The sequence below is a fragment of the Numenius arquata genome, chromosome 10, assembly GCF_964106895.1.
Source record: "Numenius arquata chromosome 10, bNumArq3.hap1.1, whole genome shotgun sequence".
NCBI lineage: Eukaryota > Metazoa > Chordata > Aves > Charadriiformes > Scolopacidae > Numenius > Numenius arquata.
Window position 1 is genome coordinate 46,539,071 of NC_133585.1, and position 144,179 is coordinate 46,683,249.

The 144,179-nt window shown below is 38.4% G+C and overlaps 3 protein-coding genes across 4 annotated transcripts; all 3 read left to right on the forward strand.

The window, feature by feature from the left end:
* The first annotated feature begins 21,143 nt into the window (after nucleotides 1-21,143).
* EXOC1L (exocyst complex component 1 like) lies at nucleotides 21,144-26,897 on the forward strand. Its single transcript, XM_074155154.1, has 3 exons — nucleotides 21,144-21,267; nucleotides 24,676-24,806; nucleotides 26,634-26,897. The coding sequence occupies exons 1-3, from the start codon at nucleotides 21,144-21,146 to the stop codon at nucleotides 26,895-26,897; spliced, it is 519 nt and encodes a 172-aa protein (XP_074011255.1).
* A 6,211-nt stretch (nucleotides 26,898-33,108) lies between these two features.
* Nucleotides 33,109-64,213, forward strand: EXOC1 (exocyst complex component 1). Of its 2 annotated transcripts, XM_074154331.1 has the most exons (19): nucleotides 33,109-33,209; nucleotides 37,120-37,253; nucleotides 38,082-38,212; nucleotides 40,177-40,336; nucleotides 41,720-41,907; nucleotides 42,843-43,070; nucleotides 43,308-43,440; nucleotides 43,634-43,743; nucleotides 44,282-44,335; nucleotides 48,171-48,320; nucleotides 49,716-49,821; nucleotides 54,038-54,201; nucleotides 55,814-55,924; nucleotides 56,417-56,493; nucleotides 57,039-57,267; nucleotides 58,432-58,615; nucleotides 60,827-61,026; nucleotides 62,541-62,735; nucleotides 63,517-64,213. In XM_074154331.1, exons 2-19 carry the CDS (start codon nucleotides 37,130-37,132, stop codon nucleotides 63,667-63,669), a joined length of 2,697 nt encoding a protein of 898 aa, XP_074010432.1. In that variant the 5' UTR covers nucleotides 33,109-33,209; nucleotides 37,120-37,129; the 3' UTR covers nucleotides 63,670-64,213. The 2 variants fall into 2 exon arrangements, with proteins under 2 accessions (XP_074010432.1, XP_074010433.1); XM_074154332.1 differs by lacking the exon at nucleotides 44,282-44,335.
* Nucleotides 64,214-70,978: 6,765 nt separating this feature from the next.
* Nucleotides 70,979-102,374, forward strand: CEP135 (centrosomal protein 135). The gene is made up of 25 exons (XM_074154512.1): nucleotides 70,979-71,091; nucleotides 72,286-72,476; nucleotides 72,983-73,150; nucleotides 74,542-74,683; nucleotides 76,292-76,376; nucleotides 77,372-77,500; nucleotides 79,196-79,411; nucleotides 79,992-80,057; nucleotides 81,054-81,204; nucleotides 82,369-82,562; nucleotides 82,996-83,139; nucleotides 83,680-83,823; nucleotides 85,266-85,343; nucleotides 85,506-85,657; nucleotides 86,463-86,578; nucleotides 86,652-86,806; nucleotides 87,291-87,346; nucleotides 88,412-88,580; nucleotides 92,380-92,490; nucleotides 94,307-94,492; nucleotides 95,427-95,636; nucleotides 96,619-96,821; nucleotides 99,850-99,954; nucleotides 100,359-100,505; nucleotides 102,353-102,374. The coding sequence occupies exons 1-25, from the start codon at nucleotides 70,979-70,981 to the stop codon at nucleotides 102,372-102,374; spliced, it is 3,453 nt and encodes a 1,150-aa protein (XP_074010613.1).
* The last annotated feature ends 41,805 nt before the right edge of the window (nucleotides 102,375-144,179 follow it).

The window sequence follows — 144,179 nt, forward strand, 5'->3', positions numbered from 1 at the left end:
TGAACAGCTAGAGGTACTTATGTAGTCTGTTATCTAGCTGTTAACCTAGTCAGTGGATAAGTAATACTCACTGTACGTAAAGGCGACAGTGTGGCCCAGAAATGCCTTTATGAATGAGATTAAAAGCACAAGAGCTACAAACTCCGTGTTTGTAGTATGTCTTTAAAACAGAACTACGTTTTAAGTTGGTATGATAGTTTTATTTTAACAAATCTCATAAGACACCCACGAATTTTTTTCATTGAATTCCTGAAAAATTCACCTCAGCAATGTATACAGCTGATTAATAAACTCTTACAGCACTTACTGCAGTAACTGTCAATTCAATCTAATTATACTGTATACCTTACTGTATTTAAAAGCAATAAGAATGATAAGCCAATGAAAGCTACAGAAGATTGACATTTAGCACTAGAGACAGACACTCTCTGACCTTCATGTGACTAACTACAGGAGAATCCAGAACCCAAGGCAGACATGTAATGTCTTTAGACAACATTTGGTGTCAAAATAGGATTAAGAAATTTCATATATGGTTTGAAATCCCTTTAGAAGACTATCCTACCCCCTGGCTGACTGCTTTGGCCAGGAGTAAAAGGTCTGTCTTTGGGGCTGGGGGGTCTGAAGGGCTTCAGGGATCAGTACTTTGGTACCTAGAATGACAAAAGATACAGCACTTCTGGGTATCAGCTCAGAGGGCAGAACATTACCTCACTATCATGATGTGGTCAGTACCCTAACTCCGACACTAAATTAGTTGCTTATCCTCACAGTTTTGTCTTGGCCAGTGAAAGTGGTTCTAAAATCCTTTTTAAGATCAAGTTCTTGTGCTTCATTATCTTTATGAGTTTTTCAGATCTAATGAAAATCTTCTTGCTGCATATTTTGTTTTGTCCATTTTAGGTATGACATGAAGAACAATGTCATCACCCTCGTCTTCACAGAAAGCTTTAATAACACTGGCAGATAGTTTCATTTATTCTATGGAGGAAAAACAATGAGAAAGTGAAGGCAATTTTCTCCTCAACAATCTGATTTTCTAAATCTCTGATGATAGTATTGCTGACACTTGGGATTCCTCCTTCCTAGTCTTCAAATATGGATCCCAAACTAGATGGTGTGCTCCAGGCATCTGTAATCTCCAGGAATGCCTTCAGGGTTTGTGTACCACAATTGAGGACAGGATGTTCTTGCAGTGCTTAAGGTTGAACATGAGCCAGCAATGCACCCTTGCTGTTAAGAAGGCAAATGGTATCCTGGGCTGTGTATTGCCAGCAGGTCAAAGGAGGTGATCCTTCTCCTCTACTCAGCACTCGTGAGGCCACACCTGGAGTACTGTGTCCAGTTCTGGGATCCTTAGTACAAAAGAGATCTGGACAAACTCGAAAGAGTTCAATGAAAGGCCAGGAGGATGTTAAGAGACCAGAGCATCTCTCCTACAAGGAAAGGCTGAGAGAGCTGGGACTGTTCAGCCTTGAGAAGAAAAGAATCAGGGGGGATCTTATCAAATGTATAAATACATGAAGGGAGGGTGCATAGAGGACAGAGCCAGGCTCTTTTCAGTGGTACCCAGTGACAGGACAACAGGCAATGGGCACAAATTGAAACGGAATAGGTTCCCCCTGAACACCAGGAAACACTTTTTGACTGTGAGGGGAACTGAGCACTGGAATCTCCATCCTCAGAGATATTCAAAAGCTGTCTGGACACAGCCCTGGGCATCTGGTTTTAGGTGGCCCTGCTTGAACAGGAGGGTTGGACCAGATGACCTCCAGAGGTGCCTTCCAACCTCAACCCCTCTGTGATTCAGTGGTAAAAATCTTTATAAAGTTTTGTTGCACAGAGACTTAGTATAAAAAAACCCAAAATTTGATCTTTGCCTGAATATTTTCCACTGCAATTGGTATCAGCTGTTACAGGACAGTGCTGACCACTAGGGAGTAAAATATTCAATAGGAAAGTTTACAGCAAATGCCACTGCTTTGGAACCATACAATACATCTGTTGTCTGTAATTGCCATTACTAAAATACTGGAGAAGTTTGCCCATGACTTTTATTTCTGCACCACTGTTTCTTCATGCAAGAGGTGAAAAAAGAAAACATTTACAAGAGCTACCCACATACTGGACCTCCAAATCCCAAGAGCTGAGAAGGCTTTTAAACTTTTTTTTCTATATTCCATTACCTGGTTCACCTCAAGTAGACAAATTTTTATGGAATTTGAACTTCAATCTTTCTTTATAAATGTAGAACCACAAGCCCTGCTGACTCTATGATATTAATAATGCATAAAAAGGTGGATGGACAAATACCATCTGAGTGTGAAAGATTCTCTCTGTTTTGGAGGGCATTTCCACAGTCAAAATACCTATAGTGAAATTCATAAGGAGCAAAGGGAAGCAGAAGAAACAGCCCTTTAAAATGGCTAGACTACTGCTGTCTAATTACAGACGTATTAACCGTCATGCAAATGTAACAAAAATTTTATTGTAAAAGCGTGATCATTTTCTTAAGGCCATTTAAACTCCTTAAATGTATCTGTCAACACACTGGGAGTGGCAAAGATAGAGAGCTTAGCAGTTCTGGAAGATGGTCACCATCCCCAAATGGACCACTCAAAGCACTGGTGCCTTATAGACCCAGCCATGGAATAACTGGGTGGGTAGGAGCCGATGGAGATGTTGAGGAGTTGGGTTTCCTCCTGGATATATTTAGTGCAAAACAGAGATCTGCAGACATGAAATCATACCTATCTTCCAAGGATACAGACCTATTTTGTCTTTTGTGGAAAGTGGTTTACAGTTCTGTGCGGGCCAATATCTGGCTGTTGAGCTATTATGTGGCTCTCAGACCATAAGAAATACTGATGCATTGAGAGGTTATATGAACCTCTTAGGTTCATATTAGTTACTAGGAATACTATAAATTCTCCCGATGTTAACAAAATAAATTCTTTATAAGGGATACTACTCTTTGTGCCTATAAATGCCCATTCAAACTTGGTGAAAATCTCTTGATAAGGCCAAGTAATAACACTGTGCAGGAAATGACACACACAGAGGCCACATCAGAACCATTTCATTCATTGTCTCTGTTAGAAGTTGGTTATTCTTATTAGTGAAGAAAAGTCAGTGGATTAATTGTGCTCCCTCCATTCTTTTCTACAACATTTACATATGAAACAACATCTCTTACGCATAATTCCTTTAACGGGGTATTCTGCAACAGAGGAGATTATTATATCACATTTACTACTTTTGCAGTTTTTGGAAGAGCAAGAAACAAGATTTCAATGCTTTGGCTAAGTTCTTTTGAAAAAAATAATTCACAAAACCATGACCATCACGAAACAATACACTTTCCTAAAACATACAGAATGTTTCCTTTGACATTTTCAAATTGAGTTTCATTATCGTAGCAAAGCTTGGCCATTATTCAGAGCTTGATTTATCTTTGCAAATATCAAATACTGACTTTTATTTGCTTAGTATTGACAAAAGAGTCTGATTAAAAATACTTAACCTTTTATATCCATCTAGAACCATTATTTGATTCCATTAAATAATTCTGTGAAGTCTCTCCTTGCTTTCCTGTGTCTGTCATTAAACACACCAATAACCAAAAGCACTTCTGGGCCATCACTGAAGACCACAAAGCATCCTACAGCTACACTGCAATGTTCTAATAGGGTCAGTAAGTTCCCCCATTTCTCCATTCTCAACAGAGAATCAAGTTTCTTACTTCGAAGTTCCCTACAGAGAACATAATCAATTAACTCCAGTACCAGGCACATCATGATATAAAACCTACTGCTTTCAGTAGAACAGGAACACGCTGGGTAAATAGCATTAGAAAACTACTTAGACAGACTTCTAGCTTCAGGGACTCATCCTTTGAATGAAGACTTGGTCACGTAAAAACGCCTTCAGTAAATAGTTTAGAAATACAAAAAGAATCCTGGAATGGGCAATAAAATTTGTTCCTTATTTGTAATCTTATAAAAAAAAAATAATCTTCAGCTTTATCTCCAAAAAGACTTCTATGTTAAATTGTATTGCAGTTGGCATACAAATTAGATCATCTGCTATAACATCAGTTATTTCTATACTACCACAACTTGACATGGGAAAAACTGAAAACCTTTTCTCCATGTACAAAGTCTACCCCAGCTTTCCATTTCTTCCTGTGCAGATGTTCTTTCTGCAGGTATAGAACAAATGTTGCTGTCCCAGGGGCAGCAATGTCATCTCCATGAGTTTTCCCATTTATCAATATAATACAAGCTGTGCGCACCAAAATCATCAGACATCACTCATCATTCATCATCATCAATAAGCACTCATGTACAAAAGTGTAGATTTCACTATTTTGACACTATAAATATTATCCAAGTCTTAATAAAAAGCATAGCAAATAATTGTCAAAGGACCGACTTTCCTTCTTTGCCTGTGAAAATACAACCTTAAATATTTTAAGGGCTTTTTAATTATTATTTTTTTTTTATTTGAATGTCCGTACCTAGTGCTATGAAGTCTCCCTCTTCAAAGTCTGAGCTTTGGAATTTTTACTCTCTCTGAATTTTCCGAACAGTATTAAATAGCATTAACCTGGTGCGTGTCCTTGCCTTATAATAACGGTTCCCACTTCAAACCTAAAAGAAACATATATAAAAGCAAGTATCTAAATGTGATGCAATGCCATCAGTGAATAATTATAAAGTTATATTGGCAGCAAAATGTAGACATCAGAACATTTCTTAGAAAATCACACATAAGATTCCCTCAGTGGTACTTCATGAAGTGTTTTATGGCTAGCAAGACTATCTTGATCTCACACTAGGGTTGGGACAACCCAGAAAGTCACTGGCATATGCACATCACAAATCAATATCGAAACACCTGATTAGTAACTTGCACATTTACTTCAGCAGTTGTCCAACACATCAATCACACTTATGCATTAGACACATAAATGCCAATTTTTGCACAAAACCTTTGCACACAGCATTCTAAAAGTCCGATTTTTTTGTGTACTAAGGTATTGATCTGCAAGGCCTTTCAAAGACCTAAAAAAGGAAATAGCGGAGTAATTGCAAAATTCACTTATGCTGTCTTGAGACATGCCTCACATGCAGGCCACCCTTTCAGAAGTGTTTACTAAGGAGCAAATTTTCCACGGTAATAGGTCCCCAAAATCATGGAGGCACTGCAGTTTTCCAAAGGATTCAAGCACCTCAGTTCGCTTTAAACATGCACCCTTAAAAACCATACACCTATATATATTTATTTTCATAATAAATCTTGGAATGGTAGATAAGGCTGATTCACTAACATTAATTACATGATTTTATGTTCTTATGATACAAGAAATACTAACAACTATTTGTTAATGGCTGGTGGAGTGGGGTTGGTTGCTCAGCAATCCAACTGGGATCTATCTGAAGCAGGACAGAGGGGAAATATGAAGTGACTTGACCGCAGCAAGAGCAGGCGTGTGCTCCCCACCAGTCCCCCACTAATGCTATTCAAAATGTCAAATGTTAAATAACTTGCTAGGTCCGAAGGTATGATGGGTCTAATGGACTCGTGCTGCGAGCCCAGTCTCATACAGACTTAATCCATTCTCACCAATGCTTAGGCATAAACGTGTTGGCAGAGCACTGGAACAGGCTGCCCAGAGAGGTGGTGGAGTCTCCTTCTCTGGAGACATTCAAAACCTGCCTGGACACATTCCAAACCTGCCTGGACACATTCCTGTGCAACCTGCTCTGGGTGGACCTGCTTTGGTAGGGGGGGTTGGACTAGATGATCTCCAGAGGTCCCTTCCAACCCCATATCATTCTGTGGTTCTGTGATTCTGTGTTATATTATCCCACAAAGCAAGAGAAAGGTGCCCAAAATAAGCCTGAAGACTTGTTGACATGTTCCCAGTGCTTATCAATCACTAGTTTTTGCACTGCAAGACCTGCTTTTGCCCCGTATTAGTGGGCTTTTGTCTGCATCATAAGCCTTGAAACAAGGCAACCTTCTGGAAATTAGACAAAGCTTTGGAGGTAAGTGGGAGATAGTAGGATAATAACCTACCTGAGGCTGGGAAATTTCTTGAACATTTTGAAGGATTTAAAATTTAAGTAATAATCTTTAACATTTTAAAGAGCATCCTCCTATACAGCATGCTGGTTTTGCTATGTTGTCTAGCATTGCTTTTGCAACAGTGGACAGTCAATTCTTAACTACTTTGGACACAGGTTGATGGAACTGTGGTTTAAATTGCAAAATGTCAGAAAAATACTTGTCAATGTTTTATTTTGCAGAGTCAAGAGTTTGGGGTATGATTAACATTTTCGATGAGACTTTGATTTTTGTTTTGTTTGAAAATACTGCTTTGTTTGAAGAAAGGTACAATGTTCTTTCCTCTAAATTTTTATAAACTACAGCTTGGCAAAGTTGGAGGTATGTTTTATTAGGTAAATACTGAAAGGTTCTGTTCTTCTTCAGAACTATTGGTATTTTTAAAAAAGAAAAAAATATTTTTTGATTAATAAAGGGCTTGTGGAAGCTGACAAAGCACATGAGCCACCTCCATGTACATTGTGGTGAAGGTGAAGTTAAACCCTGCGGGAAATTACTCACTGGCAAAAAAGGATTGCAAAGAAGGCTTTTGCTGGCTCAGTCACAGCAGCGCTTGACTTCCATTGCAAAGTTGACTAGTCCTGTCATTCTACGTATTTTTTTGTTTTGTTAGATCAGCCATTGCCTTAAGGAGTAAACCATTCTCCTTGCTTGAAAGTCTCTTTTGCCACATATTCCTTCACCTTCCTTGTATAGGATGCATACTACCCCCTATATGTCCTATTCCTCTACCTCTTCCAGTGAAATTATTGACCGTCTGCGACTCAGGGCCCCATGGGAGGGCTCCTCTCACATCTGAAGTGAAAGGGGACAGGGGAACAAATTGTACCAGTTGTTGCCATGCCCACTTCATTGCCATCTGGCCTACAAATTGCTATCCCTCATCAAACTGCAGCCAGGAGTATCCCATCCTAACACCTTCCAATAAAACTGAAAAGGGAGAGGGTTGTAACCTTCGTGTTAGCTAAGCAGAGGAGCAAGAGATGATGCCAGACGTGTCTGCCTCTTGGAAGAAGAAAGTGGAGTAAGGCTCAGCCTTTCCAAGGTCTGAGGAAGAAACTGGTGGGGCTGCTAGTATGGGAACGAAGACATTTATCAGTGCAAGCTACTGGTGACAGCCACTGACGATAAAGAGTTCAGAAGAATGTTTGTGGGTCCAAAAGCCTAAATAGTGCCCAAGAGCAGCCTATCACTAACACTCTGAGAGATGAACTGGAAATTGCCTCTTCAGTGTGATCCACGAGACTTTGCTTCATTAACATATTTGCCAAATTAAGAGACGTTCAGTAGAATGGAACGGTGATTATACTGTCAATTCCGTGAACTGACAAAAAAAAATGGCTTGCAATAACTTTAAACTGGCAGCATCACAGAAGTGATCTCTGGTTTATCAGTCACCTTCCTGATGAATGTGACAGCTGATGCTGCAGTCTCTTAAAGGAGGCAATATTTGTCAATATTTGCCAAATGCTATAGACCAAGCCTCACGCTTACAGAAAAGGTTTATCCTATTAGTGCAACTAAACAAAAGCCTATTAACTCTAAAAATTCTGTTTATTTTGTGTCCGCTAAAAAATGGAATCTAAATTTCTTTGCTCATTATTGCATATGAGAGGATTACTCTGTTTACATAAAGTATTAAAACTTAAAGTGCAGGAAAACATCTTGTCCCTCTATGTCCTTCTTGTCCTGCTTAATTGTGAGGAAAAACTCGACAACCCTATAGAGATTGTCCTTGAAATAGTTTGAGAGTCTAATAAAATCCCATGTATTCGCAAATAAAATCCCCATCTTGAATATTCATTGCCCTGGTATGAAAGAACTGTTTTCATGCATTCTTAATTACCTAATTTCACCCTTGTTCTTTCTCTTTCCCCTCTGCAGAATGTTTTCCCCGGTAAAATAATAGCAAAGACTCAACCCAAATTGCTGCTTCGATATAAGGAATAGTCACAGTTCCCTCAATGTACCAGCATATTTTAGCAGTGTAGTATTTATGCCTAATAATATATACTGAAGGGCCAGATTTCCCCAGAGCACACACTTTGCCAGTGTTCGATACCGTCATCTGCTCTTCTTTCACACCACAGCAGAGGCTGCCAAGCGCAGGTCCCTCAAGATCGGGAAGCTGATACCAGCAGGATCAGCACTCTCATACTCAAGGCAGGAATGACAGCTTCAAGTGAAATAATCTAAAATGTCAGAACCATCAATAATGTTGCACACTCCAAGCAAATGCTCTTTCTCCTGCTAAAAGATATTTGCATAAATGCAACGGTTGTGTATACGGGGCACCAGTATTACTGCATTAATTATTTATTAGCAGAAATCTATTTTGCTTACCTGCCTGCAGTCTTGCTGACTTCTTTGCTCTGAAAAACTCTTCAGTAAATACTTTTCAAAGCTTTTCAAAATCTTTGTTCTGAACAAATGGAATATGCAAATATTGGTCTCTGCAATTATGGGGATTGTATCCCACCTTTCTCCACAGACACTTAACGTATTTTAATTATAAAAGTTTCTACAGTAACCATGGAGAAACATCTGAGGTAAGAATTTATTTTTCTTTAGAAAAAGTACTTTAGTACATCCTAATCTACACAACAGATTCTTTATAAAATACAATAATGTACATGTTGTGAAATACTTAAGAGAAAATGGTGTCATCTGAATGCTTTATACACAAATAAAAACTCAGCCAACATCTACAACCTTCTATTTTAGAGTTTCAGTTTCATACAGTAGCCCATTTCCTACCTGCTTGGTCCACTACAGAGTCCAGGTCTGAAGCTGGTGTTGAGCTTTCCGGTCTGATTTATTTTCTTACCGCCGCTTCAAGAATATGGGAAAAGGTGGAAAGAATGTGTTGTGATCAGTCCAGGCAGATCGTTACATCTGGTCAAATCTCCTACAAGTGAAGGCGGCTGTACATATACACAGGGACAACACACATAGGCAAACTGCAGCAAAGCTGACTGAACGGGTGAAACGAAGAATGATAAGTCTCCTCACGTAGACAACATCCTGACAACATTTTGTGTCTGACCTTGCATACCACAAAAATTGGTAGGAATTGTAATATTTAACAGGATAAAAAGTAACACAGGTGAAACAACCTATCAGGGAAGAAACCATATGCTTTGTAGAGAGCAGTCATGGCTGTACATGTATTAAACTGTCCAAAAGAGCCGACAATGATATCGATAAGTTGTCCAGCTGATGGGGTAAGCATGGATTTCCAAGAGATTTCTACAAGCTCTCACCAAAGTCACTGAAGAGAACTAGAAATAGAGAGACTGACATAGCTAAGCCTGACACGGAATAAAAAGGAGATTCCTCCCATGGACCCATGAGTAGGGAGAAGAGAGGAAACAAAAGGCAGAAACAAATTGACGGCTTTCATGATGATAAAAATTACTCCAGGTCCTTCAGGGATCTGCACTGGGACCTCAACTGTCCAATATATGGACAAGTGGACTGGAAAAAAGGGAATAAAAAATGAGGTAACTAAATTTATTGAGAATACAAAGATTTTCAGGTTGGCCAAATCTAGAGCTGACAGTGAGTGACAAATAGGTGGCATTTTGATGGGCTGCTACATTCAGCTGAGAGATCCTCTCCAAAAGTATATGGTAGAACAAGAAAAAACTTGAGGCAAATGCAGCAAGACAGATCATAGACATAAGTTCAATAGTTAGGGTCTTTTAGTTTATAAACCAAACGATTAAGGAAGCAGGTATGATAAATGCCTACAAAACCACAAGCAGTTTGGAAATATAAAATAACCATTTGCTATTCCTTACAACGCAAGCACTGGGAGATGTCCAAAGATACTATCAGATAGCAGGTTTAAAATTCACAGAAGAGAATACCTTTTTATCCGACATATTAACTGAATTATGGAGCCCACTGCCCTGGGACGTAAGGAGGACAAAAGTATAAATAATTTCAAAATTAAATTAGATAATTTCATAGAAGATAGATCTACTGATGGCTACTAAACATAATGGACTGAACACAGCCTCTGGCTTAGAAAGTCCTTAAGACATTGGTTGCCAGGAGCCAGCTGAGTTTAGGAAAGACCACTCTACCCGGTCCCAACTTGGATTCTTTCCATACTGATACTCCACATCAGAGTCAAGGCAGGATACTGAGAAGCAGGGGAAATCTCCATTTTGACCTAATATGACTGTTTTATCTTCTTGGTATCAGAGCTACTGCTCCCGTGCATTCTTACTATGGACAATACACAGACATTAACAATATCAACCAGGTTACCGGTAAAATAATCACTGGTTTTGAATAACAGATCTCTGTCAGCATGAGACAGCCTAAGGTGAACTTTGCCCATTGCACTGCGGGACTCCTGCCAATGTATCTACGAAAAAAAAAAAGGTGTGCAAAAAGTTATTACTTGAATGTAAGGAAAAGACTTCAAAATAGCTAAAACATTTATGTATGTGTTTTGTTTTAAACATGAGAACGGTTAATCCAATGAGATTATTCAAATGCTGCGAGGGTAAGCAGCTGGAGAGGAGCAAAGCAAAGCAATGAAAAAAGTGTACACCAAGGAAACGGTGGCACACGTGTTTCTATGTGTACATTATTTAAAATGTACATTTATAATTTAAATGATCATAATCATCTGCAACATTCTAGCCTAGAAAACACGGCATCCGCAATCGTACAAAATGCACATGTGCAAGTGCATGCGATCACTATTGCCACATACCCAATTTTTCTGTCTTTTGGTTAATATCATTGATAGACATTTGAAAGTTTACACAAGAGACAACGCACCCAGAGCAGCCGGAGTCCATGCTCTACTAAAGCACCTGCTCCAGAAGAAACCAAAACTGATAAGATGTGGATTCTCTGGTGTCCAATAAGACATTAATTACAATCAAAACTTTTCCCATGGCTGAGATATTCACAGCAGCTCCCACCAGCTTGGTCTGATGTCTAAGCAGGGAATAGCTCCCACGCAGCCACAGTGCGACTCTGCTACAAAACCAACCAGCCACCAGAAAGAAGCTCTTTGGAAACTAAGTTTAATTAGTTTCCAGAATTGATTAATTATTTAATTAGTTCAACAGAACGGCTTGATTCTGAAATGTTTTTATGTTTGGCAGACATAATGAAATTTCGCTATCTTGTTGCAATATGCTTAAATCATTGTTGGGGGGGGGGCGTGAAATATATTTGTTACTTTTGTTCAGTGTTGTTTCCAGACCACTGGAAAAGTGTTCCAAAAAATTTTTAAGAATTGGCAGTCTCTAGGTTGGATTGACTAAATAGTGAAATTGAATGAACTCTCTCATCAAAATGACAAATTTAGGGGTATTTTATTCTTCATGAACAACGTACGTGACATTTTTTTCATGAAGACTGCTTCTGCTCTTCAAGACTTTGCAAAAAATATTAAGTACTGTGCTGGAATGAAAGATAGTGTTTGCTCTTTTCATTCAGTTGTCCTTTGGTGAAAACATTTTTAAAGGTAACAAATTTATACAGTTTTGAGTCCCAAGAGGCAAAGTAGCAGAAAAATTGTATTTATATACTTAATGCATTGTGGATATAGGTTTGCTAGGCATCTTTATTAATCACTTATATGGTCACAGTATTTAGACTACTGCCTCACGATCCAATCATTGCTTTTTATAGGATAAAATATTAGCCAGTTATTTACAATTTTCAATTTACAATTTATTTACAATTTATAATTTTTACAAAAATATAATATTTTGCTGTGCCACTTTGCACTGCATATTTTCAGCTTCAAAGACCCATAGTAATTGTCTCTAGTCATGTAATTTAGATAACACCTAACTCAAAAAGTCCACGTAAACTAGTGTTTAGTGAAGATTTTCCTGTATATCCAGCTACCTGACTTTCAGCATATACTGCTTGCAGTAAAGTAGAGGTTTCACTGCCCCTTAGCAGTACAGCACCTGAATTTTCCACTGCCAGTGTAATCAAAATAAGCCTATGCTTATTCCAGGATTTAGTGTGTAAATGAATGAGTGGAAAAGCACAGAACCTTTTCAAGCTCCCATTCTCCAGTAGCTGGACAAGGAACACTTGAGTTCACCACACATTAAAAGTCTGGAAAACAAAAAGGATTTTGCAGGTGTTATTCTGTGTGATCAGCTTTAGCAAATAAACCAGAGGAACATTACCAACAATATTAAAGACCTGAATTTGAATGAGTCTTGTGCACACACTAGAGGAAAAAGCTAGAAAACCTGACCCAGTTTTTCAAACTAATAAGGCCAGCAAGTCTGCAACCATCTATAATGACTTGAATATACTTGAAATAAAGACTAGACAACTTAGATAATAATTTAATGACCAAATTGGAAGCTCAAGCAGCCTTTTTTCTGTGATATTTTCTAATTTCAATTAATACAGATGCACTTGTTTCACAGAATCATGGAATCTTCAAATGGAAGCAAAGTAATTGCTGCTTAATTAACTTCCATGTTGATGGCAGATGAAACTACCTGGTTTGTCTTTTTTTTTTAGGATATATCTTAACAAAAAATAGGGTTCAAAGGTATTTGCCAAAGAATTCAGAAGTGTGGCAGTTGCTCTTTGGTGTGTTTCCTGAAGGGCAGATCTCTCCTAAGTTCTTTATTTCACTGATTGCAGCAACTTTTGCAACAGCAGTATGGAGAAAATAATGTCTTCCTTAATAATGATTTTACAGGTATATCTTCTTCCACACAGTAAATGCTGCAAGTGGAACAGACCTTCCAATGGACAGGACTCGTGATTTCCCGATTGCATAGTCCCAGGCCACCAGTGCCTTGTTGACTGACTAGGTTCAGTGCCAGCAGCGGTGTCTACTCATGGGTGCAGGTGCAGGGTCCCGGTCTACACTTCCACGGGGCAAGGATCTTTCTATGTCTTCATCCAGTTCTTTAGCAAGATGCTAATGGGAAGGAAAACAATTAATATATTATATGTCTGTCTACAGAAGGATAGAAATGGAGACTATGAAATGCAATTATAGGAAAATGCTAACCGTTTGTGTAAGTAACATGAGCCGGCTGAAAAGCATTGCTCAGACAGTCAAGAACTTTCACTACCAGGAGAAGGCGATGGGGAACAGATGATGCAAGTGTAACCCAGGTTATGAACTGAGGCCGCAGAGACAAAAAGAGGTTGACCGACACTTTTCCCATCTTTGTGCAATATTCTCTAGTTCTAACTCAAAATTCAGACAAGAAAAAAGGTTAAGCACTCTGGAGTTTTGTTTTATTGAACTTACACTAATATGTAATTATTTTTTTTCAGTTATGGGGTGAAATGTAAGAACTTAACAAAGACCAAGAAAAAACATAATGAATCCAAGTTTTCATCACGAAATGTTAACTCAAGTCAAAAAAGCACAAGTTTGCCCTGGACAGCTGCTCTCTTTTTCAAATGCCTTGCATCAAATCACACTTACTTTATGCATGCAGAGAGCGCTAAAGACATCAGACGGGCAAAGCAAATAGGGGGGTATTAGACTTCTTTAAGTGCTGCGGTTCAGTACGCAAGATATGAGACTTTATGACCACTATAGAAGTTGTGGCTCTGATTAGCAGCAGATCAGAGAAATGATCTAGATGGGGTTGATCCTGCCTTGAGAAAGGCGAACAATCTACTTGACTTCTGAGCAGATTCAGCTTCGAGTAGTTTCTTCCGCATCCAGGACTCCAACTAAACTGGACAACGCAGAACTGCCATTTGCCTTCATTCTGGCTCCATGAAGAGGAAGTTAGACACTAGTTTAAGATCAGATCACATAATCTGCAAATGCTGGGTCTTTACATCTCAGTTAATTACCGTTATACTGAACCGTGTACTTCATAATTGACTAAAGTTACTCTTTGACAATGCCAGCCACCTTTGAAAGCATTTGGAGATGTGTCCACCCTTCCCTTCCTAGCTTTTTTCCACGATGAATTAAATTCACTCTCAACATTTTTGTATTTTATTTCTTCTCTAAATGTATTTGATGCTAACCCTTTTGAGTAACTGACAGAATAAGAACTGATAAAGATCTGTATAGACTAAAATGTATTTTAAGCCACACAACTGTCAACTGTGTGCTCATCCCCTAAATACAATATCCATACAAATTATGCAGTTGTATAGATTCCCGACTCTTTATGAATTTTTTAAAAATGGATTAGATATCCAGCAGAAGTTTATAGTGTTTTAAGAGTGCTTTGCGTCACGTTGATGTATTGATTTTAAATATAAATCCACATTAATCTGAAGTAATTGACTATCTACATTAATAATAATGTTCAATTTTCATGAGGGAAAGAAAATGGTTCTTGTGCCAAGACAAATGAAATTTATTACTAGAGACTACAGAGGTAGAGATGAAAATCATTATTAAAAAGTATGAAGAAGCTTTTGACAGAATAACTGTTACAGTTGCTCTGGGTAACTCTTGAAGAAAAACCAGGTTTATTCAAAAAATTTACAAGCAAATGAGAATATAAAAGGGCAGTTTGGTGGGCATCATAATCTAATTTACTTCAAATGTAAATATCAAGGTACTTCTTGACTTCTTGGTCAAGGTGACTCTCTACTGTGCTTTCTCCCCTGTATTTTCATAAAAGACGCCACCAAGATTTACTGTTTTAAACACAGCTGTCAAAAGCCCAAGCTACGCTTTCAAAAGCTTCCAGTTATCAGAAGATTACCAGTCATTTGTATGCCTAGAAACTCACAGGATTTTTTTTAACTTTTTTTTACTACTTCTTTTTACTACTTTTTTTACTTTACTGCTGTCTTTAAGGTTTCACCTCCACAAAGAAAACAATACATTGAATGGGTTACATTTGAATAACAAAGTGCTGAATCCATCATGCCAGGATTTTATGCTGTTAATTAAATGTGGCTCCAATTCATCACTGCGTTATTATTTGCTTTGCTGAACAGGAACCTAAACTCTTATTTTATAAGTTAACTTACTTATGGCCCTAATTTTTAGCTCATACATGAGTAAAATTCAACACGTGTAAATTCTTCATAGAAGAATCAGATACTTCCTACTTATGTGTTATGTTTCAAAATATGCTTCTAAATTTCATCCAAAAAGCAGCATCTGGTTACTATTCTATGAAGAACAAATATGCATTTTCTGTTGAAAGGAAAGCTTTGGATGGGATGTTGGTATGATTATATTTTGAGGATGATAAACCGGTATAAACTCTATATAAACTTGGCGAATTCAAGTTTCAGTTAAATCAAATCTCAAATAAACTCTTCTGTCTGCTTTCTTCCAAAGAAAGAGAAGAGTAATACTTTTTTAAACCAAGTAGTTACATCATATTAGAGAAACCAATCACATTTGGGTTTCAGTGTTCTTTACCAGAACTGATGAGATCTTGAGTCATCCTCTGAGCACCCATGTAGTCTGAGGTTGGTACAGGACTCTTTTAATGGGATTCCAAAAGGAATTCAGGAGAAAAATAGTTCTACGAAAACATTTTAACCAACTGATGTCTTCTCCATCGTGTATTTCTATGCTTCTATTTTAAAACTGAGTAAATGACTCAAGCCGTACCTCACAGAATAGCACTTCTGCATGAAACACTGTTATCTCTGCTGCTTCAGACAGTTTTCGGTACAACTTAACTGGGACTACGCTTCACTGCACAGGGATCTAATTTTATTGGCACAGCTATCAAAACATGTGAATAACTAGCCATAACTAGGAGACAGATCATCTATAAATGTGAGAAAAGTGGGAAAAGACATCTGAGAAAAGTAAATCATTAGTAACAAGAGGGAGAAAAACAGGTGATGATCATTCAGATTTAGTTTTCTGAAGATAGCTATGGAAAACTCACTATACAGCCAGCTCATTGTAGAATGTTTTTTCCTGATTTCTAGTTTATACTCTAAAATCTCACTTATGACATAAAAAAAAAAAAAAAAAAAAGTGGTCTGGAGCTCTAAAGCTGTGAAGAATACTTACAGACAATAAACCAGGTGATAACAGAGAAAACCATGCCTGGCTGAAGCCTCAAACAGAAACAACAGTCAGAGGAAGGTAAAACCTAATTTAAATAGGATGGTAAATGGTGTTTTTCAACCTACAGTGATCTTTTGCATGTCAGAGAGATTGTTCTGAGTGTTGTATTTTCCATCCTTCTTTTTATTTCGTAACGTTGTCAAGCACGGAGCAATGGGAAAGATGCTTCCAGCAAACACTGCTTTGTAAGGGTGTGCTTCTTGCTGGGAATTTGAGAGAGAGATCAAATGTACGTCCCTCTGGAGGGCTTCAACATGCAGAACACAGTGAAGTCCTATGTAAACATGGTGACTGTTCTGCTGTTCCAGTAATGACTGTTCCGAAGCCCACCAAAATCAAAGGAAAACTTGTAACTGACTTAATGGGCTTTGGATCAAGCCCCGGGTAATCAGTTACATGTATATACTAATGCGCATTAGTAGATCCAAAGGCGTAGAGGGACTCACCATAAATATTGTTTTTAAAGCTGGTGAATTGATTTTTACCAGAACAGTGTGACTGAGGAACAATAAAGATTAGAGAGATCTATCCTTTTAAGACCTGCTACTACATCTATTAAAGTCAATGCCTTGGGTGCTGTAAGGAAACCTGTATTTGGACATGGAGAAAGTTTGCAGGGAAAAGACAGAGCAAAAAAAGGAACAGAAGTAATTCATATTTGGCAGAACGGTCTGAGACACTCCCCTGGTGACTGCTTCGTGTTGTAAAGGGTTCCTTTGTAGACCACTGTGAGCCTGGGGTAAAGGGTGCCCTGGTTTCACAAACATCTGTAATTCATCTATCTGGACAGTTACAGGTAAATCCAAGTTAAATTTGGATTTAAATTTGTTTGTGGCACTGCTAAGAAGGAGTTTGATCTGTTCTGGTTTATGTCTATACAACACACATTCATGGGCAGGTTTAGCTGGGAGAGGGACAGCTGGCCGGGATGGTGGATGCCAGAATGGGAAGTTGGTCCCAGACCATTGCTAGTGCATCCTTGCTGAACGGGTAAGCTACTGCTCAACTGTTGGCATTTGGTTATGAACTGTTAGATTTTGGGCTTGCAGTATTTCAGCTCAGGTGGATCTGAAATCCCATCACTGAAAACATCCCCTCAGCTTCTAGGAAGGTGTTTCTTTTTCCATTCAGCAGTAATAACACCAGCTAGAAGAAATATTAAAGGGGAAGCTCGTAATGGCAGGTTTTGAGTGGGAATAAATTTGAGTGACCTGGAAAGCTTCAAATTGCAAACCACCAGGATTTCCAATCATAGCCTTGAATTGTGTATGCTTCTTTTCCAGTGAAAGTAGGTTTACCCATGTATAGCAGTGCCTATCTGCTCTCAGTTAAACTCTAGCTTTGTATATCAAATATGTGTTATTTTTTGCGTGAGTCATCTAAAAAGATCCTCTAAGTCCATAAGACATATAAGCTGCAGAAGATGAAAGAAAAAAGAAAAAACAGGTGTAATATCATAAGAAAAGCATCAGGGAGAACAGAGACAGAGCAAGGAAATGGAGGACAGAAGAACGTGTAAGTAGGCAAGAAGCTCTGGGCAGGCACTGCAGATGCTCTCTATCTACTGCAAGAATCATCCTTCATAATTTTTAATATACTGATAATCAAACAAGGAGACATAAAAATTAGCTTTATGCCTGCTGTAAAGGAAGGAGATTTTAAAGCCTACCAAGCCTTATTTCCAGTCCACCCAAGTCAGCAAAGCAGTAGAGATAGAGAGGAAGGAAATGATTTTGTGAGTCACCTGCAAAATGGGATGGTCATTTCTCCCCATTGAATTCCAAGAATGGAGAACAAGGTAGATATATTTAAAAAAAATGTTTATGGGCATTATTCAAAATACCACAGGTAGTCCTGATATCAGCTGCACCAAAACTGTCCTGCTACGTTCTAACAGAAGATGGGTGAACAAAGAATCAAAAGAATGAAGAGCAATAGTGAATTATGGATTTTTCTGTTTCTTATTAAAACATTCAACATTAAAATCACTATTGTACCTGTCTGTGCATATACTCAGAGTGGTTGCTTAATGTAGTATTTGAGAATGCATTAAAAGATATTGCAGAAGTAATTTAATCTCTAGAATACTTTCTGAAATATAATTTGATTTCAGAGGAGGTATGAAGAAAACAGTTACATCACAGGATAGGATCTTCTGAGCACTATCTGCATACACAACAGCTCAGAAATAAATACAGAGGAATCTTCTACCAAGGTCTATATAGCAGTCTTCTTCTGGACAGCCGCACCTAACAGGTAGAAATGTTTAAATTTCTTTATGTTATCAAAAAATTTTACTCCTTTCCCAAAATATTTTTAAATATGAAAACTATAATTTACTATAATTAGCAGCTACTAATTACTATAATTTACTATAATTAGCAGCTACACAGCCCTAAAGCCCCACCTAAAGCCCAGTCATGGCTTTCAATGTAAAGCTCCGTTAATGTACCAATTTCTACTAGCCATGTCCTACTGACCAGAGTGGCACAGTATTAATATGCAAGAATATCCAAAAAGACAAAAATTTTAAGAGGATTAACATACAAAACCTCAGAAATCTTTTATGAAAACTGAGGTAGAGTGACTTACAGTTTTATTAAACTGTGAAAAATAAAAATCTAACCCAAGAAAGACCAGAGCCACACACCACTCTTGTCTCAGCTCCATCACTTCCAAGCCACCAGTGACGCTTCACTCACCACTTTGGCGGTTTCTCCAGTACCAACTGAACCTTTCACAGGGGAAAAGCTTGTGGAAAATTCTTCCAGAGCTGAAGGTACTTTTCTAAGGGTATTTTTGTCTGTACATTTGTTGCTTCAGAACTGAAAAAAAAATATTCAGGCATCTGAGGTGCAGCATGAGCTATGGACTGGCTGAGTCAGAATCAGCTTCCTAATGAGGACTCTGGCACTGAGTACGAACACTGAAACCTCTCCAACCACGACACTATTAACACTGGTGGTGACGAACTGAAGTCTGAGGCACAGGCCTTGACAATTCTGCCAAAGGCTGGCAGAAAAACAGCAGGGACCGTGAACGGCGAGCCAATTTGTACATCAGTCCCATATTCAAGGTGTGGCCAGGTCACCAAAATTGCGGGCAAGCATCTGGGCATCCCTGAGCCTCAGCTCTCTGGTGGAAGGTCACCATATCACAGCACTTTGATGACATGCAGTTGTCTCTGAAAGTGAGCATCATGCCCTTTTCCTAAGGTAAACTCTTGTAGTGAGGTTCACATAGTTTTTAAAGATAAGAGATTAAATTTGTCCTTTCTGTACTAATAAAATGTATCCAAAACCTGAAGCTTAGAGTAACTTTACTCTCCCAAAGCAGGGATGAAAATTAACCTATAGATTTAAGAATTACAACTGTGTTTCCAAACACATGGGACCAAAAGGAAGCAGAATAAATCAAAATCGTTTAGTTTCTTTTCAATCCCTTTCCCACTCATCCAGCCAATCTGCTGACTATCTACAGCAGAGGGCAATCATCCCTAACTTCACATCATCATTTGATTGGATTCCATTTTGCTTCACATCAGCAAAGGACCATGTAGACCCTATGGCACTAAATTATTCTAATGGTTTAGTGGGAGGTGTCCCTGCCCATGGCAGGGAGGTTGGAACTAGATGATCATTAAGGTCCCTTAACCATTCTACGATTCTATAATTCTAATAAAATTGCCCAAAACCTTTTTCTTTTTTTTTAAATTCAGATTTTTTACCTCACTTGCTAAATCTTCACTTTAGCACTCAGTTTTATCCTAAGGTTAGATCCCTTTCTCCATTTTCTTGAGACTATAAGAATGAAAATCCAATAAGGTCTTCGGACATAATAAGCTTGAGCATAAGAAATAGAAGAGCAACTCAACTTCTATAAGCTGCCAGAAATGAGTCCAAAGGAAAAAACTCTAACACAGGCTACTGCAGCCACTGAAATTAGAAGAGTACATGCCCCCAAGAACTTTACCCACACATCTGTGGAGTGGCAGGAACACCCAAAATTTCTGCAAATATACTCAGAGGGAACAGCCTGAAGTTGCACCAGGGGAGGCTTAGATTGGACATTAGGAAAATTTTCTTCACTGAAAGGGTTCTCAAGCATTGGAACAGGCTGCCCAGGGAAGTGGTTGAGTCACCATCCCTGGAGGTATTTAAAAGGTGTTTAAAAGTGTAAGGTGGTGCTTAAAAACGTGGTTTAGTAGTGGGCTTGGCAGTGCTAGGTGAACTGTTGGACTCGATGATCTAAAAGGTCTTTTCCAACCTAAATGATTGTATGATACTATGAATCTCTGCCTGATGTATCAGGCCCCTCACACCCGTAAGCATCCCGAGGATGGCAGGTCCTCTGGTCCCCAGGCTGCACCCGCCCTCGCGGGACTCCTGGTGCACCGAGGTGAGTTGACCTTCTCTTCGTAACGAGTGGCATAAGGTAATTTCCCCCTTAACTCTATTAATAGCCATGAAGCTATTAGCGCAGGAACTGTTGTAAGAGCCACAAGGCGATGTAATTCCTTTTAGAAGGAATGGCTCTTTCCTGCTAAGTCTGTTATCTGCTGATAAAAATAATTGCATTAATTGACAACTCTTGGTAAGCTGGCTTTTAGCGCGATTCCTCTGCGCGCTTACTCGTCCCCCGGCAGGGAGGCATCTCCCGGGCCCGTCCCGGGAGGGAGGGAAGGAAGGAGGGCGGACACGCGTGGGGCGGGGAGATGCGCGGCCCGGCCTCTCCCCGCTCCGGCGACCGGAGCCTTAACGGCGGCTGGCCCCGGCGACGGAGGGGGCTGGTCGGGGTTGGGGGGGGGGGGGACCAGCGGTACCCGGACCCCGCCGGGAGCGATGCCTCCCCCGCGGCCGGGGGGCAGCCTCCGCCGCTGTCCCCCGCGGGTGCGCGGAGCGGCGGCTGCGGTGCGCGGGGCTGCGGTACCCGCTGCCGAGGAGCCGGGCGGCGGCGGGGGGGGACGGCGATGTCCTCGCTGGTGAAGGAGGAGCTGGCGAAGAGGCTGTTCGGCCCCCGGCGGCTGAGGCTGCAGGAGTTCATCGAGGTGGAGGAGGGCTCGGGCGCCCAGCGATGCTACCTGTGCGCCGCAGGTAGCCGGGCGGTACACGGCGGGGTGCGGGGGGGGGATGCGCGGGTGCGGGGGGGATGCGCGGGTGCGGAGGGGCTGGGGCGCAAACCCATTGGCGCTGCAGGCAACAGTTGTAATTCATAGAGCTTTCGCACCGTCCCTTGCCTTGGTCTAACGTCCCGCATGTTGTCCCAGTTCCTCCGGTAACAGTGAACGAGTCATGTCGTTTGAATAAATACACGTTTGTGTCAGTAATTAGCAGGAACCGTGAGTAAAACAAGATTGCTATGATAAACTTGATTATCTGGTTCTTTACTAAATTTGATTTCAAGTGTATCTGTTTCATAATTTGATTTCAAGACTTTCTGTTTCGTAACCTTTTTAGAACAAGGTTTCAGAAAAGCTTTTTTTTTTTTCATTTTTTTTCATTTATTTATTTTATTTCACAACAGTGAAAGATACTAAAAAAGAGAAATGCTCTCATCCGTAAGTAGTTAGGTTGAAGTGAATGCTTCTTCCAGTCTGTTTCCTCTTTGGGTTCAAAATACATATAACAGGTAGAAATAATCTCTGTACTTGAGACATAGATTGGGTTAACATCTAAAATGAGATGGTAACAGTGCTATTCTGTGATCATCATCTTTATAAACACCTGAAGTCTTTAGAATGTTGAAGTTGTTTTACAGGTTACTGGAAACAGTCAGCAAGCTATGTTCCCTGGGCTCACGTGATTTTAGTAGAACAGGCTTTGTATTTTAGAAGTGGAAAAATAGTTTTAAGAAATGGATTCCTGAACGTCATAGAGCTTCTAAATAATAACCTGCTTCATAGTTTATAAAACTATCCAGAAGAAGTATGTTTAGTTGCATAGTATGTTTAGTAGTAGATCTAAACAGTTCGCTGTTATGAAACATCCAAAGAGAAGAAATAACACTATGGACCTTTAAAACCTTTACTAAAAATTTCTTTTTAAGGTAGAGGAGAACAAGCCATAAAGAAAGCCTCTAATCAGATTAAGTGATTGGAAGTCTCTGAAGACATCAAGGAAAATTTATGTAGAGTATTGAGTGGGATGTCTTCAGTATCCAATATTAAACTCTCTTAATATATTCAGGCATAGTCAAGTAAGTGGTGAGTAGAGTGGAAATCTGATTCTGAAAGATGGGTTGCATCTGTCTGCCAGCAGCTACTGTAATCTGCTGTGATTCTGTAGGAGCAAAACACATTATCTAAAATCTTATCCCTGCAATGCAACCGCAGTATATTCCTGTTGAATGCAAATTAACATAATAATAATAAAAAAAAATAAAATCAGTCAAACTATAGGCAAAACTTTAGAAGTCTGTGCCTTTTGAAATCTCTATTGCTACAAAATCTTGGTGTAGATTACTGAACAATCTTATTTTTGAGCCATATGCCTAACATGATTTCCCTTTCTTTTCACAATAGCAAGTCCCAGTTCTTTCGTGAAGGCAAGAGAAGCCTTTCACTGATTGCTTTATAAACTCTGGAAGAACATAAAGCTGAAATGCAACCACGTTCAGGAATGTTCACAGTCCAGTAGTGGCACTCCTGAGAAGAACAGTAAGGATAACATCGTATTATCCAACAGAGACTCTGAAAAAGGTGTTCAGTCCATGGAAGACCTTAGGAAATAGTTTGTGCTCTATGAAGGCATTGCCATAGCCCTGCCCTCCCCAAGAAAAGCTTTTAGTGTTTAATAGAATGAAATGGCAGATCTAAGCTCATGTTCTATATAAAAAATTAAGTTTTCTTTAATTCTGTTAACTGAGTGCAGGAGCAAGCAATATCTAAACCACAGGAAAAGTAAAGAAAGATTTTTTTATTATTATTATTTTTAATTTTTAGTTGAAAATAGTCAACTCAAGTTTCACCATGGGGCAGGACATGCTCCTGGTTTCATTTTTCTTAACACGTCTGTGCTCTGTCCTTGTGCCATATGGTTTCTGCTCCTGCATGAGGGTAGAGAAATGTCAGTGTGTGGGTCCTGGTGGCCACTAGGACATCCCCTTGTATTTCTGACATGACTGGGGGTTTTTGGGCTTGGGCTTGTTTCCTTTGGTTTTAACTCTTAAGGGAGACAACATACTCCCTCACAAGCAAGCAAAGAAACAAACAGAATGGGAGAAACTGAAAGCATGAAGAGAACTTTCTAAGATTAGCCTTCTAGATTTGCTTGCAAATGAAAACCATTGTAATTTCTCCATAAAAGATAATACAGCCATGGTCCTTTGGTTAAAAACCACTGAGCAACTATGACTGATAGGACCAGGAAAAAAAGCAACAGTGATTTGTATTTTCCAGACAGGGAAGTTATAGACTGAGAAAAATTATAATCAATTGATATATTTTCCACTGTTTTTCTTTGCAACAGAAAGAAGGTGTATCTCCAACATATATCCTTTATTTGTCTTTACTTGAATAACCATTTTCTTATAAATGGGTGAGAAGTAAGAGATCTCTTAACAAGAATAAGATAAAAATAGTCAAGTTTCACAATGAGTTTTCAAAAATCTGTTTAGAAATAAGAGAATTTTGCTTCTGCATCTGTAGCCTTGTGCTGTGATGCCAAAATGCTCCTGCCAGATGTAGGTGACATTTCACCCTTCCCTTGGGCTACCGGATGGCTTGGGCAAGTGGCCTGCCCTGCAGTCATCACGCTGGACGTGCAGGAGATTGTTCAGGCTCTGGTGCTTTTCACACTCATCACTGTGTGTTACAGAAATCCAACCTCCTACGCAGCACTCAGTGTAATCAATTAATAATGCTAGTTATTGCAAAGAGTGTCTTGGTGCTCTTTTTACTCTCATTTCCTGCCTAAGTTGGAAAACAGCAATTTCTACAAAGATAGCACTGGGCAACTTGAAGCTTTAAGGAATATTTTCAATGTTATTGTTAAGTGGCCTACTTACATATTTTATAGGGAAATAACAGTTGTATTTTTTTTAAAAAAAATGGCTTCATAAAAGAACTTCATCCACAGAATGGCAAGTATAGCACAAGTCGTGCAAATACAGAGCCTTGGTAGCAGTTTCCCAATTTTCTGATTCCAGTACCCCAAAAGATTCCTTTTAGAATTAAGTAGGATAAGTGGATTATCCATACAGACTCAGTGCCAGAATTAGGTTTCCATTTCAACTCAGATGAAAGGCTTTTGCACAGATAAGATCCTCTTTTCACAGGACAGGTAAGGTAAGGTAAATCCTAAATCTACTAAAAGCTGCCAGGTTTCACAGGCTGAGAACACAGTGATATTCCTACTACTGGGCAAAATAAAACTATCAAGCCCTGTACATCCCTGCCTGTCATCATTTAAGTTATCATCTAAAATGTAGTTTGCTTAAGGCCTTTATTATTAGAACTTTTGGGAAGCACTTGCCTGCACATCTAAACTATTTTCTTCTTGCAGTGACTAAAAGTGAAGAAGTAGAAATATGTATGGTTAAGCACTTGCGAGTGGATCGAGAGGAGAAATATGAAATAGTTGAAAAGTGGTTTTTGAAAGATCTGGAGATGATTGATGGAAAAGAAGCAGATACTGTAAGTGTTATGTATTATTAAATATATATGTCAGAGTATCCTTTTCTTGTGCTGCAATTTGGGATACAAGTATTAAAATGCAGTTAAAATGCATTATTCAAAAAGTAAAGTTATGTAAAACCCAAAATAAATAAAACTTCCAAGGAATCTTGGTTTTATTGCCCATGAGAGGCTCCACATCACATTTGTACTGTTCTGGGGTGGGAGGAAGGGCAAATTTTGTTGTTTGTTGCAATCTTCTTCATCTCTCCAGCTGAGATCTGAGACACAAGCTGGATGTTTTCTAATTTGTTCATCATAACTGGGAATAAAAGTTCTCCACGTGCAGCTCCCAGTGTAAACTGGAGTTAATCCCACAGATTTTCATGTGCATTTGAAAACAAAATTTTTGTTACATATTTTTATGGACACTGTGAACTTGTTATCTGTGTGACGAAGTCAATGTGTAAAACGTCTTGCAAGAAAGTTCATCCTTTGGTGTACCAGCTCATGAAATTGTGCCTCTTTCACAGAGCTTAATCTCACATTACATGGATAAATTAAATATTTGTACATTTTTGTCTGTAAACGTGAAACAACTTTGGCTACATCTGGCTAACCTTACTGCTAAAAAACTCCTAGTCTCTCATATACAACTTCAGAAGGGTAAAATGATGCTGCAAGACAGAACACCAAAAGTAGAATTAAATCCTGTTTTACAAAAGCTTATGCCAAGGCAAATATCTTACTGCATGGTTGAAAAGACATTTTAACAGTTGTCTGTGCATAATAAATGTAGTCCAAGAAAAAAATGACTTTTTTTCTCTTTGAAAGTGCTTTCAAATGAACATAAAATAGAGTTCAGATTACATTATCCCAGTGAAAGAGAAATCATAAGACCACAAGGAAGGTTTCAGAGCCTTTATCCAAGGAAAATGACCAACTGTGGTTGTTCTTCTGTCCTGTGCACATTGCCCTCAAGTCTAAAACCAGGAACTTGGGAGACAGAGGAGGTGAGCTCAGCTTCAGAGTATCCCTGCACCCTGGGAGCTCTTTGCACTTTAGGCCAGAAGAGAAAAAAAGCCAAACTTAATAATCCTTTACATCCCCTCTCCAAGTTATCTTGCTTCTGGATGTTCCTGTCCCTTCCCCAGCCAAAGCAGGCAAAGGACTTCCTCATCACTTGCCTGTATGAATTTACTCCAGCTTTTTTCAGAAGTGTTATGCTGAAATATCTTTTAGAGATGATTCAGCCTTCCGCAACCAGGATGATCAAAATCTGTCTCATTTTTGATTAAAGAAAAGCCTAAATGAAACTCAAACTCCTAATTATAGGGTGATTAACACTTCTATAAATACTCATAATAGTTATTCATACCCATAGAATTCAACAGAGTTTAGCTGGGATTAATTGTGCCAAAAAGCCAGAAAGTGCAGAGAATTACAATTTAGGCAGGAAGGGCAATCAATATTCTTCTTCTGATAGGCATATAAAGTTATAGTTCAAGGCAAGTGCTCTCCATAGAGTGTGTTTTAGGCAACATGACAAAACAGTTCATTTCAAAACAAGATTGTATAATCCCAATAAAGTGCAGCCTATCGCTTGGCCAAACTCTGAAAGTTTTACTCAGGCAAAACTCCTAATGGCAAAGAATAGCAGCTAATTATAAACCACTACTTTGTAAAGTTTTAAAAGACCTTTTAGTATGAATAGCAGAAAGATGCGAAGTCCTTTAGTGTCCATCAAATTGAGAAAAAGCCCTGGATGTAGCTAGGCAGAGAACAACAGATTGCAGCTCTAACATTTGTAATGCATGCAATAATTTCATTCTCTCTCCATATTTTTAGGATAATCCATATTTTGATATGCACTTCCACAAAGTCTACAATCTGGAAGCATATAGTTGTGCATCTAAATATACCTTTGCTCGAACGCTAAACAAACTGAATGAAATGTACCTTAAGAAGGACTTGAAGATCGTGAACTTTGATGACACCTACCTAAATGACGACTCAATCTGGTCATCCAACAACAGGGATTGCTTAGTACTGATGAGGATATGCTTCTACGCCTCCAACCTTTTATGTCTCTCCCTGTGTCCTCTGTCCTAAAGATGCATTTTCTAACATTAAGGTTGACTGGTCAACTTCCACTGACCAGCATTTCATAAACCATCTGATCAAAAAGATAGTAAGTAATATGCAGTATCTGCTTTTTAATTTTACATAGAAGTAAAAAATAGAACATACTTTTTCCATATACAATTGATCGTTCATTTATATATATTAGGAGAGCCTCACTCTGGCAAATACTTACAAATATGTGAGACTTTCAACATAGGACCGGTAATTCTCATGGTCAGTGGAGACTGCTTGTTCTGGAGGTATAAATTATCTTTCATTAATAGCTGGAAATATTTTTAGAGCATTAAGAGCATTGACAGTTAATTTAAATCCTGGAAGTAGAAAAAAGAAAGCAACCAAATGAGTTCTGTTCGAGAAGGATGCACATTTCCATTTTCAAATGTGATGAAATATAGAACTCTGTTAATCACATCACACCTACATTAATGCAAGAATCAAACCCTCGTCCTTATGAATCAGAGTTTGGCATTCAGGTACCACGGGACCAACTTTTCACCTATGCAGTTACATTGTTTTTCCCTCAGAACATTTGGTACTCCCTTTGACCTTCCCATTATTTGTGGTACTGGCTTAGAAACAGAAAATGAATGTTCTTCAGCAGAATTGCTTTGTTTGTCAGACCTTTCAAAACTTTTTTTTTTTTTTTAAATATCATTAACATTTTCCTTCTTGCACTTTATTGCTTACGTACATGAACAGGCCCAGTTAGGGAATAGATTTTTTTTATTTATGTCTCTACCTCTGGACTAAGAGTTAACAAAATACTATGTCAACAGTGGTTGTTGGCGACTGCAATTACTTTGTAGGCAAGTGATAGACTTCAAAATTCATAGAATTACCACAGTAATTTTCACCAGTTTCTAGCTATGGGTTAGCATCTTCAGTGCACTACTTAAATACCTATTAGTGCTTAGAGTTACATTGAACCTGGGGTGGAGTCTACTGAGTGGTTTGGAAGATCTCACCCATAACAAAAAATGAAAAATGAAAACTTGTGAAAGCATTCTATTACTGTAGAAAGAGAGGATGAATTAAAGTGTTGAGCAAGAGCTGAAGAGGAACAATGTTGACAAGACGAAGCCCGGTGATACTGCCCAGTGTCGGTCAGCTAAGCTTAACTGGCTGTTCTGCCCAGAGTCAATAAAGAAATGCCAACCCAAAAGGTCATTCAGAGAAGCTTCTGGTCAGAACATCCTGCAGGAGAAGACCTCCTTTCTCTTTTGGCAGCCAAGATTGTACAGGGAGACGAGCTGTGGACCAAACCAGCTGCATACCTAAAGCTGACTGATATAAATTTTCCCTCGGAAATCACGGGCTGGTTCCTGTCCTCTCTCAGAACCTGCTGTAAAATGGGAGACACAAGGGTACGGTGACTCGCACTTCACTATGGTCTTTCTTATGGACTTCCCCCTTTGAAAACATTTGTGTAAATGTACTTTGGGTTCAAAATCGAAATAACATCAAATAAGGGAGAATATCTTTGAAAAACTGTATAAAATGTACAGCTTTCTACTTTACTTTTTAAATCTTGTCCTACTGCTTGTATATAAGAAAGGCCATACCTTTGATTATCTAATCTGCAGAAGTTATATATTTATTCTAGATACATGTTGTAAATTACACTCATTCTAACCCAAATCTTAATAGCTATGTAAACCTTGAAAGTCGTGAAGGCAGTTTATGTGGGCAACACAAATCTTCTGGAATTTGTAAGGACTTAAGTCTTACATTTGCCAGCTAAATACCATTAGAGAGAAAGACTGTACCTATAGTAATCGTTTATGAAATGCAGTTGTTCTTTTCAGAATGTCTTTGGGGTAATCCAGTGCAAGTATCTGTATTGTAACCTTTGATCCATAGCCACAAGAAGTATTTGCCCAACATCCAGGTTCCACAAAACCATCTTCAATAGCAAGTATAATTCACATTACTGTTACCTACGATACATTGTCTTGTTTTGACTGTGTGTTAATTGTAGAGATCACAATGTTTTCTGTAATGTTTACAAATTCTTTACTTAATAGGCACAAGGAAATATTTTCTGGGTGGAAAAGCCTGTATCATTCATCTTGTAACTGTAATAAAAACATAGAACCTCTAACAATAAGAACTTCAGAGCATTCCTTTGAAATAAAGTACAGGTATAGTGAATTCCTGACCTCGTGTTAGAAACTCATAAGCTAAAAATGACTATAATGTTCAATCATATTTAATGGGCTTGCATCAGTAGTTTATACCTTTCTATTCTTGTACTGTATAAACATTAAACTGACTATATTAGAAGACAAATAAGCCTGCATTTTATGTGGAATAATATGCAATTAAAATCTGTTTGGCATTTCTTCTGTCTGATAACATATTTCAGACATTCTTCACTAAGCAGTCAGACTAAACAAAAGGAAAGGAGAAAAAGTGACATTGTCCGTGTAAATGATTTCAGTAATTATCAAAAGAAAAAATACTTTAAAAGATTTTTGCGGACCTAATCTAGGGACTCTTTACATTTACACTGTTCTTTATATGATGCCAAATACCGGGACACATGTGATTGCCGGAGTGACCTGATCGCATTATGGAAAGTCTTCATCCTGAGGTGCAGGAGACTGTCTCTCTGCGGTTTGTACAGCGCAGCTTCATCACAGGAGACAGAGAATATGCTAAATTATAAATGGAAAAGACCTGACAGGCTAAATAGCCCATCTTTCAATTAATGCAGAATTGTTCCCTACATCGCATTTTCTGACATTGGATATACAGAAAGTAGTTTGAAATACGATGTCTTGCTTCTCCTGCAAGACTTCTCCAAAACTGAATAGGAAGAAAGTTACAGGAGTAAAGGATTATCATAAATGCTTTTGTAGCATTCTTATAAAAGGCTTCAATTCAATGATGGATTGAATTAATACTTGAGGTTGTGAATATAATGTGGATTTTCTTCGGAAGACAGAAATTGTTACCAGCCGTATCTGTTCCAGAGAAAAGAAAAAATATGGCAGCCTGAAAATGAAGAAAAGTGGTAATAAGCAAACAGAACTTCATGCTCATTTGTTTAAGAGGCAGAGAGAATAGAGGTTGCCATAAAATACAGGTGATGTTTTTTCCCAAGTGTATTTTTTTAAACTCTTTAACCCAACATCAGAAATAAGAAGACAGGAAAACTTATGACATAAGGACTTGAGAATATTTTGTATGTAGCATTTATCAATACCGTATTTGTATTATTCTATACTTAAAATATATATATATATTAGTTTCCTGCAGCTCCATGCTATAAAAAGCCTTTAATATCATCATTCAGATAAGACAGTTCCATATCTTATCTGGAACTGGTGAAGTTCCACTGGAGTTCACAGATTTAAGATAATTTTCACCATCTAAGACCCATGACCTCATATTTAAATCAGAAGGACTCTTCTCTTGTGTGTTTGTCTTTCATGCTTTTTCTGAATCTTAAATTAAGCAAATACAAATCAATGCAGAATTTTAACAAGAATTTTGGAAGTGAAACAGAGCAGGGAGCCTGTTCTGGACTGTGCCTTTTGGGCTATTTCTCATTCTTTTTTGCCTTTGTATATTGCAGTCATACATACAGCAACCCACCTCTTGCCAGCAAAATCTTATGCTACTTCTTTCCCCGTCACGTACCTAATCCCCGATACTTTCAGCACACAAATCAATCCTCTTGCAGTAAAACAAGGGGTTGCATTACATTATTTGCAATATGTAATTTAAGAATATTTTGTCATGAGTTAAAGTCAGTATTGGGAGATCAAAGCCCCATTCTAAAGAGCATCTGTGGGAAGCTGAAGTAGGAGAGAATGGCACTGTGCACCCTGGAAGATGATCTCATGTCAGTTTTAACACGTGAACCACATTTTAGCATTAACAAACTACGTTTTGGGTTTTGCCCTGAAGCAGAATGAATAGCTAAAGACAGGAAACTAGAAGGGTTTTGACCACCACCACCACCACCAAAAGCTTTACGAAGCCCTGTCCAATCTTTTATGGCTGGCTTGTCCAGTCTTTATAGATCTAGCCAGAGACAGTTACATTTTGTGGCTGAATTGAGAAATTACCAAAATATAACTTCTCGTTTAACCTTGGCCCTCATGAATGATATATTATGGAAGTATAAAGTATGTTGTTTTGCAAGTCAGAAAATAGAAGTACCTTCAGTGAGACTCTATTGGTCAGTAATGTTTAATGCTTTCAGTCAAGTGGAAAAATGATACAGGAATGATGAAATCAGTTTTATATGTTAAAAGTCCATGTTTTGGCAATTTATAACAATAACTTGGAAAAGATTTTTCTGTTGTTTTTTATTGGTCATGGCCTGGCTAATACATTTTATCAACCAGACCTTAAAGGCATACTGATGTATTAATGCGAAGAAGTCATACAGTTCAAGTAATCTGTAATTATTTCAGCCTTCCCTTAACTTACATGAATATTATTTGAATATATTGAATATATATATTACATGAATATTAACTTACATGAATAATGCTAAAAATGAGTGAAGTGTATCAATCGTGTGGAGAACCTCCATCACAGCGGAGTTTGAACTGGAAGGTAGTTCCAATTCTCACTGAATTCAGCAGTGGCTACAAGTAGCTACGACCAGATGTGAACGTCGTTTCTCGTGGCTAGATGCATGATCACTAGTCACAGAGTAACTGTTGCCTCTGAATTATCACTGGCATCAAAGACTGTTGGTAGTTAAGGGTGCTTCTGCTTAGGGGTAGAGCCAAAATCTAAATGCTTTTCATTGAATCATAGAATACCAGTTTGGAAAGGACCTGAGGGATCATCTGGTCCAACCTTTCTTGGCAAGAGCATGCTCTAGACAAGATGGCTCAGCACCCTGTCCAGCTGAATCTTAAATGTGTCCAATGTTGAGGAATCCACCACTTCCCTGGGGAGATTATTCCAATGGCTGGTTGTTCTCATTGTGAAAAATTTTCTTCTTATGTCCAATCGGAATCTCCCCAGGAGTAACCTGTACCCATCACCCTTTGTCTTTTCCATGTGACTCCTTGTAAAAAGGGAGTCTCCATCTTCTTTGTAGCCATCCTTTAAATACTGGAACACGGCGACAAGGTTTCTCCTAAGCTTTCTTTTCTCCAAGCTGAACAAACCCAATTCTCTCATCCTTCCCTCATATGGCTGCCTTCCCACCCCTTTGATCGTCTTGATGGCCCTTCTCTGGACCCACTCCAGCCTGTCCATATCTTTCTTGCACAGCAGGGACCAAAACTGAACACAGGATTCCAGGTGTGGCCTGACCAGCACTGTGTAGAGTGGGATAATGACTTCTGTATCTCTGTTGGTGATGCCCTTGTTGGTGCAACCCAACATCGTGTTGGCTTTCTTTGCTGCAGCAGCACACAGAATCACAGAATGGTTGGGGTTGGAAGGGACTTTCAGAGACCATCTAGTTCAACCCCACTGCCAAAGCAGGTCCACCTCGAGCAAGTTGCACAGGAACCCATCCAGGTGGGTTTTTTAAAATCTCCAGAGAAGGGGACTCCACACCCTCTCTGGGCAGCCTGTTCCAGGGCTCTGGCACCCGCAAAATAAAGAAGTTCCTCCTCATGTTGAGACGGAATTTCCTGTGTTCCAGTTTGTGCCCATTGCCCCTTGTCCTGTCACCGGGCACCACTGAGAAGAGTCTGGCCCCATCCTCTTTCACTCGTACTGAGTTTGTTGTCTACCAGGACCCCCAGGTCCCTCTCCACAGAGCTGCTCCCCAGCCAGGTCGATCCCAGCCTGTGCTGCCCTCCTGGATGACGCTTCCCCAGGTGAGAGGCTTGTCCTTCACACTTGTCCTCATTGAACTTCATGAGGCTGTTGTGAGCCCACTCTTCCAGCCTGCCCAGGCCTTCCTGCAGAGTGGCTCTCCCGAAGCTGTGCGACAGCTGTCCCCAGACATGGACTTGTCACCTGAAATTCTAAGATACTGCCCTGTTGGAATGCGTTGTGTGTGTTTCCTTCAACCCCGGGGTGGGGGGGGGGTGTGTTGCTGCACGCCTTTGGCGAGACATAACCCTTCTCAATAACCCTGTGACCTCCCCTTCGTGGGTGCCCGTCACAGGCGCGGCGCCCACCTCCCTCCAGCAGGGGGCGCTGTGCGGGCTGGGCCGACTTCCTAGCCCCGCCGCCTCGCTGCTGCCCTCACGTGAGCGGAAGCGGGCGCGGTGGGCAGCGGCGGGGAGCGGCGGCCGGAGGAGGCGGCGGAGGCGGCTTCTTCCCCTTCCCTGTCCCGGCTCGGGCTCCGCGGTGAGAGCGAAGGCGGCCCCGGCATCCCCCGCCCCGGCTGTAGGGCAGGTTGTCTCCGGGAGTCGGGTGGGAGGTGGTGGAGCTGGTGCCAGGCGGGCCCTTGGGAGGCTCCCCCCCGCCGTTGCTGTCAGTGACTCGTCCGAGTTTTCCTGTGGAAAGTCTTTCGGTTGTTTGATTCCCGGGGGTGTTACGCTTCGGCGACGCTCTCGTGTTATGTTTCGACCCGATGATCGGATGTTTTAACCTGATAGCCTGTTTTCCTGTTCACCCCCTTGGGGAGGCTGTGTGTGCTGAGTGGCCTTTCCAAATTGCTCTGTTAATTCCTTCCCCTCTGTTTCCCGGACGGGCTGTGGCGGTGATGTGACCTCTCTGATAAATTTCATGTAGCCGAGGATTTGTAACGTTATTGGGGAAAAAAAAAAAATAAAATGCAGCAATGTCTAAAGGCAGTTATTAGAGACTGATGTGGTCTCGGCGCTCTTGAAGCGCTTTTCTGAGGAAGCAGCTTTATCTCCAGCTCCTTGTGCTTCCGTCTTCCTTCAGGACAACGGGATTCGTCTGCGAAGAACTGAATGGTGGGCTTGGTCCTGGCACGTTGTGAAGGTTTTGGTGGCTGTGCCTGGGGGGGCTGAGTTTGTAACAGAAGGTGGACTACACCTCAGAGCAGGTCTTTGAGCTCGGGTTTATCGTGCTGCGTTCCGTGGGGAAGGGGCGTTCTGCACAAGCTGGCCAACTTGTGTTTAGCGCTGAAATTGGGGAGTTGCAGCATTCTGAACGGGATTTAGAGCAGAAAGTCAAATGCCAAATGAGGAAGGAAAGGGGGCGTTTCTGAAATGCCGCTGGTTGTTGGTATTTTGTGTTTTCATCTTGCGCACCCATTGAAGAGTAACAGGAGTGACAACCTGACGCAATTCGGGAAACAGAAGCTGGGCCCAGCATTTGATGAAAGGGGAGGAAAATTGTTAGCAGCTGTGGAGTGTTACATTGCCGTAGGGGTATCATATAAACAGCATTTCTTTGGATGCCCTGAGCTCTGTACACTTGAAAATACTCATTCTACCTTGATATATTGCTTCTTGTTTTCCCAAAGCCCTCGGGTTACTAATGTTTAAAACTACCAGGATCTCTAAGATGAGGGATGTGGGGGTGGCCAGTGGAGCTGTGAGGCGTAGTGGGACATAAAAGACTAAAGAAAAGTTGGTGCCTTTTCTGTTTCAAGTGCTGAGGGAACCTTTTTGTCTTTGCTGTTTGTTTGTCAGGGAAAGCAACCCAGGCATCTCCAAGAGAAAAATCCAACCTAAAATTTAACTCTGCATACCGTCCCAGCATCAAGCAGTGTAGCATGTGATGTATATTAATCTTAGTTTTAATACGCTGTAGAATTTTAAGGCACAAGTTCAGAGTAATATTGGAGCTTCTTTATTTAAATAAAAATATTGAAATGTGATGTCGAAGTGTTGCTCTTTTTAGCCTACCTAGAATCTCTCTGTATCATGAGAAAGTGTTCTGAATCAGGTGAATATTGCTAATTCCTTAATTTTCTGGAGCTTGGTGGTGTTTTGGTTTTTTCTTGTTTGATTGATCACTGAAGGCTTGAGTATTGGGTGGCGTTGTCCCAGCCCCCTCCCCATGCCTTGGATTTCCAGAATCTGGTGGGGACTAGACCACGCTTTGCTAAGGAAACAGATGATTATACTGAAATCTGTCTCAGAAGTCTCTTTCAGAATTTTGTGACTTCCTTGGGATTCTGTTCTTGTTTGGTGCCTGGTTAATTTAACGTTGCTCTTATATTCTACCTCTGCAAATTCTTCATCATAAATGAACATGCTAGAGGTCCAGATAGTTTCCTCTGAGCATGTTGCATGCTTACTTGAAGGCGTTGCCAAAGAAAATCAGAATTCTCATGCAATCTAATGGTCTGATTTGGTACGCGACTCTGTCATTGACATTAAACCATATCAGCCAATGTACCAGAAGATCTCAAGGGCAGTCCTTGATGTCCTTGTACAATCTCCTATGTTTGCTGCTACAGGCTGAGAGAGAGAATAAGTAATGTCTGTTTACTCTCTTTCAGCAGAAGTCTGTATTTTTTAGCATTTGGTTAGAGTACAGCGTTCAAGGTCAGCACTTGATTAATGGAAGAAATCTCTTAATTTATTACTGAGCATACATGCATAAGTACTTACTCTTTTTGAAATATCCTGTTACTCCCTTGCTCGATAAGAAGCTCTGTAATTAAAAGAAGTGTTGTGTTTCTGAGCTCTAGTCTGTGCATCCAAGAAAAGACAGCAAAGTAGTCAAACCTAATAGACTTATCTTTGCAAAATTGTGCTGTGGCCTTTTCAGATCTAGATGGCCTTGAAGTTGGACTTTCTGCTGGCTACAAAGATGCATTTCTTTGTTCTGCATTACTGCAACAATTGCCAGACCCTCATTTGAGCATAAAGAGGAAGAAGATCAGCCTGTTACATCTAATAGTATGTGGTAGCTGGCAAGAGCAGGGAAACAGGTCTTTGCAAAACATTAAAACACAAACCAAAGAAACCCAGCACTGTCTTTCTGGAAGCTGAGAAGTTCGATGCGTGCCTGTCCCCATAGTTTCTGTCTTCCAGGAGCTGTTCTAAGGGGGCTTTTATGAAAGAGACTTCAATATCCAGAAAATAAATTTGACTAAAGAAAAATTTATTAAATTCTGTTACATGGGCCCTCTGCAATGTCTTATTTTTTTATTAATTAAAAAAAAAAAAAGTAATGCCTGCTTGCTGGGTGAAGTTAAGTTATAAACATGGGTCCATTCATCTGGCAGTAATAATTTTCTAGTAACTCTTCAGGAATTGGCAATGATGAATTTGACAACAAGTAACCACCACAAATGTTCTTTACAGAGGTATCAACCTGGGAAAACTCTAGTACAGACTGTTTGGGTTTTGGTTGGTTTGGGGTTTTTTTTGCCACCAAATAGAATGTGATATACTGCTTCTGCTTTAAGAAAGCTGAGCAGGATACTTGAGAGTGCTCTCGTTACATGAGATTTAGAATTTCTCTTATGATACCAAAGGAGAAGGGAGAGAGGAAGCCTGCAGGGACACTGATCCTGAATCAGATTGATTTTTCCCTCTACCAGAAGAGAATTGGGATGTGTATACGGTACACCAAGACTCAAAAGTAATAATTTGTTAGACTTGAAATTATGGCATCTGGGTGGTGGATTGAATGACTGCAATGGCATACTGTATCCGGAATACATTCCAGAAATCTTCCTGCAAAACAGGGAGCCAGACCCACTTTTTCTCCCTTTAAATGTTAGAAATTTTCAGTTTAGTCTGCCAAATGTATAACCTTGATTTGGTGAAAGCATCCTGAAAATCTAATTGACAGTTTTAATATATTTGAAAGATTCTGGAATGTGTTTCGTTTAAAGTCATTACTGTAGTGACTTTAGTTTTACATTCTCCATCCTGTCAAATTTCTGGGTTTTTTTTGTTCACCTGTCTTCATACAGATTTTTACCAGATCCACGGCATTCATACCCAATCTAAAATTCCACTATTTAGTGAGGGAATCTTTTTTTCTTGATTCCCATTTCAACTTTTTTTTTTTGTTTCAGTGCCTCACATTCCACTTTATTACTACGAAGTTTTTTGTTCTCCATTAAATTAGGCAGAAGGATCATTCTAGTATTGATAAATCACAGTTGTCTAACTGAAATAAGATTGTAAGCTTTATCTTGGACTTCTTCCTAAAGTGGGCTGGTCTTCTACCTATCTATCATGCTTGTCTAGATTAATGATTCATTAAGTTACCTGTAAAATTTAATTTCAAAAACCGGTAGTGGCGGTAAGTAAATATTCTTTTTTTGTAGGTGTGTTAAATGTACCTGAATGTATTATGACTTCTTAAAATCTTTCAGCTGAGAGAAAATGACTGCAATCAAGCATGCTTTACAGAGGGATATTTTCACTCCCAATGATGAGCGCTTGTTGAGCATTGTGAACGTATGCAAAGCGGGCAAAAAGAAGAGAAACTGCTTTTTGTGTGCCACAGGTACATAGTGACACCACACCGTGTTTCTTGTCTTCACTCTTGGTTTTTATTCAGTTGCATTTGTCTTAGCTTTATTTCCAGTATTTATTCTTGCCCCCTATAAATCAAGTACTTTCCATTTCTAATGGAGAAAATCAGTTGTAGCTTACACTTCCATTATTGCTTCTACTAACAAAGAAACAAACCCCTGCACTTCTATTCCCAGCTCTCATTGAAATTTGAAATGAAAGAATCAAAATTATTTGTGTGGGACTGATGGGCTTTTGAAGCAGGCTTTATATAGTGCTTAAAAGGGGAGTTAGTAGGCATCTAGGCTGATCAACCTAAATAAAATGCAATAAAGAGCACTGCTTAGAGTCCAAGGCAGAGGGCTCTGGAAAGGAAACTAACTGAACTGAGTTGTAAAGTTCCTTTGAGTATTATGTTACATGTCTTCAAAAATTATGTGTATCTGTCAATAAATTAGCTTGCTAGATTTTTTTTTTGGCTGAGAAATCTCAGAAAGCGTTTTTTATTCTGATTTGTAATCTCCAATTACCTCTGTGCTGTCAGTTATGTGGCCATGGTCTGAGGTCTGCTCTGTCAAATGAATGTCTTTAAATTGAGTTCATTACTTCACAAGCTGTATAGAGACGTATAGCTGGTTGACTGAGACTTAAACTGAGCTGTGGATATTGTGGATTAAAATGTTCAAAGGGTCTCTTTTCATCCAATAAATATTATGAAATCTCCCCCACTGATAATTCATTTCAGAAGCTGAAGTGTAGCAGAAGCAGATGTTAAAGTAATTTTTGCATTTTGAAATTGCTGTTTTACTTCTTTTAACAGTGACAACAGAACGACCAGTGCAAGTAAATGTGGTAAAAGTGAAAAAATCTGACAAGGGAGATTTCTACAAAAGGCAGACTGCATGGGCGCTTCGAGATCTTGCTGTTGTTGATGCCAAAGATGCTGTTAAAGTATGTGCAATTTTTTTCATTCAGTGCTCTGCTGAGAACACCCTTTTGGTTCCAAGTTCGAGTTAACTTCTTTGATACTGACTGTTTTAAAACTTAGATTGATATCACATTAATTAGGAATTAGGATGATACGTTTCTGTGCTGCTTATGCCTGCATTTTCTTCCAGCTTTTCCAAGAATATAAACCTGATAATCTGTCTAGATTATGCTTGAATGGCAATATTCTGAATATCTGCCCTTTTATTGTAGTGATCTCTCAGTGACTGTAAAGAGCCTGTGCTAAGGACCGGTACTTGTTCTTTGTTTCTTTGAAGCCTTACGTAAATTTTTATTCCAAGCTTAGTTTCCCCTTTAAAAAAATTCATGACCATCTTACTAATGACATTGACCCACATGTAAGGTTTTTTGCTAGGACACTTAGTACAAGCGATATATAAGCTTGAAGGTAAGCTCTTACAATCTGTTCTCCAAATCATGACATCGACCATTTGTTGGAAAGTGTACAGTCCTGTACAGTTCTTTTCCGCAGAACAATAGCAACCTAATTTTAAGCATTTAAATTCATCTGTTATCATAAAATTAGATGCACAAACAGGTGAAAACTCTTCACCCTACGATGTCTGGTTTTGTGTTCTTTTAACTGGTGATTTGGAAGAATAGTGCAGAAAACTTAGAAGTTGAAAATTCTTCTTGGCTGAATTTTAGATTTGTACCTAAGTACTGTGTTGGAGAATTGCTTCTTTCAGTTTAAGGTTCCATTTAGAATTAGAATTGGACCCTTTTCCAGGGCTTTTTCTTGGAAAACAGAATTCTGTTAACTGTTTTCAGAAAAGTACTGTACCATTCTAATGATTGATTTTGAAATTTTCTTTCAAAAAACAAACATTGAATGCCAAACTGTCTCACTAAAATATGTCAGAATTAAAGTTGATAATGATGCTTTGGTTTCCAAATGTGATCCAGTACAACTCTTAACACAGGCCTTTTCTGCACTAGTTGTCAGACAACTCAAATTTTATGTAATGATACTCTTTGTTTAGAAATGTATGGCAATTATATCTATCAATATAAGCTACAGAAAAAAAACAGAACTGTTTTTATTGTGCTGCACAGGAAATACCATTTCCCATTGTGTGTGATTTCACATGCGACCTGCTTATGCAGACAGTAGTGACAATATAACTAATAAGTAGCAGCAATAGTAGTTTTTACAAACTATATATAAGTAAGAATTTAACATGTATACGAGGCATTAACATTTTTCATCAGAAGGAGGCTGGACGTTGCAAAACACTTGATCTTTAAAACAGACTATTACCAATTGCAGTCTATACTGAGTTCATAAGTGGCTGTAGAAAGGAAAGTGCTTTAATCAAGTGTTATCAAAGCAGTGTTCTCATCAGACAATAAATCTAGTTAAAAATACTTCCCATACTAGTTTTTTTACCATTAAAATCCCAAATGGGCTTTTCTATCCTGTTGAGTGCTATCAAATACTATCATATCTATGAAATATATAAAGTGCTCATAATTTTTTCCCCTTGTCTATTCCCCTAAATCTTCTTGAATCGTGTTGTCTATGTTGTCAGTTATTCCAGCTATCATTTTTAGTTTCAGAAGGCTAACACAAGGCATAAGTCATTCCAAGGACAGTGTTTCAGGGCAGACAGAGCTGTCAAATGTTTCTTGAAACTCTTACGAAGGTCTGTATTATGTGTTATTGTTGCCTTATCTGGATTGACAAAATACTCTTCATAGTGTGGATTCTGTTTTTTCACTTTCAATGTTTTAGCACCTTCATTAAGGTGAATCAGGGTGCCAGTGTTGGTGTATCAGCTTGAGATTGGCTTCTGTGTAATTTAATTTTTATCCTCAATATCCTCAATAAATAAATGCATAAACAATCTCTGCTGCTCAAAGAATCATTTGAGCGTTGAGCCTGTAACGCATCTCATCTTTTGCAGGAGAATCCTGAATTTGACTTGCATTTTGACAAAGTGTACAAGTGGGTTGCGAGCAGCACAGTGGAAAAACACACCTTCATATCATGTATCTGGAAACTCAATCAGAGATATCTTAGAAAGAAAATTGACTTTATTAATGTTAGTTCACAGCTTTTGGAAGGTAAATTTCTACAACTGTATGTTAAGTATAAAGTTTAATAATTATTGATGTAAAACAGATATATTAAAAAAAACCAATAATCCTAACACTAATGTTTTCTACTATTCAGTTTTAGTCTTTTATATTGTCTAAGTCTTCGGATAAACAAGGTGACTAGATAACAGATTTTTCTGTCAGAGAACTGAGAACCAAGACAAAATACTTCATTAATGAAGTTCTAAATATCAATAAGCCTATTGTATTTTTAAGACATTCTGTTTCTTGAACAAAATAAGATCTACCTGCAAGATCTGGTAGGTCTAAATGTGTAATGAATCTTCTTTTGCTCTCGTTTTAATTTCCCCCAAATTAGAAAAATGCTTTAAATAGTGATGCTTCAGTAACATGCTAAAGGTTATTTGATGGTTTTATATGAGATTTCTAGTTTATAACCTGTGAAGCATGTGTTAAATTCTGCTGGAACCTATTACAGTTTATGTGACTGGTCGCTGAGAAGGCTTTGTAACTTGTTTGCTCATGGTATATTAAATATTTTTACAGTCATGTTATCTTTTAATAGTTAAATTTTTTTAGTTAAGCCTAATGAGTAAGCTTTTCACGCTGATTCTGTCAGAAGTGATTAAACTGTTGCTATTAAATACTAGACTGGCTTGTGCAGAAGAACTTGAATTAGAAATGTAGACCGGGGAGGACAGCATTTCTGTATTTTGGTGTTGACTGAAATTTTTAACCAACCTTTAACTTTGCAAGTTCGTGCAATATTAAAACATTCAAACTTACTGCCACTTAAAAATATACACACTGTTCATGCTTTGTCTGGCTAACATTCTCTGCTTCCTTTCCTCTGCTTTTCCATACCTTTTAATTCTTCAGAACTACCTAAAGTTGCAGAAGGTGCGTAACACCTTTTTCTTTTTTTTTTTTTTTTTGCTTTGTAAGCAATCTTTCTTAAATAATATGCTTTTCAAGATAACTTTTACTTATTTAGCAATACATTTCTTAATCAACTTCAGTATGTTTCCCTTATGCTCTATTTAGCAAAAGAGAGAATCTAACTTCTTCCGCTCTGCTAACAAGTCTAGCATAATACTATAATATATTCTGATGTTGATTACATGCAATAAAGGAAGGCGGCTATTTGTATTTTGCTTCTGTTGCATAATTTGGAAAACATCACTGTTCAGAACCAGTTCTGGAAATCTTAATGAAGCCCATGGAAGACTGACACTTGAAAAAAAAGTGTACATAGGTAGCAGGTGCTTGTTATGGAAGTTGTTTAATGGATTCATTTCTTTAAAGATAGTCGAACATATGTGAGTACTCTTAAAATGCTTGTGACTTTCTGCACTTGATAATGCGTTTTATTTCCCTTCTCTACATAAGAATCCGTTCCAAGTGGAGAGAATCAGAGCGTAGCAGGAGGTGATGAAGAAGCTGTGGATGAATACCAAGAGTTGAACGCAAGAGAGGAACAGGATATTGAAATAATGATGGAAGGGTGTGAATATGCTATTTCTAATGCTGAAGCCTTTGCAGAGAAGTTGTCGAGAGAGCTACAAGTGCTAGATGGGGTAAATGTTTCTTCTAATGTACAGTGTGTTAACATGTTGAGCTGTTTTCATTGATACTGACTACATAGTGTTCCTTGAAAAGGGAGCTAACATGTTCTGCCGCATACTTAAATGTAAATATAAATCTGCTCCTAGGCAGAGCTACATCATATTATCAGATCGTAAAGATCTTCAGCTTTGCTCTTTGCCTTGTGACTTTTGGGGGCAAGTCACAGGCTTTCAAATGAGTTGAGAAGAAAAGAGGGAGGCATTCTGCATATACCTTTCTTGAAGGGAGAGGTGCAGGGAGAGAGAGAATAGACGTTCATGTCCATGGATGCGAACTCCTATGCCTAAAATACTACTCTCAGTTTAATTAGGAACCTAGTTTAGTCTAACAATGTTGCAGTATTCAGCTGTCTGTAACAGTACTAGATTGTTTGCTATTTTGCTTTTTGAAACAACCCAGCATTCTAGAGGTCACTTAGAAAGCTTAAAGAGATGCAGGGGATACAGTCTTGAGGGAACAGTCAACAACCTCCTCAAATTGTCAAGTTGTGTGTTACTCTTACATTTTGAAAGTGGCTCTTATCATAGCGATAGCTGATCTTGCAACAGAAAATCTGACCTTATCACCTAAGCAGTTTTTCTGGAAATAAAAATACTGCAGGGATTACAGTCTGTTTTTTATTTTTGTGCAGATCAATACTTCAATTCTAAGAACTTGAGTAAAGTTTTGGCTTTATATCTTTTCTTTATGAAATAGTGTTATAGACTGAGGGACTGGTGTCTTCAATAACACTTTAAATGAGAAGTAGTACAAGCTTATATTGGCTCTTTCATAAAGAGTTTTGGAAAGTGTTTATTTGACAGTAATAGAGACAGAAGGAGATATCAGAATGCTTTTGAGATAGAAAAATGTCTCTTAAAATGTTGTGGCTTCATTTTCTCTACAGGCAAATATCCAGTCAATTATGGCCTCAGAGAAACAGGTGAATATCTTGATGAAACTGCTGGATGAAGCTCTAAAGGAAGTTGACCAAATTGAGCTAAAGCTGAGCAGCTATGAAGAAATGCTTCAGAGTGTAAAAGAGCAAATGGACCAAATTTCAGAAAGCAATCATCTAATTCATCTCAGCAACACAAATAATGTGAAACTGCTGTCAGAGATAGAGTTCTTAGTGGTAAGCATTTTCATTGTGTTTACTATGGTTGTTCCTGTCAGGTATAAAATTCTTTTAGGGTCCTGCCGTTTTTAGCAACCATATATGAGGCTCATTTAAAATAACAAGTTTATTTTTCTGTTTTACTATTGCACTAACTTCAGTAAGTTTTTTATAAAGATGGAATTGTATTTATCATTCTTGGTTCAGCACAGCAAGCTAACTTGCTTATGGACAGTACTATCCATTGTTTTATAGAATCACATGGATTTGGCTAAAGGTCATATAAAGGCCCTTCAGGAAGGAGATCTGACGTCTTCTCGAGGCATTGAGGCCTGCACTAACGCAGCAGATGCTCTTCTGCAGTGCATGAATGTAGCACTTCGTCCAGGTAATATTTTTGTTAGACTATAATCTAACATACAAAATTTATTATGGTAGTGCCTTTATTATATGTGCCTTTCCAACTAGTCTCAGATTTTGCTTCTGTAGATTGAGGCAATTGTGACCTCTGGTCCTTTTGGTTCCCACATATGAGCTATTACTATATATTTTGTACTCTGTGAAGTTCTTTTTGTTTTCAGGGCACGATATGCTTCATGCAGTGAAACAGCAACAGCAGCGGTTTAGTGACTTGCGTGAGCATTTTGCCCGGAGACTTGCCAGTCATTTGAACAGCGTGTTTGTTCAGCAGGTATTGTTTCTTACTGTTTTATATGAAAGTTTTGGTCCCAAAATTTTCCTGAGAAGAAAAACAATCCACCTAAAATTGGACATGTTTGATGTAATCTGTAAATGAATGGACTGCTAGAGGCACTTCAGGCAGAGATATTACAAAACGTACCAAACTATCGTTGCCTACAGAAGTTTCTTACATTTAAAAAAAAAAAAACTTCACCTTTATTTAGTGGGTTTGCTATCTGAATTAAACACATCGTGTGATATATAAGGACTTATTTTAATTGTAAATGGTGATTAAGGAGAAAAAGCGTTGACTTTTTTTTTAAAGGATGTCAGAGGCTGAGAACGTTGGAGTTCTTGCTGTCTGAACTTTCAGGACCATGAAAAAACCCCCAAAACAAACCATACAAAGTAAAATGTCTAAACATTGATTTTTGAGTCTTAACTTGAAATATTCAGAAATCACTGTTCTGAGATTTGTTTCCTAAAAGCTGGGTGTCTTTTATAGCATCAGGTTTTTTTAATGTCTGTATTTTTTTATCTCCAATTAGTTTTCTCAGAAATTCCTTCACCTCTATAACAGGTCCCACTCTATTTCAGTTCCAGTGAGTACACCGGGTTTGATACAAGCTTTTCTAACTAATTTTTTCGAGCTTGACTTATCTAACTAGCAGCTGTATCTTTGGCTTTACAAAAAGAAATTTATCCTTACCAATTGCAGTGCAGCAGACTTACGCTTCTTCTCACTTCTAGTATTTTTGTCAGCCTTTATGCTTTGTTTTTCTGTTTGGGATAACATTCTTCTGATCTTATCTCCAAAAGTTGCTAAGAGGCAGATTGAGATGTATGGAGGAAAAATATTTTCAGGAAATTGTAATATGTTTACAACTGTACACATACTGCAGTTGTGTGAAATTGTAATATTTGTAAACAAAAATAATTCTGTTTTTATACGTATTAGCACAGTCAAGGTTTTAGGAGTTTTTGGTTTTATGTATTGGACTGTGTGCAGAAAATGGAACAGAGTTATGCTGGGTAATTGTATAGAAAATTGCATTTGGGAGTACAAGCGTGGCTTTTTATAGCAAAGATAAGTGCTTCTTACATGTTCTTCACTTTGCAGAAGAATTCCAGTTCCACAGCATGTTAAATTTTTCACCTTTAGTTTTTGTTCTTAAGAAGATACGTTTGTTCTGTTACTTTTTGAAAACCTAAGCACCAACTATGTGTCCTGGCCTCTAAAAGAGCAAGTAGGAGCGATGTTGTGTAAGTCCTGTGTAAATGCTTTCACAAAGTTGGAATATTGGACTTGCGTATAAAAGTGACTGTTTAACAGAATGTCTTTTCTGATATTCTGTTCTGAGGATTTTATTTTTAAAAATAGTAAGAGATCATTATTGCTATGTAATACTACATGTATTAGATGAAATACTTCTAAAGAGACTTTTCAGTGCTATTGAGAATGCTATTACCAATTTGCATATTTTTATTTTTTTTTAAATCTGGTACTAATAGTGGCCTCACCATTGTCTTTCATACAAACTTGCCCTTTGAAAAGTTTTGGCCTGCTGTTAGCTGTTACCAGCAGATAAAAAATATGACTTTGCTGTAAGGTTAAGCAGGAAGAGTTCATTAACTGCAAAAGCTGAGCCCTCTGCAAAGCCTTTTGGCTTGTTGCAAAAGATAAAAAAGAGTTTGTGTGCTTCATTTTGAGGTACAGATTCCAGTCTTGGAGGTATAACAGATTTTTGTATTATCTTACTAAAATGACCTTATTTTGTTAATCTGATGAATAAAATATAGTAATTTTTCAGTCTCATGTTTTTGAAAAGTCTAACTGTAATACTTTGTTACCTTTAACATCTGAAGAGTTGCATTATTTGTTTAGAATCTTTCTTTAAAAAAAATAAAACACTTGAGAAAAGACTAAGGCAGATAAAGATTTCTAAATTAAGATGGCAAATGAAAATACAGTGATGTCTAGGCAACTGCTAATACAAGCAAGACGTATTCTGATTCAGAACTCACTAGATTGAAAAGTAAAGTTGCATTGACATTTTGGCCTACGTATATTATCTTAGAAGTATAAAATTGTTCTTTTTTTTTAAAAGCAAACAAACCCAGTGCTGTGATTCAAACTACTGTTGAAAGATATTAAGGTGCTTCATCTCCTTTACGTAACATTGAGAATAACTCTTAAAAGTTTTAAACAGAAATGCAACTTTGGATTGCCATTCACTGCAGTGTTAAAAACCATTTGCAGTAACTATTACTAACAGTTAATGTAGTTGTCTTTACTGTGTCCTAATAATATTTGATTAACCTTACTGTGTGTCTATAACTTTAAAAAAACTAAATAAATCTTTAACAGTGAGGTTCAACATTCAATTAAAAGGCAACTTTGGGATTTCTGCCTTTGAAATATGAAATAGTTTTAAACTTGGAAACTATGAAACAATTTAATAACAACCTTAAAGTAACAGTTTGTATAAATTTGGTAACAATTACATTGTCTGTTATATGATAACAATAATATTGTATATTATTGCATAACATTTAGTAACAGTTAGTATAAATGTATATGTAGTGAGAGGAAGCCTGTTAATTAGACGAAGAAGGCATACGTAGAAGCTCCATAATGTTTTAGAGCAGACTTGAACAGGACGTAATTTAGGATAACCAAAATGGTTAGTCTTATGGAAGAGTTGGCTTGGAGAGAGAAATTTATCTTGGGAGGGAATTTGTCATGTCGCTTTATGAAGAATGCGACTACTAAGCAAAAATAAAAAGTTGTGTGTAATAAAGGGACATGAGTAAACTTGTTAGATGAAAGAAGCAATAAAAATTTGGATAGCTGAGTATTTCCTAGCAGTAACATGAACTGCCCTTTGGACTGACTTAGTTGAAGAAAGCTGCGAAAGCCACCAGGTAAATTATCTTAAACTGTAATGCACTGGAACATTAAAGTGCATGCTGTAGGAGTGTTGCACAACAGGGCGTAAGAAAGAGAACCATAAAAGATTTTCTATAGCTAGTTTTTATACAAGCATATCAAAGATCTATTGAAAATACTTGCTATATGCATGCTGAGAAGAACACACGGTATTGAGTATGACCTCAAATTATATGTTGCAATAATTACACTTTACAAAGTCAACTTTTTGTTGGAGTCAGACTGCAAGATTGTTTTTAGAAGGGAGACTAACGTTGTGACCCTTCCACATTGTCTATGAGAATAAATGAATGAAGTCATCTAAGACTTGTTTCTTTGGGTCCATTTATTTCTCAGTTTATATAGTTAAGAGAACAGGACTTAAAGTGAGTGCACTTTCATGTTAGATACATAAAAGAATTCCAGCTTTTTCAGAAGCTGACATGTTTGCATTGCATTACTTCATAAAGGCTAGTCTTTTACAAATAATACCAAGACTTTCATCTTCATTTTTTTTAAGACAAAAATCTGTGATTGTATTGTGGAAGCTTTTAGGGCTTTTTTAACCAAAGACTTGAACTCATTAGTACCCAATACAATAGAGAAGGGTGAGCCAAAGTTGCTTTAGTTTTGACTATGTGATCCAAACTGGCTTCTGTTCCAACCGAAAGACATGCAAATGCAGTTTTTAAACTGTATTTTTGGCCAACTTGTCATATCCACGATGGAACCGTCGAGGAATCCTTCCTCTGTCAGGGACTGACGTTGACTGACCTGATAAACCACCCGCATGTTATGCTACAGGAGCGGGAGACCAATTAGGACAACCTTTTTGTGCTGCCATGGCACAAACTGTACTTAAGATCAAGTTCTGTTGCTGTATTTATTGCAAGCCTGGTAAAAAAGACTTTACAGAAAACTTTAAAGCCATTTTGAAACTAAGCCCCATCCTCCCCTCAGTTAACTGAGGGCTAACTTCTGCTACGTGGCTGAACAGTGGCGTTACCTTGCTTGCTTCCTGAATTACCTAGGTCACCCATTGACTGGGGACTTGAAATGTCTTACAGTGTATGGGAACAATATCTTTAAAAAGAAGCAGCTATGGATATTTTTTTTTTTTTTTTGTTTAGAGAAGTAATATAATAATCTCTTAGAATTTTTCAGAAGCAATTGAACACTTGTCATTAAATCTTCACTCAAGTGTACCTTCCATTCTCGTGAAAAAAATGCCAAATTGACTCACCCTGAAGGCAAAGAGGTAAAAAAACAAGAGCCTCACAATGAACAAGCTTACTAAGATGCATTATCTGCCACAGCTATATCTCAGTGTCCGTATTATGTTGGGTGTCTTTTCAATCTGCATCTCTAGAGTTTGTTTCTGTGCAAGGTATTTTGATGCTTTTTGTTTGTTTGAATTGCAGACTGTCTTCAGTTTTAAGTTTTTCAGGAAACTTCTAGTACATCTATATCACGCTTCCAGATTTACTTTAATGCTTTCTTTTATCAAGGGTCACGATCAGAGTTCTACTCTTGCCCAGCACTCTGTTGAACTGACATTGCCCAATCACCATCCATTTCACAGAGATTTACTTCGATATGCTAAGCTGATGGAGTGGCTTAAGAACACAGATTATGGAAAATACGAAGGGCTAACAAAGGTGTGTGAAGTGCTCAAATGACGCTAGAGAATGTACATAATATACTATTTTTGAGAGTCAAAAGAATTGCCTGTGTGTATGTGCATGTCCTTTTAATATTCTTTATATTAAATTTAATTCACTGCTCCTCTTTTTTTGTTCCTCTTTGGAATAAAAAACTTTGGGGTTTTGGTATTTGTTTTATACTGGTTTGTGGTTTTTTTCCCATCCAAGATGCTGTGCCTCTGTTCTGAGGTGTCGTAAAATATTAATGTTAATATTTATGTAAAACAAGTTTTCCGTTTTGCAGTCTTAAGGAAAATAATTAAGCTATTTTCATGTTGATGTGCTTATTGCCTATGTGACATCTTTATTTCAACAGACATTCATTTTACTTGGGAATATCAAAAACTTTAGAGGTCTCTTGTAAAGTAGATTGAATAGGAATATTTTGGCTTTGTATATATGTAACTTTTAACTACATGGAGTGAAAAAATTAATACAGTGTTTAGACAGAAGTCAAGGGAAAGTTACAGTACAAGTCTTCTTTTATTAAAGTATTGTCATTCTTAAAAACTCAACTGTGGGAGATTTAAATTAGACTCTTAACACAGCTTTGAAATAGTTGATTTTTGTCTTCAGCGTAAGGGAAATGGTCAATGGATGGTTGACATCTTTATGATCTTCTAATAAAAAAATTGAGAGACATTTATGTATTATGTGTGCTAAGTAAAAAAAAAAAAGGAAGATCAGCAAAAAATTCTTGGGTGATCTTTGTCGATAAAGTAAAATATTAGTATAACCTGTGTACTAAAAATGTAGACAAACCAGATGATCTTCAAACTTTTTTCAGTTGTTGTGCCTCTTAGGCAGTGTGGCAAACAAATTATTTTGGGATTGATTGAATCTTGTAGTAAGTAGGCACACAGTTTGTGCCTGCCAAAGTTTTCTGATCTTTTGTTTTCCTTGTAAGAATAGTAATAAAAGGAGGTTACGTACTCAGGAAGATGTGTAGGAGTGGCTTCCTGTTTGATTTTTTTTGGGCATAGTAAGAGTCTGGTAAAAGAGGCTACAGAGATTGGTGCTGAGTTCTCTCTGTTTTACCCTTGAATTGAATTCTATGGTGCTCTACCATAATCCTATTTATATGTACTGCATTACATATCTTCCTTTACAGAGAAGTAGCAGTTTCTGATTGATGCTCAATGAACTCACTAGGAAAATGAACATAACCTGCTTAATTTATGTAGCATGCACAAAAATATATTAATGATATTTATATATATACACATATATAGTCCAAAACAGTTTATTTAGTAGAACTTATATACTTCCTGTTTTTTAAGATCTATTTAACTGTAATAGAACAAAGTCAATATGTGTACCTGTTAGTTAACTTTACATTTTTCTTTTAAGAATTATATGGATTATTTATCACGACTATATGAAAGGGAAATAAAAGATTTCTTTGAAGTTGCCAAGATCAAGATGACGGGCACAACCAGAGAAGGAAAAAAGTTTGGTAAGCTTCCAGGAGGTGCACATATTGCTTTAAATCTTATTATTTGCTTATTAAATACTTGTAACAACACGTAGGGCCAATTTTATAATGGTGTCAAATTGTTTACTTTTGGCAAGGTGGAAGAAGTTGGATGAAAACTACAGTTGGTAAAACTTCTGACTTCTACAAGGCCAAAAGTAGCACAACTGAACTCTTGTGAAATTGGTCAAGATAGAAGGATAAAATACGATATTTCTCAGCTTTTCAAATCTACACTCAGTTTTTAAGAAACTACCAACCATAGTTTATTACTTGAACTATCCCACTTTATTACTGGAACAAATTTGAAAAATCAACTCTTGTAATTAAAGAAAGCTTGGGCAGCACGTGTGTGTGTTCCTTCTGCTATTACTTCTGCTTTTAAGAAGTGTTGGGTGGATTTTGAAGAAGCTAGTTTTAATGCTAATTCTGCCTAAGAAAACTTGTGCATTTCACTGTGTTTTCAGTGGGATTTACCTCTCTAGTCTGAAACTAGAAATCATACTTTGTTAACTTGTAGGTCTTTCCCTTAAAGGGAGTATGTATTCCTTCTAGGATTAAATAGTCTAGTTTGAGTATGGTAGTGAAGCTTTAAAAAAAAAAAAGTAAAATAACCTGAATACTTAGAAAGTAACAATGATATAGGTCTATTTATATATTGGCTATTCTATATCTTAAAGTGCACTGTTTCAGAACTTGTTTAAAATATTTATATTTGCCACAGTTCACCAGTTTCCAAATTCTAAATTCAGAAATAATGTGCAGCTTTAATTAGTGAGTTCTGTCAAGCTTATTTTGGGTCCTGGACTTATGCTTTGAAGTTTGATGAAATAATGAAAGGGAGAGAGCAGGAGAGGGAGAGGGGAGCTGGAAAGATGAGTCTTGGCAAGTCTTGGCTGTTGGACATGGAGAGCAAGTGGTGCCATAATGTATCGTTGTCGGAGCAGTTAAACCCATAAATCTTGAAAAGCTATCTTATTGCAAGAACAAAACACTTTGTCCTAATAAAAATTGATTTCTAAAACATTCTAACCACTTTATTCTGGCAATTCTGTTGTGATTTGCATTTGTGAGGAGACAGTTTTTGCAGCAATTTCCTAACTTCTGTAAAAGTTATGGAGTGTTCAGGCATTTTGGAGAATAAGATCCTTCAATTCACCACCGTAAGAGCCTCACCTTGGGAAGGCTTTTGTCGTGCATTTGTGCAAACCTCACACTTGTTTGAACTTTGCACGGAATATTCAAGGAGGAGAGTAACAGAGGTTTTTTTAACCGATTCTCTTGGTTTGATTTCTGTTGTAATACTACATTTTCACAATCTTACAAAGAGTATGTTTATCTCTGAGTCTTGCTGGTGATTGACTGATGTGCAAAACTTGATCCAAGTGCCCAGTCCTCTGAAAATTGGTAGGAACCAGTCACAAAGCCAAAACTGGAAGCTATATCCAGTGGGGACTCTCCTAGAATTATTAATGTTATAAATGATAATTAAGCCATTATGTAATGGTTACCAGTAGCCACATATTTGAGGCCACAAGCAAATTTGACAGTGAATTAGATCAAAAAGTCTTCAGTCCTCACTACTGATTTTCTAAAGAAGGAATGCAAATTAGGTATGTTTAAAAAGCTGTTCCTTATATAAGCATGATTTCATTGCACCATTTAAATATCAAGTTATGTATTTATTTTGTAACAGCTTATAACGGTGTGTAACTTCAAAGGCTTCTATGTTGAAGGTAGTGGTTGTACTATGACTAGTTGCACCTTAATTCAAAATACGTCACTTCTTAATAGTGAACTTATTTAAGGAATAGTGTAGGTACATAATGCTCCAGTTGTACTCGAACACTAAAGATGACCTGTTTCCAAGCTGTGTTGGTGTGTGTTCTTGCCTTTTTTTTTGTGCTTTGGGAATAGCACTGCTATTTGAATGCCTCAAATGGGATGCTGGGAGAGTTCTGGCATTCTGTGCTAGCGCAAGGTTCTTTGTCTGCATTTTTATGGCAAAAAAAGATAATCTGGGTTGTGAGCATTCACACTTGTCTTAAGTAGTCTTTTTTTTTGTCTTTTTTTTTTTTTTTCTGATTAAGCCAAGACTTTGATACTTAAATACCATAAAATCAATGTGGGAGAGAGTGCTACTACTGTCATATGTTTATATGATGTGGCTTCTCAAAAGCCACTATGGCCCCCGTGATTGCCCAGGGCCTGATTTTTGCCTGTAGTTCTTCACATTCTGCAATATAGTCCCATGTGTTCGGAAATTGAGGACAATGAAGAAGTGGGACCAATGCATGACAGATGCATATGCCAGATATGTCAGGCCTAAACCTTTTTATTCAAAAACTGCCAAAACCCCCAAGATCTAAAAACTAGGCTGGAATTAATACGAGTTTGACATTATAATTGTCAGTAGTGTTGCCTACTTGAGAACATCTGGTATTTAAGACATGTTTGTGGCATTTAGAAGTATTTACTCATTCTATTACACTAGACTCTGCTTGCCTGCTCCATTTTGGGGGGCCTGTAGCATCCATCCTCATCAAGATCTTCTTAATACCACATACTGCTTTTAGTGTATGTACGCAAATGCCTTTTACTGGTTAGGGATTCTCTATTTACTACAGATGCCTATTTACTCTAAATTTCATATTGAAGTCCACTTGAGGAAGCTGTTCTATTCTGCAAAAACCAGGAAAACTTAAAAAACACCTTGTAAACTTTTTTACTATATATTTGTTGTTTTCATCCTCTCTGAATTTGCAGTCATCAATTTTTGGTGCAGCATGAATACAAAAGATGTATTCTCTATGTAAACATGCTGATTTGCAAAGAGCAGAAAAGGTTAGCCAGTCTTTCCAGATATGAATGATTTTGCATTATTGGTGTGCGTTTTTTAAATTGAAGAGGTGGACAATATCTCTGACTCGCTACAAAATTACTTAAATACATTTTAATTTCTTCATGTCTGTTACTGATATGATGATTGGTCTTGGAAACTGAGTCTTTTGCAGTATTGACTCTGACAAATAAAACCTTAATTTAATGGACTTCTCAATCTGGGAGAACTTAAATACATGTGACCAAAAAAGAAAAAGAGCAAAGTTTAGTACCTTGAAACTTACCCTGTTTTTCATGTAGCTTAGATACTGAATTTCTAGAATAGTACCTCTCCAACTAAATGTGTTTGCAATGTAGTTACTTGCTGCTTATAGTTCTCCGCATGTTTCTTTCCAGTTAGAGCTTAACTTGCATCTTGTGCATGGTTTGTGCAAACTGCATTTTAACTTGTCTTTGTCTTTGATGCTTGCAACCTAATCCATCCCAGCTACACTGCCTCGAAAAGAAAGTGCTGTCAAACAGGAAACTGAGAGTGAGTATAACTAGTTGCATTAGTTGGTGTTGTCAATGCATGTGTGTCAATGTAAGGATGTGGTGCTGCATCGTGGAAAAATCTGCCTAACACTGAAGCATTCCGTTCAGAACAAAATAAGCGCTAGCACAATCATTGTTCTTGCGAGGCAAAAACGAAGCACGGCTGAAATGGCCCAACATAGAAGTTGAGAAGGTTTGCAGGTAAAGGCAAGATCTTTTGGTTTTCCCATGCTACTACTTGATCTAAAAAGTATGTTTGTACCAGAGAGCTTGTAATAGTTTTCCATTAGCAGTAGAGTTACTGTGGGATTGTAGATCCAGCAAAACAGCTGGAGCAAACTATGTACGCAAAAGGATGCTAACAGCAGAAAGGTCAAGTTCAAGATGAAAATGTGCCTGTGTGTATGTAAAGCTTTTAAAATTGTTCCCTCTTGTGGATTAATTCTTCTGCTCATGGCAGCCTTTGCCCCAAGTACATTCACAAAGATCATAACTGGTCTTTGCTTCCAAGCTTTCAAGCAGAATGTCTATCCCTGTAGATATTCCTCTATTTCACAGTTTTGTTCCTTTTATACCTTTTTCCATACTTTACAATGAGGGCTTATACAGTTACATTATACTTTGAAACTTGATGTATTTCAGTTACCTTGTAACGAGAAAAGAATATAGCAAAAGCATTTGCAGCTTAGACAAAAATTGAGTTGTTTGATTTTAATGTAGGACTGCTAGCAACACTTGATCTCATATATTCTGTAATGAACCTGTTCTTGACTATTTTATTCTGCCTTTGCTTCCCTCCTTCATTAGTGTCTTTATTTCACAGGTCTTCATGGAAGTTCTGGAAAACTGACTGGGTCTACTTCTAGCTTAAATAAACTCTCTGTTCAGAGTTCAGGAAACCGCAGATCTCAGTCATCCTCACTGTTGGATATGGGAAACATGTCCGCCTCTGACCTTGATGTGGCTGATAGAACAAAATTTGATAAGGTAAAGGCAAAACGTTGCATAGGATTCCTGCTTGGTTTTGTATTTGAAATGTTTTGCATATCCTTCTTGTATAGTTTAAAAATCTGTACTGATTAAACCTTAAAACATGCCAATTTCAAATTCTGTATGCCCACACAGCTAATAAAGACAGTTTCTAAGAAATACATAGATCAGAGTATTACACTCTGATTATAAGATTCCATTTAGTTCCTTTATATGCTTAGTGTGATCTGTAGAGAATATCAAGCATAAAAATGGTCTATTAAGTTTAAGCCAAATATGCATTTTTAAGCTAATAGGAATGAAATTGATGGTTTCTTCAACTGATTTTTTTTTTCTCGATACCAATGTTCATGTGTTCTGTTGTGTTTTGCCAGTATGTAAGTAAAAGATAAGAAAGCATAACCTTCTTTTAGCCAGGACTTGCACATGGCCCTAAAATTTTATTTATACCGGTTTCTTATCAAAGTTATCATCAGTTTTCAGCTAAGTTACTACTGGAGTGTCCTCAACATCTGTTTAAAAACCTGCTGTCTTCAGCATCTGTGGTGGTTCTTTTTCTTGAACCTTTAAAAGTGACAATACTCCTCAATTCTTGTTGAATTAACTCCTCCATACTGTGGAGGGAGAAGGAGCTGTTTTCAGAGTGACAGATAAAAATAATTTTCTTATTCTCTATTGAATTATTTGATAAAAGTTAGTATTTTTCTTCTGACTTCTTCAAATCCTTGCTCAGTGATTTTCTGGGAGGAGAAATTACATGCCTGAAATAGTTATTACACACCTGCAGCAGCAACTTGTCTAGAATTAAAATTATAGCTTTTAAAAACAATTTTATACAAATACAAGTATTGTGTGAATTTTTTCAACTTTTGAGTTATCTTTCACCTGCTGGGGACACGTGAATATGACTAATATATAGAGAGCTGTAAGCTATTGAGCTGACCTAGCATGTTTTTTTCTATTTCTATTCTTCTAGGGGAATTTTCAATAGTGTGGATTTACTATGTAGCTGGATTAGTTTCATTTATGTAAATCATTGCATGTCTTAATCCTTAAATACTTGCGGAGAATATTCTGTGTTGTGTAAAGATGACAGATTAGATGTCTAATGCCTGACTTACAATTTCAGTAGCTCATATGAATAAAATATTTTACTGAGTTTTTGCCAGAATTGTGTTTCATTTTAGATTAAATCTAAAAATCATGATGAATACTTCAATTTCAGTACAAAACCTGCTGTTAGTTTCTGTAGCAGCTACGTAGAAACGTTTTCTATGGAGCAGTTATCTTCTATGTACACAGTTTACCTGTTTTTCTTCCCTGAGGCTTTTAATTTTGTCTGTGACTAGAAAACTACTAGTTTTGGAAAAACACAGATCATTCTTTTGTTCCCAGTGTTATATGGATGAGAAGGGACTATGCTGAAGATGCTGATATCATTTTTAAAGATAAAAGGACAAGCTGTTTCCATTTCTATTTGGTAGAAATAAGCTTTCTAAAGCTTACTGAAGATAGAAAGCGTAAAATCCTGTGCAACAAAGAATTAAAATTAGTATTATTAACTGTTCATAGTATTTGGTGTGTTGATAACATATTTCTGTTTCTGTAGATTTTCGAGCAAGTATTAAGTGAATTAGAACCTCTGTGTCTGGCAGAACAGGACTTCATTAGTAAATTTTTCAAACTACAGCAACATCAGAGCGTCTCGGGAACAACGACGGTATGACTCTTCATTCTGTCACTGTAGTAAAAAATACTGACTAGGCCTCCTAAGGGACCCGTTTAAAAGATAACTTCTGAATTTATCTGGCAATTATGTGATGCAGGTGATCAATAAGTTGTTTTTTTTCTTTAGCTGGCAGAATCTGTATTTTTGGCTGAACAATACAAAAACTATTACAGAAGGACTAACGTGTTTCTTTTGCCATGGCTTTGTTTCCGCATAAGATTGCAATAAACACTTTGTCATGCTTTGTTGGAAGGCAGTGGGGAGTAGTAGTTGTGGATAGTGTTGTATTCTGGGGAACATGACTAGAAAACTACCAGAACCTTGCAAACCACTGTATTTGCTATTTTGAAAAAAAAAAAAAAAAACACAACCAAAAAACAAGCTGATAATTCTCTTAGTTTTGTCAGATATACTTATCACTTAAATACGGAATTGAACACAACCTTTCAGCTTCCTGTGTATACATGTTCCTTGTTCTTACAGAATGAAGCGGAGGAAATGGATGGAGGAACTTTATCTCGTTCATACCCGTCTGGTGTTCCACAAACAATATCATCTGAGTATGTGCTGCTTATTATTGATTTTAAAGCCTACATGTGGATTTATTTGGCATATTTTTCTTTATAATGATAAATTGTTCCCTTTTAGTGAAAATGAATAGTGAACTCTTAATTTGTACCTAAACACTGAATGTGTCGGTAAATATAAAAATGTTTGTCTGCAGGATGGATGTTTCTGTCTATGGTAGTATAAAAAAGATGCTTAATTCTTTAATAGTTTGCAGAGTGAAACTAGGCTCTTTAATATGTAAAATATGCTTTGGAAAATATGCTTAGCAAAGTTCTGAATTTGAGTGTGTGGTAGCTTCCACACAGAATATTTTTTTTTTTATATTTTATACCTGTGACTATTGATTTTTATTTTTGTTAATTGTGTGGCACTGGCATTTCTTCCCTTAGCAGCATTCTGAAAATCATGAGACTTGTCGAATGCAAATGAGACTACTATAGCAAATAAACTCATCCTAATAATGTTGTCAAGCAACATGTAAAATAACTTAGTAAACTGTCAAGAGTAATATTTTTATCTTATGTATTTTTAATAGGAAGGACATGATCCGGCAAATGATGACAAAAATATTTCGTTGTATTGAACCTGAGCTGAATAATCTTATAGCGCTGGGGGACAAGATTGATAGCTTTAATTCCCTTTATATGTTAGTTAAGATGAGCCATCACGTATGGACAGCACAAAATGTGGACCCAGCTTCCTTTCTCAGCACAACGCTTGGAAACGTTTTGGTGACTGTCAAAAGGAACTTTGATAAATGCATTGTAAGTTCTTTAGTTATTCTGATTAAGCAACTATAATATGGGAAGCCTGCTCTCACTCGGTTTGATTTTTGTGTTTGTCTATAGTTAAATTTTTGCTTTTAATTTGAAGTGAAAATGAGTAACTTTATTGCTCTTCTTCTGGCCAAACCTTTAAAAAAAGAAAAACTAATTGGTGGTTGTGTTTGTTTTTCTTCTCCATTCCAGTTTTCTTCAATAATTAGCTATTTGTAAGAAATGTGACCGCTCACTCACTGCTGCGAGCTATTTGACATGTTTAGTTGTTTGTTTAAACTTGTGCTCTTACTGAGATTACTGAAGTCAGCCAAGTAAACTATAGTTCTCTGCTATTTTTTACTTACCAAAACAAAACCTCATGGACTAATGTGGGTTCTGCTTTTCCCCTTTGAGCATAACATGCCAAATAGACATCTCTTCCACGTGTTCAGTTATTTCTATCTTATAGCTAACAAAATTTTGGTTTAGATAAAATGGCAAATCTTTTGGCAGTAGCAAAGGCAACTTCTACTGTCAGAAATTTCCTTTTGCTAATACGATATGACCATTATATGAAATATGGCAACTTTAGTGAAAACATAGTTGTGGTATAACTTTTTTTTTATTGTCATAAATGTAATTTCACTCTAGACCAACATAGTAAGACTCAGCATTCTTGATCGACTTAATGCTTAAAATATTTTGAAGCTGATTTTTTTATTGTTGTACTCAGAAATAAAATTTCAGCAGAAGATTAGAGAAACTTCCTGTAGCAAGAGCAATTGTTAGCTTGGCTGAATCAGAAAAGCGAAGTTCCTTGTTAGATTGAATGAAAATTGTTAATTGCTTCTGGTGGATAAGTTTGTTCATTTTTGTTCGTTTGTTTGTTTTTCCTTAGTATTAACTAAGTAAATAAAGAAGAATAAAAGCTGCAAAGTTTTACTTGCCCATCTTCCTTTTTACCTTTCCAATTATTTTATTTCTTAAGAAATTTTTAAGGGTAAAAAGGGATGAAGACTAATTAGATATACTATTTGAAAGATAAAATTATTTCCATGTTTGACTAAATATCAGGTTTTGGTATGTCTGCATTTTTCTTTTCTTTTACTAGTTGTTACATGGTCTGGAGTCATATTAAAAGCTAACATCTGTTCTTGTTTTAAATTTAAGAGTAATCAAATGAAGCAGATGGATGAAGTAAAAATCTCAAAGAAGAGTAAAGTTGGGATCCTTCCGTTTGTTGCTGAATTTGAGGAGTTTGCAGCCCTCGCTGAATCAATTTTCAAAAACGCAGAACGACGAGGAGATCTAGATAAAGCCTACATAAAACTTATTAGAGCTGTTTTTGTCAGTGGTAGGTCTTCTGAGATTGTCACAGTTACTAAAATGATTGTTTCCTCCTATTTATATATAATTTTGCTCCAATTAACAGATATTTTTTTTAAGACTTTCTGTTGCAAGCCATGTGACTGATACTGTGCTGAAATTTTGGTTATGTATTTTATCAGTAGGAGAGCTAGTGTAAACCTTTTGATTGTAATATACTTTTTAAGAGCAAACTGTAGATGCTTCCCTTTGTACTTACATGTAAAGCAACTTTCAGTTCTGACAGAGGGAAGTGGTTAAGACTCTGGAAGGAGAGAGGAGATGGCAGCAACACGACATGCTCAATCTGAAGTGGTTTCCTGTCTTTTCTCCCCCAGTGTAGCTTAAACGAGATGAATCTGGATGGGATCCCTGGCATTTGGCCCTAATACATCTCCACAGCCCTGTCTAAAATAAATCATTTCTGGATATGAATTTGACCCTTTCTTGGCAGATTAGGTTCTTTGTGTCCTAGCCTGAGACAGCAGAATGTCAGGCATTGTCAGGCAACAGCCTTGTTCTATTGCTTTTACTTAACATTTAAAAAAAATAGCAAAGGGGGTAGGGGGGAATGCAAGCCAATGAACTCTGAAAAAAATGTCCTTCCCTTTTAAAATGGGGGAGACACAGATGGACGGACCACTCCGTACTGATTTACCTGCAAATTTTCAAACAAGTCTTCATATAGTAATTCCCAACCACTGAGACTTTTACCTCATTTTTTGGGGAAGATTGGGCAAGAGGAGACAGTAGCGGCAGTAAAGCTAGTCTGAGGAAATTACAGCATAGTGGTTCTGAACATATTAGGAAATCGTGAAGAGACATTACTTCATAGTACAGAAGACTAGAGTCCATATGTAGTCAGCAGGAGCATCCCACCTGATGGGACAGTAAATTTTGAAAATGTTTTTTATTTGATTGAGTCCAACTTTTCTGTCCTTAAGAATTTACTCTTCAAGTGGTAAAACTAAGCAAACACCAATAGACAGGCAAAACTATCCAATGATAATTATTATAGGAAGAATTTTGAAATGTGTGTTTTAAAAGGGGTTCAAAGTGATGCCAGTCAAACCCCGAAGAACTAAACTAAATCTGTTTCAGTTTCGGTACAGAGCAAATTTAAAGAAACAAAGAATTACGTTGGGGGAGGATAAGGGATAGAAGTAAAGAATGAAGATGAAACAAAGATAAAATTATGTACAAAACCAGTGCAAGCAGTATGTTTAGTGCAGCAGGATATTTTATTTACAAGTAATGTTTGAAACAGGTCAGAAAGATGATACACTTCAGGTAAAATTGCCAGGGGGTGTGGTGTAGAAAATTATATGGGAAGAACAAAATTGGCAGTAGCAGACTTTTCCTAGTTGGCAATTCACTGTTCTGACTGAAATTAATGTGATCTTTATTGATACTCTGGTGCCCAGGATCACTTTCTTGGTGAGCATCCTGGTAATCTCAGCAAAATGATTAACGGATGAATGGGCATAGAGACTCAATTGCATTCTTGGTTGAAGCCTTCCTCTTTCAGCCTGATCTAAGGTGCAATAAGGGAGTGATAAGTAGAATTTCTTTTGCCTGCCCTGGGTTTTTTTTTGGGGGGTGTGAAATTAAGAGACCTATGTGCGGCATTATCCATTTTTATTATTAAATTTGGGGATTGACAGTAACTTTGACCATAAAACTAATAAGCAAAAATTGAGAGACTGAGAAGTACATTTTAAAAGAACCCACTGCCTTATTGAAGATTTCTGTTCCAGCAAAGAGGGGAATCAATTTTCTTTGATTTTTCTTAAATAGTTTAAGAAATAGACTTTACTGAAATAGATTTGTCATGTGAAATTTATTAGGGGTAATGAAAGCATGCTTGTAAGCCTCCACAGAATGTGGGTTGTTTCTCACTTATGTAAATGACCATATGTAGTCGCTATTTTGTATCTCCTTATAAGTGACTTTTTTAGCATACAAATTTCATGGTCTTAGAGTCTGTACGTGTCTGTCTCTTTTTTGAAGGTTCTCAGATATTTATTTATTTAGTGGCCGTTGTGACCTTCATTCATACAAATGGTTATCATTGACATATAATCCAAAATTCCTTTTTCTGAAAGTATTATGGTTATTGGTTATGGGTTTTTTTCTGAATTTGCTTGTCCTTTGGTTGTCCTTTTGGTATTTTAAGTATTTTGTTTCCTTTTTCTTTCAGTTGAGAAAGTAGCTAATGAAAGCCAGAAAACACCCAGAGATGTAGTCATGATGGAGAACTTCCATCATATTTTTGCAACACTTTCTCGCTTGAAAATTTCATGTCTTGAGGCTGAGAAAAAAGAAGCCAAACAGAAATACACTGATCATCTTCAGTCTTATGTAATCTACTCACTCGGACAGCCTCTTGAGAAATTAAATGTAAGTAGATTTGAGTTTATATACATTTAAGTGGTACAGAGTAGTCTTTCTCAAGTGTGTAGTTTGCACTCTTTATCACTGCATCTATCCTAATGTCTCTTTTGTTATTTTAGACTCAGGCATGCCTGGCAAGAGTACTCTACTCATAAGGGTAACAGTCTTGGATGAAAATAACCAAATTTTTTCATGGCAATTAATCGTATTGTCTAAAAAGCAGTTGTGCCTTAAGCAAATGGTTTTGAGGAAGGAAAGCGCGAGGGGAAAAGTAATGAGGAGTTTGGGGATAACTTTTCCCACCTCAACTGCAGAGAAAATTACTGTAGTTTCTGAACTGTTCAATAATAAGAAAAGTTTTCGGAAAGTTTGTACATTCAAAGTTGAACTGTTAAACTGAATGCTGACTTGAGTTCAGACTCATTTCTGCCCACAGAATTTTTCTCACTGTTCATTGCTTTTTCTGTAAGCAGGATTTCAGCCATTCATTTCCTGAAAAGTCTAAGATGTATTCTTTTTTTGAAAATTAAAATGCTTTATTGCTGCTTCCCACTAGTGGGTTGACTCTGGGCAGCACCGAAGCTGCCATTTAACTAACTGCTTGCTCGCCCCACCCTCCCCAAACAGCACGGGAAGAGAATAGGAAGAGGAAAAGTGAGAAAACTTGGGAGTGGAGATAAAGACAGTTTAATCAGTGAAAGGGAGAGAGAGGAAAAAAAAAGATGATGCAAAGACAGTCACTCACTACTTCCCACAAGGAGAGCGATGCCCAGTCAGTTTCTGAGCAACAGCCACCTTGAAGACAATCACCACCTCCACCCCCTCCTCTAACCCTAATTTTTATAGCTGAGCATGATGTTACGTGCTATGGAATACCTGTTCAGCAATAACTAAAACATTGGTGTGTTGTCAGCCCTGTTTTAGCCACAAAATCAAAACCCAGCACCATACAGGCTGCTATGAAGAATTTTAACTCTGTCCTGCCGGGCCCAGTGCACTATTTCAAATGATGTTGTGGCTCTACACGCATGTTCACAGGCACACTGCCCTCTGTTCTTTATTGTGTTGGGCCAGCTGATGCGGGGCAGTGAGAAGAGAGGTCAATTATGAACAAATACTGCTGCTGTGTAATTAATGGTTTAAGCAGAGAAATTCCTATTCAAATGCTTACTCAGGTTATCCGAAAGATCCAGTAATTTCCCAGGCTATGGCCTCATTACTTGAGGATTCTGATGCTGATTCAGTACTAGTTACAGGGTTGCAAAGAAAAGCTTGATTGCTTCGAAAAATTACTGATTTCAGTTTTTATGCGAGTACTTCAACTGCTGTGTTGTTGGGCTGTGCTTTAATGTTTATAGCTGAGCAAATTTAAAAAAAAAAACAAACCGCAAACCAAAAATAGGAGAACACAACATTTGTCAAGCAGAATAAAGAATAAAGACTTAACTACACATATGCTTGTCAAATTAATTAATTAGCTTAGATTTGTGATAATCATTAATGCTGTTATTGCTTGTTAGCATTTTTTTGAAGGTGTTGAAGCTCGTGTGGCACAGGGTATACGAGAAGAGGAAGTAAGCTATCAACTGGCTTTTAATAAACAAGAGCTTCGTAAAGTTATAAAGGAATATCCCGGTAAGGAAGTGAAGAAGGGACTGGATAATCTCTACAAGAAGGTAGATAAACATCTCTGCGAAGAAGAAAACTTACTTCAGGTAAACTAAATCATGGCTTAAAAAGCTTGTAATGTTTACACAAAGGCTTTTATTATGCTTTTGCATATGCATTCTGTGAGAAGTGCCTACCTGCAGCACAACTCTGGAAAATCCTGATTTCTGAGTGGAGTTTTTTTATAATCCCGCTCTGATTCTATTTGTTGTAACGTTGATTTGAACTGTGGTGGTAGAGAGAGAGTTTAGAAAGAAACTTCCTTTAGGATTCCCCATTAATGGATGATACTGGAAGTGGAGAGAACTAGATTTAAATGAACTGTTAACCCGATATGAAATTTAGCTGGTACGCTATAGCAGAATATACTTTCAGTTACATCTTTTCTGATAGTTCTATTATCTAAGTTTTTTTTCTTATACTCTGTAAGCTTTCTCACTGGAATAAATGATAAGCAGATTGAAGAGTTAAGCATGTATTAACAGCTTTTTAAAGTCTGAAGAGTGGATTAGTAGCGCTGTTCTGCTTTGGGGTGTTTTCCTTAAAGACAAAGGCAATACCTCTTTTAGGGCATCTTTTTTACTAGTTTCTGCTTTTCAGATTTGGTAGGAGTCATGTAAACATTAAAGATCTTAATGGGTAAAACCAGTCTTTTCTTTTTTTTTTTTTTTTTTTTAATGCAGCAACTCAGTTTACTGAACTTTGTTGTTAGCAAGGTTTAGTTTTCAAATGACACCTGAACTGAGAATCAATTCATGAGCCAATGTTTTGCAGTTCACATATAGTGTATCGTTCCAGTTGACACTTCCTGAAATTTTTCTTTGGCAGGTCGTGTGGCATTCCATGCAGGATGAGTTTATACGACAGTACAAGCACTTTGAAGGGCTGATAGCTCGCTGCTATCCTGGATCAGGAATTACTATGGAATTCACTATACAGGATATTTTAGACTACTGCTCCAGTATTGCACAGTCTCATTAAGCTCCAGAAGGGGAAAGAGAAGCTGGCGAAGTGTGTGCCTGTGTATAAGAGAATCAAACACTATAAATGCTATTTGTTTTTTTTTTTTAAAAGGTGGATTTCCATGTGTATGTGTAAGTTACCTGTCATGTATGTCAAATTACACTCCTGCTTCAAACGTCTTTCGGGGCAAAATGAAACCTCCGGGGATTTGTTGCTCTTCTACTGAGTTGAAGTACTGTTTGAAAGCATTAATTCTGTGAAACACTTGGGATATCGTTTCTCCCTTCCCCTACTGTTCAGATACTTTTATTTATAATCCCTTCTCTTGCTAAAAGCAGTGAGCACTACCTTTGTAATAAGCAGAAAGGATACTACTGTTTTCACTAATATTTTTGCATCTTGGAAATTATGTAAGCATTAAAGACTATCAAATCTTTTCACTTCCTCGTTCTAGAAAGTATGGATTTGGAACCTTATGCAGTGGGAATACTGAAATCATGTTCTGAGGTGTATTGTGACTATGGCCATAATTCTTAATTAAACTGTGTTCATCGTATTCTTTATTTCTGTGAAGTGTTATTTCGAAAAGGTGAGAATGCAGAGGTATTTCTATTGCTTTGACTCTGGGCACTGAAGGCAAATTGATGTATTTCTCAACACATATTTTTTCCCTTTAGTAAGTATGATGTAGCGTGAGTACACTCCCACCTCACGTAACGCCTTCCTCCTTTTGGATCCGGGATCTAGTTTTTATTTACAGCTTGAGGAAATTGCCGAGTTGTTGGATGGAGCTGGGGTGCGTGTAGAATAGAAGCAGGCACAATAAAGGTCAATGTGCAGACAGAGGTAAGGTTTTGGGGGTTCAGATGCAAGAGTGAAAAGCAAAAAACAGTAATATGAATATTATAAAACTAACCTGCTAGATGGCAATTTGGCAACATTGAGGGGCCTGGATTTGGGCGAGCATACAGAATCATGGAATTGTCAGAGTTGGAAGGGACCATAGAGACCATCTAGTCCAACTCCCCTGCTGAAGCAGGATTGCCCAGAGCATGTCAGAGCATGTTACTCAGGACTGCATCCAGGCGGGTCTTGAAAATCTCCAAAGGGGATTCCACAACCTCCCTGGGCAGCCTGTTCCAATGCTCTGTCACCCTCACCATAAAGAAGTTCTTCCTCATATTTGAATGGATCTTCCTGTGTTCCAGCTTGTGCCCGTTGCCCCTCGTCCTGTCACTGGGAACCACTGAAAAGAGTCTGGTTCCATCCTCCTTCAACCCACCCTTCAGATACTTATAAGCATTGATAAGGTCTCCCCTCAGCCTTCTCTTCTCCAGGCTAAAGAGTCCCAGCTCTTTCGGCCTTTCCTCATCAGGGAGATACTCCAATCCCTCAATCATCTTTGTTGCCCTAGGACTTACATCTTGCAGCTCACTGAATCCTCGTTGTCTTTTGATTACTAACATAAAATACTTGATCCAGGTTGTATATAACCTCCTTACAGCGTCTTTGCAGGTGACAAAAGGTCGCTGAAGCACCACCACGGGCAGAAATTCCCTTAAACTAGTGTAGCCGGCCTCTAAATGAGGCCTGCCCGTCGCTCTGACATCACGACCTGCGCTCCCTGCAGACCGGCCTCACCTGCGAGGCAGCAGGCAGTCAGTGCAAATAAGACCCCCTGGAAAAGCCTGTCTCTCCCTTACGGCTGCCACCGGAGCTAAGCCGTCGTCATGAATGTCGTCATCCCTTCTCGGCATCAGCTCCTCCCTCAGTCCGCCAGCGCACCTCCCTGCGCCGCTGGGGAGGCAGCTCCACGCTCCGCTCGCAGCCCGCCTCGTGCACTTCTTGCCCTGACGTCAGAGAGCGAGGGGTTTGTCCCCTCTAACGTCAAAAGGCGGCCAGCAGAAACCCCGCCTGCGTCACCGTGCCCCGTCCCCTCCGCGCGAGGGCTGCCGGGCGGGCGGCGGGGATTGGCTGGGCGGCTCGGCGGGCGCGGGCGCGTGCCCCGTTGCCGAGGCGACGGGGCGGAAGCGGCCGTTGCTGCGCGGCGCCATTTTCAAACCGGCGGTGCGGCCTAAGCGGCTGCACGGGGGCTGGGGAGCGGCGGGGCCGGGTGTCCGGCAGGGGAAGGAGGAGGGTGCTGCCGGCGGGACCGGGGCTCCTCGCGGGCGGGCGGCGGCTAGCTTGGGCTCCCAGCCTGGCCTCCGGCGGCGCCGGCACCACGCCGGCCTCTCCTTCCCTCAGGTATCTGCAGCCCCCCCGCCCCTTCCCTGCCGGAGCTGCATCTCTGCCGAAGCCTCACTGAAACGTCTCGGCTGCTCCTTATCAGCTCGCCCTGCGAGAATTTGCTTTTAACGGTATGCCTGGTAAGACCGACCCGGAGGGAGGGTGGAAAAAGTAAAAATAAACCTGTTTCAAAAGGGACTGGCCACCCTTCTGTGCTTACGGATTGGGGGTGCTGAAAGGGCCAGAAAGCTTCCAGTTTGGGGAGATGGGTGATAACCCAGGCTCGTAATCGGTAGGGTTTTCTTGTACTGTAACATAAACTTGCAGGTTTTGGTGACTCTTTGAAGAAGAAATCTCTTTTTCTAGAGCGAGAGTTATTGTTCTATTGGCAAAGTGGCGACACTTCCTATCAAACGTGGTGTGTGAATATCTAGCCAGAAGCGAGCTCCCAGCAGATCAGCCTGGAAACAGACTTTGAGGAGTGCAGACTTATTCAGCATATCTTGAAAACAATGCTGCATTTACAGCATTTCACAACGCAACCTTTGGCATCCATGGACTGTATAGAGGCACATATGGGAGCATTACTATGGTCAAATGGTTAGTCCACTAGGTGCCTTTTTTACCTGGGTGAAAACAAAAAAATGCATTTTGGTATTTCCCAGAACTGAGACTGGAAACTCCAGTTCATAATTGTCTTTGGTGTTAATCTTATATACTCAATAAAGAAATTGATTTCATAGCATACAAATTTGTCCATGCTAATTTCTTTGTCTCCTATTGTCAGCTATGTAGTTTTATCTTTCTTTGATGTGGCTCAATGACCATATTATGTCTTCCATGGCTAAGATACATCTTTGCTGTGCTTTGTTATCATTACATTTTCTTATTGATAACACAAGTATTGCATCTGGAACAGTTCTTAGCCTGTACTCACCATGAAGTTTGCTGCATTGTTTTCAGACTGGAAGGAGAGCTTCAATCTGTTAATGCTTTTCTGTTTCATATTTCACCTGTAATGGTTAGTCCAAAACCTATTAACATTGCTTTTTTCACATGATTTTATGCAAATTGATTCTATACTTGTACCCTAAAAGAATGGGGTTTGAAGTTCCATTATTGCCCATCTTCCACGTCAGTGTTCAATTTCAGTCACTGGTGACTTAGAACAACAGGGAACAGTTCACAGGTGCTAAATGTGTCTGTTTCATAAACACCTAGGTCTTCAAAAGACTGCTTACAACTAACTAGGCATGTCACAAAATGAAGCATGTGAAAGTTGTCATCTTAGCAGCCTTCATGAACAAAGGCTCGTGAAAAAATGAGGCTATTGCCTCTGAATATCTTCTGTGAATAACTGAAAGATGCACTCATTATCAAGGCATCTTGATAAATTCTTGACTGGAAATGCCCTGTTTAAAGTACCGTTTAATTTTCCCTTTTTGTTTATCTGATTTTCTGTTTTTCATCTAAATTGGAAATTATATTTTCTTCCTAGTGGCGCTAAATTGCATGATGTGAACTATTCATGCAGCTAACATAGCCTGTCTCGTGGGAAACACCAAATTTGTTACTTTCCAGTTCTTTGCAAGTTTACAGACATATCTAATAAGTTCAACATGCCTTTCATCATGACTCCATCATGATTCACAAGGCTATTAAGTTTCTTTAAAGAAAAGGATATTCTGGATTGGGTTGGTTGGGTAAGAATGATGTAGAAAACTTGGATTTCCAAAAAGCTTTTCTCAAGGCTTTTTCCCAGAAGCTTTTAAGAAAGCAGGTTTCCTTCAGCAATGGAGAAAAGGTCATTTAATAGCTCACTCAGTGATTAAAAGAATGGGTAGAAAGTACTGCCTTATGATGAATGTGCAGATTTTATGTTGTTTAACACTCATCTGTGATCTGAAAGAATAGGTTGAACAGCGAGGGACAAAATTTTCTCGTTGTATGGATGTGTTAAGAGCAGTCCAAGAGTTGCAAGAAGAGTAGCACTGGACTGAGTAATAAAGTGGGAGTTAAGTAACAGTGTTAATAAAGGCAAAGTGATACGCATCATATGCTCTAAAGTGGCAGTTACCACTCAGAAAAAGATATGTTAGTGTCACTGTGAATGCATCTAACTGATTCTTTAGAGTAATTTATGAATGGTAAGTAGGAGTTGTTATAAATAGTGAAGGTTACAGCAAAGTATCTTTGTGGCTGCTCAGAGTGATCTTACTCTCAGAAAAAGCAAGAAAAAGAGACAACCTGTACAAGATACTAGAAAATTTTGGAAAATAGATTTCCTAAAGATGCCAGCATGAATGACTGAAAGCATGACAAAGGAACGATTATTTAGTATGTCTCACAATTAAAAGAGAAAAAAAAAAAAAAGGATGGGGGACACAAACACCCTTGAATTTATGATATACTTTTCGAGACATATGGTTAAAATTAGGGATTCATTGCCACAGGCTATTTCAATGTAAAAGTGCAAAAGATTCAAGAAAGCAATTAGACGTGTCTGAGAAAGGGCTGTCAGGTACTACTATAATGATTTAAGTTCAACTTTAGGCCTATCGAGTCCCTGTAGGGACTGTAGGATTATGGAAATAGAAGGTATGTAGGAGTAAGATTTGGCTCATGTTTTTTGTTTTTGTACTCTAGCCATGGCATCTGTCAGAGATACGGGGTATTGGGTGAAACTGATCTTGGATTCAACTGTCATATAATCATTTTATATTTCCAGAAAAACGAACTTTCCTGATAGGGATGTTACTAGATATTTTCGGATGTTGTAATAAGACTAGTGATGGACTTTAAGTTTAGGGTATGAGTTTTATGCTATGGTTGTCTGTAATGACAGAGGTCCAGAATTACTGACATCATTTCTTTCCAATAAAGAGCATATAACGATGATTGTCTTTGAAGGCTTTTATATCTGTGTTAAGCTCTCTGAAATAATGACCCTCAGTTCTCCTTCTTACTTAACTTCCTGGACGCCTTTTGGACTTATACTCTAGCTACTCATTTCCTGGTCTAATTTTGGATCGGTTGTGGCTCTAGGGAATGTAAGATAATACCCTTTCTTGTTTGATACTGGTGGCAATAAAGTCCTGAATTAAAAGTTCTCAGTCTTCAGGAAGGAGAGTGATCCAACCAGAAAGCTGTTGGTACCTCTCAATATTAGAGTGTGTTTAGGTAACTACACCTCACTTAACTGTCCATTGCAGTGATTTAGCAAGATCCTGTATCTACTTCCTAGCCACAGTTACTGCAGTGCTAACATCTGTCCGTTTATTTTCTCCACAGTTACTGTAGAAAAAGTTTATTCCCTTACAAGCTGTGACAGTTTTGTTCTTGATGTTTCTTTTGTAAAACTTTCTCAATACGATTAGTAGAAAAATTCTTTCTCTTTCCAAAACACAAGCTATTAAATCAAGTCTGATGAATTATTTTAAACTAATTGAACCTTTTTAACTGATAGGGTTCTTCTTAAAGAATTCAACTGAATTCAACACATAATCCTCAATATTAATGCAGAAGTACCAAGGTCTCATCACTTTTGGCTTTAATCTTTGGCTGCCAAAGGAGAAGAAAGAGCATTTATTACATCTCAGTACATTGACTTCCACTTAGTACATTGACAATTACTATTTAGTGGAAGGAAGTGTGCCTGTTCCTCCTTCAGCCATCCCAGTACAATATGTAAGGGATTGTTCTCCATGCCGCTACCTAATATCTCAACATCCTGAACCTCTTTAAACAAACATTTTGGTGGTACCTGGAACAGATGCTGTACTCAAAAGGCCGGTGATTTTCTCTCATCCATGGAGAAGTACCTGGCAACCAGAGTCCCGTTGCTAGACTTATTTGTAGTGTTTTGATACAATGAGATGAAATCATGCTTTCCAGCATCGAACGTGAGAAAAACTTGCATGTTTTCTCATCATATTATTCATAAATAATTTTATTTTCAAATACCTACATATATTTATTTAATACATTTTTAAAATCCGGGGATTTGTGAGGCAGCATGGTTTAAATGATATCTATTTTATCCCCTTTATCTCCCCTCTATCTCATAGATGCACACGCTTCCTCAGATCGGTAGCTTGGCTGCTGAGGTCTTTGCAGCCAGTAGGTTAATACTGAAACTTCAGAAGAAATGTGAGGGAAAATGTTTTATGGAAATAACTATTTTTCAAAAATATTTCTAGCTATTGAAGAGATGTTTTCACATATTGAGGAGCATCAGCTTCAGTATTCCGTTTCTTTTCTCATTCTATCTCTAAATCCAGAAGGACATAATGATGTAAAAATTCTTCCTCCCTCAAATGTACATGGCAAAACCAAAATTCTCATCTGGATTCAGATACAGTAGTGCTGATCCAGCCCTTTTTAGATCAGGTTAGTAATAAAAAGATAACTAATCAGTCAAAAGCAAAAAACCCCCTCTGATCCTTGAACTGCATTTTCCAGGAAAAGATGCAAGTAGAACTATAGTACACCAGTGGATTTTTTCTTTCCTGTCTTCCTTCATAGAAAAAGAGATGTTCAAAGTTAATCTGGCTTTAAAATTTTACACATTTTATGCAATTTTACAAATGGTTGGCAGAAGTTAAGTACTTCCTTGTAAACTGAAAGAAAGAATTATATCTGAAAGAAAAAAAGTATATGGAGTTTTTGAGAATAATCTGTCAATTTGCATTGTGGAAGATTCCATGATTCAAAAAAATCAGAATTTAGTTCTTAGTCTTCCCACAGAAAGATTTTTTTCAGAGTTCAGTTCTTACATACTCGTACCGGAGAGAAAAACTTATGTTCATGCTCTAAGATGTTAGAAAAGAGAAAACTAATTGCCATGGCAAATATTTTCTTTTTAAAGAAATAACGTAAATATGTTTAAAACTTTTTAGTTGCACCATGATTCTCTTTTGGTTTACTTAAATTTTAAGGACATGCTTATGCACTATATTTCCTACACAAAAAATGTTTTTTTTTCTATTACTTTTTTCTATATTATTCCTTCTTTAAAGGACAAGTGCTGTAACAGACAATCTTTTGCAGGTGTCCTATTTTTCTTGACCGTGACAAAAGCTGATTTGGAGGTGTGTTTACAATGACTGCAACTGCAGAGCGAAGATTCATTAATCTCAGGAAACGACTAGATCAACTGGGCTATCGGCAACCATTGGGAGTGGAGAGTTTACCTTTGGTGGAAAAGCTTTTTAGGTATTTAGAAGGAGATTCATTAATAAACATAGTTATCATGTAGTAGGTATTGTTTGATTTTTGACGTATAAGGGAGAATGCTTAGTCTGAAGATTGTTTTCTGGCAATATTCCAGAGCTAACATTCAGTTCTTGTGTATGATGAAGTCAAATAGGTTTGCTTAAGTGATGAGAATATCTTAAGATCCCATTTAATTCAGTAGAATTGTTTCTAAGATCTATGGTCTAGGAAAATTCAAGTTTTCTAACCTCGTAAGAGAGCCAAGATTAGTCACTATTCATATGTGTTTAAAGGACATATTCTTATAAATGGTTGTATTAAAGAATAATTCCTGTTGTCTGTATTGTGACTTAAAATAAAACATTCACAGCTCTGCTTTTTATGATCTTATTTGGAGAAGTTTAAATTTTCTATCTCTGCAGCTTTTACAGGACACATAACAGAAGAAAAATTTTCAGATGACCTTCTTAATATATCTGCCATTTCCTGGCTTTGCTGTGATTACAAGCATAGTAATTTCCATCCTAATCCAGTTATATTTGGCTAAAGGTGCAAGTGTAGGTATTCTGGTTCTATTGCTCTCGATCATATAATACAGATGGGAGAACCGTAGGGAGGCAGATGTGGAGTAATCTGCCTTCAACATTAAGTCTCATTCTGGTGTCTTAACAGGTTTAATCTCTCAGTCACTGACTTTGATATTAATTTCACAAAAACGTTTATAGCTACTTATTACTAGTCTCTCTTATGGAGCTTCTGATCTCCATATAAATAATAGTTACCTTCTGGCCTTTTAAATTCTTTACTTCAAGTTTCTTCTGTGGTAAGTAGTGCTACAACATACGTAGTGCTTGGAGGAATAAATCATTTTGCCAATTTTGAATCTCTCACTTTATGTAGAAAAGAGAATTTACTGAATTATCAGCTGTAAACTCCTTATATGCTTTCCAAAATATCTTTATTTTTTTTACATTTGTCCAGTCCTTTCCTATTTACTTTTTTTAAAGTGAATGATTCCTGTCTTTCATTTTTTCTTACATGAATGTTCTCTTTGCCTTCCTTTGAACCCCATTTGTTCTATAGTTAACATGGTCTCAGGGGAAGGGTTTTGTTTCTCAGGTCGTAATAAATATTTACATTTTTGCTCTCAAAGCTAATAAGATTTCTAACGTGTCTGATGCACTTTTATTCTAGTGATCTAGTTCATACAACTGAGAGTTTGCGCAGTGCAAAGTTATCTGCTGGAAAAACTGAAAAAGAATGCAGCAATTATGATGCTATTTTGGAACCTTATAAAACAGAGAATGCTAAACTTACCAGGGAAAATAATGAACTACATTTAGAAATATTAAAACTGAAAGAGCAATCTGATCGTCATGTTAAAGGTAATATAAAAATTATGATACTTTTTTTAATCCTTCCATGCCAAAGTAAAATTGTGGCCAAATCCTTGATCCACAGATTCACTTATCTGTACTTATAAGTGAGTGTGACTGGTCATTTACTTTCGTGACTTTAATGAATTAAGGCTCATGCACAGACATTTCTTCTGTAGTTAAAAAGTTTATGAGGTCCTGAAAATAATTTTTTTAAACAAACATGAAAATGTTAGAACTTTTTAACACATACTTTCATACCTTGAAATGCTACTTTTTAATTTCAAATTAAATACTGCTGTTTACTGTGTCTTTATTCTACAAAAGGGTTTTATTTGTATAATGTATAAATATATATTTTTGTGTGTTTGTGCGTATATACATATATGTATGTGTATTTGAAAATTTCATGCTATGGAAAAAGAATATAGGAGTCTCTTTGAGCCTATTCTGGTGCTACTAGGAAAAATAATAATGATTAAGAAAGGTAATATTGCTTTTTCTCTCCCTTGAAGATTTGAAAGCCTCCTTAAGGAGGATTGAACATGAGACGTCTGACTTGAAATTTCTGAATAACCAATATGTACATAAAATTAAAATGCTGGAAAAAGAGAACAAAGCCAAGACTGAAAAAATTCAGCAGCTTCAGGAGAAGAATCTGCAAGCGGTGGTGCAAACACCTGGTGAGTGTAAATAATTACAGATATTTAAACTTTTCTCAGGACTACTTTTGGCTCTTCAGAACATAATCTTTTTTTTTTTTTCCTCTAGGAAGAGAAGTTACTACAGTACAATAACTGTCCAATTGACTAATAATAATAATTTTGACAGTTCTGGCTCTGAATTCAGTCTATATGGAAGACGTTTCATTAGCACATCACTTGTGCTAGGGACAAATTTGAATACAAGCTTAGATTCAAGACTATTAAGTTAAAATGTGACTGAAAAGCACTGTTAATCAACAGCTATTTTTATTTTTTTAATGCTGCACCTGATTTAGTCAGAGGCAGGTTGTTGACACTTGAATCTTTTTGACAGCTAATTGATGGTGTGTAAGTTACTAATTTACATTTTTGTAACCAAGATCTGAAAGAAGCAAGATGCAAACAATGTCTACAAACAAATATTCTAACCCTCTGAAAGCTTACAGTATTTAAAGGATCTTTTGATAACTTAAAATGTTCTGGACGTTATTTTCAGGTTAATTTCTTTCTCCATGGTTTCCAGATAAGGGAAATAGCAAGAAGTATTTTGTGAAATTTGGAAACTGTCTTTTCTTTTCAAGTCATTGAATTACCTATTTATTTTTGTCATCTGGGGGAAATTAATAGGTGGTTTGGTGAAATTAAAATTCCTCTCTATTTTTCCACACCTTTTGGGATTTGATGTCCTTTGCTTCAGAGATGCCGTGTTACACCTTTGTCTTTCTGCATACTTGCCCCTTGGTCAGCAGTCTTCTGGGATTTTTCTATACTTCATCATCTAATATTATTGTATGTCCTTATTTAATCGTGTGATGAAGAGTAATTGTTCACTCTGGAAATAATACTATGTTTTGCTATTTTTTAATATATTCTTACCACGCAAGCAAATAACCTACTCTGCTTGATGTGCTTATGATATTCATTCACTAAAATGACTATTGGTTAGAAGGAAAGGAAATGTTACTAAACAATGCAGAGGTTAGTTCAGTCATAAAATAGTTCTTAAATGTGAAAACAAAATGTCTTTTGTGATGTTTTAATTTAGCTTTCTTAGTAAGGTAAATCACTGACAGATTCAACAAGTTTGAACTGTAGAATATTTGGTGTTTTAATCACTGGGGAAAATGACTCATACTGAACTTTGGATGTTTCCTTATTATAAAACTGAACTTTGATAAAGCTGATACTAACCTGCAAGAATGGTGCTACCTAGAACGTAAAAATGTTATAAATTTATGACAGTAAGATGAAAATGGTGAAATGTACCAGTTCAGAAGCAGTGGAATAAATAGGAGATTGCGTTTTGTGTTAAAGATGATGACTCCCTTACTTTAACTCCAAGTAATAGGTATTTGGGTTTGGGCTTTTAGGTGGCAAAAAAAGAAGCATTCCCTTCAGGCGTCAACGCATGCAGATAGACCAGCCTGTCCCTCCATCAGGTGTTAGTGCCTATCCAGTTCCTCAGCCAGAGGACCCTTATATCGCAGACCTTCTTCAGGTGGCTGATAATCGGTAATCTAAAGAACTTTTTAATTTTGGAGGTGTTAAATACCTGCAGTGATTTTTCCAACCCCCACCCTCCTGCCTTTCCAATTTGCCTTCATGATGTTTTAAGAGCGCTATAGTTCTTAAATATGATTTTGCTTAGTGATTGATGGTTCTGCCCGTGACAAAGTTGCAAAGGATATAAGCAGCTTATTTCCTTAAAAGATTTCTCTTAAGATTTCTATACTGGTTTTACTCCTATACCTGATTTCAGATTAAGTATTCTGGCAAAAAAAGCTAGGTGTAATGTTTTGCATAGGAGTAAACTGACCGTTTGTATTTATTTTGGAAGAGTAAACTATTCTTGATTTTGTAATACTATTTTTGGGTTGAAAATCTGTTATATGAAAGCTTCAAGTAAATTCTTTTTTCTTATTTAGAATATATCTGCAGAGGGTTTACAGGTGTTGGCAGTGGGGCAGACTAGAGGGGTGGCCTCTCTGAGAAGAGACCAGAGGCCACCCTGTGCCGGACACAGCCAGCTCTACCTGGCTTCAAAAGGGACCCACCACAGGTCACAGCTGAGCCCAACAGCCAAGCTGGTGGCTCCCCTGTGAAAATGTATTTAAGTAAAAATTGGTAAAAGACCAATTCTGCGCAGCAGCAGTGAGAAGGAGGAGTAAGAAATATGTGAGAGAAACAACCCTGTGGACACCAAGGTCAGTGAAGAAGAAGGAGTAGGAGGTGCTTCAGGCACCAGAGCAGAGATTCCCCTGCAGCCTGTGAAGACCATGGTGAGGAAGGTTGCCTGTGCAGCCTGTGGAGAGCACCACATCAGAGCACATACCCACACTGCAGCCCATGGAGGATCCCATGCTGGAGCAAGTGGTTATGCCCTGAAGGAAGCTGCAGCCCATGGAGATCCCACGCTGGAGCAGGCTCCTGGCAGCTCATGGAGAGGAGCCCATGCAGAAGCAGGTTTTCTGGCAGGAGCTGTGGCCTGTGAGGAACCCACACTGGAGCAGTCTGTTCCTGAAGGACTGTATCCCATGGAAGGGACCCATTCTGAAGCAGGGGAACAGCGTAGGGAGGAAGGAGCGGCAAAACCAAAGTTATGAACAGTCCGCAGCTCCCATTCCCCGTGCTTGCGGCGCCACTTAGGGTAGCGGGGAAGGTGTAAGAGTCGGGAGTGAAGCAGTGAAGTTGAGCTTGGAAAAAAGTGGAGGGCAGGAGGAAGGTTTTTTCAGTTGGTCTTTGTTTCTTACCATCCTATTCTATTTTTAATTGACGATAAATTACATCAATCTTACCCAAGCTGTCTGTGTTGCCCGTGACAGTATTGGTAAGTGATCTCTCTGTCTTTATGTTGATCCATGAGATTTTTCATCTTATTTTCTCCCCCATCCTGTTGAGAAGGGGGAGTGAGAGAGCAGTTCAAGGGGGGTCTGGCAGCCAACCAAGATCAACCCACCACAGCATCTCAAACAATGGCTTCTGCATTAATATTTTGTACGAACAAAACTATTTTTTGTAGATATTTACATTCAGGAGCAAAGAGAAAATACTAATATTGAACTGTTGTGTGCTTACGATTCTTCCATGAATCCACACAAACAGTATATTGCTACATTTCAGAATTCATGAACTTCAGTCAGAAGTAACAGAGCTACAGGAAAAACTAGAGATATCTGAACGTGAAATGAAAAATTACAGCAAACAGGTATGTTTACAGATATATATTTTTTTTTAAATGTTATTATTTGGCTGTAGTAGCCATTGCAATGGCCTTGATTATAATTTGTGTGTTAAACTCATCGGGAAAGTGTTGTAGGGCTTGTGGCTTGTGAAATATAGTTATTCTAACTTGCCTACGTTGAGGTATTTCTCTCCTCTGGAGACAGCAGGAATGATAAAATACTTGCCCACTGCATTTGCTGATATATTTTGTGTATTAAAATTGCATTAAATAAGCTAAACTTGTTGATAGTTCAGTAGAATAATTGTCTGTCTAGGCCTTGTTAGTGCAAAAGTATTAACTGGTCCAAAATAATAATTTGATCTATAGATAGGTTAGGGTAATTTTTTTCACTATTTGCACTGGTTATATTTTTTTAATTTTTGCAAGTTAATTTATGGACAGCAGATTTTACAATATTTTAATTAGAGTGAAGCGATAAGGTATGTATAATCTTTAAGCAAGGGAATTGCATTAATTGTTCATATCTTTCAGTATCTGGGGATCAGTGGACACCATCCTCTGTTTTTGTTCACATCTTGATTTTCCTCCTCTGATATTCCCTGTTTTTCAGCTCTTTGATTTTCACATAGAAATACTCACTGGATTATCTCACTTAAAATCTTTTTCTCTAAATTTAAATGGTAGTCTCGGGTGGATAATTTGCAGCATTCATTAACTTCACTTTAAAACAAAACTGTTGGTTTCTCTTCAAGAAAATAATCCTGTAGGAATTATTTCAGTATTTCTTTCCAAAAATTCTATTTGATTCATTTATTTTTATTTCAAAGAAATCACTTTGTTCAGAAAAATCCAGATTTTTTTAAAAAAAGAATATTAGAGATAAAAATTGCGTTATTAGGTACATATCTTTTTACTGAATAGGTGTTTATTTGAACAAAGTTTCTGCTAAATGGTATAGAGGATACCAAATAAAGTTTTTGGGTGGTTTTTTTGTTGTTTTTTTTTTTTCTTTAAAGGTTGAGCTAAGAGACAAAGAAATAGAGCGCCTAGTGCTAGCGTTGGATGGTGGTCGTTCTCATGAAGTTCTCTCTCTGGAATCGAGAAGTAAAAGTAACGAGAAGCTTATCGCCCATTTGAATTTGCAGGTAATGGATTTATTACTGGTGGCTAGTCAAAACTAAAAATACTAGCACTCTAAAAAAACCCACAAAACTTCTAGCTTTTCTCTAAAAAAATCACTATTATATATAAAATCAATCAATTGAACTCACTTTGCTTTTTAGGTGGCAGTGTTTCATGTCAAAGGAAGTTTAATTTCTTGTTTTAAAAGTCTATTAGAATGGTTTTGGTAAAGAGCTCTATGAGCTCACATCTGTACATAGTAACGTTAATCTGAGAGTATTCAGAAAATTTCTGTATGAGACACTGTTTTCACCAAGTTTGAAAATACTTATTTTCTTTCCTTTTTTTTTAATTTATCTTTTTCATACATACCATTTATGTTTTAGGAAGTAACAATGGTATGTGTGCTTATGATAAGGAGTAGTCCTGCAGATAGTCTCATCAGATAGTGGGGATTCTTCCACATTGAATTCAGATGGTCCCCACCTTTACTCCAACATAAACTTGCAAGGAAAGGATAAGCTTAGGATAAAGAAGTTTGTGTTCATTGTGCATATTAGCATGCTTTCAATATTGGTCTCAGAATGAGGATTTTTAAAGAAAGGTACAAGACAGGCTGGAGTACAGATCAAGGAAAGCCCATCTCTGGATTTATACTATCAATTCTCTGTTTTTCCAACTGAGTTAGACGTTTTGTATACTGATGTACTGTAGCATGAGAGCCAGGTTGCAGTTTATTAGCTCAGGCTCAGTGCCACAAATAAACAGAATGAACTATGACTTGGAAGGAGTACAGCTGTGTTCAGTGATCCTAAATTAGTAAGACATGCTGAACACAGAATTGATTTTACAGAGAATGAGCTAGCCCAGAACTGCATAAAGCCGGTTTTGGGCCATCAAGACTATTTGCCCAGGCTCAGTGCTAATATACCTCTTCTATTCTCTGACAATAAATGGATGGATACCTCTATGTAGTCGTATTTATGACTATGAGAGGGCTTAGACTTTCTTCTGTGTCTACAGTAATACTTCTTTCTGGAGTTTTGAGGAAAGTTGTGTGGAGTTGGAAGTGCAGCACCTTGTTATCTTGAATCTTTCAAGATACTCCGGGCTCTCATTTTCGTGGGTAGTGTAACTTAGGATGTCTGTTTTTCTATTCCTACTCTGCATCCCTGCCTCTCTTCCCGTTACTCTCAGGGAAATGTATATGGGGGAAATACAATGTCTGTAGAGCAGGATTTCTGAGGATGTTTAAGGTGCTGAAGTATGTTGGGAGCAAGATAGGTTTTGGGAATCTGATCTGTAAAGCTTCACTTTCATGAAGGAGTAACAGTGAGCCTAAGCCTAGCAGACATACTACGAAGGTGGAGAGAAGAATGTGTCCTTATATCTTGTGAAATTTAGGGAAACTCTGAGTACACTGGGTCTACTGGACCACTGCCCAAAACAGGTTTCTATACAGATGTCTGCTTTTCAGTACTTTGTTTTTAGAATAAACTTCAAGTTTTGGAGACTAGGTAAAAAACAGTGTAATAACGAATTCCTTCACTTTGCACCTTTGTAAAATCATATTTTTTCATGTTGATAAGCATTAAGTTCTAAAAATAGAAAATCTTACCATTTTTAACAGGATGTCCTGTATTTCAGAAGATTGGGAGGGACTTTTGCTGCCTAGTTTAACAATACATATTAATGTTTTAATGAAAAATATCTTTCAGATTGAATATCTTCAGCAAACAAACAAAGAACTTGAAAATCGCATTCAAGACCTCTTGGACACTAAACAAAATGTGACTAGCGAGGTAGTGCATTTAAGCAATAAAAATGAAGCACTGTGTCAAGAACTGAATGAAATCGACCACTTGGCACAGCAGTTGGAAAGACACAAGGAAATTGTGCTGGAGACTGCAGATAAAGAAATAGGAGAAGCAAAGGTAATCACTGACATGGTACAGTGTGAAGGATCTGCTCAGCTCTCAGGTGGCTTTATATCTTTTAATTGCAACAAATGACCTATCGGCTTGTAAAGGACGATTTAAAAGATATTTTTTCCAGTTTACTTAATACTATACAAAATTTCTCACTAAATGATGATTAATCACAGCAATTTTCTCTCTTTACTGTATTAGGTAAGATGAGTTTAGTTAGGAGGAAAATCTGTCTTCCTCCTTCTGTTAGCTTACTATGAAATAAGATTTTTGATATACTTAAAACTATTGATAGGTAATAGATATCTGCAGCACTGATGCTTGTGTTTGGAGGGTTTTTTTCTATGAGGAGTCATGGAACGATTTATTTAATTGTTGCGCTCAAAAAGAGCATGAGTGTGTACCACAAATTTTTTGTGCTTTCAGTTCATAGGAGCTTTACTACTTAAAATTTGGCAGATTACATAGAACTAATTATACTTTATTTATTACAAAAATAGTCTGTTTCCTTAATTTTTTGTAACAAAGGAACTGTTGTCATTTTGAATATGTAAGTTTTAACATATAGATTAATTTTGGTTGCTAGAAAGAAATTGAAAGAAAACACAGTGAAATACAGGATCTTGAAGAAACAATAACAAGGCTTAAATCAGTAAGTAAAAATACTTTCAGTTCTTGTTTGTAGCATTTGTATCCTACTGTCATCCACATGATTCTTTCATTTATTTTAGCAATTAACACTTTAACAATTAACAAGAGAGTTTTTATTGTACCCCCAAACTCTATTGTAATAAATTAATAAATTAAAGAGCTAAAGAAGCTACACCATATTTTTCCAAAAATAAATTGAAAGAAATCTCTGTAGACACTATGGTTGCTAGGTCCTTATTGAACATTTCCTTATTTCTGCTATCTGAAGTTGTGATTTCCATAACAGGAATTTTTACCACAAATGAGTTATGACATGCTAGGGAATTTTCTTCATGTAGAAACTACTTTGTCTCTTTAATCAGCATGTGAATAATTACACAATACTTGCTCACTCAGAAACAAAGTGTAGTAGCCCAGATGAAAAACATCAATATTATTGATTCCTTGATGACCAAACACTTTCCAGCATATAGCAAGTTGGATATTAGTTGAGAACAGTGTTTTGTTTTAGTATTTCTAGTGAAAATACAACAATATTTCATTCTCAGGCCACCAGATTGCAGGAAAGACATGCTAAATAGCATTTGATTAGCTGCAGCGGTTGGCTGAGATGCTGTATTGTGATATACTTTAACACCAACAGTGTTACTAAATGCCATTAAAAACTATTTCTTGCTTTAGTTATGACTTTTTTCCATGTTTGGATCCCACTATTCTTTTGGTTTGGTTTCTTGAATTCAACAAGGGTTAATCTTGCTTTACAGACAGTAACAGCTTTGTTACTGATTGTAAACCATGTCAAATGTCATGCTTAACTTTGATGTAATAAATAGTATAAAAACAATGGTGGCCTTTAACAAATGTTAAAGCACAAACCATCCAGGTTAAAGAGAAGTAAACAGTGTTGAATACTAAAAGTTTAACACAGCTTTAAATATTTTTTTCCAAATGTATCTATTGGCACTTCTAATTTTTGTAATAATACTTGTTACTTCAGGATTTGTCCTCATGTCGTAGGGAGAATGAGAGACTGAGTGAAGAACTCTTTGCAAAAACAGATGATAAAGACAATCTTGAAGTGTTGTTAAACCAACTTGAACAAGAGAAACAAAGGCTAACAGAAAAGACTGAGAACTTAGAAATAAAAGGTAAATCATCAATTGAGGATTCCTGTAAATTATCTTTCTGTCATTTTTGAAATAGAAAACCTTACATATTTAAGATACAGTTAATAATACTAAAAGACGATATATGTCAGCTAAAAAGAAGACTGTAGGTCTTCAGTCAGACTTGAAGAACTTTTGTCACAGAAACATGTTTTCATTCACAGTATGTGGCCTCAAGTTGCGGCAGGGGAAGTTTAGGATGGATATTAGGAAAAATTTCTTCACAGAAGGGATTATCAAGCATTGGAACAGGCTGCCCAGGGAAGTGGTTGAATAGCCATTCCTGGAGGTATTTAAAAGACGGGTAGATGTGGTGCTGAGAGACGTGGTTTAGTGATAACTTGGCAGTGCTGGTCCCTTCCAACCTAGACGATTCTATGATTCTATAGTTCTATAACTAAAAGTTGAACTTTTTATTGTGATCCCACAGGACATTCTAATACTAATACGATGGCAATTTGTTCTCTCTCTTTCCGAGTGAGTGAATTCAGACTGTTTTTCTTGAGAGTTTTGTCCAGTTGGATCTTGAAAATTTCCAGGGGTGGAGATTCCACAACCTCTCTAGGCAACCCATTCCAGTGTCTGTTTATCCTCAGAGATAAAAATTGTTTTCCCTGTGTTGGTTGTAGTTGCCTGTAGCAATTAATTACCATTGTTCCCTGTTTACCTAGTGTGCACCTCTATGAAGAAACTGGCTCCATGTTACCTATAACCCTCACTTGGTATTGTCAGGCTGCTCTTGGGTCCCCAGCTCTTCTCCGAGCTGAACAAGCCCAGTTCCCTCCGCACTTATTCCCAGAGGGCAAGTATTCTGCTCCCTGGCCAGCTTGGATGGCTTCCCCTGGACTCATTCAAGTTTATCAATGTCTTTCTTGTACTAGGGGGGAAAAACTGAACACTATTGTAAATGTGATCTAATGAGTACTAAGTAAAGGGGAACAATCACATCCCTCAGTCTGTTGATACAGCCCAATGTGCTGTTAGGACTCTATGGGTTCCAAAGCACGCTACTTGTGTTTACTGCTATCTCAGCCAGATCTCCTACAGCCTTTCCAGCAGATTTGCTGTTAGTCCATCCCAAATGCAAATGTCTTTGTGGAAAATTATGAGGTTACTGTACAGTTGTTTTTATTTCTTTTTCTGCAGAACGAGAACTTGTCCTAGAAGTAGAAAGAATGAGATTAGAATATGGTATAGCCCTAGGAGACAAATCTCCATCTCGTCTTGATGCATTTGTAAAGACTTTAGAAGACGACAGAGATTATTATAAGCAAGAATTAGAATATCTTCAAAAAATGATAAAACGAAGACCTAGCCCAAGCCGTAGGACTTCAGAGAAGGTAAAGTTCTTGCTGCCAAGATGAGCTGAAAAAATAATGAAAATACTGTAGAACTATTTAAGGAGCTATCAAATATATTTTCAAATTCAGTAGCAGTAACTGACTGTAGTATTTTTCTAAATTACATTCTTAACATAAAAAAATTAACTGAGAGAAGCCCCAGTGAACTTGCGTTTTATTTTCCTATTCACATTATACAGTAACATTGATTAATTATTGATCAGTTTGTTTGAAATAAATAGAACTAAATGATAAACAGAAAAAGGTTGAAAAGTTATTGTTAGCTGTTTTGCTTTTTCTCCTTAACAGTTCTTATTGTTTAATTATACTACCAATACCAGGCTTTTTCTTGCAGTTAATATTTATTATGTATGGGTTTTTTTGTGTATTACTAATATTGTCAGTTCTTTTTTTTGTATTAATCACTTTGCAGAATGAAGATGTTAGATTGATCACCAGAGAAAGAGATGAGCTACGGTCCATATTAGACAGATTTGAAAAACACATGATAGAAATTCAATCCAATGTCAAATTATTGACTTCAGAAAGAGATAGATTAAATGTTCTTTATGAGCAGGTGAGATGGCTTATAATTGGCATTGAAATAACTGATTAACGCTTGTGCTGTGGCTTATTTAAAATGAAACAACTTCTGTCTATTGTAGAACTTGAGATATATAGACCTACTAGAATACAACCATGAATAACAAAATATATACCTATTTTTATTACTTGTTCATAAAATTATGTATTCCAAAGTTAATATATTAACTTCAAAGCCATTATAACTTACTGTACTGGCACTGAGAAATTAGAGTGCATGAGGAAGTTGGGTAAGTACACAGGCTAGAAAGCAAGGAAGAAGTAGTAGTTAACTGATAAAAAAACAGAGTGAAGTTAAGCTATACTTGGAACAGTAAAAGGATGATGGCTGTGTTGGAAGCAAAGGTTGTCATGGCACTGCACAATTTAGAGAATATATTTTAGTTATCTAGGGAAAAATGAGACTATAATAGCACTTCTATTATAACAACAGCATTGAAACTTTCTACTCTGTTAGTGTATGCATTTTATTAATTGCAGTCCACATACACTAACAAACAATAATCTTTTAAAGTCTCAGGGTGAATTAAACAGGATGAGAAGAGAAGCAAAACATAGTTTAGTTTCTCAAAGTCACGTGGAAGAGGAAAGAGACAGTGCACTGACTGACTTGAGAAGACTAACGTCAGAAAAAGAAAGCCTCAGAGAAAAATTAAAGGTGAGCTTCATTGCGTACGGTGAGGTGGCATATAGGGAAGGCTTATACAGTAATGCTGTGTTTGTGCCTGGCTGGCTGGCTGTCAGTTCCCCTTTCCAATAACTTTTGAACTTACCTGATTTCAAACTTACTTGAGAGAGTTCTTTGTCTGAATTATCGTTGTAAACTCAGTTCCTAGGTGTGGGCAGGGGGAGAGAAACGTACTTAAAGTGTCTGAGGGCAAGCATGGCATCACCTTGTGTAAAGAACCTAGATATGAAGCCTCAACCACAGAATATTTTTGTGTGTATGCATTACTTCTAAGATGCTTGCATATCACAAATGGTTCTCATCCCATGAACTAGGGACTTTATGGACTTTTTCATATTAACTAATCTTTAGTTACTGTTGCAATGTGTAGCAGAGTATATTTTAAATGACCTGTAACTGAACCATCAGACACAAATTCATAGCAATCTAAGTTTCATTATTTTTAACCTTTATGAAAATATTTGCTAACGCAATAATTTTCCTGTTACTCTGACCTTCTGATGTCTGGAATTAATGTGCATTAATGTCGTACTTGGTTATAGTCAAGAGCTTATGATTTCAAGGAAGTTTCCCTGACTTCTTTATTGGGTCATTAATACAATGTATACAGGTTTTTGAAATGTCCTGAAAATTCAGAAATTTAAAATCATATTAATGGACTGATCCAAAGACAACATATGTAAGAGTGACTGTACAATGAATGTTTCCATAGTTTGATTTACTACCACAAAAACAGAGAACTGTAGTGTATCTGAATAACTCTGACCTCTGTGCTTAAATGCCTGCATGCAGTGGAAGAGATGTTCTTCCAGCTCTATCCCTTCTTCTTGTAGGTGACTACCAACGTGTGTGCCCCTTTGAAATAGCTGCAGAAAAAGTTATCTCAGGCTTTTCTAGGAAGTTTGAGAGTTTGTTTAATAATTTCACTGCACTTTTGTACAGAAGTCAGAGAACAGACAAATCATGTAAAAAATTTTTTTCTTCATAATTTGGAGAAAGACCAGTTAGTTTTGTAATCTGTCTTACATTTCATAATAATGATAATTTTGTAAATTAGTATAAATGAGATATATGTACTTACAACCTTTCATATTGGCCTGTTGCTCAGTAATCTTTCTACAACAGCTCATAAATATTAATTTGGTTGCGATCAAATATAAATATACTTTTTCTTTAAAAAAACAAAACAAAACAAAAAAGCCCCAACCAAAGTCCAAAATTAAACTCAGTGATGTTATATTGAACTGCATTGGTGTATTTTCAGCCAATGCTTTGTAGTTCTATAGAGAGAACATAGCATTTCATCATTCATCTAAGAATGTAGAGCAATGTTTTCTTAAACATTAAGCTTAATTTTCTATGGTTAAATCTAAAAATGTGTATCTTATTACATCTAATTATTTCTATCTCAGATTCAGCAAGAAGCAGCTAACCTTGAAAAAACAGAGATGCAGCGTGATATTTCAGAATTAGAGAATAATATTCGAGGAGTAAGTGCATTTTTAGAAAGTAAGCTTTTATTACTTCTAAAATAGGATAGACTTTTGAAGCAATTAATTTTGCTACCTGTATTCATCTTAAATTTATTTAAAAGCCAAGTAGTGATAGCTTTCTACAACAATAACGTTTGGTTACTTTTCTTTAAATTGCAGTTTGAGATGGAAACGTGTGAACTAAAGACTACAGTCTCTATCCTGAAAGAAAGAATAAAGTCTTTGGAAAATGAATTAAAATTGAAGTCCAGTAAACTTGCCCAGACATCTGATGATTCTTCTCAATTTAAAGCTGAGATGTGCTCACTTCGGTAAGTCTAATACAAAATCACAGAATCACAGAATATTTTTGGTTGGATGGGACCTTTGAGATCGAGTCCAACCAACAACAACAACAACAAAAAAAAAACCCCACCCAAAAAATCCCAGAACACCAACACCAAAACCAAATCAAAACAAATGCCCACAACCACACCCCACCCCACCCACAAACAGACACAAATGTGGCCGTCTTTCACAGATGCCCACATAATTTTGTTTGTTCTATGACCGTATAGCAGAGCTGAGTTCCTGGGAAAGACCATAAAATATTTTCAAAATCACTTGGTACTGATTTTGGCTCTGTGTTTCTTAAAAGTAGAATCAGAACTGTAGCTGTCAATTTGTTTGCTTCTTAAAATGTGGTGTTGCTGATAATCACTGCTATGAGCTACATATAAAAATCTTTAAAAAGAAAAGAGTCAAAAGACACAAGTAAGAAGAGCTACATGATGAAGAGTAACAGAAATCAGAGGAAGTAAATGTTTCAGATGTTCCTGGTGGTTCCACCCAGGTTCCATTGCTCCATTTTGGAATGGTGTTGAGGTAGACTTGCTTCAGGAGTCCAGAGAAACCAAGTGGCGTTGACTTCAGCAATCCTTAATAGTCCTCTCTCTCCCAGAGAGTGAGGGAGAGGACTGGTTAGTATGACACAACCCCGGGCTGCTGGTTGGTGTGACACAACCCTATCATGACATTATTCTGGAAATGTTCCAGGTCTTCAAGCAGCTTAAGAGCCATAGGTTGATGACCCTGAATAGGTCCCAAACTTTTTTCAACTGTGTACTGATTTTCCAGGCTCTTAAATGACCAACTCCAGAGGTCTGTTGAAGACTTACAGCACCGATTGTCCCTCAAAAGTGATGAACTGCAGTCAGCTCAAGAAGAAATTGTAAAGCTAAAGGATAAAATAGGTAATAACTGGTTATTTTTATGCTTGTTTTCTGGGTTTTTTTAAATAGAAAGTACTTATTTTTTTATTTATAGATAGGTTAAACCAGAGGAGCACTTCGCAGGATGAAGCAGTCAACGTGCTTAGAAGTACTATTACTGTTTTGGACAAAGAAAAGGACAGCCTTCAAGAAACCGTAGATGAAAAAACAGAAAGAATTGCATGCCTAGATGACAACTTAGCTAACAAGGTATGTGCAGTAAAACTACTATTTTGCAGTCCATCTGGGGATTTTTAAAGCAGTTACATTATAGGGAGACATTTTGCTGCGATCACAAAGCCTGTGCAGAGCTCTAGGCATCGCATAAACTATGTGTTTGGACCGAGCCAATACAGAGAGTCATTTGCCAACTCATTTTAATTATAATTGTTAGCGTATTTGCTAAACACTCCAAGCAAATAAAAAAGTATTTTTTGCACTTTGCACTTGGAGGTATTTATTGAGATATAAGGTTCTAGCTTAAGGTGACAGAATCTATAGCAAACTTCTATCTTTTTTGATGACAAGACAATCATTTCTCGTTAAAGAAAAGAAACTTGGAAATTTGAATGTGCAATTACTTATTGGTGAAGGGTTAAAATAAAGGTTTAAATGTAAAGTTCTTTACATTCAAGTATCCTGCTATATTGCGATATAATAATACCTAATACAACCTTTGTGTTTATTTTCATAGGAGAAAACAATTACTCATTTACGTTTAACTCTCTCTGAGCTGGAGTCCTCAGCAGAGTAAGTAGTAAAGACTAAGGTTCCTTCTTCAGTGGTTTTATTTCATCTAGTGGTTTTAAAGTGAAACTAGATGGCTATTTTAGTTATTTTGGTGAAATGGAGTTAACTATATTTAAGTCAAGTACAGGAGTATACTGTGTTGAGAAAGATGTACACAACTTTTGAAGAGACTTCCCCTGCAATTATACGGCAGGCTGCTAAGACACTGTGAAGACAGCCATTAGCAATTGTTTGTCTGTATTTATTTTCATAAATTGGTAGCATTTCTTCATTCTCAGATAAGAAGTAGTTTTTTGTACTCCACTAGATGTTATCAGGTTGACCCAAGTAAAACTCAGAGCTGAACTCTTAATTATTGGCAAGCTAATTCTTCCAGTTTAAGCTACCAGTACGGTCTTAATTAAAATATATTTATGAAGTTTTTAGCTGGGCTTTATCTGATCTTTCCTTCTTGCCTCTTTTTAAGCATGACTCTTAAAACTAGAGCTTTTAGAAAGAAAATATTTAAACACCAATATTTAAACATTTGAAGACCAGCGTAACTGAGTATTTGGTACATCAATGCGTAAAGTATCTGTGGCAAAAAAACTAAAGCAAAAGTTTACTTAAATTCACACATTTTTATGTTTCTACTTTTTTGTTTAATCTCTTCCTTACTCTTTTGATTGTTGTCTTTCAAGTGTAAGCTGTCTTCTTTATGGTTTATAAAATATGCAATGGCTAACGTACTGTAACCACTACCAAACACAGATAAACATAAGTATCTGTAATTGCTGTCTGCATAAGACATATCTTACCAGATACATCTTCAAAGTTGAAGATTAATTCCATTTTATTTGTGCATATTGGCATTTTATAACCTTAGCTTATGTTTATGTTTAGACTCAGTTTGTCAGCCTTCAGAGAGCAAGAATCTTGCCTCTTTTTTTAACAAGGCAAAACAACTAGTCTAATTTTTTTTAAAAAAAGAAGCTTTTGCACATCTAAAATCCATGTCTGATAACTTTCAGCAGTATGTGGTATAGTATAAGAAGGGACAACTTAAATAAGACTTTCACTTGATAGCCAGATGAAGGACATGGTGAGCAACAGAGACCGTGAGATATCTAGCTTACGTCGCCAGCTTGATGCGTGCCATGTAGAGCTTACAGAAACAGTAAGAATAAAGGAAATGGTTCTGAAAGAAAACAGACGATTGCAAGATGACCTAGCTACAATGGCCAGAGAAAACCAGGTATGAAGGCTGTACGTAATACTGAAGTATTAAACTATTTATTGCTTGCTTACATATCGTAGTACATCAAAACCACTATATCCTCAAGTTTGATTTGGTATGTTTAATTATTGGTATTTCTTGAACACGGCGATGTTAAAAATGACTGGGAAGAAATTGTAAAAGCAATTGCTTTAGATACTTAAGTGTAGTTGATACAGTGGGGGAGAAATAGACAAGCTTTCAGTTTAGTCACCTTTCCCCAGATTGAAAATGAAATCTAGGACATAATTGTTTATACTATAATGAAATTCTGTTGATTGGTTATCTCACTTGGTAGTTAGTATTTAATTAGTAAAAATTGTGTTTTATTATCTCTGGAATGCGGATTATTGAGAGAGAGCAAGAAACCACAGAAGCAGATATCAGGTTATTAGTCAGGTGAAAATGAGAGGGGGGAGATTGCTAGCACATCTGAATTTCTTCTGGCGCATAGTGATTCACTAGTTTCATGCGTCTAGTTTCCATGAAGCATTAGATGCACTGAGCGAGGTATGCCACATTTTGAGATTAGATTGTCTTGGACTGTAGGTTTTAATGTTTGTGATCTGTGAGCCTTGGTAACGGTGGCCGTAAAGAGGTATTGGCAGGTCTCCAATTCCCGGTTCTGGCAAGGTTAGTTTCCATTCATGTGTGTCGTTCTGCAGGAACTTTGCTTTCACTGATGAATTGAGAAAGGTTAATGTTGAGGGAGAAAATATAAGAGGGATTAAAAGCTACAAGACAGAGGGATTGAAGAGAACTTGTTTTGAAGGTATGATAGTCCTGAATAGTCTGAATTTGTTTCCTGATTTCAGAAATGGATAAGGATAGACAGTCGGTGGGAATAGTAGGGGTTCCCATTCCATTGTGTCATGGCTGCCTGGGGTTTTTAGATGGTGAATTCAAAAGTGCTGTCTGTTTCCCTGGAGAAATGTTCTTATTGGATTGTCTTTGCATTGGTGAGGTAGGTGTCATGGTGAGGTGGGATCTTAGAGTTCAGCTGTATATTGCAGCTTTTTTTGTGTGCCAGTTTCGGCTTTTGTGGAGATTCTCTTCGGGTACTTTATTTGACTGCTTGCAGAGTTTTATGTTATATATTTTTATTTGTATTAGTTTTATATGATTTTCTTTCCTTAGCTCTCTAATAGTTTAGACTCATAGTGTACCTCCTTGCTAACAGCTAGCCAGTCAGTAGATTTCGGCCAAAAAGCAGGTGGGAAGTGGGTTATGATTGCCCAGAGGACTCTGAGTTGTTTCATGTGTATTCGTGGTCCGCTTTCCTAGTTGGGAGGTATACAGTCCCTCTCAGCTGCTGATGGCTAAATACATTTCCTTGTAAAGTGTATGCTATAAAGGCATGACTTAAACTTACATCAATTACAGAATCAAAGTTGAAATAAAATCTTTAATGCTTTGAGGAATTACCTATTCCCGTAGGGTATCATTGAATGTTTTATTGAAAGATAAGTTATCTCAAGTTGATGGTGCAGGTTAAGTAAAAATTTTGCAAGACAGAAATTGTTGAAAGATTCAGTGAGTTAAACTGATTATCATCATTATTATTATTGTGGCATCTTCATCTTGAGATGTTCTCCAGGGGTCTGCAAATTAAACCAATCACAGGTGTGTAAGGCTTACTCTTTCAAGAGCATAAGGGACTTATATATGTAGTATGTGTCCGTTTGCACTCTGACCAATCATCATTGCTCCACCTCCCTTTCTTCGGAATTCTCTGGGTCTGGGATCCATGGCTTGGAGAGCCTGAAGTGCATTCAGCCTTGTTAATCCCTCACGTAGTTTGAGGAATAATGAATTGGTTTTGTGCACCAGCTGGTTACTGCTGACCAAAAGTCTCCCAGGTCTCCCAGCTCCAAGTGCTTGACATGGATGTCCATGTACAATAGAATATGTGTACAGACAATATATATAAAAAAATATCCAGTGTTTTATAGGGTAAATAACATTATTTATTGGGCTAAACATGAGAAAGACAACGTAGAGAATACATGATTGTGATTTAAAGAGATAGCCCAGAATTTTGTTGCAACTCATGACATTCAATTTGTATAGCAAATACAACTATTGCAGCTTATCAAGAGACTCAAATGCCTTGTGCAATTTTGATGCTGAGATACAAATGTTTGTTTGAATTCACTGTAAATGCCAACACTACAAATAATCAGGGCCTTGTTAGCTAAACCATTTATTTCAATACCCCTCGGTCAATCCGTCTGAGTCTGAAGCTAGAAAGTACAATATAGCAAGATGTTTTAAGTAAGCAATGTGGTACCCTCAATAGTTCTTGCAAAACCTGTGGTACAATACATGGATATGTGAGTGTATAATTGAAATTAGGGATGCCATTCACAGATAACTGATGAAACGAAATACTAAATATTATCATAATGTGATGACTATAGCTTTCCCAGTGTTCTTGGGAAGCTATCACAGAGACAAGCAGACTGATTTTAACTTATGCTAAATAAGGCACACAGTAAATAAGCTGACATTAATTAATATTAATATATGACAAAAAACAGAAGGAAAATAAATAAGGCAATATCCTCTGTACCCCTGCATTTGACGGTGGGGATAGAAGAAGATACTTGCCTTTTTGGCTCTCTGAGCTAGATGACAATCAGAAAGGCGAGAGCTGAATCTGAGAGGGCTGGACTTAGCAGTTCCAACAACCCAAACAAATTCCATGGTGCATTTTTAATGTCTAAATATGATCTTAATAATGCATTTAGTTATTTTATCTTTCAATTCTATTTTAAAATACATGTTCTTTTGTTATAAATTTGACTTTCTAGTGACACACAACTTTCCTTCACTCAGGGATAGTGAGTCTTAAGGCTAGAAAAATCCCAGCTCCCAAACATCTGTATGTTGAATTTTCCAAAGATCAGTAGGGTGTGTCATCAGGGAAGATGCAGATTTTATGAACTGGTATGGTATTCATTGTTTTCTGTGATTATTCTTGCTGGGAAAACTCTTTGGTGTATCTATGATATTGGTGTCATGGTTTAATCCCAGCCAGCAACTAGGACCATGCAGCTGCTTGGTCACTTCCCTAGTTGGGTTAGGGGAGAGAATTGGAAGAGTAAAAGTGAGCAAAAACTCATGGGTTGAGATAAAGACAGTTTAATAAGTAAAGCAAAAGCCGCACACACAAGCAAAGCAGAACAAGGAATTCATTCACTACTTCCCATGGGCAGGCAGGTGCTCAACCATCCAGGAAAGCAGGGTCCATCATGTGTAACGATTACTTGGGAAGACCAACACCATCACTCCAACTGTCCCCCCTCCCTTCTTCTTCCCCTAGCTTTATATGCTGACCATGACGTCACGTGGCATGGAATATCCCTTGGGTTAGTTGTCTTTGCTGTGTCTCCTCCCAGCTTTTTGTGCCCTCCCAGCTTACTCGCTGGTGGAGTGGTGTGAGGAGCAGAAAAGGCCTTGACTGCTCAGCGACAACCAAAACCATCAGTGACTACCAACAGTGTTCCCATCCCAAACCCAAACCACAGCACTGCACCAGCTGCCAGCAAGAAAGTCAACTCCATCCCTGCTGAAACCATGGCACAGGAGATAGTTCTGGAACCTACAAGTTCGAAAGGGCTTTGGCTAAATTACTTGAAAGTAGAATAGAATAAAATCTATTGCTTTGAGTTAATGCTGACATGCTCAGCATTGCTTTGAGTTAGTCTGATACAGTAATAGATAGTGGGATTAATTTCCTCTAAGGCACTGTTTTGCGTTTATGTCATCTCTTTAGGCTGTCAGTACTGACCTTGAACATGCAATACGTGAAAAGGAAGAAATGAAAACCAGCGTTCATAATTATATAACTGAAGTTTCCAGAATTGAGAACTTGATGGCTTCGAAGGTAAAAGTATAATCTGTAGGTGGTCATTACTGTATTCAGTAAATCCGTTGGTTCTAGAGTATAACACATTCTCCTTAGGATACAATAAACAAATTAAGAAATGTGCGTTTTAGGTCCTGTTCTCCTTGCCTGTCCCATTTCCTTCTTTTATTTTTTTCCTTCTTTCCTCTGCAGTGTTTCAAGCTACTAGTGGATTCATATAAAGCCTTATTAGATCTGAAGCACTGATAAATTCTGTCACATCACAATTTCATTGATTATGTTTCAGTTGGCCATAACTGGAGAATAAGAAACGAATCGTGTTTGAATGTTGTTTTGTTTTGTGAGTTTTGACAAGGCAACTAGTAAAATATCTGGTACTATTTCATGATTGTATGCAACAAGCAGTTTATACGATGGTTTTTAATATTTGACACTTTTTAAAAAGAGAAATATTACATGTAGTTCTGCAGAAAAGTGTAAAAATAGAACATTGGAGTGTTTTCTCTATGAATTGTAAGAATTCAGAGTTTTTGCTGTACTGACAAAAAAGTGCCTTTGTTAAATGTATTTTATCCTGATGCTTGGATTCAAAAGTGTGACACATGAATTAAAACTTACAGTCATTTAAAACAAATAGAATTTGTCAAGACAACATGAACTGGCAAATTTATTATGTGGCTTTGAATAAGGAGAAATATGTTCTGATCTGACTGACTTGCATGTAAATGCAATCACTTTTTACAAGTAGAAACTGAAGCATAGAGGAAAAAAATAAGGTCAATAGTATGTTAGCTTAGAACTCTCAATTTAAAACACTTGAAGTTTAGTTTTTTAAGAGTTTTATAATATATCACAGGTCCAAAACACTTCAGCTACAGATGTGGCCACATCTTTGGCAAATGAGAATCCAGTTATGCAGGTCAAGTACCAAGAAGCTGTATATACGGCCAGTGGCCAATGATGAAAGGTTGGTTTCAGGGATTTGTCTAGTATTATATCTGGATGTTGCTTGTGGAGACAAGGATTTACTTTTCTGCAGTCTTCACTTGCTTAAGCCTGAGTTTCTGTCTCCTAATGCTGCGTCTTATTCTGTCTGCACCTTTCAAGTTCTGCAGGAAACAGACGGAATGTCAAAACCAGTAGCCTTCCTCATTAGATAAAACTGATTCATATTAGCAACATGCTTATTCCGCTGTGTTGCATGAACAGGGGAAGAAGGGAATGGAGCAAAAAAAAAAGAAGAAAAATTAGTCACTGCCCTATAATGTGCACTTACAGTTGGGCCAAATTAAAACTCACAGGCAACGTTTGTTCTATCCCTACATAACTTGAAAGCACTAAAGCTTGCACTTTTGTACTTTTATGATAGACTGTTTAGGTGGATATGACCAAATAGATTCTCAGTATTTCAGGCACTGTAATATAAATATTTCTAAGACCGCAACAAGTTAAAGAGCTGAAGATGGACTCCTGCTGGAATATCTTGGAAAGGGCAGCACTAGGATCAGTACATCTCAGTAATGTGACCCTTGACAATGCAGAGACATCCAAAATAACCCCTCCCCTGGGAGCCTTGAAACTCATTAACAACTGCTAAATGTAAATACTTCTGTTTAATAAAACTGAATGTCGTTACTATATTCGTTTACTATTTGGACATGCAAAGGGATGGTGCCCTTAAGTAATTGTCAGATAGTTGGAGTGAGAAAAAGGAGAAAGATCTACTTTCTTCTGAAAAAAAAAAAAAGAGATACTGTAGCGAGTAGGTATGAAGTAAGATCAAGCAACTTGAAGATACGTTGATCACAGTACGGTGATTTACTGTTTCATCTAGGAAAAAGAAAACCAAGAATTGTTAGAGAAGTTCCGAATGCTCCATACGCAAGCTGAAGACTGGGAAATAAAGGCTCATCAAGCTGAAGGAGAAAACAGCTCAATACGACTTGAACTCCTTTCTGTAGACACAGACCGGAGACATCTTCAAGAGAGAGTAGAACTTCTAGAAAAAGAGATTCAAGAGGTAATAACTTGCGCAATGAAAATCTGTTAAGGGAAGTGGGATACAGTCAAGTAGTTTTTAATAAAGTCAGGCTATTTCTAATGCTCTAATGGAAAATAATTCCTATACATGAATGTTTCAAATGTGGATGCTTGAATTTTTGAAACAGTAACTGATTTTTGTTAGATGTGCTTTCCTTCTCCTTCCCAAAATTAGAATCACAGCATATATTTTAATTTAGATCTCTTCTGTTGGGTGATCATTGCTATTATGTTATTGTCTCTGTAAGAACCTTTTTTTCAGTTGTTTCAAAATATTTACGTATAGCTTTACGTGTATTTTTTAAGCTAGCTTTGTGAGTATTTTGTAAGCTTAGATCTTGCATTTCCTTGAAGCTCTGAATGAATTATTTGAAGCATTGGTGGCTGGAGTAAAGGTAAAAATCTGGTAGTAGTAGTCCAAATCCAGAATCAGGATTCCATAATACCAAAACCTAGACCAATAGCATAGAAAATAATGAGGTTTACATTTTAGAAGTACTAACTTCATGAAGAAAGTTTTAAATTATGATAGTTGTGGATTGACCATATTTTGTCTTAGGCTTTTAATTAGCCAAAAACAGTTAGAGACTTTAATATTGTAAGTTGAGTAAAAAATAGCTCATATTTTGGGTTTTTTAAGCTTTTAATTCTGAGCCTGAATCCAGCCTCGTTCCACTCTTGTATAGTACTTATATAATTCTTCAAGATGGTGATTAAAAATTACAGAGATGGTTTATTAGTTGTTCTTTGCTGTGATTCAGGGACAGGAGAGGAAAGGAATGTAATATAAAATTAATTTTAAAGGGAAAGTTAATTTTGAAGGGAAGAGAAAGTATTAAAAAAGACCCTATTATCCAATGGAGAACTGTTAATTTTTAACACTGAAGGGGTATCTATATTTGTCTCTTTTTTAGCATATTGTTGCACATCAAGCATATGAATCTCAGATCTCCTCCGTTACAAAAAATATATCCAAACTGGAAGAGGATATTAAACGTGCAAATCAGGATAAGTCTTCTATGTTGGCGGACCTGGCTTCTGTGAGGGAACTCTGTGTGAAACTTGAGGCCAACAAAGAACTTTTGTCTCGACAGCTGACGTCCAAAAGCATGGATTATGAAAGGGTAAGCAGCAAAGGCAAATTTAATTTGCTAGAATAAAATATCTTCCTCTGCTTTTAATGGTATTTGGAGAAAAGAATACATTACTCTGAGAGCAAGGTAAGTTAATTTACATTACTAGTTTTGCATATACGTATAAATTATAGGTTTTGCAGTATATAGATCCATACCTGTGGGTTTTGTACAAAATGAGGGAGTTTCATTCATTATCACTACAAAATATGGCAGCATTAGTTTTTCCTATACCACAGAGACAAATTATTTTTATTTGGTTATATGTTCTGTTTTTTAATTTACTTAAATTTTCAACTTTTATAAAAAGCAAATAGTGCACTTCTTATTTAGACATTAAAGATTTTTCCATAATGGATTTTTTTTTATTTAAATTGAAATTTAGGTTCAGCTGAAATTCATTAAATATTTTGAAATAGTTTAAACAGTTCTAAATATCCATAAATTCTGGACTTTTTTCTTTGTTGTGTCATTACTTAGTGGTTAAGTCAGGCTTTCTCTTACTGCAATATTCAAGGCCTTGAGAACAGTAGTTCTCATCCCCACAGAATTTGTTTATATTCATAGAACTGATGAGGAAAACAAGCATTCCTACATTTTCAGTAAAAGCCAAGAAACTAATTGTGAGCTAAGCTAGTCAAATAGAATGAAGTATAGTAAATACTATTTTTGTACTTGTGCAAAAGTTTACTGCTGTTAAAAGCCAATTAGTGTTCTGGGTTCTTATCTAAGACTTTCCAGCACTCAGGAATCCAGCTCCCAATAAAACATTTGACAGATGTACAGCTTGAATAGTTTTAAACTAAGTATACTTTTAAATAATTATAGGCTTTCATTTGTTTCGTGAGCTCGGTTTCCTATTCATTTTTATGAAACTTCCAATCATTTCAGTTTTTATAACAACTCTTCACAGAAGAGAACTCTATGTGTTTGTAAACCGGTGTATTAATAACGTGTAAAATTTGTGCCCTAGGTTCTAGGTGAATTAGAAGATATAAAATCAGAAGCAGAGTTACTGAAAAAGCAGTTATCCAGTGAGAGACTTACCGTTCAGAATCTTGAAACATTGCTGGCTACCAGTAGAGACAAAGAATTTCAGAACCATATAACATCCCACGAGAAAGATTCCGAAATTCAGTTATTGAAAGACAAGCTAACGCTTGCCGAGAGCAAACTGTAAGTTTTGCCAGGTATATGTATGTGTTATGTGGTTGTCACACAACAAAAGTTTCTTTGTAAACAATTGTTCACAAAGTCAAATTCTTGATGTTCAGTATGGCCGAGCAGATTTTTGCAGCAATGTTTCTTGGCCTTTCATGGCAACATTTACTTAAAGTTTCTGTACTGATCTTTCATATGGCTTTCATTAATTGGCACTCTGGTGGTCATCAATTTAGTACAAGCAGTAAACTTAAACAGGAGTTCCGAAGGAAACCTACTGTGAAAGGAAGGAACACTATGCTGAGTTTTCACAGTCTTGGGAATAAGCACTCAGTTTCTCTCTGGATTTGTGCCCAGTCCGACATATCCCTCATATCTGATGGGTTATTACAGGAAGAAAGAAAATATTCCCTTGGAGGAATAGTGGCTATTCTATTGAATTGTTTTACTCTGTTTATCTCAAAGGTTCTGCATGTTGCTAGGCAAACATTCAAGTGGGAGAACTAGTTGTATATACTTTATTTTCTACTGTTCTGTTTGTAGTAGTTGCAGTCTGTAGATGAACAGGAACTTTAAACGTTCACAGCTGTGAGTGAAGTGTGTGACAATTATGTTTGTCTTGCAAAATATAAAAATGATAAGTAAATGAGATCTTGAGGCTCTACAGTGATTAAGTATTAAATAAACAGAGCATATTGAATAGCTAAAATACTTGTTGAAAGCTATCTGTATCTACTGTAAAAGAGCCAGATGTCCTGTGAAAAAATAGTGTATCAGCATGTAATCTTATTATATGAAGATTACTGTGCATAGGGGTTCCAAATTAAAATATTTCCTAATTTTTGAGTGATTTACTTCATGATCTTAATTTTATTTAAATGTCATTGACATGGAATAACCTCATAACTCATAAAACTGTTTGCTTTCTTTCTTTATTTTACAATAATGACATTGGGCCCTGAATTCTTACTTCCATCCTGAAAGCATATGCCTGTCTCTGAAGGACTTAGAATAAGATATCATCGAAAGCCGGTCCTCTTGTCTTCTGCATCTGTTCTCAACATACTGGATCAAGATACCATTCTAGGAATTTTACTGATGAATAGGGAACACAGGAAAAAATACTCTGCGCTTCTTTTTGGATCAAATCTTTTACGCAGTGTGTGCATCTTCCTGGACTCAGAGACCAGCGAGTGCCAGACAGGATGTCTGTGACTGAGCTAGCAGTGGAACTCGTTTTTCAGAATTCAAGTCCAGTGCTTTAGCAATAAACTAGTACATCTTTGCTTCTCCATAAGTGACTTTTGAGCACTCCACCTCATATTGGGTTTGAAGACTGTACAGAATAAGATAGCTGTCTAGATTCTGGCTTAGTCAACTTATGTTACACTTAATCATTATTTTTTTGCTTGCTTTATAATGCAGTTAATGGTGTTTTGCAACCAAGCATTGAGTTGTCCAAGATGATGACTTGCTAAGAAGTATATTTAATTATATTACTTGAGATTTTGAAGGCTGCTTTTTATTTTGACTCTTGCAGTTGAAACAGTTGGCCCAAACACCAACTGTCTAGTTGACAAGTGTGATGGATTGACCCTGGCTGGACACTGGAGAAATAAAAACTACATCTTAAAACACCTTCCCTCCACCCCTCTATTCTTCCTGGTCTCAGCTTTACTCCCAATTTCTTTACCTCCTCCTTGAGCGGCGCAGGGATACAAGGAATGGGGGTTGCAATCGGTTCATCACCTGTTGCCTCTGATGGTCCTTCATTCTCAGGAGGACGACTCCTCACACTCATCCCCTGGGGTTCCTCCCGAAGGTGACTCCACAAACTTCTCCAGCGTATGAGTTCTTCCCACGGGCTGCAGTTCTTCATGAACTGCTCCAGCTTGGGTCCCTTCCACGGGGTGCAGTCCTTCAGGAACAGACTTGGGTCCCTCATGGGGTCACAAGTCTTGCCAGCAAACCTGCTCCAGCATGGGCTCCTCTGCACAGGGCCACAGGTCCTCCCAGGACCCTGCTCCAGCATGAGCTCTCCATGGGGTCACAGGCTCCTTCAGGCATCCCCCTGCTCCAGAGTGGGGTCCTCCATGGGCTGTAGGTGCATATCTGCTCCAATGTGGACCTCCATGGGCTGCAAGGAAGCAGCCTGCCTCATCATGGTCTTTACCTCATGGTGAAGCTCGTGCTGCAGTAGAACCTCTGCTTTGGCACCTGGAGCATCTCCTTCCTGTCCTTCTTCACTGACCTTGGTGTCTGCAGAGTTGTTCCGCTCATATATTTTCACTCCTCTCTCTGGCTGCAATTGCACAGCAACTTTTCTCTTCTTAACTGTGTTATCCTAGAGGCATTACCACTGTCATTGATGGTCTCGGCTTTGGCCAGCAGTGGATCCATCTTGGAGCCGGCTGGCATTGGCTCTATTGGACACAGGGGAAGCTTCTAGCAGCTTCTCACAGAAACCACCCCTGTAGCCCCCTACTACCAAAACTTTCCCATGCAAACCCGATACAACAAGCTTTCAGACTCTGGGGTTTGCTGGTCTGAGCTTCATTAATGCAGCTTTTACTCAGATTTGATTCATTTCTAGCCAGATAGTTCCAGCCTACTTGATACAATTTTTACTGAAGCCATATCTGTTATGTTTGTATTTTTTGTGAATAGTTACTGCTTTTTTTCTTAAGTGTACATATAAAGACCATCTCATATTGCAACAGAGGATAGTAAATCAATAAATTATATAATTGATTTATCTGTTTTTATAGTACGTATTTGTGTTTACCTTTGGCTGAAAAATAACATGATGTATTGTAGTAAGAGGTTTGCCAGCTTCTCACTTCATTCTCACCTTAGGTTCTTCCAGAAGCATTCTGTTGCATTCACTTGGTTCTCACTGCTTCTAATTTGTCTTTGATTTGGCCTGTGTGAAGCAACATGTTCAGTATCTATTTTTGTTTCATCTTGCTGTAATTCGTCTAAGCTCTTAGCTGACGGTGTTCAAAGAAAACTTTGTTGCTTCTTATGATTTTTTTTTTTTTAGAAGCAGCTATAGCAGAGAGGTTCCCATACTTCGAAGTAAAGCTGCACAGCTGCAGACTGACTGTGATATTTTAAAAAGGCAACTGACAACTGAACGATTTGAACGGTAAGATGCTTTTTTTTCAGTGAGGTGACTTCTCATTTCTTCCTTCTCACTTTTAAAAGTATTGCTTTTTTCAACACTGAGGAACTTTTAGGGAAAATGATATTCCTATTGTCATGCAAAATCTAATATTCTCATCTTGAAAACTGCTTAATTAGAAAAAAAAAAAACTTTCACAGTTTCTGAATTCCCTTGTAAATTTTGTGAGTTTTCCATTGCACCTAAAAAACAAAATCCCTTCTCATGACAACAAGAAGTTGAGTGTCATTACAAGAAAACAAGGCTCTTTGCAAAGTATTGTGAAAATCACCAAGTAAAAATATGGGGAGGGGAAAAGTTAAGTTTTCTTCCTTTAACATCCTGCAGTACCAAAGTGTCATGTAACTGAAATTACTCTCTGTTGGTAGAGAGCGTGCAATTCAGGAAATGCGTCGACATGGACTCTCTACATCATCATTACGCGCTTCACCTCCTCTCAGCTCAACATTGAGGTCTCCCTCACACTCACCAGAACGTACCATTGTAAGGACACCTGATCAAGCAGCAGCTGAAAAGTAAGTCATTTGGTTTTAGCAGATTGTTTCTGTTTAAGAGTTAGGTTTAAGCGGTTTCGGAATGATGCTTTTTTAATCATATGAAATTCTTACACACTTTAGGTGATGCTAAGTTCTTCTTTTGTTGATTCCCCTACTAAAAAATATTGATTGGAAGCGATAGATGCAAAGTGCTCTCCAAAGACCATATAACGCAGTGGATTCCCATTCCTGTTTTTGTTAATGGTCTTGCACCAGCTGACAGCTTCCAAATATATATTGCCTGATTATTATTGCCATTAATTATATCCAAATATATATTGCCAATTTATTATTGTTAATAAATTGTTAATAGTTATCTCCAAACAACAAATGAATCCTTCTAATAGAAATGCCATGAAATTCTCTCAAATACAGCAATGAAAGAAAGACACTCCATAAGAAAAGGTCCAACTAAAATGCATTTGAACCCTACACATTAGATGAAACTGTCTCCAAAACAAATGCATAAAAATAATTAATACATTTTTCATTGTTAGTGCTTGAATGCTATGAATGTCCAAGATTGCGGTCACGAGAGTCCGTAAAAAAGAAATCAAAATCAACCTCTCGCCTCTTCATTTTCATTGACATTTTTATTCTTTCCGAGATTATTGGTGCTTTAGATGATGTCTGTTATCTGTTACAGGCCTGATTATTGACTTTATACCCCGTCTGTCCTGTACTGCGTAATAAATCGCAGTGAAGAGCAGGACGGGGAGAGATAAACAGTGATTGCTTTAGGTGATTGCTTTAGGAAATCTGCACGCTATAACAGCTATACAGTATACTATAACAGTTCATGAATCTAACTATCAGCTGCTTAACTCCAAGAAACAGAATTCCAAACTGATAAGATTTTAAGCTCTATTTTTGTTGGTAATTACATATTGCTTGTTCTTAAGCTTAATTTTGTTAACAAAAGCACAGGTTTTCTGAGAACTGAGGTTCGCATAGTGTGATCCACATTGTCAGCAAATTTTCTTCTGCAAGTTTTTAGACGAGGCAAAAAAAAAAGGAAACTGTAGCAAATGAGATATTGATAGTCGGGGTGAAACAGTGGTTATGACTTTTGTTTTACTGGTGAGCCATTCATTAGGCAAACCCTGTTATATTGCAAATCAACATTTTGATTGAGATAATAATGGATGATATATTTCTGAGAATTAGTATCATCAATAGAGAATTGTCTTTAGTCTTCCTTACTTTATAGTGAGCCCCAAAACCAATAAAAATAGTCCAGTTGCTATAGTTGAAGAATACCATGTAGTGAACTATTTTTATCCTATTATTTGCGTACTTAGTTTTAACAATGAGAGCTCTGTACCATATCTTACCAGAAAATATGCCATTTTCATGAAGTATGTATTTTTAAAGAAAGTGGTTTTTAACAACTGAATTCATATGCACTTTAATTTTTTACTGTCTTGCCTTTTAAACCTCTCAATGGATTATTACATTAGAATGATCTCAGTAGTACTGTCACCATCTTTCACCCTACTTATTTATTCCTTCCTGGGAGTTTACCACGGTAAAGTGTACCCTGCAATTACTGTTCGGTAGTGTTACAACTGTCTTTTTCTCTAATCTGATTTAATCTTCTCAAGACATTTTCTTTTCCTCCTCGTCTCACATTTACTTTGTTAAGCATTTGAGCAATGAGTCAATGAACTGAATGTAGAGTTTTAGATAATGTGCTAATAGTTGATATTCAGGAATAGCAGAAGAGAATATGAGGAGGCTAAATCTAATTATTACTTTTTATCCTAATTTTCATTAGTAAAATATAATAGATAGAATTATTTTGAAATTTTTTCTTTCTCCATCAGAAGTGTGAGCTTCAAGGAATAACCAGTACTTGAACAACAGAAACATTACCTTGTTACAAGGACTTTTTTTTTGGAAATTATGAAGGCTGATGTGTATCCTACCTCTGTTTTCTTCAAATCGGTGATTACCTTTGAAATTTCTGAGAACCTGTGAAGTAATCAACTTTGCAAAATTCTGCTTTCCCAGCTGGCTGGAATGACAAGTTTTTTCCTGGCTGTTTGATGGGTTTTGTATCAAGGCTGGCTAAGTTCTGTTACTATTTTGCAAACGTAATAATTATAAGAAGGAAACGAGTACTTGATATGACAATCTCTTGTTTTAATTTTCTATTTGCTTATCTGATGTGGTTACAGAACTTTGTTCATCTTACTGTGAGCTAATATAGGAGAATAACATACAAGATTGTCTTAAAAATGCTGAGCCAGTGTATGTTTTATACTCACGACAATTCCCTGTATTTGGGCTTTTAACAAGTGCTTTCTGTTTACATGTCATTCTTCATGGTATTTAAAAGTATTGATTATTTTGTGAGTGCATTTTGTTTGCTGTACCTTTTCTTAATAAAAAAAATATATCAGTTATTCTTTATTAATGTTTTTGTCATCTAACAACCGCTCATGTCCTTTTGTTTAATCTTTGTGTGAAATTGCATTTTAACTACTATCCCAGTACTAAATAAAAAGTGAAGAGAAAAACGGTATTTTTAAAGATGTATTGAGATCCTTTTAATATTATAAAATTAATAATAAAGTATTTTATATTCAAATTTTTGAATCATATCTGGAGATGTTTTTCAAATTTTGGTTTTAAAAGATCAGAACAAAACCTGGAATCGTTCACGCAGTTGAGCTGAAGCTGTTGGAGAGGTGAGACCGGCCTCTGTGTTGTGACACGCATATTAGGTAAATGCAGTAAGAGCTAACCTTTAAAATATCTGGTGTGTTTAGCAGAGGAGCATTTCAAATTTAGGCTGTGAAGTAAGATGCGATTAGCAATCACAATCTTATGCTCTTAAAGTCCATCTATACAGATAATTGTATATCAAATCATTCTTCTACTCGAGAACATAGTGTTCTAGTAATTACACGCCATTCAGGTTGGCACGATGCGTATTCATAGGTATCGTGCAGAGGACTGGAAGCATATGGAGGATGTGTTGTTGTACATCCCTGCACTGCCCAACAGGCAGGGTTCTGCTTGCCTAATGTTGAATAAAAAACCAGTGATTACCAGCTAACGTTACAGGTATCTCTAAGATGTAAACAACATATTAAATGACATGGGAAAAAAAATATTATTTTTTCTTTTAAATTTTGTCTATTTTGCACTAAGATTGTTACAGTTAGAAATTATAAAGAATATTGCGTTAACTGGAAATACTGTCTCATATATTCATAAGGAAATAATTGCTGCTGCAAGCTGTGTAGATACATTTTATTTTTCATGTGTTGTATTTTTTATTTAATATGTGTCTACACGTATTAAATGTTACTAATTACAAACAACTTAGAACACCCATTCAGAAGTACCTGAAAATATTTGTACCACGCTGGGCTTCTGAGCCATTACAAGGAATTGTTTGTTTAAAGTGGGTGCATCTCAGATTTTTTTACTTTTGGTCTCTCATTTGCCAGTTACAGGAATGGGGAGGTCCTAGTCTCTAAATGTTACTTAGGTATTAATACTGTTTGTAATTAAGGCAGTAGGTTCCATAGATGCTAATTGACATTAATTATTCAGGATGAAGCAGTTCAGTAGGAAAAAATAACTCATTTTCTGCTCTTGATTTCTTCAGTGGTGACTTTTAAATACCTTCTTTTTTATATAAACCCTTTTAAATTGGAATCTGAATTAAAAAGAGAGCTAGTGTTCCATTTTATTGAATATACAGTATTTAATCTTACAAAAAAATGTGTATTTTGACATTACAGTTAATACCATAACACTTCAATTAATAATAATTCTTACATGAATATCAATTATGAAGAATCAGTGGATTGTTGAGCACAGGTGGTATAATAAAACTATATCATTTTGGTGACCGAAGCCTGTGCAGCGCTCTAAAACTAAAACATTCCTAATATTCAGACTATGGTAGAGCTGTCATTTTACCTTCTCTTACTATTATTTTATATACCTTTTTAATATACCTTTATAAGCAAGTAAAATAAAAGAAAATTAATATTTATACAACTTTGCTTTAAAATCAAGTGTTTCATTTCATGAAGTACAAAGCAAGCACAGATTTGTGGAAGATTTAAATCCGTGGACTACCATATACGTCATGTATGAAACCAGCCTTATGTGAGTCGGGATATTATCATGACTCTCCTGGACTCCACTCCAAGAAGCTTCTGTGCTGCTCTCACCTTCTGGAAGATGAAAAGATCATGGAAGCCTCATGACCTGTTTTAGTCCTCAGCTGGGGTGAGTTGAAAGCAGAGTGGGGCGGACGTTAAGTCATGGGAAAAGTCCAAATACCCGAGTTGTCTGTCTTCTGTTGAGGACAGGGGAAAATAATAAAGGCAAAGCAATAATTGTTGGGGCTGTTTCTCTACAAAACAAGAAAGCCTGTTGTCAGAAACAGAGGAAACTGGAGAGAATAGAAGGAAAGTTTTTATCAATTTATTAAAACCTGAATTGCTCAATTAAACTCATCATAATGTGTTTTTAAGAAACTCTTAGAATTTTTTTTTTTTGTCTTACAGCATGTCCCTTAAACTTAGACAATTAACCTGAAGTTAAATAAGCAATTCTAGGGTTCAGTTGCAAAACACAATTTGTTCTTTTTTTTGTCTCCCTAAATCTGAGAAACACTGAGATTCCTAGATATGTGGTGCTAAAAGGTTAAGATTAGGGCTTCAGTCTTTCAATTTAAAATACTTTATACAGAAATTGGTGCACATGTGGCAAGCCTGACCTATTCCCAGGCTATTATTCCTCAATGAAACCATATGACCACAGACTTTTACTGTTCATCCTCTAGTATAATTATCATGTCACCCAAATGGGGGAAGAGAGAAAGCCTGAAACGCCTGATGGGTGCAAGTAAAAAGATTGAGACCGTCTCTTCCCGGTGGTATCCAGGGAAGGTACAAAGCGCGACGGGCACAAATTGAAAAACAGAGAATTCCATTTAAATGTGAAAAATACTTTTTTTCCATGAGTATGGTCAGTGAAACAGAGTCCCCGTCCAGGCTGGTATTGAAAACCCGGTGGGACACAGTCCTGGACAACCTGCTGTAGCTGACCCAGCTTTGAGCAGGGGGTTGGACTAGACGATCTCCAGAGGGGCCTCAGTTCTGTGACTCTGGGAAATTTTCCAAACAACAGCGTGATTAGTCCCTATCCAGATGTAGTGGTTATCATCTTTGACTTTTTTAAGATTATGAGTATAAAAATAATTGCATTGTCATTGTTTTGTCTCAATGTTAGATTTAATCTACCTTAGATGGTGAGTTTTGGAGCTTATCACGTGGCAGTTGCCTATCGCACCTGTGTGTGCTGCTTGCTCAGCATCATCCCAGCGGAGCTGCTCCACCAGGTTTGTCCTTTACCATTTCAAGGCGACAGTGCAGGAATTAGACTGTTTTGCTTAAACTAACTAGAGTGGCACGATGGCAAATGGAAGAAAGTGGGAAAAATGAGGATGTCAGTAGCTGCTTCTGCTTGTTTTTTATACCGCTGAGCGGGGAGAGCCGTGTTTTCCGGAATGCAGGCAGAGAAATGAGTTGCAGCGTGGTTAGTCAGGCGTGAGTAAGCCCAGGTCTGCAGGAGCAGATACTGCTCTCCCGGAAGATTTCCATTGAGCCTCGAAGCCCAAAGGAGCACGTTGATGTCTGCGCCTGTTTTTATGTGAAAAGAGACGTGTGGGTCACTGGACTCTAGGCACGTGTGCATTCTTTATCTGTAGCCATTTGCTTTGCATAAATGCGTAAATAAAACATGTTGAATAGGAGGTAGACACCCCCCAACACACCCCTGCTTGCTTCTTGCTTTTAAATGGTGTGTTTGTGCCACCTAGTGGGCCTGTGTCTTTTCCAGCGGTCACGGCACCTACTGAGCAGGTTCAGGTTTCTCCATAGAAATTCTAGATACATCTAATAAACTCAAAGTGAAAGAATTACTGATAAAGCCACCTGTTCCTGAAACCCGTCCATCACTTTGCGACTGATTTTTGTGACTGCATCACTGCAGAAAGTGTCGGTTCTTAGGAAAAAATAAATAAATCTCGCTTTAGTATATTTTCCAGGAAAGTGCAAAGATCGAATTTTGGCATCGAGGGTCTGAAGTAATTGAGCGATTTGACTGATCTGCAGGAACTGGCAAAGGCAGGATTCACCTCTTTTCTGGAGGCTACTTTTGAAGTTTTCTATCAGTACCGCCCAATTCTGCTGCCTAAAAACGTGTTAGTGCTGTGATAGCAGCAACCTCTGAATCTTTCAAAGGAGCGCTGCAAAACTCAGCTCTGTCATCGCGGTGGCTTGTATCTGTAGATTTTGCATATAAATATACATACGTAATTGCTAATGTAAAGATAGCAGTCAATATACTTCACAGCTCTCCAAATAGTAGAGCTGGTGCATGGGCTTCATTTCTGGTTTATCTGTGCTCTCGTGTACTATGGATTTGGTCATGGAAGGGCTGAAAAGGGCATAGACCGCCCATACAGGGCTTGTGTGACTGGTCATCTCTGCAACGGTGCAGGTGAAAAAGTGATTTCCAGCATTTAATTAACATTTATTTCTTCCAGAGTCGTATAGCTAGGGTTTTTGCACAAATACCACTTCTGAGTCAGGAATTCACTGAGCTGCAAATCAGTAAGGAGAAGGAAAGTAGCAGTAAATGTTTGCCCAAATGTACAATCTTCCTTTAAAATATCCAGTATTGGGCACAGAGAAAAAAAAATTCATGAGATGGCTTTTTGGTCTGACCCAGCATGAGTGTTATTTTTCTGTAAGACCCCATTCCCGTTAAGAACAGCGGAAGGACCACTTCTGACTGGGCCAAAAAGTTGAGTAGCAGGCAGTGCCCAAGGCCGTATGGCTTTTTTTATCCAGGGAGCGTCTGAATCTGGGGATCTGGCTGGCAAAACGCGTCTTTTTTCTCAGTAGTGGAAGATCAGGAATCACATAATCAATGTTGGCTCAAAAAGTGGCAGAGTTGGGATGGAACTGAGTGCAGCACCTGATTTTACTGTGTTCACCTTGGGAAACTGGGGAAACCAGTATCCAGCACTGGTAACACTTTGATGTAGGTAGCTGAATTGGAGGAGCGGGGCCCGTGAAGAGCTGATACAAACACGGGATTTAAGGATGTGGGAAAGAAGGGAGGCTGCTCTCTGTGCTGCTGCGTTGGGGAACAGCTGATTTTGGCTTTGTTTCTTGTAATTCCCCCCATTTTTTTGTAAATGAAGGGGATAAAGGTCATAGCGCTATAGCCAGGCGCTGGATTCAGACTTTGGTTTTGCTGTGAGATGAGAACAAATTGGGGTTCAGAGCCGGGGTGCAGCCGAGGATGCGGATCTCTGTTCAGTGGGCGGGGTGGGGGGCGCTAAACGGTGCAATCCGGCTAAATCCAGCCTCACCCTTTCCCCCGCTGGTTGGAGGGCGAAGGCAGGGAGCCGGGAGAGGCTGGGGCTGGGAGCCGGGGCGCTGCGGGGCGCCCGTGAGCGGCGGCGGCCGCTCTTCCACGGGGCGGGGGCGGCATCCGACGGGCTGGGCGGCATCCGAGGGATGCAGGAGCCGCCGGGTTCTTCCCTTCTGGCAGCACGGAGAGGGAGAACAGGTAGGAAGGACCTTCTTTCCCCACTCCCCACCCCGCAAACGTCGCAGCCCGGCATCCTCCCCGCGGCTCTCGGCATCCCGGGCGCTTCGCCGTGGACGCGGGGCGGCGGGAGCCTTCTCCCCGCGGGGCTGTCGGTGCGGGGGTCCGTGTCCGCGTCCCTTCGCGTTGCCCACCCCAGGCGGTGTTGGCTGGATGTGGCATTTTGGCTCCTTCACGCCCGCCGCCACCGGCAGCAGCGGTGGATAACGCGGGCGGGCGGCGGATGCGCGGGGAGGACAGCCAAAAAAAAAAAAAAACCCACATGTAAGTAGCCACCTACCCGTATTCGGTTGCCTTTGTTCCGTGAGAGGTGTAAGGAGGCGTGCGGGGGGGTTTTCGGAAGGTGCTACTTCGTTCAATGGCTGGGCTAGTCCTTTCGAATCCCTTCTGTTTTTCCTTTGTTAGCATTTTCCCAGGGAGTCCTGTGTTCTCTCGGCTCTGCTGAAAGGCAGGAGCTGTCAGAAAGATGACTTTGTTTCCCACGATGCTTCTCCAGAGCAGCGTTGCTTTGTTTAAGCTCCCGTAAGCCATTTATCACAGAACTGCCATCGCCTTGTAATGAGCTATGAAATCTGCTGCTTTTCACGGTCGAAAGGCAGCCGTACATCCCTTTCTTACCCTTTCCTTAGGATCTGGAGCAGGTAAGCTAGAGGTAATATTATTTTGCATGGGAAATTGTTGTTTTACGCGATCTCTTCGGTTAGACAATGTCTATATTAGATAGAAAATATTTGTGCAACTCATCTTTCTATATGTCATGAATGAATGAGGGTCTGGGGTTTTTCTGAATTAATTTTGCTGGTATTAACATGAGTCTATTGCAAATCTGCTTCTTTGTAGTTGTAGTAGGCAAAATGTTGTTATGTCTCTGCTCTGTCATTTTAAGTGTAAAAACACCCAGCTGAAAACACAGTTCAAGGGGTAAATAGAGACCTGGAAACCACAACTGTGCATCCTGAAAATTTAATATGCCTGACAATAATGGCACTGAAAGTGATCCGCTCTTGGGTGCGTGGGGGATGGGGGCAGGGAGAAAGGGAAGAGTAATTTACAGCCACAGGCCTAATAATAGATATTCTGTCGATAATAAATATATAGATAATATAATTTGTTATACTCCCAAACAGATTTTCTGTACGTACCCCAAAAGGTGTATAGCGATTGTGTGAGAAAAGCTCCTTTCTTAGAATCTGAGCTATTTAAGCCACCCAACAGCAGTAACATGTATCAATTCCTATATTTTAACAGATTAAAGATGATAAATTGGAATCAGAACTGACTTTTATTTGGTATTTAGTAATCAAGAAATCCCCATCACCAAAATAATCCTAATTGCACCTTGGGTAGACAATTAAGTCCTTTAACTATATCAAAACATTAATCAGTGAGCATAAATGTTATTGTGAGTTTCTTCAATGAAGCCATTTAAATTTTTTAATATAGGCAGTAATTAGCAGTTCTGCATATAACTAACTTTATGTGGTTGAGTCCAGGTGAGGAATTCATCACATTAACAAATCCAACACTTCCTTGGCTGCAATCAATTTATCAGATTAGAGGCTGTGTTTGGTTTTGAATATTTCATTTCAACAACGAGCTTGAATTTAAGACTGTGAAGTGTATTGAAACTTTGTATGAAAGCGATTTGTGTATTAATTTATGTCCCAGTTTGATGGTAGTTAGAAGAATTACCCTGAAATCTTTATTAATAAATATGGCACGTAGCTAAGAGATTGTTGATGGTTGTTGTTGGGTCTTTTTTCTCCAATAAGAAAATGTATCTCAGAGCATCCTGTTCTAAAATTAAGGACCCTTTTCAAATATCCATTTGGGCGATCTTGTGTTTTAGAGGGAATTGCTTCACACTTGTGAGCAATGATTGCTTTTTTCCCCATTGTGCTGTATAATAGGATTTTTAAAAGTACACTGGTAGCAAACACGGTTGGTGTAAAGTATGAATGTCTTGCTGTGTTCTGTGCTAAGACATTGACTTTTTTTTTTTTTTTTCCCTAAATTTGTTCCTTATATGTCTTATTTCAGTCTGTTGTCTTGTGAGGTTATGCAGGTAGTAGCAGTGGTGAGTTGGTAATGCATTAGGTAGATTTTATTTATTTTTTAACATCCGGTTCTTGAAAACTTAGATGAAATATATTTGCTTTTAAAGGGACTGTTATTTTAGCAATAATATTTAATTTTTATTGCAGATACTAAAAAGCAATCTTTTTAGTTTCAGACTTCTGATTACAGCAATAAGAACAACTTTTGAGGGTTCTTCTGCTTTGCCTTTAGCCACTCTGAATACTGTTTTGCCACGTGTCTCAGTCACCGTAAATTGATATATCTGCGTGAGTAATGTAGCTTAGGGTTATTTCAATATATTCCTACTGTAGATGTGTCAGGTAAGCTCTTTCAAAATAAGAAATACATGGCATAATAAGTGTTGACTGAAATGTGATGATGAGTCTGTGAATATGAATATATTTGGTTGTTGTTTTACAATGAAGTCTAACATAAACAGAATTTTTATATAGACAGCGTAAGCTTAAATGACGTTTCCTTACAAACCAAGAGAAGAAAAAGATAATTTTCTTTTTTATATTCTGAATTATTCATATCTGAAAATCGCTGACTCTGATTGTTGGGAGGGATTTTTTTTTTCCTGTCACACAAAATCAATGCACAGTCTTTATTCCACAAAGGCCCAAAGAAGAGAGTTATAGGAAATATGGATAAGCCTACTACTGGCATGTTAGAAAAATACAGTCGATTTCTCTAGAGTCAGGAGACTCTGGACAATGTAGTTTCATAAGGGCTTCCATCAGTGTGATGTAAATGTTGAGATGCTCTAAACACCTATATATTGTCATTGAGCCCATGTATTTGAACGAGATTTAATAAAGTTGTGTGAAGTGCACGCTGGAATAGAATTGATTGGTTTTGAATAACGTGGTAAGAGACAACCTAAAGTTGCGATGTTAACTTTAATGACAGTAGTGCTTCCACTGGAGGGGCCAAATTCTATGCTTTTTATCTATTATTTAAATCAATTAGTGATGGATAAAAAGTGTGTTTGTGTGATGTTTCCGTCCTGTGTCCTTAGGAAACAATGAGTTGTTGTGTAGACCTTACGCTTATTGTTTCCCATCACTTCCTGGAGGGACTCTCACTCCTTTTGATTCTCTGCGTTGCATATCACACGATTTCTTTGTTTAAGAACTAAAATATATTTTGTCAGAAGGGTACAGCTTTTACTCATACTTTACATTCAGCGTTTACACTTGTATTGATGAAGTCTTATGAGGAGGTAAAACTGACTTGTAACAAATAATTTTTAATTAATACTGTTCAAGAGCCAGTGTGTCACATAGACTGAATTACAGTGATTTGTTAATTAAGTTCAGTGGGAAAGAAAATGTAAAGATCTTGCTGCATATTATCCTGGGTAAATGGCTTATGCTGCAGTTCTGCAACACATTAAGGGGAGATGATTCAGATGCTACTATAAATGTATAAAGTACATCAATATATTTTTAAACATAGTGCAGTTTCTCCTTTGTGTGTGCCTGCTGTATGCCAAATTCCAGAAATACAAGTTTCATGCCTCTAGCAAGGCCATTTGAGAAAATACTCTCATATTCAGCTTATCTTAATTCATGGGACAGAGTGATGTAGCTAAGTAAGGGTAGTTACGACTTTTCTGTTGGCTGCCTTCGTTTGTGATAACCAACACATATCGTAAAATCGGTTAAGTCAAATATTTCACATCCCAAAGATGTTTTGAAATGGTTAAGCTTATCATTTCAATGGTAACACATACGAAAAGAGTATTTTCTTCATGTTTATTGCCTTAAGAGAAACTATATGAAAATTATCCAAATAATTAAAAGCTTTCCTCATGCTTTAGTGTTCAGACGTGCAAAATGCTGTGCCCGTTGCTGACCTGCTTGAGCGTCTTTTCCATTACTCAGCATGTTTTGGAAGTCGGCCATCAGACTTGGGCAGCTTCATAAAGCAGCTCAATCGAGCCATTTGCGGTGAGGCTTCTGCAGCCAGATGCTGCGCGTAAGAGATTACGTTCATTGTTAACTTGAAACGTGGAAAGAGTGTGATGAAAAGAATTAATGTGAACTGAACTGTACAAGATACTGACTTTCATGTTGCTCTTCAAAGAAAGTTGATTTTCCTCAAAGTAACATGGTGTCTTTCTCTGTGACCTTTAATAGAGCCGTGTTTGAAAATCTTTAGCACAGAAAAAAAAACCCCAGAAAGGTACAATTACAGTGATCTGTGGAACAGGTTGGCCCAGAAGAGGAAAAATAGTGATAGAAACCCATGTGAACCCGTAGCATCTGTGGTTTTCTGTTGGCACACGTGTGATATAGTTGGGTTGAGTGGCACCATCTGTCAACAGAATTGAACTGACTTCCCCATTGTAAAACCTGGTTTCTGTTGCTTAGAACTTTGTTGAGTTTGAACTGTGTGGGCTGTAGTTCATCACGTGTCTTTATGACCCAGGCTAATTTTTGTTTTAATACAGCTGATTAATTAAGAATTAGACTAATTTTTTTGCCTTGTTAAAAAAAAATAAAATAAAATCCTAAGACCTTTTGGAAACATGGTGTTGTCATTCTGGCTTGTATCTAGGCTCCAGATCCTGCTAAGACAGTATCCTGTTGTCAGAGATCTGCATTTTTACCACCTTCATGAAAGCCTGCCCAAATTTTCTGCCTTATGTCTTCAGAATATTGTAGGTTTTTGCACATTCACCTGGGAAAACTTGAGCAAATAAAATGAGAGGTTCCACCTTGATTCGACATCCAGTACCACAGAGTATTTTCAATAGTGGTGGTCCTGGGTGGGTGTGCAAAATAATAATGGAAAAGAAGCATTTTTCAATTTTTTGTAATTTTTTTTTGACAAAGGGGATTGCCAAGTTTGCAAGTGACAGAAAAGAAGTGCCAGAACTAAAATTGCCTTGTACGGATTCAGTCTCTTCGCATGTATTTATTTTAATTCAATCTATAATGATATGACTGAGTTTCCTTTTTGCTCACGTACCCCAAGCTTTACTGAGTGCACGGGGTGGGTCTGCCCTCGGTGTGAATCACGGCTGTGTACTGACAGAAGCTGTGGGCTTTGGCATCTGTGACATTTGTGGCGGAAGCAGGAAGCTATCTGGACAAATTGAGGCAGAAGGTGGCTTAATTAAAACATTTTCCACGCGCTCGAATGAAAAGCTTAGCTAAAGGCACCGAAAACTAATTAAGGGTTGCTGTTGCAATTCTGACTTTTTTTAAATATTTGGGTTTTTTGCTTCAGCGGGTAATAGTGATGTACATAAAAGATCAGGTCCTAATTCCCACCTAGCCCAGTGTGAAGCCGGGGTACCTTCCCAACCCTGCAAATGACATGAAAAGGAGCTGCCTCTTATGGCGTGAATATCAGAAGATAAGAGCTTTTGCTTGCCATTTCTGCTTCCAGTAGCAAATAAGGCACTTTTTCATACCTTTCTTGAAGAGAAATCTCATACTTGGACTTCACAGCTCTGTCAGAGCATTGTTAAATTGCTAAGGAAAAAAAACGGGGCTGATTTTTCTTGTTCTTGCAGGATCCTGTTCCAAGCTTGGTAGATATTTTGCGTTAAGCCTACACTGGCCCATCTGGGGGCTATAACGATGAACGGTGACATTCTGCTCTCAGCCCAGAAGCTTTGGCAATTGCTGCTTCATCCGGTGCTTGTGTTTGGAGGAAGGACAGGCACCCTCAGCTCCTACGTGTGGGTTTTGATGTTCTTCCCAACCACCCTGTTCCGACACCCCCTGTTGACAGCGCAGGGGTGGGTTGCACCAAACAGCCCTGCTATGTTTTTTCTGGCAAGTAGATTAATCTTTCCACCGCCCACACAGCCTGCGGAACACTGTCACGAGTTGCTGGGGTCTGGTATCCTGATACCAACACCTGATATTTGACAAACTGCGTGCTCCGGGTGATTGTGTTTCCTCAGATAAGATGGGGGAAAAAAAATATTAAAGTAGATAAGCTTTGGGGCACAAAAACATTTCTTCAGATGTGAAGCGAAGGCTCCCTTTGGCCTGGGGTTACATCTCCTCAGACACCTGCCCGCTGGAACACCCTTTCCAGCAGTTCAAGGATGGATTCCTGCTGCTGTAAAGCTCATCTTTCCTGGCACTCTTCAGGAGCCCTTCCAACCAGAGGCTGGGTCGATAGGAGGCAGCTGAGCTGTGAGCCAGAGGAGTCACTGAAGTAATTTTTTTTTCTCATCCCAAGTGTTTTCATGGAACTATTCTACATTGTCAGAGTGAAAGAGAAGATGAAAACCCATTTGCGACTCTGACAGGATGCTGAAGGTTTTTGTTTATCAAACAGAACGGTGACAGCGGCGATAGCTGCTAGACCCCATTTTGTGTTATTTTAACTGTAGTGTGCCTATTTACAAATTACAGCTTGACTTATTTGAGAAATCGCCTTCAATTTGCCATAGTCCCGCTCCAAAACCAGTACAAGGTAATGCCATTTCAACTCTAGGTGGCTCCCAGTTTCTCTTCCAAGGTATTTGTGACAATGATTATCCATTTTCCAGTGCCTGGGATGGCTCTTCATTTTTATAGCAGTGACCCAGTAGAGAAGGGCAGCTTTCCTGGGGAAGAGCAGAGCTTCTGCAGCTCTAGCTCTGTAGCTTTGGTTCTTTCTTTGTCACACTGAGCATAAAAAACATCTCACCTAATGGTGCACTGCAAGCCAGGCTTTGCAAGTGTTGTCCTAGGTTTAATGATTGGCAGGAGATAGGTCCACCGAGGACTGGAGGACATATTCTGTTTACTCTGCTTCGCTTGCGCTTGACGAAATATAATGTAATGAATAATATAATTAATGATTATCCCAAGTAACACGTTAGGAAAATCACTTCATGGACCACGATTTCATGGACCAGCACTACCCTGCCTCATCTGAGTTCTGCGGTCCCTGGGCATATATCAGCCTTACAGCACCTTCTTAAAAACCCACCTCTCTGCACTCCCATCCCTAACTGCTGCTGCTGGGAAAGGGGATGTTGGCAGGGAGAGATCCAGGCTGGCGTGGGAGCAGAGGCAGCACATGGAAGGTTTCACTACCTGGTGACTGGTGCTTGCAGGAGCCATGCCAGATTGGCTTGAGGAAAGAGGCAAAAGGAACATGTGTATCTGTTACGTATTTCAAAAGCGAGGTCGGCTAAGAGGTTGGGGGGTCAGCTCGGCACCCGGGGAGCCAGGAGTTACTCTTCTATCTATGCTTTTATTGCTGTTTCTGGAAGAGCATCAGTGGTCTCACATCTGAGAGGTTTGATCCAGCGGGGAAGGTTGCTGGGGCCAGAATTTACAGAAATCGATAGCTCTACCATCACAAGCAGACCTGTAAACGGTGGCAAGACCAGTCTGCTTTGGGACTGGTGCCGGGATGGTCTCTAACAGCGTTTAATCATTCAAGCTGTTATCTGGTGACCTTCGCGTGTGCCACTTTGTATGTGTTTGCTTTCGGTCTCAACGCTCCATGGATGGAGCTGGGGCTGAATTCTGCTTCGGTTCTTTGTGCCCTCAGGGACTGCGGTGCTGGCTTTGCCCTTCTCAGCAATTAATTGCAATTACCCATTGTTCTCTTATCACTTAAATGTTTCAACTCTCTCCTGCGACTTTAAGCCCGGAAGTTTTTGTTAACCTGTCAGTCTGCAAACAAAGAGGCTGTCTGGATTTCTGATTTATGCCTGTTCCTGACTCAGTGTGTGATTTCTTTTTTTTTTTTTTTTAAGTGCCAGTAATTACATTTATAGGTCCGACCGTGCATTGTTGGTTTCAGTCAGCAGAAAAGGGGCATCTTGGGCTTTTTTTCCAAACCACCTTCTAAAGTTGCAGAAAAAAACTCTTTGTTAAAATGAGTTATCAAATTTCAATAATTAAGCTGTCGAACATTAATAATTAAGTGATCAAATTTTAATAATTTATAATATTAATAATATAATAACAAGTATTTAGTGGTGTTGCGTGGCAAGTCATAAGCTGCACCGATTAGTATTATGCACTGGTTAATGTGAGATGGATAAGCAAATAAGTGACTTTTTCTAGAGTGGTAAGAAGCTGGAGACATTCGTTTCTTTGAGAAACTTATATCAACTTATTTTATTTTTTAAGCTCTTGGTATATCAAAGAATCATCGAATGGTTCGGGTTGGAAGGGACCTTAAAGACCATCTAGTTCCAATCCCCCTGCCATGGGCAGAGACATCTCCCACTAGGTGTGGTTCCTCAAAGCCCCATGGGCTTTAGGGTTATGGGGGTGGGAACCAACCTTCTGCTTCAATAAAACCAAAATAAGTAAAAATCTCAGTGGTTGTTTTCAGGCTTTTCACTGGGTGATTTAAATTGGAAAAATACAGGCTGATTACACCATGTGCTGGAATCTTGTAATCTTCTGGAGCTGGTAACATAAGAAAGTGAGCTCTTTTCTTCTTTTGCTGTTCAAAGGTTGCCCTCCAAAAACATTCCAGCCATGTTTACCTTTGATATTTCTGTTAAACACTACCAGAGATCCCCTGTGAAGTGGGAAGCAGATACAGATGGCTGCAAACAACTGCAGGTATCTAGTGGTCTGCTCTTGACTTCTGATGAATTATTGGGTTTTTTTAGAGTAGGAATGGAGTCACACCAATACGTTTAAAGTCCAATTTCAACATTGAAAGTCCAAGACATAGCTACGTGGTGAATCTGGACGTTAAGTGGCTGCATTTTCTGGCTTTGTGAGTTTTTGGATTTTAGTAGAGGAATTAATGTCTTATGGCACCTTTGAGCTTCAGGAAAGCAAAACGCTGCTGTCATGCACTGTCAGTGACATTGCCAGGAAGGATGTTCAAGTCATATGAATTTTGCAGAATACTGCTAAACCTTAAGAATATAAGAAGACTCAGACTAGCCAGTCCCTTACTTATTTTAACATCACTTTCCAGCTTCCATTTTGACCCTTTCATCCTTTCCTAAAGAAGCTCAAATATCTCATGAGCTGTGCAATGCTCTTTCCCTGCCCTGTAATTACTTCAGCTAGTGTTTTATTATTTCTTAGTTACTTTTGCATAAATTGCCTATCGGAGCTGATATTAGTGTCAAGTACGACAGCTTGCATGTACGGATCCCAGATACGGACAATGGTGGCAGCAACCATGACCTTTAGCTCCTCATCAGGTGCCTCATGAACCTGGTTAGAGGGGCATTTTGCACGTGGGTAGAAGTCTGGCTCCTAGGTGGTTTTTTGTTGGGCTTTTTTATCCTTCACCAAGAACTGGAAGTCTACTTGATCAGTTATGTTAAAATAATGCCAAAAGTGAAAAAAATGGATTCACAGCTGGTTAGCAGGTTTAAAAGACAGGGAGGACAACCTTGCGGCACAAGGTGATATACAAGAAAGAGGCCATAGATTTTGGATGTTCTGTCTGCTCCTTCATCCTTCCCATGGAGGGAGAGTATGCGGGCTTCCCATGCGGTTGATAGCCAGGTGGATTTGGTGTGTGAGGGCAGGCTGGGGATAAAGCAGCCTGTGGGCACAGGGACTGGCTTCTCAGAGAGCAGTTTGCCACTTTAGGTGATCCTGAAGGTAACCTCCCAATCTGCAGTGCTGAACCTGGATGCCCCTGATAAATGAATCTTTATTTTATATGTGGGCAAAAATGCATGCGGGTAGCAATAAATGTCGTGACAGCTTCCTTACTTAAATGGTAAAAATTCTGATGTAAACATGAAGTATGGGCTACGCTTCTGTCCTCGGCCCTGGCGCAGGCAGCTGCTGGCCCCGTTCCCTGCCTGATAAAAAGGCAGTAAAGCCCTGCCGAGCGTGAGGGAATGCCACTGCTGGGCCGGCTCCACCGGTCAGCGGGTTTTATCCTCCCTGTAAAATGCTCTGTTAAGTTTATAAAAGATTAAAAGGAGAAGCAGCGCTGTGCTGCACATATATTCCCTTTCTTGTCAGCCCCGTATGTTGTCTCCACCTGACTGACCGTGGGACTTTCATTCTTCCTCTGAGTTGTTGCTGTTCTTGTAACTTGTACCTAATGCCTTTTATTTTTTTCCCCATTTTCTGATGAGGGAATGAGATTTTGCTAACGTGCAATACATACCACCCCATTCTTCCAGTTTTCGCACAACCTAGTCTTCATGGTTTTTTTCTTGAAAAATAATTGGTGTTCATGTTTTTATTTTATCTTCTACAAGATACACTAATATTTTGTATCCTCCCTGGGACTCCAGTGTCATAATGTTCATCATTTTTTCTTTAGCAACAGACAAATAACAGTACCTCATTTGCCTTGCAAAATATCCCTTATTTTCTAAATATTTAAAGAACTAATGTCCATCAACAGTCATTAATTCTGCCATGCAAACTTGTTCATTAGTATTTTGTATTGTCGATGTGTACATCTGTTCTATGCCTAGGGAGGTGGGTTGATTTTAAATCCATATAATTTTTCTAATGGAGGAAACTCATAGAATGGTTTGGGTTGGAAGGGACCTTAAAGATCATCGAGTTCCAACCCCCCTGCCATGGGCAGGGACACCTCCCACTAGACCAGGTTGCTCAAAGCCCCATCCAGCCTGGACTTAAACACTTCCAGGGATGAGGCATCCACAGCTCCTCTGAGCAACCTGTTCCAGTGCTTCACCACCCTCACAGTCAAGAATTTCCTCCTAATATCTAATCTAAATCTCCCCTCTTCCAATTTAAAACCATTACCCCTTGTCCTGTCACTACATTTCCTGACAAAGAGTCCCTCTCCGGCTCTCCTGTAGGCTCCCTTCAGATATTGGAAGGCTGCTTCAATAGGTGAAACCTTCCTTCAAAAAGGTGAAACTCAGGTTCTTTCCAGGGCTTTAGAGTGTAAGCGAGCCCTGCGCCTCACAGCAGACTTCACAGGAAGGATCAAGGCCAATAAAATTACACATCTGTTCACAAAGTGGATGCTTTCTCCTTCTTTTTTTGCATAAAACACATCTAAAGGGGGATTGCAAAACTAGTTCATGGCATGAAATTAAATATTTTCACTATATAGGTTATTTTTTCTTTTTCTTCTGATGAAAACACATTGGAAGTCGGGGTAATAAAGAATATTTAGTGCCTAAGGCAAATCTAACTCTCATGGATTATCTGTCTAGTGCCTGTATTTTTGCCTGTTACTTAATGCATTAATACCATACTTAATACACTGGTACCACGGCTTTTTAATATTATAACAAGAAATGGATTCTAGGTTAATACATGCTACAGTGATTTGATGCTTCTAACTGTGGCACATTATATCAGATAACACTTTAGTAGAGAATAATATTTTGCTTTAGGAAAAATGATTTTTCTGTATAAATCCTAATGTCTGCCAGGGAGACATTAGAATAGAGAAAATTCTATGTATGGGATATATGTAGAAAATAATATAGAATATAGGGAATAGTATTTTTTTTATCCATAAATTCTAATGTCTGCTAAGGGGACACTTACTTTACATTTTAATATTTGATGTACTGTGACAGATCTCCTATTCATAAAGCCATTGACAACGAGTCCTTGACACACTGCTTTCATATCTGAAGGACATGAAGGTCAACAAAGGCGATTTAAGACACAGGCCTGGCTTTAGTAGTCTCAGACAATTGTCAGGATAATGTATAATAAACCAAAGGCACTAGTCAGCATTACTTTCTGTAAATATTTTTCTGATCACCTAAACTATTACTGTATCTGTAAGATAAATATATATATATACACACATATTTACATCTGTTTAGGTGTGTCTGTTTCTCAAAGCTTTTTTCTTTTGTAATATATGAAAACCCTTTCTGCCAAGGTTCATAACCTTAAAACATAAAATCAAGTAGGCTGTACCTGTTCAGATTCTCACCTCTTTTTTTCTAAAAGTAACAGCTGGGTTTTTTGCTCTGTGCTTATTCTTACTACATATATGTCTGTTTTTAACTATGAACAGTTGAATATAACATTAGTGACATGCCAGTTACTGTGATCATGCAAAATAAGAAACAATAGAGGACTATTTTCCCCAGCAATATAAACTGCGTTTTCATTGCTAGTGAAGGGGAGATGATAATTAAACCTTTTAGATTATTTGCAGTTTGCTGTAGCTACATGTGAACTCTCGCTGGTCTCCAAGTTGGCAGGACACCAAAAAAAATGCTACGGTCCAAAAATTGCCTGACTTAGAGTCTTCCTGAGGATCTGGGCTCACGGCTCCAGGCTGTGGGCGCTGTGCTGAGGGGACACACGCACCTCTCGGTTCATGGCTGGCTGTCAGTCTGCCGCCCCCGGTTACGAGTGACTGATCTTAAAGGCCATGTAGATGTTTTTGGGGCAGCACTCTGCTAAGTGTCTGAAGTGTTGGATCCTTTTAAGAACTGCGTCAGGAGGTGGAGGAATTTGGACCCGTGTCATTCACACTGCCTGACTGAAACACATTTGATCAAAGACCTTTGTTCTGCAGGGCAAATGGGACAAACACAATGGGCTGTCTCGATCTATCTGAAAAAAAGAGAACCTTTCTCTGCTTGTCTTATGTCTGGGCAGGTCATAGAACCATAGAATGGTCTGGGTTGGAAGGGACCTTAAAGATCATTGAGTTCCAGCCCCCCTGCCACGGGCAGGGACACTTCCCACTAGACCAGGTTGCTCAAAGCCCCATCCAACCCTGGTCTTGAACACCTCCAGGGATGGGGCATCCACAGCTTCTCTGGGCAAACTGTGCCGGTGTCTCACCATCCTCGTAGTGAAAAATTTCTTCCTGAGATCTAATCTAAATCTACCCTCTTCCAGTTTGAAGCCATTACCCCTTGTCCTATCACTACATGCCCTTGTAAAAAGTACCTCTCCAGCTTTCTTGTAGGCCCCCTTCAGATACTGAGAGGATGCTATAAGGTCTCCCCGAAACCTTCTCTTCTCCAGGCTGAACAACCCCAACTGTCTCAGCCTGTCCTCATAGGAGAGGTGCTCCATCCTCTCATCATCTTTGTGGCCTTCTCTGGACCTGCTCTACCAGGTCGGCTGAGGCAATGTGAGGGATGCCATGTGCCCCACAGCCAGGCTCTCCAGCCCTCCTGGTCACATTCTCTCTCTCATTTGCAAGGCTTTGATGTTTGCCTTCCCTCTTCTGCAGAAATTTTACCCCAGGAACAGCTGTTTACTTTTAGGAGCATAAGCATTTATGTTCTTTTTGTAACTAACCTCCTCTGGACGGAAAACATTGGGCATGTCATGCCCACTGAAGGTCTGGTGACTGTGTGCCTGAACTACAGCAGTCATCGTTACTGAAAAGCATCCACCACCTCTTCTTCAGATTGAGCGTTTGTAGGGCAGTGCTCTGCTCTCCCTGAGCTGGCAGATCTCCCACTGGCAAGAGCTGGTGATGCAGGTAGTGGGGTAAGAAAGAGTAATCGTGGAGCTTATTGGCATCTGGAGTCAAGGAGAGAGTTTTCCAATGCATTAGAAAATACAAAATGTTATAGAATTCCATTATGTACTATTAACAGAAGAGCTGGGGTCCTCCTGTGCTTGTGTGTGTGTGCATAAAGAGCTGTTTTCTAAACATTACTCTTTTTCTTTCTTATTGTTGATGTAAGCAGGAAGAATACGGAATTTTTTAATAGTCAGATATAAATCTTCTGACAGCTGTGGGCTTCTTGAAAAAGCTAATTTCTCACTAAGAAAGGGAAAAGCAAAACAGTTATCACATGAAATAGGTCTGCTGTCTCAGGCACGAGTTGCATTTTTTTTTTTGCAACTACTGATTGCTGAAGCATCCTGAAGAGTAATGCTCGCCCAGATCTATCTTCTTCTACTGTAGAAAAAAGCTTTCAGAAAAGTTGGTGACAGTTTGATCTGAGAAGATATTCTAAAGCTGATTTAATTGAAAGGTATCATGAATATTTTTTATTCCTGTTTTAGCTCAACTTATGGAAGTTGTTTTGTAACTGATCTAGGTTACACCAAAATTAAAGTCCATACGCTTTTTATTAAGTTTTTCCTTTTCATGCAGATAAAGATTATCTATGTGTAGCTTCAAGAAAAGCAATGCAAGTGACTTAATGCCCAGTGGGGGATGTAAATGACTCGGGACATTAAGTTGACAAATAAGGAGTACCAGGTTGGCCGTGACCAAAGACTGACAAATGCAGAGCTGTGGGTTAGAGCCTTTCTTGTAGTTTTGCCTCTCACATACTTGTGTAACTTTAGGTTAAGCAGTTAAGCCCTGAGTTCTGCTTGATTATCCGTGAAAATACATGCAGCAACATCTGTACTGCTTCATCTGGTAACTCAACAGTTTGATACGCTGTTTAATGCCCTTGTGCTTCTAGACCAAACAAAACGATATGTTGGTGGTGTATCACTGAAGTGCCCAGGATTGAATTTCTCTTGAAGACAAACATAAAAGCCGAGAGGATCCTGAAGATGTTCTTGCATCTTGGGTTATACGTTTATATCTGCCTGTGCATGCATGTGTTTAATAGGCATGACAAATTTGTTCTGGTAGTGTCCAAAACTGCCAGCACTGCTACTAATAACAATGAAGCTGGAACCGCATTGTGCTAGGCCAGGAAAACACGAGTTTCTCTTATCAGTATGGAAGATAGTGAGGCTTGGCTCAGATAGGAATTCTGGGTTGGTAGACGAAAAGGGATCTGATCCTTGTTAGGACTTGGAAGAAGTGATGTCTTAGTTATGACAGTCCAAAACAGCTGTTAACTTTACTGTCTAAAATAAATGAGAGGTCACAGTGATATGCCTGGGAGCAAGAAGTCAGTTTTAGTTATGCTGACCTCAAGCTGACTTTGTCTTTTTGAAGAGGAAACAGAAAAAGTGCCAACTCTGGAGAAACTGTCCTCTCGACCTGCTGAAGGATTCATGACTTGGGTAAACAGATGTAGATGAAGACAGAAAACCTGGAGTACCTGCTTTGGGTTTTAAACTCAGAAGAGCATTGGAATTTGTGGAAACCAATCCCTGGCTCACTTATTAATTAATTTCCATGTGGGAACAAGGATCCCCTCTTCCTATCTTCATAACAAGCCTGATATATTTTTCCTGCCTACACAACATTCTGTCATACTTTAGGGACTGGTGAGTCTTCGCCTTGGACTCTTAACAGAAGTAACAGAGATTTATTTATTTTTTGCTCAAGAATTTCCAGTCACTGGGAGATTAATTCAAATGTCTGTGCTTTAAAGTGATCTCCGAAGACCTCTTTCTGCTCTGAAAGGGATGGCGGTGCTCCCCAGGACCTCAGTGGAGCAGCGTAGCTGTCTAGGATAAAGAGAATCCAGTGTTGCTGGACTAGTGATACACTCCTCCTTGCTTTTTAATGCCCAAGACAACCATCTAATGTATGTAATGAATAAGATAAAGGTATGAAAAGAAACCAGTGCAAGATGACAAACAGGCAGGGTCCCACAAGCTCAGCTGCCGGTTGCCAATGAAGAGCTTTCGTAAATGGTGGGGAGAACCAGCAGACTTTGTAACTTGCATCATAAGCTGTTACTGGTTGTACACGACATTTTTTGTGCTTCAGTGGTTTGCTATGCACACTGCAGATGAGATGTGACGAACTACAGAATTTGGCAGCGAATGTGTGACCTGGCTCCCAAAGGTAGGCTTGCTGTCAGGCAGCTCCAGTTTGCTGTGCGTGCTCTCCATCCGCCGCGATCGTTTCCAGTTGGCTGTCTGCAACTGGAGTTGACAGTATATAATGTCAGAAACCAGTTTTGACGCTGAAAGCGGCTATTGTGCTGCGCTAGGCAACAAAATAAGTTAAGTCACTCCGGGACACGAGACTCTGTGCTGTATGGCAAGCTGGAATCTAAATAAATGTATTCTGTCACCCCAAGGAAAAAGTCATTATGCCATTTATACAGACTGCGGACTCGAGTAGGATATCAGTACCCGCGTCAAACATGTACAGGATAAACATAACTGGTTTGCTCTTGTTGGGTAATTAGGTTGTTCAAATCCTGTGTTTACCTAAGCTTTTTAAAAGGTGATCAGCCTTTACTCAGCAATTTACCAATATTGTCTGTTTTCTATCCAGATAAATATGAGACAACTTTCATCATTTCTTTTTTTTTAAAATATTGCATTCGGGTGCAGATCAATATCCCGAAATGGCTATTCTTCCACAAAAGAACTTTTAAAAAAGCAAGTATGCTATCTGTTTTGCAGTGGATATGTTCTCTTGGAGTTCAGTTGAAAATGCATGCTTATGTGATAGAGAATATAAAATGTTCTCATGTTAGAGTCGGTATTTGCATAACTTTTGCCACGTATGTAACTGAAGTCATGTATCACGAATCAGGTACTTCAGAGATAAATGTAACTGGGCTTTTTGCAGCCTTGATTGCAGTATGGTTAGTTTGAGTACTGGTAGTCACATTTTAAGAGTAGGATGAGGATGGGCTGAACATCTCCCTTCTTTCAGTTTCAAACCATTATCCCTCATCCTATCGCTACCCTCCCTGATAAAGAGTCCCTCCCGTCTTTCCCATAGAGCGCTTTAGGTACTGGAAGGGTCTATAAGGTCTCCCTGGAGCCTTGGTCAAATTTTAAGACCAATTTCTAATCTAACCTTCTTAAAACCAAAGCATCGATGTTGCACCTTTTACCCGCAGTGAAACAGACATAAAAATGCAAGCAAATAATAAATGTTTGTGAAAAAAACTTAACTTTTCTCAGGAAAAACCCGTCTAATAAGTCTTCCTGTCTACTTACATAAGAAGCAGGATAGAAATCTTTCACAGGTGCACAGAAACAAAGATTTAATTAGGTTATTCTGTGCATTTCAGGTTTTGTAATGATTCTTAATCTCAGGAGGCACAAGAATTAAACCCAGCCTGGGAATCGACTTTTGGTTAGTTCAGGAGCCTGTTAACCAATAGTTATTTACAACATAAATTCTAAACTTTAATTACAAAGTTGAGATTATTTCTTTTCTGGATACTATGAAGTAAAATTTAATTCTATAACTTGTATTATACATGTGAAAAGTTTTGTAGGAACTGCTAAGAAAAATTATGTGTGGAAGTAAAGAAGGGAATGTAGAGTTTCTGGAGAAGATAACAGAGGAAGACTTTGTGTGTGAAATTTTAATATCGTATACGTCAGCTCAGTTCATGTATGTGACTTTTTGAAAATGTCACCTTAACACGACACTGCTTTCTTTTAAATAATGTGTTTTAATCCTCTCTCAGCTGTCATTACTCAGCCTGATAAAGTTGTTAGCACTTTGTACACAGTAATCCTTTATTGGCAATTATTTTAATGTTGAGTCTTGTGCAGCACTCTCGCTCACGAGTGGAAGCTGGTGGATTTGGCTCCAAGGGCTGCACAGGAGCTCTGCTGTTTGACCATGGGAAACATGGGGGTTCGTTCTGCTCTGGCCAGGGAAGGGATGCTGGAGCAGACAGGGCTTGGAGATACCCTCCTAAACTGCTGAAACTTCTATAAACCAACACGTGCATGGCAATGGTGACCAGTTGGTTTTCCCCATGGCCACCTATGCGGGTTTCCAGCTGATGGGAAAATAGGGTTGCAGGACATTTTCACCCTTAGTGTATCGGGGATGTTCCCTCTTCCTTCTGCCTGGGTGGGGAACTTGGCTGGACTGCTCGTTGTGTACTCTCCAAGGGAACCTGAGCTGTGCCAGCCTTTTGTCAGGGACCGGATGGTGCCAGAAGTGTTCAATGGCAGTTTCTGCTGCCAGGACTATAGACAGGACAGATATCGGCAGGAGGAATGTTTTCTGTAGCCAAGATGCAGCTGACGTAGCTCAGAAATAACATAAGGTCCTACTTTGCACAGAGTGCAGGATACCCTGTCTAAGGAGAAGTACGTGGAAATGTTTGGTTTCTTTGTCGTTTGGGCAAACCTGATATTTTCATCATTGCTGTCTAGGCTAGCTGAACACCACGGCTGACAATGCTGTGTCAAGGCTCCAGTGGTCTGTCTACACTAGTGGTACAACTGATGCTCCTGTTGCTGGGCATGGGGGGGTCAGCAACTGTGGATGCTTTTAGGGAGAAAGCTAGATTGTAAAAGGATATATAAATCTGATTTCTTAGAATTTTATCTTCTAAAACTTTACATTTTGTGGATTCTTATACCAGCCTGCTAATGCATTTCCCCATTTATATTATGAATTGCTTAGTGTTTGTTGTTTTAGGCAACATGTGTAAACAAGAAGTGTTCAGAGCAGTGAGGCAGCTAATGTAACAAAAAGAGGTTGTAAAACAAGTAAATCTGGATAAAGGAAAAAAAAATCAATGGGGGTGTGTGTGGGGGTCCCTTTAGCTGCAAATATATACCAGCTTGTATAATAGAGTTCTCTTCAGATGAAGCACTATTCATATTATGAATAGCCTTTTCAAGTAAATATGGCTCACTGGCATGAACGCTGAGAATTGCTATGGCTGTCAGCATCTGGTCTTTTATGCTCCGAACAATTTTTCCATCAAACGTTAGAGGCCAAAAAGGATTTTTAACTATGGTGTAGCACTACATTGTAATTTTCCTACTACAGTCAGTCTGGCAATGAAACTTTTTTCAATAGGAAAGTAAAGGGAGTAAGGTTGTTTGGATGAATCCAACTTGACAAAGCTCTTCCTCCACAACACTGTTAGCACAGAAAGCATTCATTTTGTAGAATGACACGCAGATTTTATGTAAATAAGGGACAGTTCCTTCAGAACAGATGTTTAATACTTAGTGAAACTATTTTAATTTATCACCCTGAAAAACGATATTTTATTCTAAATAATTGCCTTACTGTGATTGCTTTTTAAAATGCAGAATTCTATGAGCAACGTTTAAAAGAAAAAGCCCTCTTTGTATGTGCTTTTTAAACAAGCGCGTGCATCGTTTGTGCTTTGTTTCTGGCGCAGCCTCTGCCAGCATCTGCTTGAGCTTCACCAAGGAACCGTCACTGCGGTGTTTGGAAGCCAGTTCTGGCCACCTCTGCTCCTCTGTAGAGAGTGGTGGTGTCTGGTCACAACGGGCAGCAGATTTTGCAGCTGAAGTAAGCACAGTCCTGAGCAGTTGAGGTACAATCTCTGTCTTTACTGCTTCGGTAGATTGATCCGCAGCGAGGAGAGGAATTCCCTTACAGGGCAGACCCAGTGGCCCTCACACTTGGCTGGGGTGGGTGCCCAAACTGAGAGAGGCACTTTTCCTCCCTCCCCAGTGGTGGGAGGCTGAGATCTGTTCTTTGTGTCCAGTCAGGGAGGCAGGTGAGGTGCAAAGAGGCTGAGATGGCAGCAAGGGGATTTGCTCCATCCCGGGTAGCGCTTGGGCGGCTGCGAGGGATGGTGCTGGTGCAGGGATTGGTGGCATCAGCCTCTCACCAGCCCTTTTGGCCTGGTGTGGATTACACTTGCCTCCAGCTTTGTCTCCAAACTGTAGATCTTTCTACTGTCTCTCACCAAAGCATCCTAGCAACCGTGACAAAAATAAAGGTGGGTGAGTGCAAAGCTTTTGCTAGAAAGCGGAAGAATTCAGAGAGGTTATAAAGCGTTGCTCACGGTCAGGCGCTCTGTCAGCTGAAATACCCGAAGTTCCAGCAAGGCATGGGCACAGAGCTGCCAGCTGCCCCGGAAGAGAGGAAGGATGTTGAAATAACCACACACAACATGAGGGGAGAAGTCAATTTATAATGTTTTATTAACTAAATCCCATTTCCTCAGTGGAACATTTAGTGGCATTAGTGGCAGTTCGAAAAACCAGTTTAAAGGTTTCATTGATTTATTATTATAATTATTATTGTTATTATTTAAACATTTATTTTAGCAGAGCAAGTAGATTTTCAGTCTTTCATGGTGGTTGCCCCATGCACTTGCCTTTCGTCTCAGCTTACTCAGGGCTGACTGTGTTAAAGTGATTTATAATGGCACTTTAGCCACAAGAAGAAGAGTTTGATCAGTCCATCAGTCTGCCTCTGACTGCTGTTGGACTGCATATACTTTCTGTTTTGAAGAGTGTTAATCCTTAATATTACAAAATCCTCTTTAAAAAAATAATCCTGGTGTTACATAAGTGATAAGTAATGAATCCTTAGTATATTATTGTGAGTGGGAATATTTCATCACGAATACTTTTCTCCACGTATTCATCAGTAAAAATGAGAGGGAGCAGCATAAAAATAAAACTTGCCCAGTGTCACTAGGCAGTTGGTGGTACCATCAGGACGTGAGAGTCCTTTTCCAGGCCACGGGCTTCATATCCTTTCAGATCATCTTGCTGAATATTGCTGCACGTTGCTGTGCCCCCCTTTCCTTAAGCAGTGAGTTGTTTTCATCAGAGTTCACGTGTCTGCTGTGGGAGGGCTTTCAATGAGGTGCTAGGTAAATTTAACAATTAAGGAACAATGCCTGTACTTAGATCATGCCCAGTTCCAAAAATGAAACTGTTCTTGGAACAACTCCTTGCTTTTTCTTATGCTTGAGTGATGCTTGGATGCACCAACTCCAGGTGACACCATCTGTGCGTACAGAAACCCTTTCTGAATGCATGATAAAACACCAACAGATCCTTAAAGGAGTAGTTTGTTTCTTTATTTTGTTAATCGAAGTGTCAGAATGATGCTCTTCTAGCATGACAAACTACTGAAAATTTATGAAAGCTTTAAAACCTGCTTAATGTATACAAACATGCAGCAGAAGTATGTAATTTATGTCTTGTTCCATGCTGATCATTCTTCCTGCCTCTTCTTTGCCTTTGATTATCATGATACATCCTTGAGCACACAAAGAGACCCAAGTAGGAAATCCTTTATTTAAACAAGTGTTGTGTTGTATTTTTGCCTTTTGGATTAGGAAAAGCAGATTACCCTCTATGCACTAGAGAAGTTTGTCTTTGGAAGATCTATGAAGTCTTTATCGTCTTGTCCAAAGTCATATCTGATTTTGTCCCCAAATGTGAAATGTATTTATTAGAGTGATGGGTCCTCACTAAGATAATAAATGCACACAAGTTGTTATGCTACCTGGTGGTATCATGCTGTTAGTTGCAGTTACTTGCAACAGCAGTCATCATTTATGTCTACATGGTGTAGGATACAGAGCAAACCTGGAAGCTCACCGTTTAAGAGATTTATAGGTCCTGTTAGGCTGGATGCAGGGGAATCCATCTGCTTATCCTTTGAAAGCTTCAGAGTTGCAGCGTTGTTTTCTGAAACCAGTAATGATTATAGGGAGATCGGTTAGCTGCCCAGAAACCTAGTCAGTTTAAAGAAACTATGTATTGTTTGTAGAAAATGCAGAATATAATCAAAACAACCTATCGGATCACATTCCAAAGTGGAAGGTTGTTTACATGCTCACAAACATTTAATGCTGCTTTTTCTTTTCCCCAAATGTCCACCTTCAATTAAAGAATGATGACTCAAAAGGGAGATGCAGTTCGTGCAGCCAAGCAAGTTGTGCAGCTGCGCTACCTAAGTGAGTGTCTTCCTTAATCTAATCGTGATAAATTGTTGGGAGATTAATTGGAGGCCCTAGTAAAGCCCATCTACAGATCCTACTCAGTGACATGCTTTGAATGGTCTCATATTCCTGCTTGCAGGATCCAAGTTACAAACTTTCCTGGAAGGTCATGCCCAGGGTGCCATTCTTTCCATGTTCCTTTCTTTTCCTTTCCCATCCCAGAGCAGTATGAACCCCCACCTGCCCCTGGCTCTCATTGAAGCTCAAGAGGGATAGGTCCAACCCGTAACCTCTCCCACTACTGGAAGACCTGCCTGACATAGGACTTGTAACCCACCAGGTCCTTCACAAATCTGCATACACAGCTCTGGAGGATCAAGCTCCACACAGCCAGCCAGTTGCCAGGGTGTGCTTTGGAGATCGGAGAGCTTCCATGGATTTTATTTGGAGTTAGTGGTTCTAACACCTACAACCAGCTGTGTCCCAGGAAAGTCTGTGCTCTGGTGATGAGATCTCCCAGGTTTTGAGATTTCTGCACTATGTGGTCTCCCAGTCTCTTTGCAGGTAGGGTGAACAGGCTCTGGTTTCAGAAACTTGTCTGTTAGTTTGCAAGGTTTCATGAAAGGAAAAAGGCTTAAGATCTTAGCAACCTGAAAATGCAGAGGCAAAATGCAATGCTTGCCTTAGTGATTTCTCTGACAAGTAAAGGGGAAATCCATTGCTGGAATCCTGCAGAGCAGAATGAACTGGTGTGGTTGCATTTATTAGCTGTATGTCAGGGGCCAGTCAACCCCCTCTGGATTTTTCTTTACATCTGACATTCCATGTAGCTCCTTCAGTGAGTTGGTCTGGCTCTTGTTGAGTCCACTTTGGTCAAATTTTATTATTTTATCAATGCCTTCCCCCCCATCTACTAGACTAGCTTTTTTTTAAAAATATATATATATATATAAGTTTATTCATTATAGTTTGAATGGCTGTCACTTCTAGAAAGCATCTTCCTATTGGAAGCAGCACAAGGTCTTTACACTCTCTGCCATGACAAAGCTGTCCCTGGTGGGGGGTTCTGTCACTGAGAGAGCTGACAATGTCCCACACCTTGGGATCGTAACGTCAGGCTTAATGTGAGTGTCTTTTCCTGGTGGCTCTCTGTCATATCTAATATGTGAAGGCCGTCTCTTTCCTGGCAGCCATTCAGCTTCAGGAATACAGGCCAAAGTGATGGATCCATTCTGCATTTGCCCTTGGCTCTGGGGGGAGTGAGCTGTCAAACGTTCATCCTTGTTGATTTTGAACTGCAGCTGGGCATTGTTAACAGTCAGCCTACAAAATGTACCATTAATATCTGCAAGTCTGCCTTTCTAAATCACTGTATTTCCAGGGCAGACTGCTCTACTCTGCTTCACGGTTTCTCAGCTCGGTGCACTGCCTGGTGTTCTGGGACACCGCCTTGGGAGCATCACACTGAGAAATTGGCTCTTCACAAAAATCATGAGTCTCGGAGGATCACCCAAGCTTGTCCTAGAAACTGAAGCAGATTTTCCATCCAAGTGCAAGAGTCTATTCTATGTCCAGGTGCCTTCTCAGCCCTTCATGGCTCTTGCACAAAGCACGTATTACGTTTGGAATATTAGTCAAAAAAAAAAAAAAAAAAAGAAAGCAAAATCATAGTTTTTTCCCCATCAGACTTTTGCATGAAAAGAGGTACCTCATCTTCAGCACAAAATGCCTGCTGTGTCCCCTTCTAGAGCTGAAGGCCATGATACCAGCGTGGCAGGAATGGGCACCCAGTTCCTCAGCTCAGTGGCTGAGATGTGCTGCGACTGCTGGGAAGTTTGCTCTGAGGGACTAAGATATTTCTTTTCGCCCCAATTCCTGTATAGCTCCTGGGGTCCTATTTAAACACTAGTCAGACAATTCTCAGGACTTTTGCTCTGCCACCACCTTTCTGGATGTCATTGGCAGCCAGACCTGTAGAGATAGCCATTGCTTTTGTCAGCAGTGCTTTCCCTCAACACGGCACTCCCCACTTCTCCGTTGTCTCTCCTGAAAAACAGACAAAATTTCAGCTTTTTAAAATCACTTTGTGTATTTACAACACTCACAGGCACACAGAAAAATGGGTATTATGCTTTGTAAGATCAGAATATTACCATGTTTCACAACGTATTTTGTTGGACTAAAGCTTGCTTTATTTTAGCTCCAGAAAAGGAGCTGACGCCAAAGGTTCTGGGTGTGAAACTAAACGTTTCTGTGTAAAATGTGCTGCACTTAAATATAGTGGCCATAACTTTTCTGTTTAATTGATCGATAGGAATGCAAGACTTGCTTCTCTTCTTCCCAATGGTAAGGAAACCGTAGTCCAATTTATATTTAAATAAAACTAGGAATGTGTCTTTCAGGGAACAAAATAAATATTTTCATCCACAAATTAATGAACCACTCATTTCTCCCACAGCATTGCAATTAAAAATGGTATTAGACAAACATGAAAGATAAAATAAAACCTGGTGATATTAGTTTTTAAAGCAGGGTAGTGGACTCAGCCACGTCTTTCAGTCAGATTAATGACAGGGATTTGATTAAACCCCTTGAATTACTTCCGTGATCACAACTAAAGCATCCAGCTAATCACCTTGCCTTCACATTAATATGTGTCTGGTCTCTTGCAGAAATATCTGGATGAACCCAGTCAATTATCTGAGTAACAAGTTGTAAATCTCATTATCAAGATCTTTACTAACTGTACAAGATACATATGGCTTAAATAGCTATGTATCAAGAAAAAGAATTTAAGTGTCTAAAGCATAAATGTCTCATATCTCATTTATATTTCTGTGTTAACTTCATTGATTCCATGAATTTTCCTTAGTGATGGATTTAATATATTTAACAATATTAATCAACAAAGTCTGTATGTAATTTTGCTTATTACTTGTAAAGAAATCAATTTCTTACTTTCTAACGTCTCTTATATTAGAATAGTTCTATGCAAAAACAACTCCTCAAAATCTATGTCTCCTAAAGTGAAAAAAAAAATTTAATATTGTGAAAGTATTATAACATTTGCTTTTTCTTAACAATTGGATGAGAAACTACTATATAAGCATGCAATTGCCAGATTTATAGAAAAAGGAGGAAAATGGATGGTCAGTTAGTTTGTCTTCCATAGCACAGTTGTGTCTTTGAGGTGAGTCTAGATTCAGTGATGTGAGTGGAAATGTGCCAATTTTTGATATAACGTGTTTCCGTGTGTATTCAGACAGGTAACTGGGAAAAAAAAGCAACTTTTTTTTCTTTCGTGCTTACTGCACTGTACTGAAAATATATTCAAGAATATATATATTTGATCTAAATGCTCCTTAATGGTTGATACAATTTTTTATTTAATCCAAACATAAGAGGGTGTTTGGCTGTTGGAAGGAACCATTAGAACCAAACAAGCGTTACTGATGAACGAAGGGTTTAACCTTGTTTAATTCTTCACTGGCATAATGGCAGCTCAGTAGCCAAAAACTCTTTGAAAATGTCAATTTCTGCACAATAAAATTTTCCCGAGTTCCCAGTTTACCTATTTCCATGATTCGAAGATGTTCTGAAATCTTGCTCTCTTGAGCGAGAACGGAATGCATCCTGCATTTTTTTTCCCCTCTGTATGCACAAGTTCATCAGTATTTGTGCTCACGCTTCATTTTTAGATACCCATCAGCTGAGCAAAAATTGAAAAGTGTAACACTGAGCATTGTTTTAGAGGAATACGTGATAGCCAGGGTACAATACAAGGGCAGGACCCAACCCAGGTTTGTGGTATCATTCACCGGGCACATGAACTCCAGCCTGCTTTGGAAACGGCTGTATTTCAGAAGGCAGCACAAAGCTGTTGAAGTTACATATGTGGACTTTATTTTGGCACTAGCACATTTTTAAGCTTGTGGACTGTGTTAAGCCTGAAATACCGTGTCTGGCTCCAACGACAGTTTTGTCTTCCACACTCAGAGTTACTAAGGGGGGTTTTGGGTGGGATGCTGCCTCTCAGAACAAGGTGACCATGCTGTGTCAACTCCCCTAACCCACCTTGCTGCTCGTGTGCCACCGAACCATCGCAAGAGCACCTGCTTCCTATGTGATGGTTCGTTTCCCACACAGAATATGATAAAATGCTAAGATTTTATATAGTTTCAACAGCTGGTTAGACAAATTCGTGGAGGAGGAATCTATCAAGAGCTCTTAAATACAAATGTACTGGTTCTGGTTCAGGAAATCCTTGGTCATTAAAAGCTGGAAGACTATACCAGGGGGTGGTACACCATTAGCGTGATCTCTCCTGGACTTCCCCAGCCCCATACATGCATGGTTGGGAAAGTCCAGGAGAGGTCACATCCATGGTATACCACCATGGCTGGGCAAGTCCAGGAGAGATCATACCCATGGTATCCCACCTTAGCCTTCTGCTGGGGAAGATGTTGCCAGGGCTAGATGGACATAGAGGCGACCGAAACACTTGGCGGTGATCAATCTGGTCTTGAGGACAAGTGCTTACTGCTTTTGTTAGTATAGGATAGTAAATGCTTGACCTTTCGTAGCATCTTTTACGGAAAGGTGTTGTTTTTAATTAAATGTCCTTAGTTAAGCTGTCAGACAATGCTGGGGGCCGATTAAATCGCATTTAACATTTTAGCTGTTCAGATAAACTTAAGTAAGTTTAATAATCTTCAATGGAGCTTTTGTTTAGGGGATTTGTAGAATTGAAAGGCTGGATTTGAAAAGCTAGATTCTTGCTTTTTTGGGGGGAAGATTTCTGATATTGGAGGATTGCATCAGAGATCTGTCATACCTTTGAGTATCTGAGGGGAGAGTGTCCCTCTCCATCTGCTGTGTTGTCACTCTGGGAGTATAAGACAAAGCAGACCATTAAGGACTCGGTTCGAAAAATCCAAACATTTATAAGTTTTGGGGGTGTTCCTTAGATTGAATCTTAAAGAAAAAGCTGCACAGGTTTTGAAGAATAGGGCAGCTAAATTGAAAGTGTCCAAAAAGACTTGATCTGGAGATGGAATTAATTTCTGTTTAGGCTGTGCATGAAGTATATTAACAGTTGAAGTCAACAAGGTTCCAGCTCCACTGGAGCCAGGTAGAGTGATTAGTGAGATTTTGACTTAAAAACAGCTACAAATTTTGTCTTTCAGACACAAACAGCTGTGGAGGTTTTATGGTTTTTGGAAAGAAAAAGTTAGAAGCAGATGAAATGTGGCGAAAAAATATCTAGTTCCCCTTCCCTGAGAGTGCAGCCACAAGGGTAATGGATTTGGCATTGGATATAGCCGGGAGGTGAAAATGAGAAACTGGAGTCAGATACTCCAGTTTTAAATTTACCTCTTTATTACCTGCACAGAACTGGCAAAGTTTTGGTCTTGGACTTTCAGCAGGACTGATGAAATTCATGAAAGTTTGGAACAGGCAAATGTTACCAACTCAAATAATTAAATAAGATCTTTTTAACTGGAATTTGTAATAAACAAGAAAGAACACATCTGGCTTCTAGCCAATAAATGTGAAATAATTACTGCATTAAAGATAGAAAGTTTATCTTTTAATGCTGTAGGTTCCCTCTCCAATTACATCTGCTTAACATAATTTAATAGATAACGAGTTAATATTTGCACATGATAACAGTTAAGATGCAGGAAACATTTATTTAATATTTTTCCCCTCCAGTAAAGGCTTTTCTAAGCTTTTAGGATGTCAGTAGGTTTTAATTTAAACCACTTGTTGAATCTTTACCCCATCTGTTTCTCAGGATGTTTTTAAAACTTTCACAAACTCTACTAGAAGTACGTTATGTGTCTTTACAGCAAGCTTTGCCTGGGAGGCAGAGGGGAGGGCAGTGGTGCTCCCACTAGGTGGGACAGCATCCCATAGGGTTTTTAAGAATTACTACACTCCTTATTTTTCAGGAGAAAGGGCAATTTTCCAAAAGTCTGTGGGACCCTGGTGAGTGCCAGCCCAGCTGGAGCAGGCTAGCCCAGGAGCTGCTGCCTCTTAAAGCCTCCCCTTGGATGATTATCCCAGCAGGTGACACAGGAGCCTGTTCTTGGGAAATTTTGACTTTTGCCTTGCTGGGTGATGGGGTCAGTGCCTGCAGAGCTGGGAGCTGGTAGGAACCTCTGTGAGACAGCTCAGCTGCCTGCCTTCGCTCCGTCAGCTGGCTGAAGGCGGGGAAGAAGCTCTGAGATCAGCAGGGTGTGTGAAACAGCCGCTCAGAGACGAGATTTGAATGGTGTGGTAATCCAGGCTAGGTTTGCTTGGGAATATTTAGTGCTGGAATGCTTAAAAATATTTAGCTTGGAAATACTTAAAAATTTCCTTTGTTTTTGCTCGTAAATAGGATTTTTCTTCCAATTCTCTGATTTTGACCAGGTCCGTTAGCGACCTGAATGGAAATGATGTGTGCGTCCCTGCACCGTTTAAGTTACCATTAGGTACAGATGCTGCTGATGCTGGGTACAGTTCTGACTTGCAGAGCACCAAACTCCCGGGTAGAGATTTACCATAAGGAAGCAGAAACACGGTTACAATTTTCAGGTTCCCTCCAGTCCTGAAAGCCACAACATAATGGATGTGGGCAACCTACCAACACTAGAACATACTGTAGAAGATTCAGACCTAGGGGGGGGATATGTGTGATTTTTCCTTTCTGTGCATTTCACCTTTTCTGAATGTTTCCGTTTCCTTAAGGAGTCTCCATTGGTTGTTGACAGATGTGTATGAAGGCTGTTGGTTTTTTCTCCAAGAAATATTATGGCTCAGTGATGTAAAGGCTTATGCAAATAATGCTGTAATTAGGTTTGAAGGTTGTCTGGACCCGCCTTGTCACCAAGCAATGCTCACCCAGTTTCTCTTCCTTAAACTGAATTTTAACGTTACTTCAACATCAAATCCTGATTCTTCTTAGAGTTTCTGTTTCAGTACTCCTAGGAAAAAATCTGGCACTTTTTATAAAGTCAGTAAAAATATTTTTGTCTTCTGCCTTCTAGAACTGCAGTGAAATGTTTAGCTTAACAACCATATATTCATGCTTATTCTAGTTTATTATCTAATGTTCCTGAATGTTATATGGACATTGCAGCTCTCTTTAGATCACCATACGCAGGACAAGCGACTGATATAAATACTGAAGTATTAAAAACAATCTCCCAGTTAGAAAAATGAATAGTACAGATGATTCTGTTACACTGGTGCCTCAAAAACATTACTTTTAAAGAGTACAAATTAATTGATCTTGTTAACATAATGCTTCGAACAGGCCACCATCTAAATGAGAAAACTCAGATGAAACAGTGTGTAGCATCTCATGGTATAACAGCGCTGATCACTTCTACCTCTGTTCGGGCTCATAATGACTCTTGACTAGAATCCCTTTGCTTCCTCTTGGTACAGAACTAATTGGAACCAAATTGGCTTCAATCTTATTTTACCATTTCAATTTGCAAATAAAATGAAGTGTAAGAGGGGAAAAAAGGGTTTGAAGGTGACAGTATTTAAAAACTGCTTAAATCCCTTCCTTAAAATTGTTCTCATCTCTTTAGGGTCTGAAGGTTTTTGGGTGGGAGGATGATGGGTTATTAACTTTCAATAAACCATAAATGATTTCTCAAATTAGTAGCTCCTTTAAAATACTAGTGATCATCAGTTATGAAAAATTTTAGCAGTAGATGTAAGAAAATCTAGAAATTGAAATCTAGAATTGAGATTTAAGTGAAAACCATGATATTAATAGAATACCGTGCAATACTTTAAAAAGGAAAATATATACTACTTTAGATCAACCTGAAAATCAAACTTAACCTATGGCTGCAAGCACTAGTTTAAATACATTTTAATTTTCCTGCTGTTGTGTCATTTCAGGGTAGAGTTATCTGTATCTTCATCTTAATGTGGCTGGACCGATACTAAAAGTCTCTGTTATTTCAGAATTCTGGGAGTGTAATGTTTGTTTTGGGAATAATCACAACATGTCTGAGCAGCTCCCCCTTTCCTCTCCCCCTCAAATTGCCTGTATGTGGTCTAAATAAAATTCAGATTCCACAAAAGTTTTTGTTTTTAATTTCAAAGAGGCAAAGAGGTGTTCTTTGTATTTTCCTCTGACAGGAAATATCTAGATATCAAAGAGAGCGGAGCATTTGAGCCTTTTTAAATTATTCAGGACTGCCATATATTTTACATGAGAAGATATTCTTGTGTATCTTGATTAAGCATAGGAAACTGGTCTAATATAGTATGCATTAATTTGTAGAACTTCAGATCTTAAAAAGGGACTGTGGTGTGTATATATATATATATGATACTATATATATACACAATTATATATGGTATAAGTAAATGTAAAGTTTACTTCTATGAAGGTATTACTGGAAGGGGAAGACTGGAAACCCTTTGTTTCCATGATTACGCTGAATTTTCTAGTAGCATAAACATCACCTAGGCTATGTGAAGACAGTTACCTGCTGCCAAAATGAAAAACCATCAGGAAAAATAGCTGTTAGCTAGTTTAATTAAACAAGTTTATGGAGGTATTTCTGTTTAACTTGGTTTCAACTTTGTCCCTGAAGGAAAATTGCTCGAGCTAGGCTTTAGCTGGCTTATTGAAGAAAATTCATGTGTCTTTAATCTTCAGCAATGAGGTAAAAATTACAATAAATGCTTACTCCTAGAGCATAAAACCCCTAAATAAAAATACTTAAAACGTGAAAACAGAAAATTATATAATTAACAGCTTTATGTGTTTGTTGATGACATACAGATGTTCCACATTTTTATACTTGCCAAGCGACAGTTCATTATTTTCGATAATCATTAAGAGACACTCCATCAATGCCCACACATCCGTGCCACTATGTTAAATACATGTTTGGAATTTTTGACCTACAACGGGAATTACTGTGAGGAAAAGTCAGATTACTCATCAAAATTCAGCATAAATATATATTCTTTTTTCCTTGAGGGGAATTATTATTGAATAGTTGTTTGATGCACAAAGACCTGGCATTTATTTTTGTCTTCTCTGAAAAAATCACTGAGCTGTTCCTTTAGAAACTGGCAATGTCAAAAAGGTACACATGTAAAAATAAGCTTTTCACGTCGTACTTCTGCAATAGATGTGGAATCCTGTGGCCACAAGTTTTAGCCTCTCCACCTCCCCCAGAGCGTAGCTGAAGTATCATTATCTGGTAGGCTTTCTAAAACGTGGCTGTTATTACCACTCATCATGGGTACACTCTAATGTCTATTTTCAGAATAAAACAGAAGAAAATAGGCAGCATCCCACTGCTATGAAAAAGAAGGTTTTCATTATGAAACATTCTCAAATCACCAAGTTAAACTTAGCGTCTTTGGATTTCACCAATGTCAGAAATTTAATCCTACCAACAGAGTGGAAAACAGAATCGATTTGCATCTAAAAATATTCAGAATAACCTTATTTACAAAGCAATCATACTCGTGTAAATATACCTTAAAATGCATGTGTGCATGCTTATATACATTTAAGCAGCTGCTACCTTATTTCTAGCATAAACAGTAAAATAAATAATCTTTAAATAGCCTAAATATTTGGCCGGTAAACCATGACTGACCATGGAAAACACAGGTTTCTGTCTTCATCTGTTTATGCAATACCACAAAGAGAATGTTGTTCCAGCTTGGCTGCCTGACTTTGTCACCTCGCTGGGAAGCACGGGATAAAGCCCCCTGGAAATGGTGGCACTGTGTGTGAAACCATCCCTCACCTTACAATTTTGCTTTCCCAGGCAGAGCATTTTCTGTATAAAGCCAAGTTAAATGACCTGAAGCAACTGCAAGCATTAATCTTTAGCAAAGTTATTTCTTGTGAAAATTTCGTTGTTTTACTCTAAAATATGTAATTTGCTTTCGTAGACTGTGGTCCTTTGGTGATGTGTGGGTGTCTGTGTGTATATTTTTAAAAGAAATACATTACCAGAAGGGTGGTATACTAGTTGTCCAGTTCAGGAAACCAGAAGTCCATGTATTGCTGACAGTCAAGGAGATACTACATTATACCAAGACAGGACTTTTCTCAGTGTTTTGGCAATACTTTGGACTCCATAGAAATACGAATTGTGTTTTCTTTTTGCTATACCTTCAGTGGAACAATTCTCGTCTCCTGCTAGGCAAACTCCAGCAAGAAGGCATGCTGCCTGCCAGTGTTTTTTTCTGTCCACCTTGAATGTTACTTCACCGTTCATAATGTTAATTTTATTACTTCTGTAGAAAAAAATATAAAAATATCTCCCCGACCCAACACAGTTATAGCCAGTACAAATCTGTGTGTAGTCCAGAAGTGCAAAATGTTCTCACTAGGATATGTCGGATGAAATCCTGGCTTCATATAAATTAGTGGGAATTGTGCCACTTCCTTCAGTTGGACCAGGATTTTTCCCAGCATGTGCCATTTAAAGAATACTGAAAAATTCGGAGCAATTTTGGTGGGCCAGATGGTTGTGTTTCAACCTCTGATGGTACAAAAGTAATTCATTTAACTTTTTGGCACAAGGCCTGCGTCTTTTCAAACTGGGAAATAGTGTTTGGAGTTAAAGCTTGAACTATTATAAGAAAATGGGAAAAGTGGACTAATATAGCAACATGGTCATGCTAAATTGGAAACTATTACACCCTTCAGAAAACAATGACAATGCACAGTGACAGTCAGGTTTTCCTCCCCAGTACCACGTCCCTTGCAGCTGACAGAAAAAGCAGGTCAGAAGATCGTTTTATGGGGTAACTGATTTATCATTTTCAATATCTGTTTTTTCTTAAAAATAAAAAAGTCATGGATGGCAAAGTGATGCCAGGTGCTTCACTGCAACGAATATAGAACGTAATGTTTGGAACTGAAGCAACACGTAAGGGCTTAAGGTCAGTCTTGAGCAATGCTCAGCGCATACCTAAACACTCTTTAATGCATGTGACAGCTTTTAATTAATTTAGCGTTTCAGTGTTTGTTTTTAATTTTATTACCCCAGATGAACTAGTATCTAATCTAATAAAATGCACAAGGGTTGTTGATTTTAAGTGTAATCATCTTGTAAAAACAAGACACATGTCCAATACTTGTTTCAGATTCTTTGCCAGGTGCCAGGAATTTAACCTTAAGTGACTATGGGGCTGTCACTGAATCTCTTTTCCCCACGGGTAAAAAAAAAAAAATATTAATTAAGCTAATAATTCATTTAATTAATTAAACTTAATTAAATTTAATATTTAAAAGTGTTATGTAGTACTGGAGCACAGAGTGAGTTGTAAAGTTGATTTCCAGATGCCCAGGGAAAGCAGAGCCCCTTCCCACCTCGATAGAGATGCGCTACTGAGAGTGCCGGGATGCCAGAAGTCACTTTCTCTTCCAGACTTGCTTCAATAAAATGCTTAAAATGAAGATAGGGTAGTTTCTTCCCAAAACTCCACAGACGACTGCAGTAGAAGTCTTTCTATTTAGGTTAGGTTTCATACCTTTCATATTTTGTTAAAATTAATGTAAAAATGTACTTTATTTGCACAAGGACTGACCAATTTAAAACCAGTGTAAACTGTTCCTTGAACTCTGCGCTGTATATAAAAACCATCTAGAAATTGAGCCGATAGTGATGTACATCACTTAATTGGGGCATGCTTAATAAGAAAATCTGCTTAATTGGGCTGTCTTCCAGAGGAACTGTTTAGGCTGAGACTGAATGGAAATGACTGCTGCTTAAATGGAACATTATGAACAAAAAAAAAATCATCTACATAAGGGTGCATTTGGCTAGGGACATTGTGTAGCAATAATTAACTGGGTATTTAAATAGATACGAAATGTAGGGTTCTTTTTCTTAAGTACAGAAATAGACAAATAGAGATTATGCCTTCCTGTAGCTCTGTCCTTAAAGTTCCTGGGCTTACATAAAAGGCATCATAAACCAATCATGGCCAGTAGCTAAATGAATCCTAAACATTCTCCGTTTCCCCTCTGCTCTCCCGGCCAGCGTTTGTTTGCTCACAAGGCTGCACCCGCAGACGGGTTTAGGCAAGCGACAATCATTGCATCTCTCTAAATGCAATGCTTTGATCCCGGTTACTACGTCTTAAGCTGCCTTAGAGATTTCACCCAGTCCTGCTCTGGCGGAAGCTCTGCAATTCATTTCAGTAGCAACAAATATAAAATAATAAATAGGTGAGGGAGAGGGAGCAAGTATCCCTTTAACTCCGGTGTTGGGCTTCCATTCAGGTCTGACTCTTTCGATTCAAATCTGACACTTTCAATCTGCATAAATCTGCCTCCTGGGATGCATTTTGTAAATGCACCTATCCTGGTGGCAGGTTCCTTTCCAGCTTCTCGAGGTAGTTGTTCCAAACTACGCTGTATTCCCTGTGTTGAGCACTGAGCCTCTTCAGCATATTATGATTTTCCCCAAAGCAACTGATGTCTCTGAGCAGCAGAACAGATCTGCATATTGTATTTGGGAATGTAACTCTGTGAGCCTCATCCTCATATCAGGACACAGGGTTTTGTTGCCTTACTAATCCTCAACGTTCCACTTCATTCTCATCCCATGTGCTGTGGACTCCCAGGAATGAGGGAAGGGGCTCTCTATATGTTGGCTGGCATGAGAGGTTTCTTTAGGCAGGCAAACAAAGCCCGATCTGTGCCGTAGCAGCCTTGGGAAATACAACACAGAGGTTCCGTGAAAGAGAAGCTGGGCAGCAAACGATGATGTGTGTGTTGGTATCGCCCAGAACATTGCCTGGCTCTGCCACACTGAAGAATGCCGTCTGGACCCGTGATGCCCTCTGAGGTCCAGCTGCAGTAGTGATGAGGTTAAAGATTAGATGGTTTTCCTTGAAGGAAAGATTGTTTTGTTGTATGGAATTTTAGCATGATTTTGAGCGTTACTATTTACCTTCAAATAATAATAAAAAAAACCCAGTCTTTCTTGATTTATAGAATGAAAGAATTCTAAAGAAGTAGTGTTAGAAAGGTTTGGGTGCTACTACTTGTCCATATAAACCTTACAGCATGTTTTAGGTGCCTATGATGGTGGCCAGGGACAACCTGTGGCTCTTTGCTACTGACCCCACAGGAAGAAGAGGACATGTGGACCTGGTCTGTGCACCAAGCGGGGGGAAACAGGTTGAGGATTTAGTGCCCTTTTGCTCTTCTGCTATTCAGTAGCCAGATTAGCTTCTCCTTGCACTTCCAGGAACCTGAGGCTCTTGAAGGGAGTGGGAAGCAATGAGGAGGAGAACAGGGACTGCCTCGTGTGCCTGCATCCAGGGCTGTGGCCTTTCCAAGTCCTCTCCTTTGGAGCTGGTTCCACTCAATAGCATCGTGTGGCGAAGGCAGAATAGAAAAAGCTGTGCAGGATAATGTATTTTTCTTGGGCTCAATAAAGAATACAGATTTTTACTTATATTTTGATGTGATAAGTTTACTGTCCCTTTAAATGTTATTGTTTAGACAGGGTGTCTTTCCAAATGTGCCATGGTTTGAAAGGGAATAGTTGGACTTGGTAAATTAAGGGCCTGGGAGAAGGTGCTCTGGCCCATCATCCAGAGAGAAGGAAAATGGCAACATCTGCTCCTCAGCAGAAGTAAGGGTTGGTCTTTGTGTACCAGTGTCTTTGCAAATAGTGGACCAGGGCTGAGAATTTTAAAATTAGCAATTCTCTGTGTTGTTAAAAAAAGTTATTATGCTTAGCCTTATTTTTAATGATAAACTAGCAGGATGAAAACTCCTTGCCCCATAGCAGGTAAGGTGCTATTCAGAGTATTGGCTCTGCAGACCACAGGGTTGTCCCAGGCATGAAGACACGGTGGTCCAGCCTGCTGCAGGGATTGCGGGAAGTTACACTGAGTCTGGAGAGATCGCAGCTCGTTAGAGGGAGCAGGCAGGGCCGCTGCTCTTCGTTTCCAGCTGTAATTAAAACTCACATTTGTGGTAGCTGTTGCAGGGAGGTAGGAGATACATGGTTAATATTAGTGTTAATGAGAATGGAGGTTGCTGCCGGGAGTCTCAGTCAAATCCCTTTATCAGGGAGTGTAGTAATAGGATGAGGGGTAGTGGTTTTAAATGGAAAGAAGGTAGATTTAGATCAGATATTAGGAAGAAGGGTGATTAGATGTCACCCTTTACTGTGAGGGTGGTGAGACACTGGCACAGGTTGCCCAGAGAAGCTGTGGATGCCCATCCCTGGAGGTGTTCAAGGCCAGGCTGGATGGGGCTTTGAGCAACCTGGTCTGGTGGGAGGTGTCCCTGCCCATGGCAGGGGGGTTGGAACTGGATGGTCTTTAAGGTCCCTTCCAACTCTAACCATTCTATGATTCTATTAATACAATAATATAGAAAGTCTTGTAAGAAGTCTAAGCTGTAGGTATCATAACAACTCTACTGTCTTGAAATTTACGTACAAAGCAAATTTTACCCTCTTCCAAAAACATAAAAAAGATGAAGAGGA

Excerpts from the sequence above, each read along its gene's own strand:
- EXOC1L (XM_074155154.1), top strand. The coding sequence starts at position 21,144 with ATGTCCTCGCTGGTGAAGGAGGAGCTGGCGAAGAGGCTGTTCGGCCCC. Across the intron at positions 21,268-24,675 it reads ATGCTACCTGTGCGCCGCAG|TGACTAAAAGTGAAGAAGTA; the intron begins GTAGCCGGGCGG and ends TTCTTCTTGCAG. Across the intron at positions 24,807-26,633 it reads ATGGAAAAGAAGCAGATACT|GATAATCCATATTTTGATAT; the intron begins GTAAGTGTTATG and ends CCATATTTTTAG.
- CEP135 (XM_074154512.1), top strand. The coding sequence starts at position 70,979 with ATGACTGCAACTGCAGAGCGAAGATTCATTAATCTCAGGAAACGACTA. Across the intron at positions 76,377-77,371 it reads TGAAAAATTACAGCAAACAG|GTTGAGCTAAGAGACAAAGA; the intron begins GTATGTTTACAG and ends TTTTCTTTAAAG. Across the intron at positions 95,637-96,618 it reads AAAGCATGGATTATGAAAGG|GTTCTAGGTGAATTAGAAGA; the intron begins GTAAGCAGCAAA and ends TTTGTGCCCTAG.
- EXOC1 (XM_074154331.1), top strand. The coding sequence starts at position 37,130 with ATGACTGCAATCAAGCATGCTTTACAGAGGGATATTTTCACTCCCAAT. Across the intron at positions 38,213-40,176 it reads ATGCCAAAGATGCTGTTAAA|GAGAATCCTGAATTTGACTT; the intron begins GTATGTGCAATT and ends CATCTTTTGCAG. Across the intron at positions 54,202-55,813 it reads ATAGAACAAAATTTGATAAG|ATTTTCGAGCAAGTATTAAG; the intron begins GTAAAGGCAAAA and ends CTGTTTCTGTAG.